The following is a 144,179-nucleotide window of genomic DNA, read 5'->3' as shown; positions in this document are numbered from 1 at the left end:
TTAATTTTTTTTGCTGAGAATGCTTCGAAAAAATTCTTTTTTTGAAGTGAAACTTCTTTAGAATCGTTGTGATTTCAAATTCGATGAAACGAAATGAAACGAAACGAAAAAATAAGTGTGCCGCGATTGGCTTGTCGAAGCGGCTCCGAGCGGCGCCGACAAATCACGAAGCGCTCCACGCGGTCTCGCGTCCCCGACTAGTTCAGTGTGTTTTTGACGTCCGTGCACGCTGTCGTGGCTCTCGGAGCGCCCTGAGATACTTTTATTTCTATTTAGTCTATTATCAACAGATGTCGCTGAACGTCAATTCAAGAATTCCTAAATCGCAGTGACGAGATGTTACACAGTTGATAGACGTTCTCGTATTTCTCTTGCTACATCACTCAGGTTTGAGCCCCGTGAGCTCACCTACAAAAGTTAGGGTTACGCTGACATAGCCTCTCAAGGCTCTCAGTATAGGTAGGAAAAAAAAAAAAAAAAAAAAAAAAAGCTACATCATACTTACCTGGCGTAGGCCGTAGGGATACCGTGATCATGCAGACAGTTCCTCCAGGGTGAGGCTGCTCCATTGTACTGCAAAGTGGTTGACCCTTGCGATTATTTTTTTATTGCTTAAATGAGTCGACGAGCTCACAGCCCGCCTGGTGTTAGGTGGCTTTGGAGACCATAGACATCTACAACGTAAATGCGCCACCCACCTTGAGATATGAGCTCTAAGGTCTCAAGTATATTTACAACGGCTGCCCCACCCTTCAAAGCGAAACGCATTACTGCTTCACGGCAGAAATAGGCAGGGTGGTGGTACCTACCCGCGCAGTCTCACAAGAGGTCCTACCACCAGTAATTACGCAAATTATAATTTTGTGGGTTTGATTTTTATTACACGATGTTATTCCTTCACCGTGGAAGTCAATCGTGAACATTTGTTGAGTACGTATTTCATTAGAAAAATTGGCACATGCCTGGGATTCGAACAACGGTGCATGGCTCAACACGAATGCACTGGACGACTTATCCGTTAGGCCACGGCGACTTCGACATGTCATCGAATGTGCGACAGAGATAACGCTCTACGAAGGAAAAATTAACCGACTGTCCCTTTCCCACGGTCAATGTGCAATATTTATCGCCGGGTACTGTACAAACAAGTTTCAGGAGAGTTCCTATGTAGCAATACTTAATGGGTGGTGAATTTTTAAATATTTTATTCACAAAATATGAGGGCGCCAACCTTTTATTGATAATAATGGACTTTACAGCTTAAAAGTTCGTTGTTTGTTTTAGGAGCCTTAGAAAACATAAGTACTATCTCGAAGTGATAATGACCTTTGAACAAAGCTTTTCTCACCCTTCACACACGGCACACATAGGTGCATATGTACGTAGAGCTGTGGAGTCAACTCGCGCGCATCTACACTATACACTTTTGAAGTTAATCTTCTTTTTCTCCACTTTATCCCACTAGGTGAGGTCGTCACAGCTAATTTTTCTCTTCCATGCTCTTCTCACAGCCGTTGTCTCAACACTCACTCCTCTCTCTCTCTCATATCGTTACTCACACACTCCATCCACGTTTTCATCGGTCGACTTCTTCCCCGTCTAACCTCGTTAAGTTTATGGGTTATTAAAACTTTTTTAACAAAAAATCATACTAAAATTCTTTGCTCCTAAAATTATGAGAAATTGTTCCTAAGAAACGATCAGAAGTTGTAATTTAAATTATTAGAACTTAGAAACTAGACTATTACAATAACTAATTAGTTATTATAATGAACATGATAATTATAAAGTTTGGAAACTGTCCGCCGCAACGTTTAGCTGATTTATTCGCTAGATTTGGTTCGCCGGTTTGTACGCGTGGATTTTAACTAAATAGAATTTCGTAGATTTGAGATTAAGTTTGAAAAAATATCTTATGTTTTTCTGCGGTCAATTTATTTGTCTTCTTTTATCGACCCGTCAATTTTATATGACTTCCTGCTACTAGTAATAACTTAATTAATGTACAAAATTACTTTTTTTGAGAGTTTGATTCCATTACCATGTCATTTCTATGACCGGTTTTTTTATTAAGCACTATTACATGTACTTTAAGCATAGAGAAATTTCCTCGTCTGACAGCAGCTACGACCTTGACATTGTCCATTAACGACAATTATGACCTATGGCTATTGTATGGCTTATGGCTATTAGCCGGCTATAAACAAGGCTTTGTTTGCCTCAAAATAAAGATTAGTAGCGTATCCCGATGATTTGGGAATTTAACCAGTATGGCATTAACAAGAAGAACATGACAGACAGGTTTTTTTTTATTGCTTAGATGGGTGTACGAGCTCACAGCCCACCTGGTGTTTAGTGGTTCCTGGAGCTCATAGACATTTACAACGCAAATACGTCACCCACCTTGAGATATAAGTTCTAAGGTCTCAGTATAGTCTCAGGATTAAGCCATAAAATCATTTTTATCATTTGTGTGCTATGTCACAGAAAATACTATAATCAGAAATAGATCAAAATAAATCGTCAAGCGATAAGGGTATTTATAAAGGTCGGCGCCCGTCACGCGCAAACGGCGCGTCGCGCCACGTAACGTCTTCGTACGGTAAACGTATCTACAGAAGGACACAGTCTAATTTAATTTTTTTGCTGAGAATGCTTCGAGAAAATTCTTTTTTTGAAGTGAAACTTCTTTAGAATCGTTGTGATTTCAAATTCGATGAAACGAAATGAAACGACACGAAAAAATAAGTGTGCCGCGATTGGCTTGCCGAAGCGGCTCCGAGCGGCGCCGACAAATCACGAAGCGCTCCACGCGGTCTCGCGTCCCCGACTAGTTCAGTGTGTTTTTGACGTCCGTACACGCTGTCGTGGCTCTCGGAGCGTCCTGAGATACTTTTATTTCTATTTAGTCTATTATCAACAGATGTCGCTGAACGTCAATTCAACGATTCCTGAATCGCAGTGACGATATGTTACACAGTTGATAGACGTTCTCGTATTTCTCTTGCTACATCATACTTACATGGTGTAGGGATACCGTGATCATGCAGGCGGTTCCTCCAGGATGAGGCTGCTCCATTGCACTGCGGAGTGGTTGACCCTTGCGATTATTTTTTTATTGCTTAAATGAGTCGACGAGCTCGCAGTCCGCCTGGTGTTAGGTGATTTTGGAGACCATAGACATCTACAACGTAAATGCGCCACCCACCTTGAGATATGAGCACTAGGGTCTCAAGTATAGTTACAACGGCTGCCCCACCCTTCAAAGCGAAACGCATTACTGCTTCACGGCAGAAATAGGCAGGGTGGTGGTACCTACCCCCGCGGTCTCACAAGAGGTCCTACCATCAGTAATTACGCAATTTATAATTTTGTGGGTTTGATTTTTATTACACGATGTTATTCCTTTACCGTGGAAGTCAATTGTGAACATTTGTTGAGTACGTATTTCATTATAAAAATTGGTACCCGCCTGGGATTCGAACAACAGTGCATCGCTCAATACGAATGCACCAGATGTCTTATCCTATAAGCCACGACGACTTCAGATATATAGGCTACGAACCTGGATATTTATGCTACGAATCTATCATGAGTTGCAGCTTTAAAGGGAAAGCTGAACGACATTACAACGTTATTTTATTAGCGAACTTTTTTATTAATCATGTCAAAAGATTTTTTATTAATCATGTTAAACGGCCGTCTGGTGTAGTGGTAAGTGACATGGTCACTACACAAGGGGGTCGCGGGTTCGAATCCCGCCAAGGGAAGATATTTGTATGATAAATATAAATATATTTCCAGGGTTATGGGTGTATATTAAATATATGTATGTGTATAATAAAAATATTATATTTATTTCCGTTATCTGGTACTTGTAATACAAGTTCTTTACGAACTTATCACGGGACCAGTTAACGTGGCGTGATTGTTAGTAAATATTTATATTTATAATTATTTATTTATATTACATTCCAATTATTCTTAAAAGAACATATTTCAGAATTATTATTTTTCAGAGCCGAAGTATCAAATTCTAGTCGAATGTTGAGCCAAATCATCAATAAATATAAAATCCATTTTATTTGAGTTTCGTTCGATTTGCTCCGGCTCTCCAAAACTTCACTATAAACTTTTTGATTGATTCTGTTCGGGAAATTACGGTTTTTAGATAACGAGTGTTTGCGGAGTCGAAATAAGTCAGTTTGAAAAAAACGTGTGGCACTCGGGGACTGCCGCGGTAAAGCTATTGTATAGCATTTTTTTATCAACTGATGCAATTATAATTAGATGATAATAATTTAATATTAAAACAATAATAAAATAAGACCACGCTATATTTATAAACATTAACAAAAGCAAAACATTAATTGTCCCCTTCACACACATAGGCTAGGCCGCGCGAGAGAGAGATGGGCAGAATTGTCATGATGCGCATGCAGTGCGACGTCAAGCCGCGCGCTTATTCACAAACACTGCACAAACACAACGTGTGAATGTGTAGAACGCGAGCTACATGGTAGGTGGAGTGGGGTGTGTTAGGTTTTATTTTCGTTACGGAATTTCTTGATTGGGTCGCCGCGCTCAAAGCCAGCGATAAAAGCTATGCACCAGCTTAAAAATATATATTATATGAATCTTATTGTTGATCACATTGTTAACTGACGCGGGTAGGTAACAAATCTCTGCCTATTTTTGTGGCGAAACCATTACGCGCCTCGCTGTAAGGAGAGACAGCCATATTATAAAATATATATACATGATAACAATAGCACACTGAAATGATTTATATTAAGAAAGTTCATATAGTGACATCAGCTATTGTACACGCTAGACACCATTAGTGGAGCTTTATATGCGACAGAGAATACCTTCTGAGAAGCAAACAACTATATTCCACCTACGATTCCCGTCCAAATGAGAGAATTTGAAAGCAAATTGAAACTTCTATCGCGCTCTCGACTACGGTACATCGAAGCGTTTATAATTTGACAAGGGTCACCTGATATCGTGTTTCCCCTAATCTCCTTATACGAGGGGGGGTCCCTCGCCACACACTCAAATTAAATTTTAGACGTGTGACGTCATAACGCGGCAGATTAATTTATCATTTGCAAAGCGTAATCACACAGCATAACGCGTTCCTTATTACATCGAGAGGCAGGTTCGGAAAATGATTTATTTCCGGGAAATTTATTGGAAAATGTATATTCCCTTATAGATTGTTTTTTTCTGATATTCTGCAATATCTATACCAGGATATAATCAGCTGTGAATAGCATCAAAACATATTAAATTTAGAGAATGATTAGCATTTTTCAAGTGTCTTAGATAAAACGACACAATTTGAAAAGTTTATCAAACAATTTCATCATGAAAATCCGAGCATAATTTGTAAAACAGAAAACAAAATAACTACAACAAATAATTAAAAACGTGCTCTAAACTTAAAAAAGTAGTTCTAGGTAGAGCCACGCGGCATGTTTATTTTAAAGCCGCATCACCACGGGACGGACTTTATTAAGGCAGAAATGCATTTAAAATTGTTGCCATACTGCAGCAATTTAACGGTTGCCGCTCTTCGTATTATTTTATAAACTTTAAAACTCTACATTGTTGGTTTTATCATTTATTAAGTCCCTTTGGACCAAGTGAGAATATTGCATTGTATTTTTCAACATTTGCCTACACTATCCACTGCGAAGACCGGTCCTCAACATTTTTTTTATTGCCCTTGTAGGCAGATGAACATATGACCCACCTGATAGTGACTGGTTACCGTTGCCCATGGACTTCAAAAACGCCAGGGGCAGAGCCTAGCCACTAAAAGCCACTAGTTCTTTCTAATCTGATTCCTGCCAACCCACTTTCGCAATCTATAGCTCCGTCTATCCGGAGAACGATCCACACTGTCAAAGTTCAAGTGGAGCTCTTCCAAAGAAATCATCAGAAGTACAGTATGATATAATATGTCATTAATGATATTAGAATGCTGCTACTTTTTTGGTTACGTAAACCGTTATCGTGTACTTAGTAGACGGTGTACTTAGTAAATTAGGTAGGATGCGTTCGGAAATATTATTAATTAGTACAGTAGGAATAGGCGCAGTCATCGATATAATGGCGTTGTATATACCTTGAAAATACCTTCTGATAAGATTACTGATTTGTGAAAAAAGTGTACTGTGCCCGACAAAAATGTTTTGAGAATAAATGTGTGAGAGAAATTGTCGGTCCTTCGGGGCCCCCTGTGCCCTTATGGTAAAGACGGTATTGGTGACCAGGGATAATCGATGACACTTTCTTGGCGCTTCATCAAACCTAAAACACATTTTTTGTTCCCTCTCGCTTTGTATTTGTATATTTTTTTTATATATCTTATGGGAGCAGTTGGAGAATTTCGAGTATGGCTGTGCTGCTCTAATTATGAAATAGCATAAGCATAGCAATTTGAATGGCGATGACAATCCATCACGGCATTTTTTTTATTGTTTAGATGTGTGGACGAGCTCACAGCCCACCTGCTGTTAAGTGGTTACTGGAGCCCATAGACATCTACAACGTAAATGCGCCACACACCTTGAGATATAGTTCTAAGGTCTCAGGTATAGTCCGCATCCGAAATATCGCCTTTCCTATACGAGCTTTATTTGTAAGTATGTGGTTGTAATATGGTTTGTAAGCTGAGAGCACAAATTAATGTTATTTTTTTTTATTTAAATTAATAATTATATGAAACACGAAAGTGATGCAATTTGTTTATTTAAATATTGTTATGCTAAAAAAAGTCATAAGGCTTTTCTTTCTTTGTTTTAAAATTTCGTACTAAGAAAGCTATGTAATTCATAAGCTTAATTCATTTTCGCTGTGTAATTGCTGTAGATTCACGCGAAAGCTCTTCAATTAGCTTAATGTTTAACTGTGTACGTTTCATAGAACGTCAAATTAAAATCAATTCAAGTTAAATATAACGTTTACACGGACCATTGAGCTTAAAGGTTCGTGATGGAAAATCACAACGAACTTTCTAGAAATAAGCTCCAATTAACCGTGAACGTTTTCAGTAAATCTTTCATTTACACATTCCCTTTGAGTTTTTTTTGATAACATTTAGTTAACAGCGCGGTCGTTAATGGAAATGAAGGTGTTTCATTAGACCTGAATAGTTCAAGATTTTTTTAATCGTCATCTCGGGTTTTTTTTTTTTTTTTTTATTGCCTTTGTAGTCAGACGGGCATACGGCCCACCTGATGGTGAGTGGTTACCGTCGCCCATGGACTTCAGCAATGCCAGGGGCAGAGCCAAGCCGCTGCCTACCGCTATATTAAACATTAATTTTTTGGGCTGTGATTGGGAAAATTGTAAGATTTTCTCGATGGGGTTCATGTGAACTCGTTGAAGTATCAAAAAGGAGCACACCCCGCCTAGGTACTTACGAACGCAATTGAGACCCACATAACAATGTTTCAATGTCGACATTACACATTCAACACTCGTGCTGTTTTAAAGTATTACGATCACGTATTTTGCGATAAATTGTGGCACATCTCGGCATCGGTGCCCCTGTTCAATTTCATTCGGGATTTGGATTCGTTTTAGCGTTTATTTATTTCAAATAGCCAATGATATTAAATCGCTGTGAATGTAACCAGTGGAAAAGAATAATGACCAAACAGACGGCAACGCCTCAGAAACTTAATGTGAATGCTAGTAACGGTAGGCAGCGGCTTGGCTCTGCCCCTGGCATTGCTGAAGTCCATGGGCGACGGTAACCACTCACCATCAGGTGGGCCGTATGCCCGTCTGCCTACAAGGGCAATAAAAAAAATAGTTTGAAAACTCGTAAAGTCTGTTTTAGGCTTAAAGGCCTAAAGGATATGACGTTCGGTACATTCGTGTTGAGCGATACACCGGTGTTCGAATCTCAGGCGGGTGCCAATTTTCTAATGAAATACGTACTAAACAGATGTTCACGATTGATTACCACGGTGAAGGAATAACATCGTGTAATAAAAATCAAACCCGCAAAATTATAATTTGCGTAATTACTGATCTTGTGAGTCCGCGCGGGTAGGTACCACCACCCTGCGTATTTCTGCAGTAATGCGTTTCGGTTTGAAGGGTGGGGCAGCCGTTGTACCTATACTGAGACCTAAGAACTTATATCTCAAGGTGGGAATGCACCTACGTTGTAGATGTCTATGGACTCCAGTAACCACCTAAATCCAGGTGAGCTGTAAGCTCGTCTACAACAATTAAGACTAAAATGCAACTAAATTTGCTTAAAGTTCCCAATTTAAACAACAAAACTATCGGACATAAATTATAAATTCGTATTTTAAGATTACAATTGTTCTTAAAGCTTTAAATGCCCAAAGAATTTCTCCTCGAAATCTCAATTGAGCTTTTCGTAAGATTCAAAACTTACTTAAGTCGCCTTCTAATTTTAGACTTGACTGAATTTAAATTTTGTCAATTTTCCTCCTGCCAAATTTCAGGAAAAGGTATTTCGATGTTTGAGTGGTATTGTTATTACTTTCGCAAATTGCCTTACGATCTACCTAGTGTTGAGCTACCTACCTACCTAGAGTGTAGTTACGGTACAAAAACCTGATATTTATTTTGAAAAAACTATGTAAAATGTAATGTAGTTTTTATAGAGTTTCATTTACAACTATTAGCTTGCCGTATTGTTTATTTATTTGAAATAGCTAATGACATTAAATCATTGGAATGTAACCGGTGAAAAGAAATAATGACCAGACGACAACATATCAGAAGCTAAATGTACATATATGCTAAAAAAAAATGATTGCCCTTGTAGGCACATGTATTGCCCTTGTAAGCAGAGGAACATATGGCCCACCTGATGGTGAGTGGTTACCGTCGCCCTTGGGCCTCAGCAATACCAGGGGCAGAGTCATGCCGCTGCCTACCTAAGCTATTTTGAAACCTCATAAAGTTTGAGTTCATAGATTTGTAATATGTAACTAATCATTAGTAGGTCAACTTCATATTCTGATTTAGGTTAGGTTAGTTAGCTAAAAGTTTTAAATCTTCAACAATTTAAAAGACGACCTCACGACAAATTAGTGAGGTAGAACCGGAAGCTCGCGAACAACGGGGCATGTTTCGTGAAAATTTCCTTGCAACGGAAGTAATTTTCTCAACCCACGTAATCTGGAACGTGAAAACTAGGGGGAAAACCCGTACGAAAAAATGAAAACCACGTAAATTTATTTTTGCTTTCCCCGAAAATATCTATATCGGTTTTTCTCCCGACAAATCCCAGAGTTGAATCGTTCTATAGACATTTTCACCGTCATAAAAGTGTCGACAGCCAATAGTGTAACTATTTTAGGGAATGCGATACGATATTTTTATAATGGTAGGATTATAATATCGTAACTATAATTAAAATTGACTAAAAAAATCCAACTGCTTTGTAGAATTGAAGCCCCAAGATATATTACAATGTTAATAACATGTTTATGGTAGGCAGGGCTTGGCTCTGACCCTGGCATTGCTGACGTCCATGAGCGACGGTGACTACTCACCGTCGCTAAAGGCAATAAAAAAAAACCTCATAAAAATCTCGAATTGAATTGCAATTAATTGGCATTGAAATATTGGCATTGGATATTTAATCGTTTATTTTGCGACCGCATTACGTATTCTTGTCAGACTAGAATGGAATTAAAAAGAAACTAAAATTTTTATTATAAAGTGATTTGCGGTAAAAATAAATCGTGCTTCGAAATTTTTACTAACCAATTCTTTTTCGTGATCGTAAATGACGAAAAAACTGAAAATTCTAGTAAAAATGAACCGTTCAGTTATTCTGAGAACACCTTAATTTAAAATATAAATTAATAAAATAAACAACAGTTTTATTAGTACTATTTTAATGAATCAGTACAGTTTCAGAAACGGCCGTCTGGTGTAGTGGTAAGTGACATGGTCACTACACAAGGTGGTCGCGGTTTCGAATCCCGCCAAGGGAAGATATTTGTATATAAAAAAAAATAAAAAATATCTTTTCCAGGGTTATGGATGTATATTAAATATATGTATGTGTATAATAAAAATCTTACATTTATTTCCGTTATCTGGTACCTGTAACACAAGTTCTTTACGAACTTATCACGGGACCAGTTAACGTGGCGTGATTGTTAGTAAATATTTATTTATTTATTTATTATTTTGCTTAGCCGAAATCGCATCGCTTCGTATAAACGTATTTATAAACTCACGTTACATGTGAATTCGTGATGCCAATAGTCTTTTGTAGTTTCCGCGTTGTGTTTATCATGAATTTTGTGATTTCTCTAGAAACAATTCGAAGCTAGGGAAAATCGAATACCTTAAGAAGTTTTTATAAAATATTTATTTTTACATTTTGTATGGAAAGTGATCTTAACACAAAATTTATAAGAACATTTAAGAAATACCAAATTTTAAACTTTGAAAAACACTTTACAAGTGGTTTTTTTTGTGAGACTCGAAGCTTTCCTAAGCTTAAACGGTTATCGTAGGTAGGTAGGTTTTTTACTGGTGGTAGGACCTCTTGTGAGTCCGCACGAGTAGGTACCACCGCCCCGCCTATTTCTGCCGTGAAGCAGTAATGCGTTTCGGTTTGAAGGGTGGGGCAGCCGTTGTGACTATACTGAGACCTTAGAACTATATCTCAAGGTGTGTGGCGCATTTACGTTGTAGATGTCTATGGGCTCCAGTAACCACTTAACACCAGGTGGGCTGTGAGCTCGTCCACACATCTCAGCAATAAAAAATAAAATAAAAAATTAAATGTGAATATCGACCGACCTTGAACCCTGAGGACGAACGTCTTAGTTTGAAAGCGCCTTTCATAAGTTTAAATCGAAATGCATGACTATTTTGCTTCAGAAATAAGCACAATGGTGAATTTACACATACGGACTCATAGCTGGATATTTATAAATAGCTGGATACAACGTATCATCGTTGTGACATCGTATCTTTCGATATGATTATGGCACTTTGTTCTTTAGACAATGAACACTTCATATGTTTGCATCAGCGCCCTTGGCTATGCTCTTCGCATTCTTGATGACCAAGTGAGCTGTACCGTCTACAACAGAAGATAACAGCATTTGTTTTTACTGCTTCAAAGGAACAAGCTGGCTCGACATGGTGTTAGGACCTCTTGTGAGTCCGGACGGATAGGTACCACTGCCTTGCCTATTTTTGCCGTGAAGCAGTAATGCGTTTAGGTTTGAAGGGTGGGGCAGCCGTTATAACTATACTTGAGACCTTAGAACTTATATCTCAAATTGGGTGGCGCATTTACGTTGTAGATGTCTATGGGCTCCAGTAACCACTTAACATCAGGTGGGATGTGAGCTTGTTCGTCCATCTAAGCAATAAATAAAAATAAAAAATTTACAATTCGATGCTCACCATATAAAATTGTGTTTTCTCAGCTGCCCTATTTCATTGATCACGAAACCGTTCAAGCAACAACAGCTGATGTTTCTTCATTAAAAAGAAAAGAAAAATTTATTAAAACCCTTAAATAAAAATTGTTATCGAAAAACAAACTGCGCGAAGATAAGAACCGGCGACAGTAACAAGTGGCCTTAATTTAACTTTTCGAAATCTTTACTGGCTCCCGACGGTCTGGACTGAATTCCGATGAGGACCTTATCTGCAACAGGCTCGGGAGCTCGCTTACGTTGACAGAGTAAAATACATTGAACAAGACGGTAGTTTTTGGAACGAAGTTCCTTATGAGACGATGCGGAGGGGTACCCTAACCGAGAAAAAACGTCCGTAACGTAAGATTTTTATTAGTAATGCACACAGTGTACGACTTAACTTTGTAATAACGTACAAAAAATAACATATTTTTTTATCATCAGAGCGTTCGTTTGCGCAATACACTAACTCTTATGCAAACAACCGTGAATGAAGTGTACCACAATAAGTTCGCACGTTACCGAATGACCTTGGGTTGTTGCGAAACCTCCAGTTTTCGTTATACCTCGAATAGAACCTAAATTTTATATTTTTATAATAAGGAACTTCGTTACTATCCAGTGTCCCACGACACCACACATCTTTTCTTAATCATACGGTCGCTGGTTTAATATCGGGTAAGTTTGAAAGTCTTACGATTATTACGAATCCATACAGTATCAGGGATAATATAGCTGTTTAAGTTGTTTTGAAGTATGAGACACTCGTGATGCAACACAATTGAGATGTCAACCTTGCGTTTCGAAGTGTGTCTGATATCTCACCATTGGATAATCCTAAGATATTCATTTCATTAAAACATGGATCGCGTACATTGAGTTAATGGCTGGAGGAAGTTATCGATACATTCAGTTTTGTGGCATTTCAACAGTATGAACTCCAACGGCTACTATTTTTTTGTAATAAATAATAGACTTAGTCATATTATTGTTTAAAACTTTATGGTACATAAGCTCTTTTCACTGTCGTTCACTCAAACCACCATAAATATGGTCGATCCATGATCTACAGCGGTAACCAAACAAGAAGACTAAACGATGAAGTCAACCTAAAGAAAGGTAATCAGAAGAAAGAAGGAGGTGCAGAGGTTTAAATTTTGACATTCCTCTTCGTAAAGTGGGAGGCATAACACTGAAAAGGCGTTTAACCCGAAGCCGAAAACGGTTCTGAAAAACTCACCTACCATGCGCACACCATTTATCAATATATCAGAATAAGATCCACGGCTAAAACGGCCATTATTTATTACAAGAGTATCTATGTGTGCGTGTGTGTGTAAAATACATGGTAGTGTCTGTAATGCTTTTTTTAATGATTTAATGTATTTTTATGTATAATTAAAAAAAAAATAGAATTCTGCACTCCTTCCCTATATTCTCTATAAGCGTGGGAAAATTCATACACCTCCATCCGCGCAATTTTCGTAAAAAGGAGTACAAGGTTTTTGCTTCACGTATTAATGTATAGATTCCCATTTTATAGACTACGGGACCTAAGACACTGTCAGTTATGTGTGCCTTTTTACACAAACGAAAAATATCAAAAAAAAAATCGATAGTACGTAAGACGATCGTTAGCACAATATTTAAATATCAAAGAATAACCTTAGTCGTCTGTGACCACAAAAAAGTAAAAGTATTCGAGTTGATTGATTCGGTGGTGCTGTATTTAGCGCGCCTGACCGTTGTGCCGAGGTTCTTAGGTTCGATTCCCACATTGGGCAAACATTCGTGCGATGAACAGGTTTGTTTGCTCCTTTTCTGGGTGTTTATCTATACTAATATTATAAAGAGGAAAGATTTGTTTGTTTGTTTGTATTGAATAGGCTGCGATATTACTGAACCGACTTGAAAAATTATTTCACTGTTTGGAAGCTACACTATTCCCGAATGACATAGGCTATAATCTTTTTTGAAAAAAATTAGGGATCCTTACTAAAACTCCAATAATATAACCCAAGGTGTAAAAAAAATCCCTAAAATATTCCTTACATCGCGTGCCCTGCGAAAACTATTGATGATAGAATAAAATAATGTACTACGACTTTGTAGAACACATTATTATTTACAAAAAGTGTTGCGACAGCATATGTCCTACTATTATAGTTAGTAAGTGTTCTTTTATTTAAAAAAATAAAACAACGTCAAATATCGTTGAAATTTTTGTTAAAGACCCGAGCGGAGCCGGTCTGCTAGTTATCTATATATGTACGTATTTAAACGTATATAATTATGTTTGTCAGTCTCTGGCACCCATAACACAGGGAATTCTAATTTAGGGCCGGATGACCGTGCGTAATTTGTTGCCAGTTCTTTCTTCGAAAAGACGAAAATAACCAATCAAAAATAATGAACGTATTGATAATAAACAGCCCGAAATATGATATTAAAGAGCTCATTAACGATTTCCCGTCCCATAGGACGTGATGGACTGTCCATAGTAACGTGTTCACGCCCTATTTGGTTACTGGAACCCATAGACATCGTAACGTGAATTCCACTACCCACCTTGAAACATGAAGTCCCAATTCATTTTCTAACGCCTGTCCCCTTCAGACCGCAACGAATAGCTACTTCACGGCATAAATGAGCCTAATGATAAGACCAACTATGGACTATTACGAAAATTTTACGAGCTAATTTTTATAGAGGCAACATGCTATTTATTCATAGTAGTCGGGTAGTCAGGGCATTCGTGAGCACATGTATTTCAATATAAAAATTGGTACTTGTCGGTTCTTGAGAACGGGAATAGTCGCGTTGCTATATACGAGTACATCCAGTGTCTTATACCTTTTTTATTGCTTGGATGGGTTGACGGGCTCACGGCTCATCTAGAGTTAAGTGCCACAACATAAATGCCGCCACCTACCTGAGATACACAAAGATATGAATTCTAAGGTCTCAATTTTTACAGTACAACGGCTGCCCCGCCCCGCCCTTCAAACCGAAACGCATTACTCCTTCACGGCAGAAATAGGCGGGGTGGTGGTATTTACCCATGCGGGCTCACAAGACGTCCTACCACCAGTCCTTAAGCCATATCGATTTCAGATGTACCAGTGTTCTGAACAAATCCAAAAAGATGTCTGAAATAAATAAGATTATTCTAAGTTCGAAGCTATGTATATAGCCCATAAATACACGAAAGCATACGTAAAACAAGCATTACATTACGTCGAAAAATACCAAGCCCACATAACAACATTGCGACACGCAAGCAAAACCGAAGATGAAAAATTTCACAATTTTCTCTTAAGAAGCATTCCTTTGAAGTATGCTATCAAAGAAGCGAATCTTGGACTTCGGCCAACAAAATACGATTAGTGTGTACCAGCCGGCCCGAGGGAGATCAATTCGAAATACCTGATTTACGGGATTATAGATTTTATGTTTTTTATTAAATTATTTGTTTAGTAAATTATTAATTTTTAATTACTAGCGACCCGCCCTCGCTTCGCTTCGGAAACTGTAATTTATTATTGATTTCTCCACTATTTAATGGACGTTATTATGCATGTAAACCTTCCTCTTCAATCACTCTATCTATTAAATAAAACTGCATCAAAATCCGTTGCGTAGTTTTAAAGATTGAAGCATACATAGGGACAGACAGATATAGGGACAGAGAAAGCGACTTTGTTTTATACTATGTAGTGATAAATATTATTAATTATTTAGTAGTTATTTTAGTAAATTATTTTTACTGGTCATTTAGTTTCCAGGCTTTAGTAGGCAAGCCCGTGTACTCTAGTACCACCGCAGACCCAGAGGTTCCAAACGATCCGTGAGAATGGGATTATCGACAATCCGAACCGCTCTCTTCTGTATGGAGTCAAATGGAAGTATCTGGTATTTGGGAGCCCCGGCCCAGAGATGGGAGCAGTACTCCACGCGAGACCGGGCTTGTGCTTTGTATAGCAAAAGTCTTTGTCCAGGCGTAAAGTACCACTTCGCTCTGTTGAGGATTCCCAGCATTTTTGACGCCAACTTGGCCTTGCTATAATCAGCAGCAATTTAGTAGCTTCCGAATAAGTATTAAGACATATTTTATCTTTGCCTAATCACATCACTCCAGTTAAAGTTTAGAGAAAATACGGTCTGTGTTTTGCTCATTGACCCCGTGGCCTATCCGGAGTAGTTATTTTCGGACCATAGAAGTTATATTAATTGCACACTGCAGATTTTTATTTATATAAATTAACGGCTGAAACAATGGGAAATATAGTAAGCAGTACAAAATTGATGAATGTTTGCTTTATTCTTCCGTTTTCAGAAATGTAACGAGCACATTGCTTAAACCAAACGAAATCACCACGGTGGTCCCGGATGATGATGTTATACATTTATATTTATAATAAAATAAACTACAAATGCGGTGTGGTTTTCGCGGAGAAAACAGAGATTTTTACAAAAGTATTCAGGCTTAGCTAAGATTGTATCTTTTGTTTTTTATTCGTGGAACCTTCGAGAGAGGATGCAGGATTTTTTGTTTTTTTTTTTGCTGTCGACAGGTGAACAAATTCACGACCTACCTTGTGTTAAGGGGTTACCGAAGCACATAGATGCCGCATTGTGAATACCCGCCGTGGAACATGAGATTTAAGTCTAAGTTTTACAGTACAACGGCTACCCTATCCTTTAAACCGAAATGCATTACTGTTTCATAGCAGAAATAGGCAGGGCGTTGTCTACTAGCCGTGCGGGTTCAAGTGAACACCCTACCACTAGTGCTTCAAAATAATTCATTTTTTCCCCGTCTAAATGTCTCCTGTGGGTGGTTACTTAATTGCTACCATGTGGAATGGTGGTAAAGCAGAATGTTACTCCACGCGACTGGATACTAATGGTATTGTCTTTTAGCTTGCTATATAACAGCCATTCCCATACTGCTGAGACTAATATATCAAGGAAGGTGGTGGAATTATTTTATAGATACCGGTTATCGCTTAACATCGGGTAGGACAAGACCCCGTTTAATAATTTACGCTAATAATTAAACAAAGTAACAACAACAATTGTCGTCAGCCAAACTTCTGCCTCTTACTGTAAGCACAAGACAAAACAAAATTCCCTAATAGACAACTAAGTAACTAACATCACTAATACTTTCCGAGAAGAACGATAAATTATTTTTATACGGGCTTTATGTAAAAACACGATAATAAAAACCTTACCCAACCGGGATGAAGGCATCCTCGTGTCACAAGCGAAATTGAGTTTTATTGTAACGGCTTAAGAGCCATGCAATCAAGGCTGAATCCGGACGGGCGTTACGTCTTGCAATATTTATGAATACGTATTAGGTATGTGAGAATTGTGGAATCTAAAAGGATTGGGTGCGGGTCTTTTTTAGTGTAAAAGAAAAACTGAAATCATAGATCCGATTTCAGATTTTCTTAAAGATATTTCGAAGTCGTCGTGGCTTAAAGGATAAGACGTCCGGTGCATTCGTATGTAGCGATGCACCGGTGTTCGAATACCGCAGGCTGGTACCAATTTTTCTAATGAAATACGTACTTAACAAATGTTCACGATTGACTTCCACGGCGAAGGAATAACATCATGTAATAAAAATAGAAAACCCGCAAAATTATAATTTGCGTAATTACTGGTGGTAGGACCTCATGTGAGTCCGCACGGGTAGGTACCATCACTATGCCTATTTCTGCCGTGAAGCGTTTCGGTGGGGCAGGCGTTGTAACTACCTATATACTTAAAATCTTAGAACTCATATCTCAAGGTGGGTGGCGGCATTTACGTTGTTGATGAACCACTTAGCATCAGGTGGGCCGTGAGCTCGTCCACCCATCTAAACAAAAAAAAAATGCGGAGTCTGGGCGTACCGGGCCTTGTGCCTCGTACGTACCTCCAGAACCAAATGTGGAATTGAATGAAGTGGAAGGAATAAATGCTGTCGACGGTTGCTAATCCGGTAACTGGATTTCATAGTGGCTCTCCTATATTTCAAATCGAATAGTTTTTCTGAAGAAATAAACTGGTTGATGTATAAGCCCGTAAGCGTAACCTTAACTAGTAGGTGAGCTCACGGGGCTCAAACCTGACGACGTTGCTAACACGAACCCTAGCAAGAGCCGTGCTTCGCAGAATCTACCACCGGATCGGAACCGCGACCCACTGAGCAGATCCGGCGAGAAACTCAGTGGGCTGTGTCTGTGGGGTTAGTTTACTCGTCGAGCCCTTCGTCGTAAGCAATGGGTTCGATGTGGACCGTGATCGAAGGCAAAATACTGAAGTGACCAAAGCTACATGACGCATGATCTACCTGATCCCTTGATGGAGAGTATTGGCGACCATATTCCCGATGATCGCCAGCATGGCGTCCCATTGGTGAGGTAATCGAAAGAGAAGTGCAACGCGCTAAATGTTTCGTCTCACTTCAGGGGCCGGGCCGAGTTTTATGTCTGGCCAAGTTCGGACGTCGGTAACTCAACCTAAAAAGATATTATAATAGATCCGGCTATGGAATGAGCTCCCCTCCACGGTATTTCCCGAACTCTATGACATGTCCTTCTTCAAACGAGGCTTGTGGAGACTATTAAGCGGTAGGCAGCGGCTTGGCTCTGCCCCTGGCATTGCTGAAGTCCATGGGCGTCGGTAACCACTCACCATCAGGTGGGCCGTATGCTCATCTGCCTACAAGTGCAATAAAAAAAAAGCCTTCTGTTGATTCAAATTCAACATACCTACCTTCCAGCATGTGGAATTCAGGATATTTGCTCATGCCAAAAAAAAAACTACGTAAGGATTATTGTGAAACATAATAATAACGAAAAATGATCAGAATCGCTTAATCGTATCTTTCGGTGTAAAGTCAATATATTTGATAGATGATGCTGTTTTCTTAACACTAATTACATTACTAAAGGAACGTACCCATACTACGTGACCCGTATATAGGGGGGGAGCGGATTCTTTAAAATACTACGGTCAGTCACAGGAGCGGGGGGGTGGCTCAGGTTTTTGTCACGTAGTCGATTTTAGTGAGAGAAATCTCGTACTTATTCGACCTATATTCGAATATAGCGCGCGGTGTTTAGCGCTTTGTAAACTCACACTACATAATTCACTAGTAATTTAAGTGTGCATGCAGTCTTATGCAATAAAGACGAGTATGAACCAATTTTTTTTTTTTAATTTTTGCCTGTGAAATGTTTAAAAATCATAATTATAATTTCTACGTGAAAACTAAAGGAGGAGAGAGGGGGGTCTTGGCATATACTACGAGTGATCACCGAGGGTAGGGAGAGGTCGAAAAAACTAAAAAAAAGGGCACGTAGTATGGGTATGTTCCCTAATTATTAAGACTGATTACAAAATTCTACGCTTTTAACTACTGCTAATATGCTTATATTATGCAATAAGTTAACTACACATAGAACTAAACACAGCACATAAACCAATGTAGCTCTACATTCCTATAGAAGTGACAAGAAACCAGCATAAATTATGCCACCTTCAATTATAACATAATGTTTTGTATATGTCAATACGCTATCATCAAAATAAATTTAATATTGAAACTCTGGTGCACAATAAAAGCTATATTTTTTTTTTTTTTTTTTTTTTTTTTTTTTATTGCTTAGATGGGTGGACGAGCTCACAGCCCACCTGATGTTAAGTGGTTACTGGAGCCCATAGACATCCACAACGTAAATGCGCCACCCACCTTGAGATACAAGTTCTAAGGTCTCAAGTATAGTAACGACGGCTGCCCCACCCTACAAACCGAAACGCATTACTGCTTCACGGCAGAAATAGGCAGGGTGGTGGTACCCACCCGCGCGGACTCACAAGAGGTCCTACCACCAGTATAAATAAATGATTACTAGAGTTCCCGCAGTAGTCGAAATTCGACTATAATTAATTGGAATTGTAAGTTTGTACACTATTATGATTGTATTTTATACTTCTATAATCACAAATTTCGCAAAGGCTAACACTGTAAAAAATACTAATAAAGACAAACAATATTTAATCTATTCTTTTTTTTTTTTTTATGATTGAAAGTTTACTGGTGGCCCGAAGGCCTTTCCAGTTTCACCAGGACAGGTGGGCGAGCAAAGGCTCAGCCAAGAGGGGTGGGATTTGCTAACAACTGCCCGAGCGCCTCCGAAGGAGACCTAACAACTCAAGAGCAATTGTTTCGCGAATGAATCTACTACCGGATCGGAATCGCGACCCGCTGAGAAGATCCGGCGAGAAACTCAGCGGGCTGATGCATGGGTTAGGTTGCACGTCGACCTCTTTGTCGAGTTCGACGAGTACGGTTACCGGGGTCCCTAAGCCTGCCCCTAGTATTAGAGCTGAAGGCATCTAATGCAAAGGTTATTGGATCTGATGGATCCGTAAGGACGTGTCTAGGGCGTCGACGGTGACTGGCTCCTGCATGATCAGGATTCGGGGAGTAGTCAGCGGCGGCAACGATAAGGCGATTATCATGACGCATAGCCTTATCGAAGTATCGTTCCGACGCTGACTTCATGTATTTCCGAATTGATTCGAGGCCCAGGTCGTCGTGTAGGTCAACGTTCCTCACGAACCACGGAGCCCCGACAGCTAACCTGCAAAAGCGGGATTGTAGGGATTGGAGGGTGTCTATGTGTGTGCGGGCCGCGTGAGCGAACACCACACTCGCGTAAGTCATGACGGGCCTTATGCAAGTTTTGTAAAGTGTCACCATGTTCCGAAGGGACATTTTACTCCGCTTACAGATCATGGGGTAGAGTCTACCGAGAATAAACGCGGCACGGTCACGGACTGATTTTATATGCGGGCGGAATGTCATCGATGCATCCAGGGTAACGCCCAGGTACTTGACCTTCCTGGCCCAGGGTATGGGTTGTCTAAAGAGAGTAATCGGGGGTGTGAGATTCCTCCTCCTAATCCGGGAGGAAATCCGTGTGGAGCTTCCCCTCTGAAATAGCACCGCAGTACTTTTCGCTGGGTTGATGTCTATGCGCCATTTTCGGAACCACTGTCCTAGGGCTAGGGCTGCGCTCTGAAGCTTCTTCGCGATTAGGGACTTATTTCTACTAGAATAGTAAACAGTCGTGTCGTCGGCGAATAAAGCTAAATGGGTCGGCGGCGACCGGGGAATATCGTTGACGAATAAGCTAAATAGGAGGGGTGAGAGGACAGAGCCTTGCGGGACTCCAGCTGTGAGAGGTCGTGGGGAGGAGCGGGTTCCCTCGACTCGATATCGAAAAGAGCGGTTCGACAAGAAGTCCCGTATGATGAGCACGAGACTATCCGGCACGCCCATGTTGAATAGTTTGAAAATCAAACCATTGTGCCAGACTTTGTCGAACGCTTTTGCGACGTCGAAGAAGAGAGCTCCCGTGTATAACGGTTTTGGTCGATTAAGCCCCACAAGAATGTGCTCCGTGAGGCGGTGCACCTGTTGAACGCATGAGTGATTTGTACGGAATCCGAATTGTTCATCGATAAGAATGCCCTTGGATGAGACGAAGTCTCTGAGGCGTTTGTAGAGCAGACGCTCATACAGTTTGCCTAGAGACATGAGGAGGCTAATCGGGCGGTAGCTCGTCGGATGATTTTTTGGTTTACCGGGTTTATGTATGCCGATAACGTCCGCTTCTTTCCACACCGCGGGAAAGATACAGTTCGCCATAGCGGCATTGAAAATAGATGCCAACATCACGATGAGTTGGACGGGTAGAAGTTTAATAACGCGGTTAGATATACAGTCGGAACCGGGAGCCTTGCGAGGACGTAGGTCTTTGATCAAGTCTTTAACTTCTATCGGGGTGACGGGTGGTAACGCATCCGATGGTGGCAAGGAGGCTCTGCGTTCTACCTCACTGTCTACTAATTCTACATGAACAGGGTCCACGGATTGAGTGCTGGGCGTGCACTGGGTTTGCAATGTATCGGCCAGCAGCTCTGCTTTTTCATCATCATCGAACGCTGCGAGTCGGCCTGAGGGGCCTACGAGGGGGGGCATAGTTACTACCGTATCCGATTTGAGAGTACGAGCTAAGCGGTAGTAAGACCTTTGGGAGGGCGCGAGTCCTTCTAAGAAATCAGACCATCTGGCATCTCGGACTTCGGCGATGCGAGACTTTACGTCGCGTTGTAGGGCACGCATTCGAATACGATTTTCCGCGGTAGGATACCTGTCGTAGGCGCGTATCGAGGCGTTCTTAGCTCTAAGGAGTTCCCTAATATCGTCGGACAATTTGAAGCGGTGAAGGAAGTCCTCCGCTACAACTTGTTTCGATGACCTATCTAATGTCGAGGTGATGTGTGACGTTAAGATGTCTATGGCTTCAGCGGTATCCTGAGGAGACGGGATAGAGTCCGGGTTAAACGGGAGCGATGGTGGATCAGATTCAGCCAGGCTGATGCCCAGCGTGTGCCAATCCACCACAGTCCTCGTGACGGGAACGGAATCGGGAGCGCGACCGAGCTTCATAACGACGGGACGGTGGTCTGAATCTAACTCTGAAACTATTTCGATCGAGTGTAAGCGCAGAGTTACGTTTTTTAATAACGCTATGCGAGTATATCCGGGCGATGCGCGATATTTAGCGGGTAGTGAGTCGGGGTTAGCGGAGCGACGATATCGAAGGCGAGATCATCGACTAACGCGTCAAGCCGCCTGCCATTCGGGGTTGTGGTGTGTGAGTTCCACCTGATGTGTTTACAATTTAGGTCGCCCGCCAGAATGACAGAGCTCCCCATACCGAGCAGCGCCTCGATATCACTGCTTAGAACGATCTTATCCGGTGGAAGATAAACGGACGCGATAACGATCGGCGCGTGTCCCGTCAGTGAGATTCGGCACACTGATGCTTCGATATTAGCGAGCGCGGGAGGATCGAGCGGGACGCAATGCAGGGCTCTTCTATAGTAAATGACGGTACCACCACCACGGGCAGAGAGCCTGTCGTTCCTGACCATGTTATAGTTCGCGATTTTAGGGTCACGGCGCGCGGGCTTAAGTAGGGTCTCCTGCACTAAAAAGATATCAATTTGGTGGTCACGCAAAAAGTCAGAAACCTGATCACGTTGATTTGCGAGACCGTAAGCGTTAAAAAATCCTATCGTTACGGATAGGGGCTTTATTCTACTTATATACGCCATTGATTACCGGCGGAGTGAGGGGAGGACGTACGTATTTAATGACGCGTATACGTCGGCGTATTCCTGCACAACGGCGATAAAGTGTTGTGCAGTGGAGGCAGCGCGAATGGCGTCGCCCAAAGCGTTAACGCGCTCAAAGTTGATCGACTGAAAGAAGTCGATTGCTAAAGCGAGATTGTCGGACGCGGTCGGAGGGCAAGTCGCGGGAGAGGGACGAGTCGCGGGGGCGGGACGAATCGCGGAGGAGGGAGTTGTAGCCGTGTTCGTGTACGGCAGCGGTTTTGCCCAGGCCGAGACACTGGGCACCGCCGCCGGAACGAACGCTGGCTTAGCCTGCGATGCAGAGGGTGCCGAGGCTTTGATGTCTGGGCCGGAAGCTCGGAGGCGGTTTTGGCGGGCGACGCGGCGATTTATTTTAGGGGCTCGGGGGCAACCACGGTAATTCGCGGGGTGACCCTGTGTTCGACACAGGACGCAGCTAGGCGGTTCCGTCGCGGTTTTTTGGTCGCGAGCGCAGAGGGCCGTGGCGTGATCGCCCAAACACTTAACACATCGGGGGCGCGCGTGACAGTTACGGGAAGAGTGCCCGTACAATTGACAGTTATCGCACTGGCTAGGAGTGCCTTTTTTATGGGGGGCTTCGACAGCGATACCAGAGAGCCTACAGACGGTCTGTGTGTTAAAGATTTTCTTACCCTCGGGGGTAGGCTGGAGAGCGACTAGAACCATATTATATGGCTCCCTACCGCGACCGGTGTGCATACGGTGCACAGAATTCACTGGTAGGCCTTGTTCTAACAGGTCGGCTTTTACGAGCTCTACATCTAACTCTTTAGGGATTCCGCGTATTACAACGCGGAGTTCGCGCTCCTCCTGGAGCGTATACGTATGGAAACTTATACGCTCCTTACGGAGGTAAGAAGAGAGGGCCCTATGGTCGTCGGGTGTTTGAACCTTAATTTGAATGCCGTTCGCGAGGTTACGGGCATTCGTGAAATTTATATTTTTGGCCTTAAGGGCCAGGCAAACTCGATCCCAAGCTGCCTTCTCCTGAAGGATAACCGGGGGAGGGGTCTGGGTTTTATTTTGTGCCACCGGACGCGGCGACGGAGTGGCACGGGCTGGGGGCGCAACGGGAGTCTGAGGGCGGGGGCGCGACGCGTTCACGGCTTTGCTAATTTTAGCGGCCGCGGGAGCTCGAGACTCCGCGGCACGCTTCTTACCCTTCTGTACCAGGGTGAATCCATCCGTCGATGAGGCGGGGGCGAGGTCGACCTCCATGTCCGAGTCAGAGTCGGAGCACGAGGAGGCGGGTGCAGGCGACCTACGAGCAAGTGTAGGTGTTTTAGAGGGCGCGACGGAGGCCGTGGATGATCGCTCAGCTGAAACGATGGTCACGGCGGACGACGCAGCAGCTTTTCTCGCCAGTATAGGCGACACGGGAGCGGCAGGCACGACAGAGGCTGCGGTGCTCAATGCAGAAGCTCTGCACGCAGGTACAGGCGACGCAGGAGCAGCGAGCGCGGCGGAGTCCTCGAGAGGGCTCGCAGTGTGATTGGCCTTGAAGGCCAAAAACTCCGAGGCGAGCTGTGGGTGGCGAAGTCGGAGGAATTCCGCGAATACAGCGTCCATGATCGCTGAGTACCCAGGTGGGGCGGCCCCGGGTCTTGAAAACACTCGCCTTGCGGCGAGGCCCCAACTTCTCGGACCTGAGCGGTTCTATTGAACACAGGTGGCAATGCGGCGCGATTACTACAGGACAAAGAAAAAGCACAACAAAACAGAAATTACGAAAAGAAACAAAACAAATAAATACTTGCAGGAAACCACTTTGTCGGCAGATGTACCACGAACACAGAAACAACAAAAGGAAACAAAACAAATAAAAACTTCCAGAAAGAGCACTTAGTCGGCAGATGTACCACGAACACAGGCCGCGCGAACAATGGCCGGGCTAACAAAAGCCGGGCGAACAAAGACCGGGCGATCGAGTGGACGATGAGCACGTCCGCACGTGACGGGTGCCTCTATCGGAATGTAATCTATTCTCAATTTGACAACAGACGTCAAGAACAAAAGTTTGACAATAAATAGTATGCATGCGTGTGTGCGTCAAATACATGGTATGTAGTGTGTGTAATGTTTTCTTTATTGATTTAATGTTTCTTTTAAGCATTATTTTAAAAAAATATTAGCATTGTGCACTTCTTCTCTATATTCTCTATAAGTGTGGAAAATTTCACACTCCTCCGTCCGCGCAATTTTCGCAAAAAGGGATACAAAGTTTTTGCTTCACGTATTAATATATAGATATCACCGAAACTACTCAACGTCAAACTAACAAGAATCTCACAAAGAGCCCGTAATTTCTATACGAAATACAATTTCATTTGCTGCAATTTGTTTGCGGAAAGCCGAATCATACATCATACTAAACTGGAAACTTAAGATAGTTCTAAATACAATCTTATTCGAAAGCTCATAGTGGTCAAAATTCTTTGTTTCATAATGGACATACGACGTCCTTTCAAATGACATCATACATGCAAGCGAATTATTTACGTTTGAAACAAAAGCCGAGCCAAAGCTGTTTGTGTACAAAATATTATATTAATTTACTGCTTGCGTGACTGTTATCTTTTTCTGTTAATTTAACATCTGCTAGTCAGACTTAGGTTGCGTTTTAGCTTTTAATAAGGCCCCGTAGACAAATTACAGAGGAACTAAATCCATTTTTACCTGTCATGTCAAGGGTAATTGAGGCATCCTATAAAAACGGCTAAATAATGGCAAAGAAAAAAAAAAGTAAAATATTTAGTCAAGTATTTTGTTAAGCGACTCCATATCTATATTTATATAAAAATTGTTCGTTAGTCTCGCTAAAACTCGAGAACGGCTGGACCGATTTGGCTAATTTTGGTCTTGAATTATTTGTGGAAGTCCAGAGAAGGTTTAAAAGGTAAATAAATATGAAAATGCTTGGAATCAAATTAAAATAACAATTTTGTTTTCCCTTTGATGTGTTCCCCGTCGGACGGATTGCTTTTGTTTGTTTTAAATTTATTTTATACAAAAGTTTAGGTCTTTAATTTATCGATTGAGGCACTGCGAAGTCTGCCGGGTCAGCTAGTTATATATAATTATGTCATTGTGTTTAGCTGAAAAAATAGAGTGCAAAGGAGCGTCCGCCGATCATTACATAATAATATCTTCAGCTATTGTAGTCAAGTTCTTCAGGGCTGTTAAGATATCCTTTTTATTGCTTATACGGGTGAAAGATCTCACGGCCCAATTGTGTGGTTACTAGTGTGCTTAGTGCGAGTTAACGTTCTCGATAGCGTAAAAGTTAACTCAAAGTTGTATAGAGTCGGAACGTTTGCCTACGTTTGCGCTGTAAGCACACAGATCCTATAGACCGTAAATACTACCATATCATCAGAAATTACATAAATTTATTAATAGCATGTACTAAAGTGTAAAGATGCCCGATATACACGTATCAAGCGAAGCGGCTATATCTCTGCTTGATGTCCTTAGGGAGCTACAATGTTTTCTAAGGAATTACGTATTTAACACATCCTCGCGATCGAATTTCACGATGGCGGAATAAGACCGCGAATTAAAAGTCAAAAATAAATATGTTTTCGCAATGGCTGATATCCACCTACCGTATGGTGGTTAGCTTTGAGTTCATTCACCTACTTGTGCTTAAAAGAGATAAGATAAAAATAATAATGAAAATCCTCGTCGTGAAAAACAACACATTTTCCTGCAAGTACTCGTAGTTAGAGAGCAATTACCGGTATATAAAGCCCAGTGAGTTTCTCGCCGGATCTTCTCAGTGGGTCGCATTTCCGATCCGGTGGGAGATTCTGCGAAGCACTGCTCTTGCTAAGGCTAGTGTTAGCAACGTCCTCAGATTAGAGCCCCGTGAGCTCACCTAATTACTCGCCCGGTGAATCTAGTATGACCCCTCGAGGTCATTAGAATAGGAAGGAAAATAAATTGGTATATAAATTGGAATCTGAAATTACCGGGTTGCGTGTGGCCCGTCAACTACAGACGGCCTGACAACTACTGGTGTTAGGAAATATTATGTATCCGAGCGGATAGTTACCACCGGCCTATCTATTTTTTATTTTAAAGCAATCTTGCGTTTTAGTTTGAAGCAATACATTAAAAGCTTCGACTTCTAATCATAAGGTAGCGGTGGCATTAACTCTGGACTATGAATTTGTAACTACTCAATATCAACGGAGTGTAAGTTGAGTAATCCCGATGTAGCATAACAACATATTATCAAGAGTGTGTCGTGAACCTAAATGTCTCTCTCTCTTCGATCGGTTCCTCACTGCTGAGGATCGTGACTTCGTCCGATTTCGTCAACCAACTGTCTCCATCGATCCCGCCCTGCAGCCCGGTGGAGTGTACAATGGTAAAAAATAATCAGATTTATTTATTTCCTTTTAAGGTATTATCACAGCACTGAAAACATTCGAACAGAGATAACATAATGCATTATAAACACAGATAATGAAATTATTTTCATACCCCAAAAACAAAATGTAAACATACTTGGCGTTCTAACGCTTAACGACATCCATACAAATGGTCGACTCGCATAAGCACCGGCCGGGGAGCCTGCTTCACTACTGTCTACAGCCGACCTAATGTACGTATGATCGTGTCATAGAATAGTTATATCAGGAAACTGGTCAAGAATGTAGACAGATAACGCTTCTAGTCCTGATAGGAACATAACTTTTTCATTCGTATTGAATAACAATTTTGACTTTCGAACAAGTGCTAAAAGAATAAGCTTTCTATGTATTTGAGCGATCAATCTGCTTTTTTTTTATTTTTTATTGCTTAGATGGATGGACGAGCTCACAGCCCACCTGGTGTTAAGTGGTTACTGGAGCCCATAGACATCTACAACGTAAATGCGCCACCCATCTCGAGATATAAGTTCTAAGGTCTCAGTAAAGTTACAACGGCTACCCCACCCTTCGAACCGAAACGCATTACTGCTTCACGGCGGAAATAGGCGGGGTGGTGGTACCTACCCGTGCGGACTCACAAGAGGTCCTACCACCAGTGATTACACAAATTACAATTTTGCGGGTTTGGTTTTTATTACACGATGTTATTCCTTCACCGTGGAAGTCAATCGTGAACATTTGTTGAGTACGTATTTCACTAGAAAAATTGGTACCCGCCTGCGGGATTCGAACACCGGTGCATCGCTACATACGAATGCACCGGACGTCTTATCCTTTAGGCCACGACGACTTTAAACTGCTTTAAGTGATCGTTTGTAAATTTTTTTACTAATTAGATTGGTAGACGAACTCACGGCCCACCTGGTATAAAGTAGTGTAGCACTTAAAATTTGCGTAATATGGTGGTAGGACATCTTGTGAGCACGGGTAGGTACCACCACCCTTCCTATTTCTGCCGTGAAGCAGTAATGCGTTTCGGTTTGAACGGTGTGGTATTCATTATACTGTAAATAAAATCTGAGGCCTTAGAACTCATATCTCAAAGTGGGTGGCGCATTTACGTCGTAGATGTCTATGGGCTCCAGTAACAACTTAACACCAAGTGGGCTGTGAGCTCGTCCGTCCATCAAAGCAACAAAAAAAAAAAAGAAAAACATTGCAAATTGGCGAATCTACATTTATTTAATCTACTTGAAAGAAGCGCGTATTATAATGCGGCCTGTACACTTTAGTGAACCGGAAATATTTATTCGTCGAGCTTCCAGTGAGCACTTATCCTTATTCGCGCGCATGAATTCTGCAGGAACCGGGAAGGAAATGTATACGTTTGCTTATCTGTTATCGCTGACAAGTGTTAAGGATAGGGTAGTTTGGCTAAAATATAAGTTATTTGAAATATACATTTTTCCATTCCTTATTGCAGGCGCAGGGGTTGGTAGCGATTATTCCAACGCAACTAACGCGACGTTATTATTTATGTCTTTATTGGCTATTCCAAACACACAATGAGAATTGGTCAGTCTTAAGATAGGACTAAACTGGTGGTAGGACCTCTTCTGAGGCCGCACGGATAGGTACCTTGCCTATTTCAGCAGTGAAGTATTACTGGGCTTCGGCTTTAAGGGCGGGGCAGCCGTTGTGACTATACTGATACCTTAGAACTCATATCTCAAGGTGGGTGGCGGCATTTACGTTGTTGTTGTCCATGGGCCCCGGTAACCACTTTACACCAGATGGGCTGTGAGCTGGTCCACCCATCTATGCAATAAAAAAAAATTTAATTAAAAACATGGATATGATACAAGCACTTAGAAATAAAAGTTTCCAAAAAAATTCAACGTTTTCCTGGGCACTAAAACATACCTTTTGTTAAAATGAATCCTTTTATAGGCCTTGTATGAAAATATTCATTTACTGTGGGGCATATAGTCTTTTAAAAGCATGTCCGAATAAGATAATAAAATGTTAAATAATCCTATTTCAAAAACAAAACCCACTGAGCACGGTAAATCAAACGGGTTTTGTGTAAAGTAGGTTGTAACTCATAGCGAGACAGGCCTTCTTTGCAGTTTCTGCTTTTGAAACGGTTTCTAAAAGACACTTTAAAATTTTAATGTTTATAAAAAAAATATATATATTATTATTATATGTATTATTTGTTTCCCAGTTACGATACATCCAAAAATGGTGAAGTTAAATAGTTTTTGAAGCATAGTAAAAATACTGGAATGTTCTTCTGTATGTACGATCGCAAATCATCTTAAAACTTCTTCTTTTAATTTGACAAATTATGACATAGATAATTTAAGAGAATACATATTAAATAAGTGAGTTCTACTATTATGTCTAAATCTGCCACAAAACTTTAGACAGGATGCTTCTATTACAATACTAATGAGACCACAGATCTATGATTTGTGAATGAGACCTATGGCTGATGTCTTAAGGTAGATCGCGGCATTTACTTTGTTGTATATCTGGACTGCGGCTAGCACTGTACATAAAGTTTAAAAAGCTACAATTGGCTCTATACCTACTTATTGTAATGCTTATCACATACTTACTACAAATTTGACATACATAAAACTTAACAAATATTGGCATCTAAGCGCACAAATTGAACAAAAAGTCATATAAGAATTACAGGTTCCAGATTTGATTTAAATGTGATAATTTTTTATTTAATCTATTACAGTATGAATATGCCATGGCTGAAAAATAAAAATAAAAATTTAACAAATGTGTATTGGATAAGATTTGAAAGCACACTACAGAAGTCAATAATGTAAAATAAAAGAGAAAGAGCTTTTCAAAGTTAAACGTTAAGCTCCGATTGTAATGCGACGATATATCATCGTATTTCGGGAGGGATCGTCGAGAAACTGAGTCGAAATCAATAATAAACTCTCAAACAGGAGCATTGTGAACATTAGCATCAACTTCAGTGCTTGCCAATGAAATTCAATGAAGGAACGAGTTAACACGATCATTACGGGAAAATAACATTTCATTATGGCGCTGCAATGCCAAGAATAACTCTTACTATCAAGAGTACTGTGATTTTACGGCCGTCTGGTGTAGTGGTAAGTGACATGGTCACTACACAAGGGGGTCGCGGGTTCGAATCCCGCCAAGGGAAGATATTTGTATGATAAATATAAATATATTTGCCAGGGTTATGGATGTATATTAAATATATTATGTATGTGTATAATAAAAATCTTACATTTATATCCGTTATCTGGTACCTGTAACACAAGTTCTTTACGAACTTAGCAGTTAACGTGGCGTGATTGTTAGTAAATATTTATTTATTTATATTTATTTATTATTTTAAGGTCAACACTTATAGTTGTATCCAGTTTGGGGATTACTTAGAAGACCAAGCTAAATTAGCCTTAAATTATTAGAAGTCTTAAATGAGGTGTAGCGGTCAAATCTTTAACGCCCGATCTAAAATTTTGTGTGGTGCTAAATCTATACTAATATATAAATCTACAGTGGTTTTTTACGGATGTTCCGTTATAACTATTGAACGATGCATCCGATTGACTTGAAATTTGGTATCCATGTAGAAAATACTGTACTTAATGGATAGACTAATATTCATATGAGTGTTGGACTCCTTATTAATAATGACAATAAATAATGTTAATTTTAAATTCCCAGCGAAGCAGGCGAGTACGGCTAGTCATACTCGTATATAGAATAACAGGTCTGAATTTAAGTGAAATAGTAGTTCTGTTTCTGTGGAAAAAACCAAATTCCAACTATACAGTAATACAGAAAAGAGATGTTTAGCTTATCGTTGCTTCATTGATTGCTTGTAGCTTCGAGGGATTCGTAGCGCCCTTATTGCTATTATTAGGAGCTATGGGCCTGTAAAACCCACTCGTTACTGCGAACTACACGAAACTATGCTGACCAGCTCGAAATAGCAAACATTCGTGTCCAGGCTTTCTTACAGCTTACTTTTAAGCTTTCAAAGAATTCATTACTGGTTTAGATATATATTTTTGACCTTTTTCTGGACCAATAATTTTTAAATTGCATAAACAGATGATCGATTGGATACCAGATTTTGTAAAATAGATAAAAATGGGAAAAATTATAATACCAAAATAAAACATGAATTTATAAAAAAAAACATATTGGGCTTTTCCGTCAACGTTTCCGTGAGCATTAATTCATTTAAAAGTTTCTATCGAAATCCATGAAAGAGGCTTAAGTTAAACTTGACGCTTTCGAAGCGTTACGTTACAATAATACTAAAACTTTTAATTTAATTATTAAAAAAAAAACTTTTGTTTTTAAGTAATATCCAACTTTTTGAATCGCTCCAAGATTGTGTTAGCTAAGTAGAAATTCTATAAATACAGCCGTTACCAATGCCATCAATAATGCAACTAAGTTCTAGTGAACACGTTACTACGTAGCCTTAAAATTGACTTTTCTATAATTAGTCGCTGAAATAGAATTATAATTAGAACCCATAATATATAATAAGTTGTAGTTTAATAATATATAATAAATAAGTGGTAGTAGTAGTATAATAGTAGTATAATAAATAAGTATAATAAGTTATTATAAGTTGAATAAAATACTTTTTATCCTTTATTTTTTATTTTCAATCAGTGATTAACAAAAAAAATGGAGAGATTCGATAAATCCTGCTTTAGAATAAAATTATATCATAATTAGATCAGAGAAGTTTACACGGCAATTGTCTAACCTGGCGTTTAATTGGATGGCATCAGAAGTCAAAACAAATCTTACGTCCGCATTTTTATCAACTTCATATTCTGTTACCTTCGCCTTTTTTTACCTTCAACACAGTTCACACACACAGCGGTAGGCAGCGGCTTGGCTCTGCCCCTGGCATTGCTGAAGTCCATGGGCGACGGCAACCACTCACCATCAGGTGGGCCGTATGCTCGTCTGCCTACAAAGGAAAAAAAAAAAGTTGTTTGTCATAGCAGAAGCAGTTGATTAAAGCACAGGCACTTGTTTGTACCCTATACCCTCTATAAATACCCAAATTTATTTTTTAACTAGCGACCCGCCCTCGCTTCGCTTCGGAAACTGTAATTTATTATTGATTTCTCCATTATTTAATGGGTGTTATTATACATATAAACCTTCCTCTTCAATCACTCTATCTATTAAAAAAAACCGCATCAAAATCCGTTGCGTACTTTTAAAGATTTAAGCATACATAGGGATATAGGGACAGAGAAAGCGACTTTGTTTTATACTATGAAGTGATAGTGACTATTAAAATTGCGTACTTCGTTTCACATCAATTGCACCGTTATCATGGAAGGAAGTGTACATTTATTGATTTATTTATTTAGTTGCACCAACAAAGTGATCATCAATACAAAACAATGACAAATTGACAATAAGTACATGACAGATGTTATCTCAATTCAAGGTGCAATCACTGAAGTAGGGTGCAATCGACAGTACAATAGTTGACAGCATCTTGAAATGAAATTAAAACAGTAAAAATACAATGAGTATTTTTATAGAATATGAAATTCAGAATAGAAGTATCTTAACAAAACAATTTAATATAAGAAAAATATTTTTATACTTTGAACTATGTACTTATAAACATGTATTCTGTTAGTTTATAAAATTAAAATTTTAAAATTCTAAATTAAATAAAAATTTTAGCTTAGAAAAGGACAAAGTGCACTTTGCATCTCTTTCAAATGGGCTTTAAAGCTTAAAGTATTAAAATCGAAACTGTGCGGTGTGTAAATATGTATCTAATCAGAAAGTATGAACAACTAAGGGATCAAGTTGGAGGACGAGTTCAGAGGGTGATTTGGTCTCGGACGCTCCGAGTAAGTAATACCTACAACTTAATTATTAAATTGCATATGTAAGTTTGATAGCTTGAGTTGCGAGTTTTCGACCAAAACCCCAAAATGTATTATTACACATTAAATATTCGCTTGCTTGTAACTAGCAAGATACATTTGTCAGATTTAGTAATTTCTTGGATTTTTTATTTTATAGTTTATTATTTATTGCTTAGATGGGTGGACGAGCTCACAGCCCACCTGGTTTTAAGTGGTTACTGGAGCCCATAGACATCCACAACGTAAATGCGCCACCCACCTTGAGATATAAGTTCTAAGGTCTCAAGCGGCTGCCCCACCCTTCAAGCCGAAACGCATTACTGCTTCACGGCAGAAATAGGCAGGGTGGTGGTACCCACCCGCGCGGACTCACAAGAGGTCCTACCACCAGTAAATTAGTGTAAATTAGTAAATTAGTAATTAGTGGATTGAGTTGCTATACAAGAAAATAAATAATTTTTTTTAACAGTTTTCGATGAGATCAACAGTCTCATTATTAACGAAGCCTCAAAGCCATGCTCTATACAATATTTTTCAATCTAGGATCCAATTTATCGGGAGTCTGTTCGCGACTTTTATAATGAAGTATCATTTTTTACATAAAACGACTTAGTTGATGAGATTTCGCTAAAGGTGCGTTCACAGTCATTGACAAAGTTTTGAGAAATTACGATGAAGTGTAAATCTTCTAACATGCGGGTTTGTTTGCGCAGTTAATCACGCACGGGCATCTGGCCTCTAGTGCCCTGTGTTATATAGGTACCAAAAACTGATAGACATACATACTTATATACGTTTAAATATGTACATACGTATATAGGTAATAAGCACCCAAACAAAAAGCAAATATACCTCTTCATCATACGAATGTTTGCCCGATGTGGGAACCGAACCCACGACCCTCGGTGTGTCAGGGCCGCTAACTACAGCACCACTGAGTCAATCATATTTTTTTTTAATAGAATGTATACTAGACCTCTCTAACTTATCTTGATGGAACTATTCACCTGTTTTAACGATTTGCACGCATATAAGTGTGTAACTAGGCTAAGCCAATTTCCTGTTTTAAAGTTTATTGATAAACATTTAATACAAACAAAATGAAATAATAACAATTATTATAATACACATATACATGTGTATTATAATAATTGTTGTTATTTCATTATATTATATATACATATACGTGGGAAGATCGGTACTTTTTGGTTAGTTCTCACTGGCACAATAGTTTTATTTTAAAAGAAGAAAATATAAATGACAGATATAATATTGTTACCGAATCCTGGCAATTAGGAGATTGGGCCTCGACGTGGCGCTCAGTAAATCCGAGGCCATGTGGTTCCACAGGCCCCGGAGAGTGCCACCTGTCGATGCCCATATCGTGGTTGGAGGCGTCCGTATCGGGGTCGGGGTGCAGTTGAAGTACCTCGGCCTCATTCTGGACAGTCGTTGGACCTTCCGTGCTCACTTTCAGAACCTGGTCCCTCGTTTGTTGGGGGTGGCCGGCGCGTTAAGCCGGCTTCTGCCCAACGTCGGGGGGCCTGACCAGGTGACGCGCCGTCTCTATACGGGGGTGGTGCGATCAATGGCCCTATACGGGGCGCCCGTGTGGGGCCAGTCCCTGGCCGTGGGGGTGGCGAAGCTGCTGCAACGGCCGCAACGCACCATCGCGGTCAGGGTCATCCGTGGTTATCGCACCATCTCCTTTGAGGCGGCGTGTGTACTGGCTGGGACGCCGCCTTGGGTTCTGGAAGCGGAGGCGCTCGCCGCTGACTATAAGTGGCGGGCTGACCTTCGTGCCCGGGGCGTGGCGCGTCCCAGCCCCAGTGTGGTCAGAGCGCGGAGGGGCCAATCTCGGCGGTCCGTGCTGGAGTCATGGTCCAGACGGCTGGCCGATCCTTCGGCTGGTCGTAGGACCGTCGAGGCGATTCGCCCGGTCCTTGTGGATTGGGTGAATCGTGACAGAGGACGCCTCACTTTCCGGCTCACGCAGGTGCTCACTGGGCATGGTTGTTTCGGTGAGTTCCTGCACCGGATCACAGCCGAGCCGACGGCAGAGTGCCACCATTGTGGTTGCGACTTGGACACGGCAGAGCATACGCTCGTCGCCTGCCCCGCATGGGAGGGGTGGCGCCGTGTCCTCGTCGCAAAAATAGGAACCGACTTGTCGTTGCCGAGTGTTGTGGCATCGATGCTCGGCGACGACGAGTCGTGGAAGGCGATGCTCGACTTCTGCGAGTGCACCATCTCGCAGAAGGAGGCGGCGGGGCGCGTGAGAGACGCACAATCCCGCCGCCGTCGAGCGGGGGCCAGGGAGGCGGATCTCGCCCAAGCCCTGGCCCTCTAAGTGTTTCGGGTCCCCCTCACATGTCGGTCTGGGGACCGGCGAGGGGGGCCTAAGAAGACGACGTGCAAGCTGCTCTGCACGCGTTTTACGCAAGAGCATCCGGGTGATGGAAGGCCGGCTATCCTCGACCCACGCTGGTTCTGGCCCAGCGGGGTATTCCGTAGGATAGACCATTCTAACCGGCGCCATATAGGCGGGCTTCGGATAGCCTGCCGACCGAGAGGGCTGGTGGTCGTGGCGCCGACGACCGCCAGTCCGGCGTCCCGAGGGGGAGGGTGATGGGAGAGATGTGCTCCGCACTAAACGCTTCACTTTCCCCCCTTTGCCTTGTCATGAGTTCTGTCTCATGCGAGGTTTGGACGTTGGTTGTTGAGCGACAGGAGGTTTTAGTCAGTTCGACTCTGACATACCCCGCCCAGTGTCCCCAGTAAAGGGCGGAAGTCCGGCGATTTCCTCCGGATCAAAAAAAAAAAAAAAAAAAAAAAAAAAAAAAAAAAAAAAAAAAAAAAAAAAAAAAAAAAAAAAAAAAAAAAAAAAAAAAAAAAAAAAACAAAAAAAAAAAAAAAAAAAAAAAAACCGAATCCTGGCAACCCCCGACCGAGAGCCAGCGCTAAAACTATAAAAACGATCCCTCGCTGCGCCTTTGCCTCTTTTTTGTGCGTGGCGTTCGTGTGTGCGGTTCTTGTTGAAAAATGTTTGAGACTTGTGTAATTTTAACAGTTTTCGTTAATAGTAAATCGAAATCATTTTGTTAGAAGTTTTGTTAATTCAGTTAAATATAATTAGGCCCGTTCTGTGTTATTTATTTCTTTTTGTTAACTACCTCACTTCTGGTCGATAATATCAGAAGTGGGATAAAACCACGTTCTTTTGAAAAGTGACGGGACGTCAATGTAGAAAATATAGGCGCGATCATTCTCATCGACGCTGTCATGACCGGTCGAATTCTCGATGCAGAAGTCTGTTGCATTAAATATCGTCGCGATCGTTCTGTGGGTAAGAAGAGCAAGACACCTACGCCGCAGGATGTCTCCTGGCATAGTTCCGTGGAACCGTTGTTTAGAACATAATTATACTCGTGAGATCGTGAGATTAATGACCACTTTACCGGTACCGTCTAATCGCAATACGCTGTCGCACTCTTGTTCCGAACGCCACGCGCAGTTATTTTTGCCACCAGCAGCAACGATTTCCGTCGAAGGGGGTGACGCATGTGCACCTGAGTACCCTGGAACAGCGTCATGCAAATCGGCGGGTGTGTGTAGCAGTGCTGGTCAGCAGATGGACGGCGTGACGAACAGGATTATTGGAGCATTGCAGGTGCTATCTAAACTTTGACAATGGAGGCGCCTTCTGTCTGATTTGTTCACAGACGCAGGGCGTTGTCGCCGACGTGTGAGGTCAGTAGCGAGTCGGCGCCGTGCTCCAGCAGGAGAGCGCAGAGCCGTGCAGACTGCACGTGTTGCTCGCGTGCCGCTGGCTGCGCGCACTTCTCGCGTGCCGCTGGCTGCGCGCACTTCTCGCGTGCCGCTGGCTGCGCGCACTTCTCGCGTGCCGCTGGCTGCGCGCGCGCATACTGCGCGCACTGCTCGCGTACCGCGGGCTGCACGCACTGCTCGCGTGCCGCTGGCTGCGCGCGCTCATCTACTTCTGGCGCGCATACTGCGCGCACTGCTCGCGTGCCGCTGGCTGCGCGGGCTCATCTACTTCTGGCGCGCATACTGCGCGCACTGCTCGCGTACCGCTGGCTGCGCGCGCTCATCTATTTCTGGCGCGCATACTGCACGTGTTGCTCGCATGCCGCCGACTGCACGGTGCTGTACGACTGGCAGTGACGCAGAGGGCGATGTCGCTTAGTCTGCGGCCTGCTGCTGCGGACTACCCAACGGATTATCTATCAGGACGGTCGAGCGGGACGCCCGCCACACGTGGTGCAACCTCACATCATGGGAGCAGACTGGAGCTGGGACGGCTGCCCTGCTTCCACATCATCCTTACGAGTGGACCCCGGTGACATGCAGCCTTTTCTTCGAAATTAATATGTGAAGGTCGAGGTGGGCACTTCGGTGCTTTACTTCCCATTTTTGAGGTTGAGGTGGGCACTTCGGTGCTTTACTTCCCATTTTTGAGGTTGAGGTGGGCACTTCGGTGCTTTACTTCCCATTTTTGAGGTTGAGGTGGGCACGACGGTGCTTTACTTCCCGTTTATTTTTTTTTGAGCAGTATGGTAGATGCGGATTCGGCCGGATCTTGCGTCCCTACTGTTTAGCTGTGTTGTGTCGGTAATGTTCAGTACCTGTATCGGTGAATATTGCCGACAACAGCGCGCTACTGTTTTAGACGTTTCCTGTACGGGCTAACTCAGTAAAGGAATCGTGCAGGTGTCTCAAATTGCGCAGTTTGGGACAGTTGTGCGATATCCATTCTTCTCACTTCAAATGTTTATCTTTGGCTCGTCCTCGCTGCAGATGTAAGAGTGCACGCTTGCGTCTGTAGTAGGAATTCTAAATTTTAGAAAGTTTTAGAGCATTAAGGTCTGGGTGTATTTTTTTTTGTTACGTTACAGAGGGTGACCTTGTTGATGCAAGCTCTGACGTAGCTGGAAGAGATATGCTTCTGCTGAGAGATGAAGCGGTCGAGGACGCCTCGCCATCAGGAACGGCCGTGTTACCGAATCCTGGCAACCCCCGACCGAGAGCCAGCGCTAAAACTATAAAAACGATCCCTCGCTGCGCCTTTGCCTCTTTTTTGTGCGTGGCGTTCGTGTGTGCGGTTCTTGTTGAAAAATGTTTGAGACTTGTGTAATTTTAACAGTTTTCGTTAATAGTAAATCGAAATCATTTTGTTAGAAGTTTTGTTAATTCAGTTATATATAATTAGGCCCGTTCTGTGTTATTTATTTCTTTTTGTTAACTACCTCACTTCTGGTCGATAATAATATTGACATACCGATGTTACGAATATGTACGTAGTATTTTTTGGAAAAATAAAAGATTTTGTTGTTTAACTAAATATCCACTAGATTTCGCCATACCATCCCACACATATATATATATATATTATATAACTACTCTCTTTCTTTTACTGATTTGCACGAACCTCTTCTCGAGTTAAGGACTCCTCCAATGATAAACATAAGCGAAACTCGATACCTTGAATTTCAAAAATGGGACACGTAAGGAAAATCAAAAGTTTAGAACCAAAATACATAACGACCTTACGGTAAATATAAATGTAACTTAATGAGAAAAAAACACGACCACCAGTTTGTTAAATTTGATCGCAGGCTATAAGCGGACCTTAATACATTATGAACTACGAGATTATTTTATTTATGAAACGGGAAAAAATCGGGAGCTTCGTTAAAAAGTGATTATTTTTACGGTCTAATTCCTTAAATTTAAGGTCTAAGTTACAATGTCGAGAATTGTATAAGTGACGTATTCGTTTTAAACATTTTTAAAAGCTTTTCCTACGGGCTATGCATTTCATTTTAAGCTTCATTCGTATTGGAATACATAAATATAAAGTGCTATAAAGCAAATCCAGTTCGGTATTCACTTCAAATTGTTATAGATTTTCATTTGTCAACCAGGCTGAATGGAACAAATGCCAAATGATAGCCGCAACGCAGTTTCTATATATCACAGAAAAGTATTTGTAAATGTTTTACCCAGTATTGAATGTCGGAAATATACGAATACGGGTCAAGAACAAAAACCGACCTCAAATAGCTAAAGATATTTAATTAAAGTATTCTGGTAAAAAATATTAAATTGTAAAATAGATCTCACATTACTGAAAGACGTATAAGATTAATGACATAAGCATTATGTATAGTCTAAACAGTGTAAATTATAATTTGCGTAATTACTGGTAGTACCTCTTGTGAGTCCACGTGAGTAGGTACAACCACCCTGCCTATTTCTGCCGTGAAGCAGTAATTGAGACCTTAGAACTTATATCTCAAGGTGGGTGCTGCATTTACGTTGTAGATGTCTATGGGCTCTAGTAACCACTTAGCACCAGGTGGGCGGTGAGCTCGTCCACCCATCTAAGCAATAAAAAATATTCTAGACATAACGTTTCGTATGATATACAAACACTGTACTTACAAAAACTGTACTTACACAAAGGCAATAAAAAAAAAATAAAAAAAAAAAAATCACTTGTTCTGCTGAACAAAATTTTTATTTAATGCTCCTTTATTAAATTATTTTATTTTCGAAATGTATGATTATGAACGATAAGCCTAATCGTTATGGTACCAGCAACTTATAAAATGTCCCTTTGTTATGGAAAGGCGTATTGTGAGACTCGAAATTTGTTTTATGAAGTAAGTTGGACCAACTCACATATTATCAACATTCATTGTGATGATTCTATTCACTTCACATAAACAATCATTAGATTGGCTATTGAATCGTACATTTTCATTCACTTTTTTTAAGCTATTGCAAAACTTCTATCGCGAGCCATGAGTGCGGCGACTGAATCAAGAAATTCCATAACGAAAATAACCTGACACTCCCACAACGCCTACTATGTAGCTCGCGTTCAACACATTCACACGTTGCGCTTGTGTAGTGTTTAAAGTAAGAAGTCTAAAAATCGATTTTTGAACTATCAAAATATGTGGGTAACACAACGATAGCGCGATTCAGCTTTTCGTCAAGCGCCATCTATCGGCGACAAACTGAACTGTAAAATAGAAAATTATATTACATTACAATGCGTTGGGCGTGCCACTTTCTATCGCTTAGTCGAAGAATTTTATTACTACTGCTACTACTCATTCAGTGATTGGAGTGGCATTAAAAATAAACTAGCTAAACCGTTGATTCTGGGCGAATGAGAGTTAGAACTAGCTTCCAAAGGCGTGTCTCTATCCCATGTAGCGCCCTCTAGTGAGTGCGCGGTCAAAATGGAATACTCACAATGTAGCAGATTCATTGAAAGTTAGCCCACTGAGTTTCTCGCCGGATCCTATCAGCGTTTCCGATCCGATGGTAGATTCTGCGAATCACTGCCATTGATAGGGCCAGTGTTGGCAACACTCCGGCTTAAGCCCCGTGAGCTCACTTACACGTCAAGGAGAAGCCTTAAATAGCCTCTCAAGACTGTCCGCATCGTTAGGAAAAAAAAATTGAAAGTGCCCAGTTCGGCAATGACTGGGACGGCGAATAAATAAATATAGTTTATGTTTATAAATATAGCGTGGTCTTATTTTATTGTTGTTTTAATATTAAATTATTATTGTCGATTTATAATTGCATAAGTTGATAAAAAATGCTATGCAATAGCTTTACCGCGCCTACCCCGAGTGCCGCACGTCTTTTTAATTTAATTATATTTGTATTTCCTTAATTGAACAAAAAATGAATTACTTGCAAATATAATGAAATAATCTATATAAAATATATAGTCTCGCTAAAACTCGAGAACGGCTGGACCGATTTGGCTAATTTTGGTCTTGAATTATTTGTGGAAGTCCAGAGTAGGTTTAAAAGGTAAATAAATATGAAAATCTCGGAATTAAATAAAAATAACAATTTTGGTTTCACTTTGATGTGTCCCCCGTCGGACGGATTCCTTTTGTTTATCGATTGAGGCACTACGAAGTCTACCGGATCAGCTAGTTACAAATAAAAATAAAACTTAAAAAAATTATTATTGATTAAACTATTTAATTAACTATTTTACCATGCCTATTTGGAATTATAATATTAAGTTTATATTGCTGGCTTCGCGAATTTCAATGTACCCTCGAAGCACACGCAAATATGACACAGTGATAATTGTCAACGAGTTGCCGCCCCAGAGACGGAGGTAATCTCATCTTGGAGTTTATTGCGCCATACGTATACTAAATGTGGGTATTCAGGTACATCATTCTGTAGCGAAATGAAGCTTTTCAACTCCAATTCCGCGCGTGAACATAATGAGATGTGAGCCCTTGCGTAAATTGGGTGTTTGTACGAATGTTTGATGGTTTGAGGTGGTGCTGTATGCTCTTATTAATGTTCGTTAGATGTAATTTATAATTTTGATTTCTGTATGTCGTCTTGAGTCGAAACTCAAGCGTTTGTCATCCGAACGTACTGTTAGGCTGCGGCTGGCGTCAGTCTTTTTAAAAAACACAAGTCCTTTTCTGCAACACTGTTTTATTCAAAAACGCTCACAATAAATGTTTGCTTAACAACTCTGTTTCTTTTATTATTTTTCTGGAACGAAGTCCCTTATGGGACGATGCGGAGGGGTAACCTAACCGGAAAAAAACGTCCGTAACGTAAGTTTTTTATTAGTAATGCACACAGTGTACGACTTAACTTTGTAATAACGTACAAACAATAACATATTTTTTATCATTCATTGACCACGATCTCAGAGCGTTCGTTTGCGCAATACACTAACTCATATGCAAACAACCGTGAATGAAGTGTACCACAATAAGTTCGCACGTTACCGAATGACCGTGGGTTGTTGCGAAGCCTCCAGTTTTATTTTTCATATACCTCGAATAGAACTTAAAATTAGTATTTTTATAATAAGGAACTTCGTTCCTATCCCGTTCGTTCTATCGTATCCCACGACACCACACATCTTTTTTTAATCATACGGTCGCTGGTTTAATATCAGGTAAGTTTGAAAGCGTTACGATTATTACGAATCCATACAGTATCAGGGATAATATTTTATAACTGTTTAAGTTGTTTTAAAAAATGAGACACTCGCAATACTATTTACGACTAAACTGGCTTTTACTGCACTGTGACTCGGACTGACCGAGACTAAGCAAGAGACTGGCCCGCTGACTGTAAGATTGACACGATGACTCTGACTAAGACCAGCACGATGACTGGCGCCCACGAGGCCACCTCTGTCTTTATATTACTCTATACTGCCTTAGCAAATTAGTGGAGTGACGAAAGAATATATATAACATGTTCATGTCAGCTGCTTGTTCAGCACATTAACAGTATTAGAAAAGGATATAACAATACGCATGAGTCCTATAATCATGTGATAAGAGCAGTCAGTGGCGTACTGTTTAAAACATGCTTTTGTTCTTCATTTGTTTTATTAGGTTCGCAATATGGTGCATTGAAAGCATTAGTAAGCATCTATTTGAAAACTAAGACGACCATCTTAATAACATTGAGAGTACCTCGGTCGGGATGGCCTGCATAGTGTTTATGAGCTGTGGTTGCGTGGTGGTTACAGCAAACAATAAGGATCGATGCCTATTATCTAACGGGTAATAGTTATAGAAATAAAATATAAGGATACGAAATTTAAACAAATTTTAAAATAAAAAAATTAACTCTTCAACCTTCAAAATCATGATTTTCGATATAGTATATAAGTACAAAATAATACACTTAATAAATAACTAGCGACCCGCCCTCGCTTCGCTTCGGAAACATTAAAACACACATGAAACCAAAAAAATAAAATATATATATTTTTTTTTAAAGTAGCCTATGTTCATCAGGGACAATGTCGGCTTCTAATGGAAAAAGAATTTTTCAAATCGGTCCAGTAGTTTCGGAGCCTATTCGAAACAAACAAACAAACAAATCTTTCCTCTTTATAATATTAGTATATAGAAAAAGAATTACGCATGCTTAACAAAATTTTAATCCTGTTTCCCTTCGCAACCGAAGTACCCAAATTGTCTAGTCGTAAAACCTAAATCTTTGATTTTTATACTTTACTCTTAGATGCTCTCTGTATCTCCGCCTCTTAGTAAATTGATAGCCTGCCATTTTTCCTCAATCACAAATTAATTAACCAGTTGAGCATCAGAATAAGTTGCCTAACTAACACAATAGGCCATAATTGGTGCTCAATCAGTTGCCTTAACTCGCGCTGAATGTCGGTTCTGCCCGTATTAATTAGGATGCTTGAAAGGATTAAAAATGAGTAATATTCTTGTTACAACCGCCATCATTAAGACTAGAGGACACTGTAGAATTTTAATTAGTTGTAACTAAGTCAATTAAATTTCGTTGTTCTTTTTTGTAAATTAAAATAACAAGGAGTGTTAATTTTGTATTAATGCTACAACGAGTTCACGGACTATCTAGTATTAAGTAGACCAGGTACCATAACTTATAGCTATTACAACGGAGACTGCAAGCCAACCTGAGGTTTGAAATCGAAGTCTCTAATTGTATTCTACAACAACTGTCACAGCCTAGAATTTTATTATTATTTTTCATTACTTACATGGTTGGACGAGCTCACAGCTCACCTGGTGTTAAGTGATTACTGGAGCACATAGACATTTACAACGTAAATGCGCCACCTACCTTGAGATATAAGTTCTAAGGTCTCAGTATGGTTACAACGGCTGCTCCACCCTTCAAACCGAAACGCATTACTGCTTCACGGAAGAAATAGGCAGGGTGGCGGTACCTACCCGTGCGGACTCACAAGAAGTCCTACCACAAGTAATTACTAATTTTAAGCAGTGATTTAGTTGTGTCTCAAGCATTGTCGATATAGAACCTCAATGGTGACTAGATCAGACGTGACGTGCGATAATTCTTTTTTTATTGTTTATACGGTTGAAGCTCGCTCACGGCCCATCTGTTGTTAAGTGGTTACCAAATCTTATAGACGTTAACAACGTAAATACCGCTATCTAACTTGGGACATGAGTTTTAAGTCTACGTTTTTACGGCTGACCCAACCTATAAACCGAACGCATGCCTGTTTCGCGGCACAAATAGGTGGAGTGGTAGTCCCTACCCGGGAAGACTCACAACACGTCTAATTAACAGTACACCTCCCTACAACGACAATAAAAAAATCTACAGTGCGTTTCCAGAGATCTTTACTTGGCACGCACCATCCGGCTATGGAATGAGCTCTTCTCCACGGTGTTTCCCGAGCGCTATGACATGTCCTTCTTCAAACAAGGCTTGTGGAGAGTACTTAACGGTAGGCAGCGACTTGGCTGGCCTGGCATTGCTGAAATCCATGGGCAGAGGTAACCACTCACCGCCAGGTGGGCGGTATTTTTGTCTGCCTACAAGGTCAATTAAAAAAATTTTTTTATTTTTATTGCTTAGATGGGTGGACGAGCTCACAGCCCACCTGGTGTTAAGTGATTACTGGAGCACATAGACATTTACAACGTAAATGCGCCACCCACCTTGAGATATAAGTTCTAAGGTCTCAGTATAGTTACTGCCCATCTAATGCAATTTAATGAGATGATCGACTAGTTTAAAGTGATAACTGACAAAAGCAATTGGATTAAAAGCCTCTGCTTAATACTAATTCCTCGGATAAGAGAGCCTAGTTTAAATAGTAAGTTGTAGTCATTTCTTAAGTACGTTAGCTTCTCACTTAAGGAAATTGGTTTCATAACTTCATAGATGTCTTAACTTTAAGTACACATAAACTAAATCTTCTCAAAAATGTAAGTCTGTGTCCATAATATAAATCTTGAAATGGTTTATTTTCAGTATAACGAAATAATACGTGAATTTGAAATAACGTAAACAGGCAAGTAAAACTGACGATCTGATGTACAGTTTATTATATACCTCCTTAGAAAATGATACTGAAGAGTAACCGTACTCGTTGAACTCGAAAAAGAGGTCGACGTGCAACCTAATCCATGCATCAGCCCGCTGAGTTTCTCGCCGAATCTTCTAAGCGGGTCGCGATTCCGATCCGGTAGTAGACTCATTCGCGAAGCAATTGCTCTTGAGTTGTTAGGTCTCCTTCGGAGGCGCTCGGGCAGTTGTTAGCAAATCCCGCCCCTCTTGGCTGAGCCTTTGCTCGCCCACCTGTCCTGATGAAACCGGAAAGGCCTTCGGGCCATCAGTAAACTTTCAATCATAAAAAAAAAGATACTGAAGATTATAAATATTTTATACCCTAAGAACTATATACACAGTATAAGTAAGACAAACAAGCCATATCGCTTTTTTTATTTTTTAAAGCAATTATAGCATAACTTAATACGTCAGTGCATTAGTGGTAGTGGTCATCCAGTGGTCGAACTCCGGCCATAATTATTAATTTAAATTATAAGTTTTAAAATTATTAAGGTTCTATTGTCAAAGACGATACTTCTATTATAGCAGATTTCGCAAGGTTACTATAGTCAAATAGTATTAAAGAGAAAATAATATTTCTGTACTCAATTTGACATCAGACTTTAACAATAAACAAAAGAGTATATATGTGTGTGTGTGATAAATAGTAGTATGTATAATTTTTTTTTATTCATTGATACAGAGTTTTTGTTTCACATAATAATTAATATATATATCATTATATGAATCACGTGTCACCGTTGTTTGTCCGCGATGGACTCCTAAACTACTTAACCGATTTTAAATTAAATTTGCACACCGTGTGCAGTTTGATCCAATTTGAAAGATAGGATGGTTTTTATTTCGATTAATGGTCGCAATATTTATTAATTAACAATAAAATGATTTCTTATGTTGATTTTTGTTATTAATTGTAAGTTTCATAAGTTTAAAACAGATGGCGCCTTAAATCAGTTTTAACAGACAATTGTAATACTGTCTGACAGTAAGATCTCATAGATGGCGCTGTTTTAAAAATACCAACGTTTCACATAAGCTACAATTTAATGGCATAAACACCACGTGTTGCTGAGGTTAAAGTATAAATGAAATTTATTTGGTAGTAAACGCAATAGAGTGATATACGATTGTTCTTACTTTGTCAATTTTTTGTATAAGCAAAGCCGGCCTCGTGTTATTTAGAAACAAAAACCTTAGCCACAGCAACGTGTGGCCGGGTCTGCTACTATTATATTATATAGATTAATCGTGACATGAAATTACATATTTCAACTACATACACGGTCCCGATTTATTACAAGATAAATTATCTTCAAAACTATACTCTTGCGTAGTTATCATAAACCAAACATGTATTATACAAAACTAAGTTTTGTAACGTGAGCGAGATAATATCTGAAGTTTGAGCTGAAACTTAGCAAATTCGCCTCAAGCAACCTCATCGAATTATTAAAAATTAAATCTAATACCAGACACATAAGGTCGGTATGAAAGCGAATTTCCACATTGAATAAATTCGAATATTGTGTGTGGTATATGATTCTAATGTATTATTCATGTAAGTCTATGTGGCTCTTTTTAAGATAATAATTATTTAAATAGCTCATGCATAAAGGATTCTAAGGTTCTAGATATCGAGATTCCAAGTACCTAATAACTAAAAACGAATACATGTAAAAAAAATCATTATAAATATGGTATATGCTTTCGTCAAGATTTTTAACTTTTTTGTATAATTAGTTAGCTCACATTTAAAAACCAGTTTGCTTCTTTAAAGTGTTAATAGCCGCTTAAGGCTCTTACTGGTGGTAGGACCTCTTGTGAGTCCGCGCGGGTGGGTACCACCGCCCTGCCTATTTCTGCCGTGAAGCTGTAATGCGTTTCGGTTTGAAGGGTGGGGCAGCCGTTGTAACTATACTTGAGACCTTAGAACTTGTATCTCAAGGTGGGTGGCGCATTTACGTTGTGAATGTCTATGGGCTCCAGTAACCACTTAACGCCAGGTGGGCTGTGAGCTCGTCCACTCATTTAGCAATACAAAAAAGGCAGACGAGCAAACAGCCTATATAGCCTAGATAGTAAGCGATTACTATTGCTCATGGTCAATGCCAAGCCTTTCGCAAATAAATGAAACTTCCTTGATCTATACAACAATACACCTGGTGTACCTACATACTCGTAGCGAGTGATTCAACTTAAATTACATAATATGTCGCATCCGGACACGATAAACGAAGCGAATCGTGCCACCTAAGGGAATATTAAGGGACAGGGATAGGTAGTATTAAGCAGTAGGCAGCGGCTTGGCTCTTCTCCTGGCATTGCTGAAGTCCATGGACGACGATAACCACTAACCATCAGGTGGGCCGTACGCTCGTCTGCCTACAAAGGCAATAAAAAAAATGCGAGCTGTAACTACTCGTCAAACATCGGCTCAATTCAGATGGTGTGCTTCGGCAAAATCGAGGTGTCATCGCTCGGGTCAAATCGAAGAACATTCGTTGTCTGACTTGGGAAGCAGGGCTCTGAATCTGCGATACTTTAAGAAAAATATTTTGTTGTATGGAAACTAGCGAAATCTTTTAGCAGACGCCCCTAAACTTATATGTTGTTTAAGTTAAGGCATTTAAATATTGTATAACTAAACACAAAAAATAAAAAAATAATAAATCATACAAGTCTTTATTTGTTATAGACAAAATGATTAAATTTTATCAATTTGTGGTTACTGAACATTTTCAAAATCCTTCATTAAAAATAAAATATAGTATAATTAATATGTCACTGCCATATTCTACACTAAAAATGATAAACTAATCGAAGTGAAGCCATCTAGTGGCCGACGCCCGTAAACATGTTTGTTGAGTGTTTGAGTTGCTTATCTATAAATAATTTATGTGTATTATCTATTTTCGTTGCCTGACTTGGGAAGACTGAAGATGTCTCGGTACTGTCATCGTTTTGTGCTGCGCAATCCATATAACCTTAAAGTGGGGACGCGACATATTGTTCTTTCTATACGTACAATTGCTTATACAAATAGCACCCATTTTGAAGGCACACACATAAACATATATCTATCTCGTTCTTACTCAGCACTGTAACTCGCAGGAAAACAATATAACAGTATTTCAGTGCGTACATAAAATGAAACATGAATATACGTAAATGCCTAATGAGGCCGAAAATCCGCCATGTTTAGCGCACCAAATGTCATTGTCACGTCAGGTCAGCCGTCTGTCTTGGGTTGTATATTATTTATTGACTTTGATATCGATTTAGATTGCTTATATAAAATTTCTTATTTTATCGTTATGTGGCGCAATCTCTTTGCACGACTACCCACCATACGCCCAATATGTCAAAAAATAATAAAGATATCGGCCCATTCTGCGATATATATGTTTTGCAAGTAGGTGCGTATTTTTTCTAAAGAAAAACCATACCTGATAACGTCTTCACGAATAATTTCCACGACATAGAAATAATATCGTCAAATATGATTCAACGAAGTCGATGTTATATCTCTTCAATATCCCAATCGGCTCCTCAACCAATAAGTAGATCATTTTTCCAACTTAATAAATGCTATATATTAGTCTATAAATTGTCCGAGATTCCTCTCATAATGAGGAAAATAGCTGATGATGATATTAATTAATTAAGGTCATTTTCTTTATATATAGGGAAAAATATTAAAAAATTAAAAGTATTAAAATCGGTCCTACCATTTGTTATTTAGATCGCAACAGCCCGAAGCGCAAATAAAAATGCAATAGTTTCAAAATTAAAGTACCACCCTTGACCCTTGACCCACTGTATCTGCTAGATTTTAGGAAAGATTAAACTTTTTATTAATTTAACTGATCCCAGGCCAAAGAGATTAGTAACAAGATCCTAAAAAAACGGAAAATCATTTTTCAAGCCAATATCTAAATAAACTTAAGCCGCGTGGGAGTTACATCCAGCAAGGGAGTGAGTATTCTCGAAAACTTACGGGTTATAACCGCCCCGAACCGATCTAAACTAGTTCGAGCCGGAATTCTGTGGTGGCCATGTTTTGTTTGGAATCGTCCTAGTTCGATAGTTTTGACTGCACTGCAGTGTTTGAGCGGCCTGTGTTGATTTAAGATAATTTCCAAAACTAATAGCCGGATTGATGTCGATCTACTTCTTACTGACAGATAATGTATATTATGGTAAATATGGTAAATAAGTCCTTCATCATTCCACTCAGGCACCCGTCACACCCTATCAACAAATTAGGACATTGTACACGAAATTCCCTCCGCAACATAATTAGGTGTCAACCCAATATACCCATACGCGTCGAAGGGTCATGATATAAAAATATTTTTCCCTATCTTATTTCCTCTTGTTCTATTTCCTCACGCAACACTAATTGGATATGACGTGGTACCTTAGTTTCTTTGGAAAATCTAAATAAAAGGGACAAGTGTGTTGTGGTCTACTGAGCATTCTGTAGAGCGTGGAAAATTTTCTTACATATGAGTGCTATTGTTTATTTTATGAAATAGGCAGGTATTTAAAATACAATAAAGTAATTATAGTGATTTGTTGTCCGTTCTATATCAACGTCACTAATTTATACTAGCGAAAATTTTTCAAAAACAATGAATCTCATCCTGACCGGAAACGAACGAGGCCGCCAGGGAGCAAGGTGACCACTCTAGCGCCATGACAACAGTAGGAAGGGTCTGACGTTGGCGACTGCGGCCTGGTAATCTGGAAGCGCAACCCGGCTTGCGGTGCATGATTCCGACTCGGGAGGCTGGTTCTGGATCTGGACACCGCCTGGTGACCGGTCGGTCGGGCGAACTCGGGGTGGCACCGTTAGTCGGGTTGTAGTGTTGACCGCGGGAACATCCTACTCTGCCTCCAGGTGGAAATCGAACATTGGATAAGAAAGTGCGTGGCTCCTCGGCGCGAGAACCTCATGCATGAGGTTCAACTCACCGAAAAAAAAAAAAAAAGGAGGCAAAGCGAAAAGTTTAGTATGGACCGCATCTTTACTTGGTACCTTGCCTACTCCTCGGGACACCGGGTCGGTTCGAGTCAGTGGTAATCGTCGTTGCCACAATCATCAAGCCTCTCAAGCTAGATTATATTATTATGTAAGAAGAGTCAGAACCATCGTGGGGTCGGGGTGGGGAGTGTGGTCTTGCGTCGCATACAGGAAACACGTACAGCAACTTATATTTATGTCGTCTTGTTGGGTTCTCCTCGCCGGGCCCCTAAGCGGAGTACAGAGGACGAAACTTCTGGAAGGACAGGAGTCAGGTAATATACTTAACTCCGTTTTCGCCTCGACAGTGAGGGGTTGGTGCGGAAAGGAGTTAACGCTCCCTCTCAAGCTCAGCCGCTTGCTTATGCAATATGGTCTACATTCCAAAATCGAACGTTTTCCTCGACGATTCATCGCTGCCAAGTGTTGTGGCTGTGATTCATCAAGCCGAAGCCACCCCACCGACAGGAACAGACTGCAAGTTTGTGCTTCATCGTGTTCAAGCTGCACCCGTATTGATGGCACACTGCTGTGGGCTCGGCTCCGACCCGGTGCAGGTTCTTCCTGAAGCAACCATTCCTGGTCAGTGTCTGCATAAGGTGAGGTGTCTTTGACGATTCACTTCTTCTTTTTCTCCACCTTATCCCACTAGGTGGGGTCGGCTCAGCTAACTTTTCTCTTCCATTCTCTTCTATCAGCCGTCATCTCAACACTCACTCCTCTCTTTCTCTCTCATATCGTCATTCACACACTCCATCCATATCTTCTTCGGTCGACCTCTTCCCCCTCTACCTTGCACTACCATTTCCATACATTTCCTAGTCACATGCATCTTCTCTCTACGCATCACATGTCCATACCACGCTTTAACGATTCACTAAACAAACTAAATATAAATCAATTTATATTCAATTAAACATGTAAGCGAACACACATCTACCATTGGATTAACTCGTATCCCCAAAAACAAGTTTCTTTTAATGTAATTGGAGCATATAATTCAGTCGACACTTAGACATCAACTCGCCTTGGAGTAGTGAAGCAACCACGAACAAAGACGAGGCTATTACATGAAGTTAAATGAATAAGACTAGAGATTGCTAATGATAAAAGTATATACTGAGTTTAGAAAGAAAGAAAAGAAATTATAAAATGTTTTTTTGTATATAGCACTTGTAGCAAAAATTGCATGTTAATTGTGTTATGAAAATTAATTGAAAAATTTGACATTAATACGCCAGTTAAGATCAGCTGATCGGCGGCTCGAAGTTATTGACGTGTATATTTGCCTGGGGCAAACTGCCCAACTATGTAGGTCCAACTTCTAAAAAGGGTCGATCTTCGAATCCATCTCAAATGAGCAACGTTCGTCGTCGGTACGTAAAATATTCTCCCCACCAAAGCCGCAATGTCTCAAGACGAAAGTCTTTGACCAGTGGGTGTTGCCAGTGATGACTTATGGTACAGAAATGCGGTCGCTCACTATGGCCCTTATCAGGAGGATCAAGAGCACTGGAGAGGACTATGCTAGGAGTTTTCCTGCGAGATTCGAAGCAAAAACATGGTAGCCGACATAGCCTGAAGAATTGAGACGTAAAAGTGGCAATGAGCAGGATACATTGTTCGTAGAACAGATGGCTACCGGAACTGAAAAGTTCTGCAATGGCGACCGCGTACTGGAAGACATAGTGTAGATAAGCCTCCGACAAGGTGGACCGAAAAACTATTGAGGGTCGCGGGAATACGCTGGATGCAGATAGCGCAAGACTGGTCGTTGTGGAGGCCTATTAAATGAGTAGTGGACGTCTGTAGGCTAAAAGAACAAAAATACTTACAACCAGCTCAAATATCACTTTCATAATAGTAATACATACTACATAATACCTACCTACATAATAGTAATACATACATACATACAGAAGCTAATAAAAGCGTATTAAAATAGACTAGCTTTTCAAAAACCCCACCGAATGTAGTTCCGCCTTGTCGTGGCGGTGGGGCTTAAGCGTGCGTCCCTAAAATCGCGTGCAGAGGAATCTGTGTGGGACGCCGCGACCAAGAGAACTGCGCCCAGCTCTCCGCAGCCGCCTCCGCGTTCTGCGGGGGATGCTTGAGAGAGAGTGAGGGACCCTCTCCCCACGCCCTTTGCACTGGCAAAGTGTGGCATTTAGGGGATGAGGGGTTGGCTCTCGGGAGCCTGATGAGCCGGCGGCACTTTGGTGTCTTCCGGCTGCGGGTTGCCATGTCCCCGGCTTTGGCTACAGGGGAAAGCCTTCCAGATATGGAAGGTACCGGCTCGCCGGCGTGGCTCCACACCGCGTTGTGGGCGACGGACAGGCTTCGGCCACCGTCGGCCAAACCGTAAACCCCAGTCATGGGGAACGGGGGCTCCTGCCTTTACTGGTCGGAGCCGCGAGGACGCAAACCTCTTCAAAAATGCCCCAATCCCAAGCTCGACACCCGGCGATGGGATGTATGGCTGGAGGGTTTCCAGTCCCGAGGGTGTCATAGATCCCAGGGGACCAAACCCCTGGTTAATAAAAAAAGAAATTTCATGATGATGGACAATTGTACAAAGTTAGTACCCCAGGAGGGTACCGCCCGCGAGTCGGGCGGAGAATCCCTCCGTGCTTCTACCTCAGTGGAAGCACGCTGCCCCACGTATTCTGGGGGGGGCAACAATTGCCAGGATGAAGGAGGCTGTGCGACGGGCAGCGGAATTCCCGTCGAACCGAGGCGCTCCCCGATCGCCGGCTCGATGCGCTCTGCGCTCGCCAGCGAGTCGGGTGCGATCAACACCACCAGACCATCGGTAGGGAAAAAGAGGGGGCGAAGGAAGACCCAACTAACAACGTCCGACGACGGCGGCGCGTCATCTTCCAGTATCGAGGTGCCGGAAAAGACGATGGCCATCGAGGAGGTGGCTCCGGTGGTTGCGGGGCCTGCCACAACGAAAACCACGATGCCCGCTCCCCAGCGGCCACCAGTAAGGAGGAGAGGCGCAGTGTCACCAGCGACGTCGGTGGAATCGATGTCGACGTCGGCCGCGTCCCTGGCTAGCGGGGACGAGGCATTCCGCGACCTCGACCTTGCGCTGGTCAATCTGGCGAAGCTGCTGTCGACTGTGGCTGCCAAGGGCGCTGAGCCAGGCAGCAGCTACAGGAAAAGGCTCCGGGAGGGAGCCGCTATGGTTAGGACAAAGCTGATCCCCACCATGTCCAAACTCGTCGGGCAGCTTGACTCCAGGGAGAGTCGCATTCTGGAGGACTCCCCGGTCTTGCGAGATGGGACTCCCTTGTCGCCGATGCCTGCGCTGGCACACTCTGGGCCCCCCGCGAGGAAGATGGACACCAGCATGCCCTCACGAGCTGTGATGAGTGTGGCGGCGCCCATGCCAGCGCGCACTTCTGTGGCCCCTGTTTCACGAGTGCCTACTCCCGCGCTCCCTCACCCCCGCGGAGGGTTGAGTTAAGGCCTGCGCCGCCTCCCCAAATATCGGCCATCCCTGCGTCCATGCAGAGAGGAAGGTTAAGGCCTGCACCAGCGCAGGCTGAAGACATCCGCTCGCCACTGGCGAGGATTGTAGACGAGTGGCCGGCGCTGTCGCGGCCCAGGCCTGCGGAGCCGCCAAGCAGAGAAGAAATGGTGGCCTGCATCTCGCGGGCGGTGGCGGATGAGGTCCGCAAACACTTTGCTGGCCTCGAGGAGATGCTCCGCTCCTCGAATGGTTCCGGAAATTGCGTCCCGGCACCAAAAGCCACGACCGCCATACGGGACTGGGCCGCGCAGCCGACCTCCACTTCTACCCCATCCGCGAGGGTGGCACGACGTGGAGGCCGGAACCAGAATATCAGAGGTGCGGGAGCCAAGAATCCCGCCCCGAGATCCCAACCACAGCCTCGTCCCCTTCCTCCTCCCCCGTCAAGCATGGACGAGGGCTGGACAGAAGTGGTGAAGCGGGGTACCAAAGCACGGCGACAGACAGCAGCTCTGGCAGCTCCCCAAGAGGGTCGAGCGCCGACCGCTGCAGCCCGAAATACAGCGCTGGCGGCCGTGGCTGCTCCCTGCGAGGGTCGAGCACCGGCCGCTAGCAAGAAGAAAAACAGAAAGAAGAAACCGCGCGCAGCGGGGTCAGCTGCCGTGGTAGTGACTTTGCTGCCGGGCGCCGCCGAAAAGGGCCTCACCTACAATGAGGTGATGGCCCGGGCGCGCGCAGCCGTAAACCTGACAGAAATCGGGACAGAGGAAGGTCTACGCTTCCGGCATACCGCCAATGGGGCGAAGCTGCTGGAATGTCCCGGTGCCGATAGTTCTGGCATCGCGGACAAACTAGTGGCGACGCTCCGCGTGGCGTTGCCGGAGGAAGAGGTGCGCGTGCACAGGCCGGTGAGGATGGCCGAGATTAGGGTCACCGGCCTGGACGACTGCGCCACCAAGGAGGAGGTGGCAGCCGCAATAGCCGCCCAGGGGGGATGTGCCCCGGAAAGCGTGACCGTGGGCGAACTTCGCTCAGGGTACTCCGGGGCCAGGTCGGCGTGGGCGCGCTGCCCTGTGGAGGCGGCCACTTCTTTGGCCACCCCTCCACCGGGAAGATCGACGGGGGATCCGGGGAGACTGCGCGTGGGCTGGATAGCGGCCCACGTGCGTCTCCAAGAACCACGTGCCTGGCGATGCCTCCGATGCTTCAGCACGGGGCACGGCCTCGCTAGGTGCACCAGCTCGGTTGACCGCAGCGGTCTGTGCTTCCGTTGCGGCCAACCGGGCCACAAAGCGGCGTCCTGCACGGCCGCCCCGCACTGCGCTCTGTGCGCTGCGGCCGGGCGCAGGGCAAACCACCGGGCGGGAGGCAAGGCGTGTTTCCCGTCCGGTGATAACACCGAACTGTTATAACCCTAGTATGAATACTATTTGGCTGACAGCCCTAACCAAGCTGCACGATCAGCATTCCCGAGCTCTCCTGTTCCGTCCGCCCCGCAAACGGACAGTCTTGTACAATCTTTCGACCCGAGCGGTCAAGTCTTCTACAACCTCCCGACCTGAGCGGTCAAGTCTTCTCCTGTCCTACTAAATCAGTGCGCGTGACTGTCGTCGGACCTCCATAACTTCGTATTTCATTTTTTAAAATCTACGTAGCGAATCCCGCTATAACATTTTGGTGGCAGCGTTAAGGGATCCAAAAACACGGGTCCTCGGATCGTCTCCGTCTACTTGAAAAGCTCATCGCCGTATCCTGAAGAAAACAAAAAGAAATCACTAAGTCTGTCCAGAACCAGTCCGCGCCATACTACATCCACTGAATCCAAGAAGACTCAACCACTGTATCCTGAAAGAAGACTCAACCACTGTATCCTGAAAGAAGACTCAACCACTGTATCCACATACTATATCCACTGAATCAAAGAAGAAAATCACTGTATCCTGAAAGAAAAAACCCACTGTGTCCTGAAAGAAAAGAAAAAAACCCACTGTATCCTGACGGAAGAATCAACCACTGTATCCTGAAAAAAGAAAACATCACTGTATCATGAAAGAAAAACCACCGTATCCCGAAAGAAGAATTCCTCATCATCATCACATTCCGAAAAAATCAAGCATCAACCAGGCCGTTTCCTGTCAATCCGAGCCGAGCCTCAATCGCCTTATCACCGGAATGCTGAGACTTCGAGCTACAATATTCGTCGCCTGCGCAACATTGTTACAGTAAGCCGTTCTTTGTTCTAACATTATAATATAAACAAATCGTATCAAGAATTCGCCGCAGTACTTCCGACAATAATTTCAAAGCAAAACAATCAACCCTTGTTCTTAATCGTTTCAACCAAACCTATTGTTATATTTTCTACATCCTAATTCAAATTCTATTTCTATTTTAAAACTTTAATAAATTTGTTACAATGCCATCGGACTCCAAGGTACCGAAAGAAACTTTGTCGCTTCCTCTCCAAGTTGATCTACCCTCTGAATCAGAAGACGATAGGCCTCTTGACTCATTCGAAAAAGAAAAAATCAAAAAATCCTCACAAATGCAATTAGACCTAAGCATACTTTTAAAATTCATTAAACCATACGATGGGAGTAAGGAAACCCTCAATTCATTTTTAATAAATTGCAACAACGCCTACGAGCTCGCGAATAAAATTCAAAAACCAATTGTTTTCAAATACATCCTATGTCAACTGCAAGGTCGAGCTGAAATCGCATGCTCCATTAAGGAATTCAATAACTGGGAACAATTAAAAACATTTCTTAAAACACAATTTAGTGAACGGAAGCATTACTCCTACTTACTAACAGAATTACAGGAAAGTAAGCAACAGACAAACGAAAACATTAGTCAATATGCGCTTAAAATCGAAACTCTGTTATCTCAACTTCTTACGGAAATCTCGCTCAACACTACAAAGAATAAAGAAATTCATGGCCGCGTCGCAATGATGGAGGAGTTAGCCCTTCACCACTTTCTAATGGGACTACACCCGAGAATATCAAACATCATTAGGTGTAAGTCACCCCGTACGCTGAACGAAGCGATTAACTTTGCTATATCCGAAGAGAAAATTCAACAAACTCTGTATAGACGCAACGCGCCCATAGAACACGTACGCCCGCGAAGAATAATATCAAATAATCCTAACATGTCTCGCGAAAACCGTAATCAATACAACAACTAACCCTCAAACTCCGCGTTACAATCCACAAAATACCAATTCCAATTTAGTGTGTCGTTATTGCAAAAATCCGGGTCACACGATCGAGAACTGTAGAAAGAGAGAGTATAATAACAAATTCAAAAACCAGTCCATTCCTGGTCCTTCCACTTCCTACCAAGCACCTAATCAATTTAGGAAGGTTAATCTAATTACCGAACAAAACGGATATGACACGGTAGACTATAACGAAATTCCAAAACAAGAAAATTTAAACGCATAATGGACTCCCGCCGGTGTCACGAGAGTCCAGCAGCAAGACACTCTCTCGTGCCAATTCAAAACGACACCAATCATTCAAAAACAATCTCACTGTATCAAAAGAAACTAGCTGTATCCTCTGTATCCGATTCACCGAATCAAAAGAAAATCGCTGTATCCTCTGTATCCTCTGTATCCAATTCACCGAATCAAAAGAAAATCGCTGTATCCTCTGTATCCGATTCGCCGAATCAATATAAACTCACTGTATCCTCTGTATCCGATTCAATGAATCAAAAATCCACTGTATCTCCTAAATCTAAACAATCAAATTCAAAGTCATCCACTGAATCCATTCTGCAAACATACAACATTACTACTAATCCTGCTAAACAACACTTACCATTCATCGAAACAAAAACGACTCTATCCTCTGTTCCGTTCAAGCTACTCATAGACAGTGGCGCATCAATCAGTCTCATAAAGGCAACATCTATTCAAAAAATGCCAAAAATCGCAAAAGAAGTAATCGCGTTCAACGGTTTAGGGTCATCAGAGAATGTAATACACTCCCTAGGCCACATCCTAATTAACATCCTATCAGCCCAACACCGGTTCCATTTAATCCCAGACCTAGACTTCCCTTATGACGGAATAATAGGCAACGACTTCCTCTCCGCATTCAATTCCCAAATCGATTACTCCAAAGAAATACTCACCCTTGGCGACCTAAGCTTCAAACTCCAATTTCATGAACCAACCCTCATTATACCTGCTAGATCCGAAGTCGTCGTAGAATGTTCCATTTCCAATCCAGAACTAAAAGAAGGCCTCATCCTAGATCAAAATATCTCTGACGATCTCTTAGTAGCTAACTGTCTCGTAAAAACAAAGGCAAACAATAGAGCCAACATCACTGTAGTCAATATCTCCGAATCCGATATAACTTTAAGAAACAATTTGAAATTAAGACTCGATCCCATTGACACTATCCCTAATCATCACCATACTAAATCCAACATTATAAATTATACTAATTCTAACGAAACGAATTCAATCCAGAGAACAAACCAAGTATTAAGCATGCTACGTACATCTCATTTAAATAATGAAGAAACCTCTGCTCTTTTAGAACTTTGTACAGACTACTCCGACATCTTCCATCTTCCTAATGAAAAACTAACATACACTAATGCTATTCAACACGATATTAAAACCACATCAGAAGTTCCAATTCACACAAAAACTTATAGATTCCCCGAGATCCATAAAAAGGAAGTAGACAAACAAATTAATGATATGTTAGAGCAAGGCATAATAGAACCTTCAATATCCCCTTGGTCCTCACCTATTTGGGTTGTACCAAAGAAACTCGATGCATCAGGCCAACAAAAGTGGCGTATAGTTATAGACTATAGAAAACTGAATGACATAACTATTGGAGATACCTATCCCATTCCCCAAATCACAGAAATCCTAGACCAATTAGGAAAAAGCACATACTTCTCCACTTTAGACTTAGCCTCCGGATTCCATCAAATTCTCGTAAATCAACCTGAAAAAACAGCCTTCAGCGTCCCTCAAGGTCATTTCCAATTTGCCCGCATGAGCTTCGGACTCAAAAACGCCCCTTCTACCTTCCAACGTCTAATGAACACGGCTCTATCCGGTTTACAAGGTCTACGCTGTTTCGTATATCTAGATGACATCGTCTGCTATTCCTCTGACTTAAAAACTCAAATTCAAAATCTCGCTGAGATCTTTCAGAGACTCAGAAACTTCAATCTCAAACTACAACCTGACAAGTGCGAATTCCTACGACGAGAAGTCGCTTACTTAGGACACATAATCTCCACTGACGGAGTCAAACCTAACCCAGATAAAATAAAGGCAGTCGTTGAATTCCCTACGCCTTCTAATCCCAAAGACATTAAGTCTTTTCTTGGTCTCGTTTCCTACTATCGCCGGTTCATCCCCGACTTTTCAAAAATTGCCAAACCTCTTACCTCCTTACTAAAGAAAGAAACTCCATTCAATTGGGAGAACCAACAACAAATATCATTCGATCTCCTAAAACAAAAACTCACTACTGCCCCTGTGCTCGCCTATCCCGATTTCTCCCAACCTTTCCTTCTAACCTGTGACGCATCAAATCATGCCGTCGGATCCGTACTATCTCAAGGACCTGTCGGAAAAGACAGACCCATCGCGTTTGCCTCTCGAACACTTAACCGAAGCGAAGTCCATTACAGCACCACGGAAAAAGAATTACTAGCAATATTGTTCGGATGCAAAACCTTTAGGCCATACCTCTATGGCAGAAAATTCCAAATCATTACTGACCATAGACCACTAAAGTGGCTATTCAACCACAAAGACCCAAGCAGTAAAATGCAACGCTGGCGTCTTAAACTCGAAGAGTTCGACTACGAAATCATTTACCGCAAAGGCAAACTTAATTCAGCAGCCGACGCTCTTTCTCGATATCCCGTGAATCCAATAATTCCCTCTGAATCCAGTGATGAAACTCTGAATCCAGAACCTCTGTCTCCTGACGAAAATCATGACAACTTACCATTCAGTCCTATCACGCTAGAGGACCTTACCGTGAATCTTCCTGCTATTTCCGACCAAGACAGTAACGAACTACCCTGTATCGACCTACTAGAACAAGACAATGACATACTACTCCAATCTAAATCCGCTGAATCCTCTGAATCTGCCAATCCTACCAATCCTACTAACTCTAATGACATTCCAAATCCTATTGATCATGAACCGTTGCCCACTACAGCAACCCCACTGACTCCACAAAGCCCAAACTCGAACCCCGACAACATCCTAGAAGACGACTATTCCAAATTCTTAAAAGAGATTAACAAGAATACGACATTCAATACTAAAGTTATTGACCAAAACCAAAACCTCTTAAAAACTCATTGCCAGACGATACTAGTCCCGACCTCAATAGACATGGACGAATCCAACCCCTATGTTCCTGAAATAATGGAAACCCTTTCCAATCCCGACGAAACACTATACCGTGAAAAACAACTGTACTCCTTCGAAGAGGTCCCCTTCGGCAACAAAGTAACATACCTCATGTTCGTCAAAGTACACCACTTCGACGATTGTTCCTATCCCGAAATATTTCAAACTCTCAAAACAACTAGAAATCATTTAATAACACTGAATCCTCCTATAACTGAAATTGCTATCCCAGACTTCAAAAACCCTTTCGAGTCACACTCATTCGCCAAGATCTACAATATCCTAGTATATATATTCCACAACACGAACATAATCGTTAACATATATCATAACAGCATCATATATCCCTCGCTTAGTGAAATTAAGAAAATACTAAAAGAAAACCACGATATTCCTATAGCTGGCCATTTAGGCGGTAACCGAATGTTAAGCAGAATAAAAGAAAAATACTATTGGAAGGGAATAAAATCCGATGTCGAAAATTATATCAAAAATTGTACCCTATGTCAAGAAAACAAAGCCCTTAGAAGGTGCAATCGAGCACCGATGCAGATCACTACTACTTCCACTAGCCCTTTCCAAAGAGTCTCACTCGATATCGTCGGACCCTTACCCGAATCAGGAACAGCGAAACTCAAATATGTCATGACACTCCAAGACGACCTTACTAAATATTCAGCAGCTTACCCATTGCGTAGTGTATCAGCTGAAGAAACTACAGACTGTTTGATCCACTTCATATCCCTTTTCGGAATACCTAATACTATCTTCACCGACCAAGGCACTAACTTCACTTCAGACCTTTTCAAAAGCACTTGTTCCTTCCTGAAAATAAAAAACCTTTGGTCGACGCCATACCATCCCCAATCCCAAGGAGCTTTAGAGAGAAGCCATTCCACACTCAAAGAGTACCTAAAATCATTTGTGAACGACAATCAAGATGACTGGCCCCGATATGTTTACACAGCAATGCTAAGCTATAATACGGCCATTCACTCCACTACCAACTTCTCCCCATACGAATTATTATTCGGCCACAAGGCATTTATTCCTGACTCCATTTATAAACAAGACCTTACTACTTACCCTGACTATGTCAGAATGCTCCAACATCGTCTCAAACAATCTTGGGCCAAAGCAGCCGAAAACATCGACAAATCCAAAGACAGATCAAAATCCTACTATGATAACAAAACTCGTCCTATAAAATATAAGGTTGGAGACTTCGTTTATCTAAAAAACCATTTAAGACTTCGAAAAGCCCTCTCGCCAATATGGAAAGGCCCATATAAAGTGATTCAAGTTCACAACAACAACAATGTCACTCTATTAATAAACAGAAGACATGTAAGGCACCATTTTGACGAAATAAAACTGGCAAGTGCCACTCCTAGCAATTAGTTCAAAAATTTTTATATTTTACATTATTTTTAATATTTACATTACTCATGTTTACTATATTCTAAAATCAACTATATTAGTCGTAAGCTATATCTACTCAATTTTAATTAATTTAGTTAACTAGTTACATTTTTATCATCTCTTACTAACTCGTACGACTTTTACTATGTCATACTATTTCCTACTAATCCCTTAATTAAATAAGCACCGCTGCATCGTTACTAAAACATAAATTAATCTCTAAATCTATAAACACAAATCGTCCATTTCCAGAGCATCAAGTTGCACAACTCCGCAAATCGTTACTCAGATCTCTTCCAGTCCAGGTATATATTTCCATCACGTCGGAAAAACAAAACTAGCAAATGGTCACTTAAATGTACTAATTCCTGTAGACATATCCCGAATTAAACCCTATGTCGAAAACATATTTCAAACACTTGAAACAGTAAAAACCCTCTGCAGGCAAATCAGAAAAACTGACAATTCAGAATGCCAAAGTATGATCCACCCCTTACAAACTCGTTATTTAGACCTTTTGAAAGAATATTCTTCTATATCACATCTAATGAATAATAGAGCAAAGCGCGCTTGGATAAGCGGCATCGGCATAGCAATGAAATCAATTTTCGGTACCCTGGACGAAAATGATGCTTTGAAATATGAAAACGCCATAAATGATATCCAAAACGAACAAAAGAGGCTAGCTTCATTAACTAAGGAACAAATTCTTGTAACCAAATCAACTATACAAACGTTCAATGAAACTTTCAATGTCATAAAAGAAAATGAAGAAAAACTCAACGTGGCCATCGAAAGGCTTTCCACTCAATTGGGAAACTTATCGCGAACATCTAGTAATATATTAATCAGTTCCCAATTCAATATCGTATTTAGCAATCTAGAAACTGCCCTCTTATGTTTGTCCTTCCAATTGGAAGATATTACAAATTCCATTCTTTTTAGTAAATTAAATATTATACACCCATCTATTCTAACGCCGTATCAATTACACCAAGAACTTGTCGAGAATCACCGACACCTACCTAGCGACTTAGAATTAGCCACGAGTCTCGATTTAAAACACATACATACTTTAATGAAAATTTCTAATGTTATAAGTTATTTCTTTAATGATAAGATCATGTTCGTTTTACAAATTCCGTTAGTAGAACCCCAAGAATTCAATGTATACCTCTGTATCCCATTACCTGTACCTCATAACGCTACAAACATAGACTCCTTCAGCACCGTAATTCCGAATGAGAAGTACCTAATTATAACTAAGGACAAAACCCGATATAGTAATTTAAGATCCCTAAGCCAATGTAAATCAATCAATTATGTATACTACATTTGCAAAATTGTAAAAATTCTCTCTACAAACGCCAATCCATCCTGTGAAAGCGAATTAGTTTCTAAAGCCATTACCACCTTGCCAACTCTATGTAAAACTAAATTTATCCACGGAATCATAGATGTATGGGAACCACTCAATAACAATAAATGGATATTTGTTCAATCCAAACCAAGTAAACTGTCAATCGATTGTAAGAACCTAGAGATAAAAGACTATATTATATCAGGCACGGGAATTGTAACTATCCCGATAACATGTAAAGGTTTCTGTAAAGATACCCGACTATTTCCCAATTCTAATGTCCTTAATATAAGTCATCCTACTATTAAGTTAGATTTTAACATATTAAATGATTCATGTTGTAACTTTGCTAAATTCAAAGAAGCCGAGAATAACGTGCCCCACATTAAACTAAACCAACTTGACCTTAACTTACTTAACCATCTATTAGAAAACAATTCAAATTTAATTCCAGAACTAGATAAAATAATTGAACACCCTAATCATTTTACAAAATATGGCGCACATTATTCCTCCTTTGTGTTATTTCTAATTCTAATCCTAATTATTGTATCTTTATGTAAACTGTATCGCTATTATAAAATAAATAAGCCCAACGACGCTCACGATCGCACAGAGATCCCAATGATCATCGTAAACAATCCAGAACAACCCATTCCAAATCCAGAAGCACAAAATACTCCATTACCCAAGACTCGCCGTAACCTCTAGAACCACGGCACCCTCGCCTTCTCTTCATCAACCCCTATAATAACGGCATCCCCTACCAAATCTACTAAATCCTCTTCCAGATCCACTGCATCATTTCCAAATCAATAAACTTAGAGGATCAAGCCCCTAAGTTTATTTTCCCATGGGGGGAGGTGTTATAACCCTAGTATGAATACTATTTGGCTGACAGCCCTAACCATGCTGCACGATCAGCATTCCCGAGCTCTCCTGTTCCGTCCGCCCCGCAAACAGACAGTCTTGTACAATCTTTCGACCCGAGCGGTCAAGTCTTCTACAACCTCCCGACCTGAGCGGTCAAGTCTTCTCCTGTCCTACTAAATCAGTGCGCGTGACTGTCGTCGGACCTCCATAACTTCGTATTTCATTTTTTAAAATCTACGTAGCGAATCCCGCTATAACAGAACGAAACCGGCGCCGGAAATCAAAGCGCCGGCAAAAGAGAAGGTTGGCCAGAGGAGCACTGGCCAACGTTGTAATCCCCGTTGCGGCGCCGGTGCCGGAGAGCGGGGGCAGCGGTGAAGGGGAGGGGGCGATGGATGTGGTCCAACAGTAATGGACCGCACCTATCGCTTCCTCCAAGGAAACCATAACCACTCCGCCAGAGCTCAGGACATGCTGTCTCAGAGCATGGCGGAGTGGTCCATAGATGTGGCTGTGGTCGCCGAGCCGTACTTCGTTCCCCCGGCAAATGATTGCTGGTTTGGGGACGATGGCGGCCTGGCGGCCATAGTCATAAGAAGAGACGCGGCGATCCCCCCCCTGGCGATGGTGACCAGGGGCCAAGGGTTCGTCGCAGTGCAGCTGGAAGGGACCGTCGTGATCGGGGCATACTTCTCTCCGAACAGGCCTACCGTCGAGTTCGGGCATTTCCTGGGCAGGATCGGGGCGATTGCTCGCCGCCTCGCTCCTCGTCCAGTGATTCTCGCGGGGGACCTCAATGCGAAGTCTGTCGCATGGGGCTCCCCCCGCTCGGACGCTCGGGGTAGGCTACTGGAGAGGTGGGCGAACGCGGCCGGCCTCTGTTTGTTGAATAGAGGGTCGGTTGCGACGTGCGTGCGGTGGCAGGGCGAGTCCATTGTGGACGTTACTTTTGCGAGCCCGGCCATCGCGCGCCGTATCCGCGACTGGAGGGTTCTGGAGGGGGCGGAGACGCTGTCAGATCACCGATATATTCGGTTTGATCTCTCCGCCCGCTCCGCAGTCGCGGACGCCCACGGTGACTACCCACATGGTGTGCCCCGGTCATTCCCCAGGTGGGCATTGAAGCGCCTGAATAAGGCGCTACTGATGGAAGCCTCTACGGTGGCGGCGTGGACGCCCATGCGTCCATATCCGGTTGAGGTCGAGCGCGAAGCGGGGTGGTTCCGGGACACGATGCAACGCATCTGCGACGTATCGATGCCCCGGATCAGCCCTCGGCCTCCCAATCGCCAGGTGTACTGGTGGTCGCCCGAAATCGCGCAACTCCGCGTGGAGTGCGTTCGGGCGAGGCGCGAGTGCGCCAGGCATCGCCGCCGTCGCTTGCCGCGGCGCAACGATCCGGTTGCGTTCGCGGTGGTGGAGGCCCGGCTGTACGGCACATTTCGCGTCGCGCAGAGGGCTTTGCAGCTGGCCATCAGAAGAGCCAAGAACCAACACATGGAGGGTCTCTTGGAGACGCTGGATGAGGATCCGTGGGGGCGACCCTATCATATGGTGCGCAATAAAATGCGCCCATGGGCCCCCCCAATCACGGAGCGTCTCCAGCCTCAGCAGTTGCGGGACATCGTCTCGGCGCTGTTCCCGCAGGAGCGGGAGGGATTTATCGCTCCCGCTATGGACGTCCCGTCGGAAAACGGCGGCGACGCCTCTGCTGAGGTGCCCCATATAACGGGGGCGGAGCTCCATGTGGCCGTGCGTAAAATGTGCGCGAAGGACACTGCGCCCGGTCCGGACGGCGTCCATGGCCGGGTTTGGGCCTTGGCTCTTGGTGCCCTGGGGGACCGACTCTTGAGGCTTTACAACTCCTGCCTCGAGTCGGGACGGTTTCCTTCATCGTGGAGGACGGGCAGACTCGTGCTGTTGAGAAAGGAGGGGCGCCCGGCGGATACTGCCGCCGGGTACCGTCCCATCGTGTTGCTGGATGAGGTGGGCAAGCTGCTGGAACGCATTCTGGCGGTCCGCATCATTCAGCATCTGGTCGGGGTGGGACCCGATCTGTCGGCGGAGCAGTATGGCTTTCGAGAGGGCCGCTCAACGGTGGACGCGATCCTTCGCGTACGGGCTCTCTCGGAAGAAGCCGTCTCCAGGGGTGGGGTGGCCTTGGCGGTGTCGCTCGACATCGCCAATGCGTTTAACACCCTGCCCTGGTCCGTGATAGGGGGGACACTGGAAAGACACGGAGTGCCTCTCTACCTTCGCCGACTGGTGGGTTCCTACTTGGAGGACAGATCGGTCACGTGTACCGGACACGGTGGGATCGTGCACAGGTTCCCGGTCGTGCGCGGTGTTCCACAGGGGTCGGTGCTCGGCCCCCTTTTGTGGAATATCGGGTATGACTGGGTACTGAGGGGTGCCCTCCTCCCGGGCCTAAGCGTAATCTGTTACGCAGACGACACGCTGGTCGTGGCCCGGGGGGGGAGTTTTGCTGAGTCTGCTCGTCTTGCCACCGCTGGGGTGGCGCATGTCGTCGGCAAAATCAGGAGATTGGGCCTCGACGTGGCGCTCAGTAAATCCGAGGCCATGTGGTTCCACAGGCCCCGGAGAGTGCCACCTGTCGATGGCCATATCATGGTTGGAGGCGTCCGTATCGAGGTCGGGGTGCAGTTGAAGTACCTCGGCCTCATTCTGGACAGTCGTTGGACCTTCCGTGCTCACTTTCAGAACCTGGTCCCTCGTTTGTTGGGGGTGGCCGGTGCGTTAAGCCGGCTTCTGCCCAACGTGGGGGGGCCTGACCAGGTGACGCGCCGTCTCTATACGGGGGTGGTGCGATCAATGGCCCTATACGGGGCGCCCGTGTGGGGCCAGTCCCTGGCCGTGGGGGTAGCGAAGCTGCTGCAACGGCCGCAACGCACCATCGCGGTCAGGGTCATCCGTGGCTATCGCACCATCTCCTTCGAGGCGGCGTGTGTACTGGCTGGGACGCCGCCTTGGGTCCTGGAGGCGGAGGCGCTCGCCGCTGACTATCAGTGGCGGGCTGACCTTCGTGCCCGGGGCGTGGCACGTCTCAGCCCCAGTGTGGTCAGAGCGCGGAGGGCCCAATCTCGGCGGTCCGTGCTGGAGTCATGGTCCAGACGGCTGGCCGATCCTTCGGCTGGTCGTAGGACCGTCGAGGCGATTCGCCCGGTTCTTGTGAACTGGGTGAATCGTGACAGAGGACGCCTCACTTTCCGGCTCACGCAGGTGCTCACTGGGCATGGTTGCTTCGGTGAGTTCCTGCACCGGATCGGAGCCGAGCCGACGGCAGAGTGCCACCATTGTGGTTGCGACTTGGACACGGCGGAGCACACGCTCGTTGCCTGCCCCGCATGGGAGGGGTGGCGCCGTGTCCTCGTCGCAAAAATAGGAAACGACTTGTCGTTGCCGAGTGTTGTGGCATCGATGCTCGGCGACGACGAGTCGTGGAAGGCGATGCTCGACTTCTGCGAGTGCACCATCTCGCAGAAGGAGGCGGCGGGGCGCGTGAGAGACGCACAGGCCCGCCGCCGTCGAGCGGGGGCCAGGGAGGCGGATCTCGCCCAAGCCCTGGCCCTCTAAGTGTTTCGGGTCTCCCTCACATGTCGGCCTGGGGACCGACGAAGGGGGCCTAAGAAGACGACGTGCAAGCTGCTCTGCACGCGTTTTATGCATGAGCATCCGGGTGATGGAAGGCCGGCTATCCTCAACCCACGCTGGTTCTGACCCAGCGGGGTATTCCGTAGGATAGACCATTCTAACCGGCGCCATCTAGGCGGGCTTCGGATAGCCTGCCGACCGAGAGGGCTGGTGGTCGTGGCGCCGACGACCGCCAGTCCGGCGTCCCGAGGGAGAGGGTGATGGGAGAGATGTGCTCCGCACTAAACGCTTCACTTTCCCCCCCTTGCCTTTTCATGAGTTTTGTCTCATGCGAGGTTTGGACGTTGGTTGTTGAGAGACAGGAGGTTTTAGTCGGTTCGACTCCGACATGCCCCGCCCTCCATCCCCAGTGAAGGGCGGAAGTCCGGCGATTTCCTCCTGACAAAAAAAAAAAAAAAAAAGCTTTTCAAAAAACAAAAACGTAGTGTTAACGCACATCAGTCGCGCATCTTACACGTCATACATAATAACCGTTTCCCGAACACAAACTTCAACAAAGCCACGATTCCCAGTTGAAGATATATATTATATTATCTAGGTGGTACTTCGAAATTCACTGTCTGTTACTCACAATCTAGAATGAGGCGTGAAACTTACAGTCATAACTGAGATTAAGTGGGATTCTGTACATGTTTTAACTTATATGACTTTACTTGAAATCGGAAACTTTGTTAGGTACTTTGTACTATATTGGGGAACTTCAATAGAACTTATCGGGTCCACTAATAATTGTACTTTGTCCCAAAAAAACTCAAATCAAGTTAATGGATTTTTATTATTAGATATATTAAAATATTATTAAATCAGAGTTTATGCACAATGGTTTTTATGTGGTAAATAATTTAAACCATCAAGTTTGTTCATAAAAACTTAATGTTTAGCTATTGCGAAAACACCAGCCCTATAAATTTATATTTAGGGTTCAAATATTAACACGTTGACTGCCATGTAGGTCACCGGTGCCCTACGCGGCGCACTGAAGTAACTACGTCGATTTATTCCTTTGTTCTTTTTTACTAAGGCGCCGGTATATCTAGTATTTCTAAGAGACCTAAGAAATTAAAAAAAATATTATCAAACAAAAGAAGGCAAAGTTAGGCAATTCAGGCGCATAGTAACAGAAATCGACATAATTACTTCAGTGCGCCACGTAGAGCACCGGTGACCTACACGGCAGCGAATGTGTTAAGATGTATGGGTGTTTTGTGAAAAACTTAAAAAATTTAAGAACGCCTTAAAATAGTTTGTCAAATGTTTCAATTCTAAAGATTCTAAGACCAACTCAAATAAAGACAAAAACCAACACAATCAGTCCGGCCGCTTATAAACTCGGTACGAACTACAGAATAATTTTAAATGTAAGTTTTACTACTAATGATAAGTCACGTGAGCTAACAACGGCCTGCATACTTATGCTCAATCAGGCTTTGAAGCTTGTCAGATTGTTAGGCACCTCTGGGTCTACGGAGGGAGCTCCGTTATCGTTGTGTCTTATACTATCCATGGCGAAATAATTCCCTTTACTGGCAGGCAGCGCTTTGGCTGAGCCCCTAGCATTGCTGACGTCCATACGTGGCGGTAAGCACTCACTATCAGATGGACCGTATGGCCGTCCTCCTTTCTTTTATCATCCCACTACTCCCGGAGTGGAGTTCATCCATGTTATCTGGAACTACTTTCATCAGTACGTTCTGTACTGTAGTTCATACAGTGCGTTCCAAGATACTCTTTTTGCAATGAACTCTTCTCTATGGCGTTTCCCGAACTCTATGACATGTCTTCAAAAAGATTTTATTTTATTTTTTATTGCTTAGATGGCTAGACGAACTCACAGCCCACCTGGTGTTAAGTGGTTACCGAAGTCCATAGACATCTACAACATAAATGCGCCACACACCTTGAGATATAAGTTCTAAGGTCTCAAGTATAGTTACAACAGCTGCCCCGCCCTTCGAACCGAAACGCATTACTGCTTCCCGGTAGAAATAGGCGGGACGGTGATATCTACCCGTGCGGACTCACAAGAGGTTCTTTGACGGGAGACTTCACCGTACAACGGCTTAACTGTGGCCCTGACATTACTAATGTCCATAAACGATGGCGATTACTCACCATCACATGAGCTGTTCATCCGCCTACGTAATTAAAAATTTAGCGCTGTTTGTTTGTCAATTAATAGAAATATAATATATAAGCAAATACAGTTTAACAGTAATAGAAGCTAGATTGTGACTCGATATCTGTAATATTCCCCGAAGACTAGCCGGACACACTATTACAATTGTAGAATTCTCTGAGCGAGCTTTACCCATTAACAAACAATGTAAATCATTATTGAAAGGAAAGCTTATTCAACAATGTTATTTGTTTGAAAATTGATGAAACGGAAGAGCGACATCATATAGGGACAAGCATATTGGCCATCTTTATTATCTGCAGCCTGCGAAACAGTGAAATAAAATAGAAATATATATGGAGGTTTTTGGAACGAAGTTCCTTATGGGACGATGCGAAGGGGTACCCTAACCGGGAAAAAACGTCCGTAACATAATATTTTTTCTATTTAGTTTGTTACCAACAGATGTCGCTGCACGTAAATTCAACAATTCCTGAATCGCGGTGACGTGATGTTACAGAGTTGATAGCCGTTCTCGTATTTCTGTTGCTAAATCATACTTACCTGGCATAGAGGGATTCCGTGATCATGCAGGCGGTTCCCCCAGGGTGAGGCTGCTCTATTGCACTGCGGAGTGGTTGATGGTTGACCCTTGCGATTATTTTTATTTTTATCAATAAAAAATGTATACCCGAATAATTATTTTTTTTATACCTCGAATAGAACTTAAAATTAATATTTTTATAATATGAAACTTCGTTCCTATCCGGTGTACCACGATACCACATATCTTTTTTTATAGCGTTTGAATTAGCAGATAGTTTTTTTCTTCTTTTTTTTAATATTGTCTTCCTTGTTCACCGTTTTAAAACTTGTCGATATCCGATGAGACGATGCTGATTGTATGAATCCGATGAAAAAGATTGGATTCATACAATCACCACAAAATATATGACAAACCTCAAAAGTAATTTTAACCTTATGGTTCACGAATTTCGTGTAAGTGAAATTTGTTTTCCCATGAAACGAAACCTTAGTTTCTATTGACTTAAATGAGTATTTGGGGCTCTTTATTACGTACATATATATTATTTCCGATGAAAATGATGTGTGTTGTAATGCAGAATGGAGATTTCGAATATTAACCAATATTGTGCGTTAACGAAAATCGCTTTAGCGTAGCAGTCATTTTGTGAAGTTATTATAATCAGTTTGATTACAATTAGCTACTAAACTACTTTCCACACGGCCTAAAGTATCCCAAACAGTAGATAGTAATAGATTTTAAGTCGTCATTTGTATTCGATCGCGGAAATTACTATCGCCAAATCAATATATCTGTAGTTTTAAGCAATGGTTTAAATAAATTTAGACTCGGATTTTTTTTTATTAGGTTCACGTTTGTGACGTAATTCGACTAACTGAATTAAGTTTTCATAATATTTAAGATATACGATAATTTCGTATTTATCAAACTTTATCGTCAAATCTTTAAAAACGTCTAAGATGCCATATTTCTTTACAAACAATCGGCGGAATGAGGCTATTTACTACGAGGACTTGGAGTAACAAAAAATGCGCTTGTAACCTATATTCTTGCAACAGTCTAAATTACCACCAAATAGTTCAGTCCAATTCAACATCGAATATGTACTTAAAGCTTTTTTTTCTCTTTTTCATTTTATCGTTTCATGTTTGACTGACTCGGTGGTGCAGTAGTTTGCCCCCTAACTCTTGTGCCGAGTGTCGTGGGTTCGAATCCCTCATCGGATAAGCATTGTGTGATGACCAGGTTTGTTTGCTGTTTGTTTGATTGTGAATTATCTATTTAAGTATATTTTGACGCAACGTCACTATTAGGAAGCAATTAACTAAAAATAGTTAATTACTTCCTTAATGTTTGTTCCTATGACAACAACTGCTTAAGGCGATATTCAAGAAAATTCATGACTAATCTGCCCCCACTTTCTACTATAAATACGAGTGAATGTTGTCGGTCAAAACACATACCCGATTTGAACCCCGTGAGCTCACCTACACGTCAAGGAGAAGCTGATATAGCCTCTCAAGGCTATCAGCATAGGTAGAAAAAAAAAAGAAGCTCAAAACATTCAGACTCGAGCAACCGAATGGAGCGGAGCTCTCTGTTGTTATGGTTGTACACTTGATATGTAATAAATGGATTGGAAAAGTAAGTTTTAATTATTGTCACTTTGGAAAGCAACGATAATGAGAAAGAGAATGGCGTCAGCGACGCTGACGTCATCATTTTAAAACACCGTGGAACCACCAGCTCCTTCATATATATTTAAACGTATATAAGTATGTTTGTCAGTCTCTAGTATCCATAACACAGAGAATCCTAAATTGGGGCCGGATGACCGTGCGGGATTTATTCCCAGTTATTAGTATTATTATTCTTAACCCATAGACACAGCCCACTGAGTTTCTCACCGGATCTTCTCAGTGGGTCGCGTTTCAGATCCGGTGGTAAAGTCTGCAAAGCACTGCTCATGCTAAAGCCAGTGTTAGCAACACTCCGGTTAGAGCCCCGTGAGCTCACCTACACGTTAGGGCGAAGTTGAAATAGCCTCTCAAGGCACTTAAGCACAGGTAGAAAAAAAATATATTGTATTTTTATTTTTATATCGGGATATTTACATAATTTATGCGCTATTTTTATTCACGAACGAATGTCAATTTAAGTAATCGCTTTATTATAGTAATTAACGGAATTTGAATGCGATGATGATGTAAATGACAATTTCCGCTTATGAATTCCCCTTCTATTTGAATTTCAAATTTTCGATCGCGAATCATAAATTGATATGAATTTGTACGCTATAAGCAAATTTATTTTGGATGGCTCTGTTTATTGATAACATTTAATATGCTCTGTATATGGACCATCCTTTTTGCATAGTAGGACCTTTAAAGAGCAAGATTTTTAAACGAAGAGTCTTAAGTGCTGGTAAGAAATATATTTTTTTTATATCTCAGTCACCCAGCCGTGAAGCTACTTCTTTGTATCCAGTCGCTGTCTCGAAACCATTCTATATTCCTATATTAAATATTGCGAGAACTAACTTTGAAAATTTTAATGACAAGCAGAATATACTCAGAGCTTACAAGCTTATCTCAAATATCATAGATTTTTCTAAGACTTTTTTTTCTAAGATTTGTCTAAGACATTTGATCTCATCTCGCAGAAGGAGGCGGCGGGGCGAGTGAGGGAAAGCTCTCTTCACTACGCAGAAACCCGCCGCCGCCGAGCAGGGGGTCGGGACCGGGGTCGTATCCGTGACCTGGCCCCCTAAGAGCTAGGGGTCCCACCCGTTTTGTGCGGGGAGAGACCCAGACGTAGGGTGGCGTGCTTTGCACGCCCACCCGCAATAGGAAGCCGGGTGATGGTAGACCGCGTTCCCCCGACCGCTCTGGGGGAAGGTGTAACGCGGCGCCATCAAAGCGGGCTCTCGGCCCGCTGAACGAGGGAACCGGTGGTCGTGTCGCTGGCGGTCACCGGTCCGGCGTCGGAAAAAAAAAAAAAAAAAAAAAAAAAAAAAAAAAAAAAAAAAAAAAAAAAAAAAAAAAAAAAAAAAAAAAAAAAAACGACCTTTGATCTGTAAAGGTTACATCTGGATCAAAAGGATCTGTAAGGTCGGTTTTCGTAGCCCAGAGATTCTGACGGCAAATAAATATATTAAAACTCAATTTTGTCTGTCTCTAACGAATTTAAGTCATTACTATTTATGTTAACGGGCACTAATATCATATGGTGAGTCAGTGAAGTATCATAGTTTTTAAGAACATTTCGGTATTCTATATATTTTCCTGAAAGCAGAGTATGTTCACGATCGTTCACTGCTAGCATTTGAAGATCAGAAACTCTACATACAATTGGAAATAACTAATATTTTTCTTCCACTGTGTCCGAACAACGTATACTCACTTCTCTGCTGTATTTTCTTTATCAATAGAAAATCGGCCAGTCGTGGCAAAACTAAAAGTCTTTTTGGACATGACTAATGCAAGCTTTGTTTCTGTCTAGGCTAGAAGAAGGGTACCTATTGTTTGGTCGTTGAAAAAAATTAATGGATGGTCGAAACAACTAGAATTTGATGAAAGAAAATAAAAATATTGTTTGAAACTATCTCAGATAATGATCACTAATTTTTAGTATATTTTGTATTTGGTACTTGAATTGAAATATTATATACCAATTAAATGTATGTACATACGTATAAAATTCGTTGAATTATAAATAAATTATAAATTTATTAATTAATAACTAACTATTTTAATAATAACTAATCTATACTAATATATAAATCTACAGTGGTTTTTACAGATGTTCCGTTATAACTACTAAACTATGCATCCGCTTGACTTGAAACTTGGTATTCATGTAGAAATTACATGTACTTAATGGATAGGCTAATATTTATATGAGTGTTGGAGTCCCTAATAATAATGACAGTAAATAATAATGTTAATTTTAAATGCCCACCGAAGCGGGCGAGTACGGCTAGTATAATACATAATATTTCATAACTTCTTCTTCTTTTTTTTTTTTTTTCTCCACCTTATCCCACTATGTGGGGTCGGCATAATATTTAATAACTAATAAAGTAATTTTATTAATTCGTATGTTATTTTGACAGTTATGTTGTCTGTGATTTTTCTGATAACAAGCTATTAGATGAAATTCAAAAATGAATTTATCAGTTAGGCATGATAAATGATATATAATTGAAAAATGATCTAATAATCAGTTGTTTAAATTATTTCAAATGGGCGTATTTTCTTTTTATTTTATTCCGAGAAGTAACTGTTAAAGTATTGAAGTGAAACTTCTTTATCGGCGTTGGAAAAAAATTTACCGTCACATTTTTCGGTTACGCGTCACATTTTTCCGTTACGCGCCATCTTTTTTGTATTCATGTCTATGATAATAAAATCCTTTTGTTTAAACTTTATCTAATTTAACTTTTTGAAGTGAAACTTCCTTATCGGCGTTGGAAAAAAATTTACCGTCACATTTTTCGGTTACGCGTCACATTTTTCCGTTACGCGCCATCTTTTTTGAAGTGAAACTTCTTTATCGGCGTTGGAAAAAAATTTACCGTCACATTTTTCGGTTACGCGTCACATTTTTCCGTTACGCGCCATCTTTTTTGTATTCATGTCTATGATAATAAAATCCTTTTGTTTAAACTTTATCTAATTTAACTTTTTTGTATTCATGTCTATGATAATAAAATCCTTTTGTTTAAACTTTATCTAATTTAACTTTATTTAACCAATTTCTAGAAAGTTGCATGTAGATCATTTTTCGAAAAATAAGGCCATAAAGAAGTTTCACTTCTTACGTGTGTACACTAGTACACGCACACATTTTTTTGTATTCATGTCTATGATAATAAAATCCTTTTGTTTAAACTTTATCTAATTTAACTTTATTTAACCAATTTCTAGAAAGTTGCATGTAGATCATTTTTCGAAAAATAAGGCCATAAAGAAGTTTCACTTCTTACGTGTGTACACTAGTACACGCACACATTTTTTTTTAATTTTTGTCTGTTTTGTTGCAAAAATTGTAGCAGTTAGGATTTATTTATTTCAAGGACAATCAAGATTAGCCTATTAGTGATTGGGTCTGTCGCGACGATAATTTTCCACCATGTACCTAAGGATCGATATTACAAATCAAACATTTTTGACAAACTCATAACTTGTTTTCTCCAGATTTTTTTTTTAAATGGTCGACGTTTTCCCGCTCAATGTCAGCTGTCAATAACAAATGTTTTTGACGTTGAAAAAAGTTTTCTTCGTAAATTATTTCGTATTTACTCCACAGAAGAACGAGTTCATAAGGAATTAATATATATCTGCTATGAAAATGTTTGGTACACTTTTACGTTTGACAGCGGATAGGAAAATAATTAATGATCGCTGCCAGTAAAACAAGTATGGATTCGGCAACAGTCGATGCGGGTTACAGCCAGTTAAATCTCGACTGTTTTCGTATTTCAATAAGGTTGAGTCTTGTTTAAATTTAATGCTGTGTGAAATCAATTCCTAGAGACCTTTTTATTTAATTAAATTTGTCAAAAGCTATTTTTTCACGAATCATTTTTGTTTTGAAGCAAATAAATTTGGATCGTTCGAATAGAATGACTCCGATGCGATTGAATGAATTTTGAATTTTACGATGAATTACAACATTTGATTATAACATTTCATAGGCTTCTGTACTCTGCATTTTGATTAAATTTCTAGGAAAGGAAAACGAAGTAACATCACAAAATTTCAAAAAACTTAACTGTAGGTAAGATTAATTAATCTAAACCAAATTACTAAGCGTGTTTTCCCAAAATCCTCCGGTATAAATTAGTTGACAAAATTGTTTAGTATTTAAGTTACTTGTTTTTTTTATTTATTTATTTAAGGTCGCTTTTTTACATCTAGCGTCATTAACGACCACAGTTTACAGTATCATTTTAAGTTACATTGACTTCAACATCATACTAAATTATACAAATCAATGATCTTTAAAAAACTAAGGGTCTGCTTATACACATCTTGAGTCAGACAGTCCGTTAAATTATCAGGGAGTTTACAAAATTGTCTTTCTATGTCATATGCTTTACATTCAACTAACATTACTTGATTTTGTGTACTTGAATAATTAAATATGTCGACAGAAAGAAGTATAAAGTTCGACACATTAAGTTTAAGTCTTGTAGCAGTGCACGGTTTTCACTAATACATTTTGTCTGTTTCTTTCTTATATGAAGAGCCCTTTTTTTTGGCGCCTGGATATCATTGCTTCTTCAAGGCCTCCAACAAAAAAAACAAAACGTGTGGCACTCGGAAACTGCCGCGGTAAAACTATTGCATAGTATTTTTTATCAACTTATGCAATTATAATTACACAGCGGTAGGTAGCGCCTTGGCTCTGCCCCTGGCATTGCTGAAGTCCATGGGCGACGGTAACCACTCACCATCAGGTGGGCCGTATGCTCGTCTGCCTACAAGGGAAAAAAATTTAATAATTATTATAATTTAATATTAAAACAATAATAAAACAAGACCACGCTATATTAAACATTAATAAAAGCAAAACCTTAACTGTCCTCTATACACTCATAAGCTAGACCGCGCGAGAGAGAGATGGGCAGACTTTTCATGATGCGCATGCAGTGTGCACACGTCGTGTGTGACGTGTGTGACGTCACGCCACGCGGCTATTCACAAACACTACACAAGCCCAAAGTGTGAATGTATTGAACGCGAGCTATATGGTAGGCGGAGTGGGTGGTGTTAGGTTTTTTTCGTCACAGAATTTCATGATTCGGTCGCCGCGCTCAAGGCCCGCGATAAAAGCTATGCAATAGCTTAATATTTTTGACTTTTTAAGAGCGAGTAATCGCGTGCTATACTTTTGTGAACAGATTGGGTAATATAACTTAAATTTTATTATTAAAACAGCTTTTATGGTTTAATTTCGCATTTAATATTTTCATTTTAGTATTCCAGACGTTTCGAAATTTATTTCGAATCATAAAATTAGTTTTAATTATGTCTACGACTCGCGAAGATGGAAGAAAATATTAAAGTTCATTGTTTAAGGAATTTTAAAACACGCGATAAAGAAAACTATAAGTATATTATACTGTCTAGATCTATTTAATTTGAAAAAATAGATAAATTTCACATTTGAAACTTCAGTCTCGATATTCTCTTAAATTTTATTGAAAACAACATTACTTTTAACTAGCAGCGGTAGTTAACGGTTTAAAAGAAATCTACCAAAATCTTGAATCTTACTAACGATAATCTATCTATATATAAAAATGAATTGCTGTTCGTTAGTCTCGCTAAAACTCGAGAGCGGCTGGACCGATTTGGCTAATTTTGGACTTGAATTATTTTTGGAAGTCCAGAGAAGGCTTAAAAAGTAGATAAATATGAAAATTCTCGAAATTAAATAAAAATAACAATTTTGTTTTTCCTTTGATGTGTCCCCCGTCGGACGGATTCCTTTTGTTCGTTTTAAGTTTATTTTATTATACAAAAGTTTAGATATTTTATTTATCGATTGAGACACTACGAAGTTTTTTTTTTTTTTTTTTTTTTTTTTTTTTTTTTTTTTTTTTTTTTTTTTTTTTTTTTTTTTTTTTTTTTTTTATGTTTGAAAGATTACTGGTGGCCCGGAGGCCTTTCCAGTTTCACCAGGACAGGTGGGCGAGCAAAGGCTCAGCCAAGAGGGGTGGGATTTTTGCTAATAACTGCCCGAGCGCCTCCGAAGGAGACCTAACAACTCAAGAGCAATTGTTTCGCGAATGAATCTACTACCGGATCGGAATCGCGACCCGCTGAGAAGATCCGGCGAGAAACTCAGCGGGCTGATGCATGGGTTAGGTTGCACGTCGTCCTCTGTGTCGAGTTCGACGAGTACGGTTACCGGGGTCCCTAAGCCTGCCCCTAGTATTAGAGCTGAAGGCATCTAATGCAAAGGTTATTGGATCCGATGGATCCGTAAGGACGTGTCTAGGGCGTCGACGGTGACTGGCTCCTGCATGATCAGGATTCGGGGAGTAGTCAGCGGCGGCAACGATAAGGCGATTATCATGACGCATAGCCTTATCGAAGTATCGTTCCGACGCTGACTTCATGTATTTCCGAATTGATTCGAGGCTCAGGTCGTCGTGTAGGTCAACGTTCCTCACGAACCACGGAGCCCCGACAGCTAACCTGCAAAAGCGGGATTGTAGGGATTGGAGGGTGTCTATGTGTGTGCGGGCCGCGTGAGCGAACACCACACTCGCGTAAGTCATGACGGGCCTTATGCAAGTTTTGTAAAGTGTCACCTTGTTCCGAAGGGACATTTTACTCCGCTTACAGATCATGGGGTAGAGTCTACCGAGAATAAACGCGGCACGGTCACGGACTGATTTTATATGCGGGCGGAATGTCATCGATGCATCCAGGGTAACGCCCAGGTACTTGACCTTCTTAGCCCAGGGTATGGGTTGTCTAAAGAGAGTAATCGGGGGTGTGAGATTCCTCCTCCTAATCCGGGAGGAAATCCGTGTGGAGCTTCCCCTCTGAAATAGCACCGCAGTACTTTTCGCTGGGTTGATGTCTATGCGCCATTTTCGGAACCACTGTCCTAGGGCTAGGGCTGCGCTCTGAAGCTTCTTCGCGATTAGGGACTTGTTTCTACTGGAATAGTAAACAGTCGTGTCGTCGGCGAATAAAGCTAAATGGGTCGGCGGCGACCGGGGAATATCGTTGACGAATAAGCTAAATAGGAGGGGTGAGAGGACAGAGCCTTGCGGGACTCCAGCTGTGAGAGGTCGTGGGGAGGAGCGGGTTCCCTCGACTCGATATCGAAAAGAGCGGTTCGACAAGTAGTCCCGTATGATGAGCACGAGACTATCCGGCACGCCCATGTTGAATAGTTTGAAAATCAAACCATTGTGCCAGACTTTGTCGAACGCTTTTGCGACGTCGAAGAAGAGAGCACCCGTGTATAACGGTTTTGGTCGATTAAGCCCCACAAGAATGTGCTCCGTGAGGCGGTGCACCTGTTGAACGCATGAGTGATTTGTACGGAATCCGAATTGTTCATCGATGAGAATGCCCTTGGATGAGACGAAGTCTCTGAGGCGTTTGTAGAGCAGACGCTCATACAGTTTGCCTAGAGACATGAGGAGGCTAATCGGGCGGTAGCTCGTCGGATGATTTTTTGGTTTACCGGGTTTATGTATGCCGATAACGTCCGCTTCTTTCCACACCGCAGGAAAGATACAGTTCGCCATAGCGGCATTGAAAATAGATGCCAACATCACGATGAGTTGGACGGGTAGAAGTTTAATAACGCGGTTAGATATACCGTCGGAACCGGGAGCCTTGCGAGGACGTAGGTCTTTGATCAAGTCTTTAACTTCCATCGGGGTGACGGGTGGTAACGCATCCGAGGGTGGCAAGGAGGCTCTGCGTTCTACCTCACTGTCTACTAATTCTACATGAACAGGGTCCACGGATTGAGTGCTGGGCGTGCACTGGGTTTGCAATGTATCGGCCAGCAGCTCTGCTTTTTCGTCATCATCGAACGCCGCGAGTCGGCCTGAGGGGCCTACGAGGGGGGGCATAGTTACTACCGTATCCGATTTGAGAGTACGAGCTAAGCGGTAGTAAGACCTTTGGGAGGGCGCGAGTCTTTCTAAGAAATCAGACCATCTAGCATCTCGGACTTCAGCGATGCGAGACTTTACGTCGCGTTGTAGGGCACGCATTCGAATACGATTATCCACGGTAGGATACCTATCGTAGGCGCGGATCGAGGTGTTCTTAGCTCTAAGGAGTTCCCTAATATCGTCGGGCAATTTGAAGCGGTGAAGGAAGTCCTCCGCTACAACTTGCTTCGATGACCTATCTAATGTCGAGGTGATGTGTGACGTTAAGATGTCTATGGCTTCAGCGGTATCCTGAGGAGACGGGGTAGAGTCCGGGCTCAACGGGAGCGATGGTGGATCAGATTCAGTCAAGCTGATGCCCAGCGTGTGCCAATCCACCACAGTCCTCGTGACGGGAACGGAATCGGGAGCGCGACCGAGCTTCATAACGACGGGACGATGGTCTGAATCTAACTCTGAAACTACTTCGATCGAGTGTAAGCGCAGAGTTACGTTTTTTAATAACGCTATGTCGAGTATATCCGGGCGATGCGCGATATTTAGCGGGTAGTGAGTCGGGGTTAGGGGAGCGACGATATCGAAGGCGAGATCATCGACTAACGCGTCAAGCCGCCTGCCATTCGGGGTTGTGGTGTGTGAGTTCCACCTGACGTGTTTACAATTTAGGTCGCCTGCCAGAATGACAGAGCTTCCCATGCCGAGCAGCGCCTCGATATCACTGCTTAGAACGATCTTATCCGGTGGAAGATAAACGGACGCGATAACGATCGGCGCGTGTCCAGTCAGTGAGATTCGGCATACTGATGCTTCGATGTTAGAAAGCGCGGGGGGGTCGAGTGGGACGCAGTGCAGGGCTCGTCTATAGTAAATGACGGTACCACCACCACGAGCAGTGAGCCTGTCGTTCCTAACCATGTTATAGTTCGCGATTTTAGGGTCGCGGCGCGCGGGCTTAAGCAGGGTCTCCTGCACCAAAAAGATGTCAATTTGATGGTCACGCAAAAAATCACAAACCTGATCACGTTGATTTGCGAGACCGTAAGCGTTAAAAAATCCTATCGTTACGGATAGGGGCTTTATTCTACTTATGTACGCCATTGATTACCGGTGGAGCGAGGGGAGGACGTACGTATTTAACGACGCGTATACGTCAGCGTATTCTTGCACAACGGCGATGAAGTGTTGTGCAGTGGAGGCGGCGCGAATGGCGTCACCCAAAGCATTAACACGCTCAAAGTTGATCGACTGAAAAAAGTCGATCGCTAGAGCGAGATTGTCGGACGCGGTCGGAGTGCTGGTCGCGGGGGAAGAACGAATCACGGGGGAGGGACGTATCGCGGGGACGGGACGAATCGCGGGGGAGGGAGCTACAGCTGTGTTCGTGTACGGCAACGGTTTAGCCCAGGCCGAGCCGCTGGGCACCGGCGCCGGCACGAAGGCAGGCTTAGCCTTCAGCACAGAGGGTGCCGTGGCTTTGATGTCAGGGCCGGAAGCTCGGAGGCGGTTTTGACGCGCGACGCGGCGATTTATTTTAGGGGCTCGAGGGCATCCACGGTAATTCGCGGGGTGACCCTGTGTTCGGCACAGGACGCAGCTAGGTGGTTCCGTCGCGGTTTTTTGATCGCGAGTGCAAAGAGTCGTGGCGTGATCGTCCAAACACTTGACGCATCGAGGGCGCGCGTGACAATTACGGGAAGAATGCCCGTACAACTGACAATTGTGGCACTGGCTCGGAGTGCCTTTTTTATGAGGGGTTTCCACGGTGATTCCGGAAAGCCTACAGACAGTTCGGACGTTAAAGATTTTCTTACCCTCGGGGGTAGACTGGAGGGCGACGAGAACCATATTGTATGGCTCCCTCCCGCGTCCTGTGTGCATGCGGTGCACGGAGTTTACGGGTAGGCCTTGTTCGAGTAGGAAGGCCTTTACGAGCTCGGCATCTAACTCCTTGGGGATGCCACGTATGACTGCACGGAGCTCACGCTCCTCCTGGAGCGTATACGTATGATAACTTATACGCTCCTTTCGGAGGTAGCTTGAGAGGGCCCTATGGTCGTCGGGTGTTGCTACTTTTATCTGTATCCCGTTCGCGAGGTTACGGGCACTGACAAAATTTATGTTTTTGGCCTTAAGGGCCAGGGAGATACGGTCCCAAGCAGCCTTCTCTTGAAGAATCAACGGAGGAGGGGCCTGAATTCTCGTTTGTGCCACCGGGCGCGGCGACGGCGTGGCACGGGGACAGGGAGCGACGGGGGTCACACTACGAAGTCTGCCGGGTCAGCTAGTTCTAAATAAATCGTGTAATGGCTAGTTTGAAATGACCCCATATAGGTTTTCGATCTACCGACCAGAAGTAAGAGATTTACTCTATGTCCTTCCCTGTAAACTAATTTCGGTTTTAAGCCAGGTAGATTTTGTGTGATGTCCTCTATTGATAAATCGTAAAGCTTATTACAGTGGGTGCTAAAAATATCGACCGACATTTTATTTGCAAGAACACGAGAACTCGTTGCCCATGAAACAAACGAACACTCCTACTTATGAACAAATAGAATCCAATTTCCTTATATCCGTGAATTTTTGTTTTGGTTACAGTAAGCAAATAAATTAACCCTTTTGATCTTGAATTTATCGTCTGTAATGTGGAAACCTAATAAGTACTTTTTTATTAATCGTCCAACGTTTCTGAAAATCTGACGTGTATTATACAGGTCGTTCTAAATTGGGCATAAGAAATTCAGTTGACAAAAGTTTAAACTGCTAATAGATATTAAGAGCTGTAGAATCTTGCATATTTCTAACTCGACATCTAATTAGCTTTTAAGCTGTTATTGACATTTCATCTTCATGTTTTTTTTTTATTGCCCTTGTAGGCAGACGAGCATACGGCCCACCTGATGGTGAGTGGTTACCGTTGCCCATGGACTTAAGCAATGCCAGGGGCAGAGCCAAGCCGCTGCCTGCCAACAGCTGCCTACCTACCTGTCTCAAGAAGCATATAGAATTCAAGTTGCCTATTGGAATCTCCATTATATCTTCACTTCAGCAATCCCGAAATTTTTAAGACAAAGGTCTTCAATGCTTGCGTGCTACCGATCATGACACATGGCGCTGTAACATAGACATCGACCGTGAGCTTGATCAAAGTCGCTCAGAAACGAAGAAATCCGTCGAAGACCCAAAATAACCGACACACCCCTAAGATTAACAGGTGTAGTGGCAATAAGCCTGACATATGTATCGCAGAACTGATGACCGAAGCAGAAAGAAATTGGATGCGAAAGACAGAGGACAGTTCACTGAGATAGACTATACGAGAAGCCTACATCCAGTGTAGCGGCAATAGATATGCTGCACTTGAAATTGCTATTAATATTTCTGGACTTGAAATTTCAGTGAAACTAAAAGATGGTCATGTTTGTCATCTTTTGTCAAAAGAAGTCGGCGTGTGTATTCTGGATCAGGAATCGTTCAGTTTTACAGGATAGTGGGGTCAGGGAATATTATTCTTAACCAATTGCAACCGCACATGTTTCTTGCGTCACACACAGCTCGATTTTTGGTGACGAAAATTTATACAATAATACCAATAACAAAATACAGATACAATAATTTCAAGGGTGGCAGATGCGTGAGCATCCAGCATTGGAGAGATACAGGCTGATGACTAGACACTGGATCGGCCGTAAGCTCTTTTATGCTTTCAAATTGAAACGGTTGAGATTCTCGAACACCCTATATAGTAGTAAGGTTTCCAACAAACCGATTGGCGTGGTACATTCGATTTTCAATTTGGCTCCCAATCAGGACGCGCAGTCGGCGTCGTTTCCGACAAATTGCGTTTCGCACTGCAATGTGTTGCCAGCCCTCGTCATCTGGATTTTGTAAGAGAGGACTTTTTTAAGCTATTGCATAGCTTTTATCCCGGGCCTTGAGCGCGGCGACCAAATCATGAAATTCCGTAACGAAAAAAACCTAGCACCCCTCACTCCGCCTACGATGTAGCTCGCGTTCAACACGTGTGTAGTGTTTGTGAATAAGCGCGTGGCGTGACGTCACACTGCATCCGCATCATGAAAAGTCTGCCCGTCTCTCTCTCGCGCGGTCTAGCTTATGAGTGTGAAGGGGACAGTTAATGTTTTGCTTTTATTAATGTTTAATATAGCGTGGTCTTGTTTTATTATTGTTTTAATATTAAATTATCATTGTCTAATTATAATTGCATAAGTTGATAAAAAATTCTGTGCAATAGCTTTACCTGATCCAAGTGGTTACGGGAGACCATAAGCACCGTAGCGTAGACTACCAAAGAGACCTTGAGGCAAGAGTTCTAAATCGTAGTTCTATCATACAGCGGCTGCCCACCCTTCAAGCTGGAACGAATCACAACTCCGTGGTAGAAAATAGACAGGGTGGTGATACCTATCTCTGTGGGTTCACAAGATGCCCTTCTACTCGCAACTTAAATCAGTACCAACAATTTCAACACCATATCAGTAATTTATTTAAGTATAAACTAATAGTATTTACATATCCGTAAAGACCAAAACCAAACTAGTACGGACTCTAGTTTTCTCGATTTTTTCGTATGGCGCTGAGACCTGGTCACTGAAATCTGCAAACCGCAGACGCATTGACGCCTTTGAGATGTGGTGCTGGAGAAAGATGCTGCGTATTCCGTGGACAGCATTTCGGACCAACGTATCAATCTTGCAAGAACTCAAAATCTCCTCGCGGCTGTCATCCGAGTGTCTTCGCAGAGTCCTTGAATACTTTGGTCACATCGCACGGAAGGATGGTAGCAATCTCGAGAGGCTTATCGTGACTGGTAAGGTAGATGGGAAAAGACCTCGGGGCGCAGCCCAATACGTTGGTCCGACCAGATCCGCACCGCTCTTGATTCCACGTTTCACAACGCCCTCCACACCGCCAGAGACAAGAATGGATGGAGAAAGATCGTGCGTGCGAAGGTGATACAAAAGGGTGGTCACGACCCTCAGCAATGAGAAATACGACGCAAGGAGGAGGAGGAATAGTATTTAAGATAGTCAATGCAGCTTAATTGAAACTTATAATATTACGACAGTTAAATGTTAGCAATTAATTTGCGAACCTTTACGAAGTACAAAGGTAAGTTAAACTTTTGCGAAGACTATAAGCTACATGCACACATATTATTATTCACTGACAAAACTCATATTGATACGCTAACGAAACCGAATACCATTGGTAATGTCAGATGTAACCGATATTTTATTCAGAAAATTTATAAAACGATGGTCAAACATTGGCAACACTACCGTGAAAGTGAAATAAAATAAAGTACACCCACTTTGATATGAGTTTAGATTAAGTTTTCCATAAATAAATATACGTAAAAAATCGGTTTTGCCATTTCTAATTAGGTTTTTCAACATACATAGAGACGAAAATTTCGGTTTTTGGGAAATTGGGTCTTATACCCTATTTTTCTTCAATTACAATTTACGCCAAGTGATTACTATTGACATCTTATCGTAAGATAGTCCATAAGCACATGAGTTTTATGCATCCACAGTAATCAAAACTGAAATAAAAAATTACCTTGTCTGGAATTCTATTTTATTTATCTGAAAGGCAAAAATCATGTTTGAGGTGGGCCTATCAGATTAATTATAAGTGAGAATGTGCCTGTGAAATTTTATATAATAATGTGCACACATTCACACCTCGGCTTGATGAGTGGTGATTCAATTAATTTCGCATCGCATAACCCGGGCTTTGATAGTGAAGGGAATAAAATGATTTTTGTAATGTCAATTTCGATAGCTCCTATAATTTATGATTGCATAGAGGCATGCGACCAGAGCTCCAATTATAATATATTTTATATATTTTACATAAGTAGTATGTCGTTATGGATGGTATACGTTATTTTTTTTATTTATTGCTTAGATAGGTGAACGAGCTCACGGCCCACTTGGTATTGAGTGGTTACCGCAGCCCATAGACATCTACAACGTAAATGCCGCCACCCACCTTGAGATATAATTTCTAATGTCACCAGTATAGTTACAACGGCTGCCCCACCCTTCAAACCGAAACGCATTACTGTTTCACGGTAGAAGTAGGCAAGGTGGTGGTACCCATCCGTGCGGACTCAAAAGACGTCCTACCACCAGCAATTACGCAAATTACGCAAAGTTATTGCGGCTTTGATTTTTATTGCACCATGTTATTCCTACACAGTGGAAGTCAATCGTGAACATTTGTTAAGTACTTATTTCATTGGAAAAATTGGTACTTGCCGGCGAAATCCGAACACCGATGCATCGCTACATACGAATGCACCGGGTGCCTTATCCTTTAGGCCACGACGACTTCATACGTTACAGCGACACGAGTTATTTACTGGTGGTGTTAGCTCTCTTGCTAGCCGACAGAACTTTATCCTATTCCCTAGACCCGTGTTTGATGTTAATTCTCAAAATATGTATTGAGTCCAGGCGAGCTTATTGAGCACAATAATTTAGTGCATGTGGTAATTTGGTGGTTTTATTGCCAGACGAGCGGACGCCACATCTGATGATAGGTGGTTACCATCGTTCTTGGTCGTCAGCAACGCCAGGGACACAATCAGGCCGCTGCCTGCCGTTAACTATCCTGCAAAAGTGAAAATTTTAAAAAGGACATAACCACAAAATTCAGGGAACACCATGTATAAAAATTCATTCCATGGCTGGATTGCATGTGGGAACATGTTATCTGGAAGTGAACTGTGGATGCACGCAGTAGTTCTAAATAGCATCGAAAAACCAATGGCAGACGCTTTTTTTTGGCTACCTATTCGTTGGCGGCATCAGGGGATATTCCAGCTATGCCCCGACGGATGATGGTGTGATAGTAAAAACGAGACGACGTCAACATCTTAAACAACTCCTCACAAAACTATTAGCAATCTGGACAATTTAAAGCAAAAAGTGCCCTATTCGAACGATCACTGAATTTCTCACCGGATCTTCTCAAATTTTTTTATCGATATATCGATGAGTCTGAAAAGAATCTCAACACCATGTCTGCACCAGTATCGACACGGATCTAGAATGCAATTAGTAAACGAATATTTGCTGTTACAGCGCTCGTGAAATTTACACGTACTGTAGCTGAATGTGTGTTTTCATACGTTTATATGCATCGGGTCCTCATTTCGAATTTAGATTAAGCTGACGGCTACTCACACATTTATAGTGCCAGCTGAGTCGAACTGCGCAACGCTGGATGGACTTGAACTGGGACCGACGCTGACGATGCGAGGACGCGGCTCAGCGAATAGAACGGACTAGAAAGAATGAACAAAAATACCAACAATATAACAAAACGAAAAACACGTGTGGCACTCGGGAACTGCCGCGGTAAAGCTATTGCATAGCATTTTTTATCAACTTGTGCAGTTATAATTAGACAATAATAATTTAATATTAAAACAATAATAAAATAAGACCACGCTATATTTATAAAAATTTACAAAAGCAAAACATTAGCTACTCCCTTCACACTCATAAGCTAGACCCGGCGAGAGAGAGATGGGCAGACTTTTCATGATGCGCATGTAGTGCGACGTCACGCCGCGCGCTTATTTACAAACACTACACAAGCGCAACGTGTGAACGTGTAGAACGCGAGCAACATGGTAGGCGGACTGTGGGTGTTAGGTTTTATTCTCGTTGCGGAATTTCTTGATTCGGTCGTTAATATATAAAAAAATTGAGCGTGTACGTAAGACGAAAATGTTTAATTTACCTAATAGATAATATAAGTGTCGGATGATTCACATAATTTCAATGACGACAACACCGCAATCACAAACGAGGTATGACAGCCAACTCAGAAAAGGAGAGCTATCAAATGAAGAATTAAGTAAATAGACTATGTATATATTTTGTGCTTGAGATTGGAAGTTAAAGGTGAAAGAAAGTAGAGTGATCTCTTCTAATTTAGTGCCCCGATCCCATATAAGGATGAATATGTTGGTTAAGTACTAGTGATCACCTAATGATCGACTTTTTTTTTTTTCATCCAATTTTATCGCCTGTTTTCTTGAAGTTTTGAAAGAAAAACCTAATATTTGCAAAGTTTTTATCGACAACATTTCAGTTCTGTTCATTGATTTTTGACGAAAAAAAACTACTGAACAAAAAAATTGGGTGACAAACACACAAAAAAATATTGTAACAGTTTTCTGTCGATTTATTTTTTATTAAAGTCCATTTATAAATATCTATCGTAATGACGCTATGACACGCATCATTTTGTTAAGATTTAAATTGTAATGAAACCATGTTGCATTAGAATCAGTGAATACTGGCCATCTTAACATAGAAATATTTTTATTAGGTATTTAACATTTTATTTGATGACAATATTGTGCAACGCTAACATTTTATCCACACTTCGGATAAAATTAACTAAACTTTAACTTTTATAGACTTTTATTTATATTATAAAATTTCAATACATCTTCGGATATATAGCCCGATAACAGCCTCCAAATAGCTGATGCTAACGGGCAAAACGTGGATATCATATAGATTTTATGAGATCATCAGCATAGATAGTTTTAGACATAGACCTAAATATTTCGTTAGATTGTGTATTATGACATCATCCGACACCTTTAACACCTATTGCTAAAATATAATTATTCAATCAATTGAAAGAAAAATTGAGAACTGAAAATTTTCAGCCAACACAAATTATGTAACTTAGCACCACCCTCTTTAATTTGCTAGTACTACAACTGCATCTAATAGTCTTGTGCTCGTAGTTTAGTATCTGCATACTAGATGGCGCTTTCTCTAATCTTACTCGTAGTTTAGTATAATTGCACTAGATGGCGCTTTCTCATATTTGACACTCAAATCGACTAGCAATGAAGATTTTAGAATTTCCACTGGACTGCGAACATGCGATTTTTATTTTTGCAGATTTTGAACAGTTTCAGGCTTAAAATTAAATCCGGCAGGTGGCATTGCGATTGTGTTCTCGGTTGTAATAAAATTACTACTACTAGTTGTACTGTAATTCAATTTTACAGATGGTACAGCATACTGTAAGCGCACCAGTTTATGTGCCAATCTGTCTATTTAAGCAACGAAGTGAACACACGTTCCAATATCTGTAATGGTGACTTAAGAAGTCATTTAACACCAAGCGATGCAGCTAATACAGGAGCCACTTAACATCGCATAGACTTATTAGAGGCACGTCATACCTACCAATATGATCTTTGATTTTCGTCAAATTGGCTGTTTACTTTATCGAAGAGCGTCCTATTGTATTAACCATAGCACGTACTCCACCCGATCCATGAACGGTGCTTTAAGGTACCACAAGCACCGGTCACCGTCCTCGTCGAACCCGTCGCTTGCGACGAAGGACTCGACGAATGAATTAACCCATAAACACAGCCCATTGAGTTTCTCGTCGGATCTTCTCAGCGGGTCGCGTTTCCGATCCGGTGGTAGATTCTGCGAAGCACTGCTCTTACTAGGGTCAGTGTTAGCAACACTCCGGCTTGAGCCCCGTGAGCTCACCTACACACGTTAGGTTGAAGCTGAAGCTCTCAAGGCTATCAGCATAGTTAGGATTAAAAAAACGTACCTACTCCATTTCAGAGTTAAACTCTATCTTTCTTCTATCTTTCCACCCTAGCCCACACACGCCCACTGCTGGACATAGACCTCGCCCAAGATTCGCCACAACGACCGGACCTGCGCCGCCTGCATCCAGTTGGTTCCCGCGACCCTCAACAAGCCTAACGACAACTCCGACTAAAATGTATCTATTAATATCATACCTCTACTAGTGGTAGAACCTCTTGTGAGTCCACACGGTTAGGTACCACCGCACTGCCTATTTCTGCCGTGAAGCAGTAATGCGTTTCGGTTTGAAGGGTGGGGCAGCCGTTGTAACTATACTGAGACCTTAGAACTTATACCTCAAGGTGGGTGGCGCATTTACATGGTAGATGTCTATGGCCTCCAGTAACCACTTGCCACCAGGTGGGCTGTGAGCTCGTCCAACCATCTAAGCAATAAAAAGTCTGAAAGGATATAACAGGAAACATATAAACACGAGATTAAACTGTAGAGGTTGTTATAATTATGTGTTTGGCGTTCGTTAGAGGTTAACAATTAAAACAAAAATTATTTATAAAAATCACAGTCGTGTATTTATCGATAAATACTGGTAATCAGAATAGCCATAGGGGATTTAAACGAATAGAAACCATACGTAGCGCAATTAAAATTATCCATAAAACATTATTCTAAAATTATTTTACACTATATTTTAAATAATTGATTTTCATAAGCTAAAGACGTCTAAAATAACTCTAAGATTGTCGTGTACATTTTTATAAATACGATCGATGAAAAATACTAATGTTTTTAAACGTGAAAGGAACTTATCAATAAGTCATGGGCCCGATTTTTTTTTTCCTTAACAAAAAATCTTAAAGTATCGATAACTAGAAAATCGTTTCATAATTGCCAATTAATTTTATACAGTGACTGATTGCGAAGGGACGATAATTGTATTACATACTAGCGACCCGCCCTCGCTTCGCTTCGGAAACATTAAAACACAAATGAAACCAAAAAAAAAAAATTAAAAAAAAAAAAAAGCCTATGTTCATCAGGGACAATGTCGGCTTCTAATGGAAAAAGAATTTTTCAAATCGGTCCAGTAGTTTCGGAGCCTATTCGAAACAAACAAACAAACAAATCTTTCCTCTTTATAATATTAGTATAGATTCCAAAGCCGGCTTTTGTTCTAGAAATTTGATATATTTTAGTAACTAAATTCTGTAATGTAATGGTATTAAATGTAAGGTATATTATAGTCCTAGTGAATTGCACGCTTCATATTACACAATCAGAAAATAATTGTATTACAAAAACTATACTTGGATTTTTGCGATAAGATAACGAATTAACACCGATATAATTTATTACACATTAAAATTAGCCAGCAATGAATACTGCACACTTAACGTGTCGTCCAAATTCACATCCCAAAGTAAATGCTACCACTAACCACGAGACATAAGGTTGAATATGATTAGGTACTACAATTTAATTGAGTTTTTTTTTTTATTGCTTATATGGGTAGACGAGCTCACAGCCCACCTGGTGTTAAGTGGTTACTGGAGCCCATAGACATCTACAACGTAAATGTCCCACCCTTCAAACCGAAACGCATTACTGCTTCACGGCTGAAATAGGCAGAGTGGTGGTACCTACCTGTGCGGACTCACAAGAGGACCTACCACCAGTATTTTTTTTTATCACACGTTCAAAGGCTAGTGGGGACAATTACGATATGATTTCTATTGACTCATTAAACACTTGCCGTGGGCTCGTCTCCTGGTGGACAGCTAAGGAGTTGCAAAGGACTGCTAACCCATAACTTAGGTCTTGTTAATCTTAACTGGCAATTATAAAACTATTTATTACAAATCTGCCACCTATGAAGCTAATTGTTTAAAAACCGTATCAATATTCTACGTGTCTATTTAGAGCTTAGGGTGTTTACAATAAGGCTTATATCCATCAGAGCCAGAGGAGTTTGAACGAGCTGAGTGAAGCTTTCGTTTGAAATATGAGCTTATTTTTGACGTGACAACGACTTATAATTCGATGGAGCCGGCTGCACGCACGAAAAAACATGAATCATTGAGGCGTTCCATTTAAGGCTTGAAATGCAAGCGAGAGCGCGCAACGAGCGACAAAGAGGCACAATCGGCCTCCGCACATCGCCACATCGGCACATCGACAATAATACCTTTAATTTTACATGTTTTCGTCAAGTATGAAGTTCAGTGAAAAGTGAGTGTGGTCAATTGTCCATACAAAATATATATCAAACAAATAAAATTAAATTTTTCTTTTGAAAAATGAAACCATTCCATCAGTATTTTCTTATGACGTTGTCACGTTCAACTATCGTCAGTAAACCGACTTTACAGACAATAGATTTTTTTCATTTTAACAAGTGTTTGCATTTTTGTTTTCGACTTCATAAAGGTTTGTCTTAACTTTTAAGCGAACATAGACTTGTAGTGTGAACGCAATAGGTAGGTACGTTTTGTAGAATGAAGGGATTGCTGGTAGCCAGGAGGCAAGCGTCTTCAAGGCGAGAGTCCAATACTTTAACACCCTGCCTGCGGGATAATTTTTGAGGGACTTTCAGGCAGCGTATATGAGGTATTTTTGAGACAAGATTGGACTTCTTTATAGTGCGCTTGAGACATTATAGGCCTCACAAAAGTCCGTTTATGAATACACACATAGCATAGTGTGGCATAGGAGGTGATATTCACTCATGGGGCTTTTTAAGCCGCATCACGCAGTAAACATGTTAACGATTGTCTCAAACCACATTTAGTATGTAGACGCTTCAAATCGACGCTTGAAAGGCAAACGTGACTACGCGCGACAATAGCTGCTTTGTACATAAATGATAGGCAATAACCATATTCGATGCGCAAAAAAATATATATTTCTAGGTCTATTAAAATCATTTCAATCCTACAGCTAGATTCGTTAAAATAGATTTTTTTTCAGGTATTTCAACTTTAAATTAGTCTACTGTAAAGTTCACGCATTGTCGCTTAGTCACGTTTGCCTTTCAAGCGTCGAAATGCTTTACAGTTTTTGCGGCTGCGGCGACTCAATTAATAATTACATTTAATGAACGCGATATTAATCCGCAATACTAGTTTTATTTACTAAGTCTACGTACGACCGCGAAGTAGCAACCGAAGAATGAATATCGAGGTTTGCAAGACTGTTTGTTTGGTTTAAGTGACATTTTGCTTGACATTTATCTTTGTAATAAAATGCCCGTTTTATTTGGCATTAGCATCAACAATTCGATGTTTTTAATTGTACTTCAATTAAGTTTACCCCATTCAAACGTTATGATATATTTTTCCCAATTTTAAACTTTAATTACGTGTCCTGTAAAGTTGCAAAAATGTCGCTTAAGCCATATATCCTTTAATCCTTCGATATAATACTAGTTTACTAAAATGTTCCAACTGTTAACTTATCTCTGGTCTCCACCAGTACCACTGGTCACCTTTTTTAAAATTAATAACTCAATGTTCCTACTTGAATAGTAAAACTGTGATTTTCAACCCGTTCCAACTCCTAAGGCTTACATTATAATGTAACTATCAGTAATCTCACGCCACACTCAATATGCAAACGTATATACGAATTTGAACCACGACCACACGAATTTAAGTTCACGACCGCACCTGATATTAATTTCAAAACTTATAATACCAACTTGATTTTCTTAAGAAACTCGAAACATTCAATATTCTGATAACTCAACAAGCAATTGTCTTTTTTTCTCTTACTATTATTTGGATGCCACGACAAAGACGGAACGATTGAATGTTTCAAAATCACAGAAAAACATTTCAGTAGATTTACTTATGTTAGTTATAAAATGTGTAGTAACTACATTGATATTCCGTACTGTAATACAAGTGCAAAGAAATAACTTGTATAATAATGAAAATTGGGTATTCTAATTAAATTTATTAATTTAATTAATGAAGCATGGTCATTAGATCATACATATAAAATAAACTGGAATAAACGAAGTTATCTTTGTAGACATTAGAGGCAAATTAATAGATCTAATTGTATTTCACACATGGTTTATATGAATCCATCGTTTTCTTAACCGATTAGAACATTTTTATTGATTAACGGACTACAAGATAATTTTTACAAATATTGAAATCATTGGTTTACGGCATAATGCCTGAATTTATAACTTTAATTTGCTTGGTTTATGTATCGACGGCGTGTTATTCTGTTAAAAAAACTCACGCTGATGAATGAGGATCACGCACTGTAGTCTTGACACACGAGCTATGTCATTATTGCACGCTTTTAATAGATACGGTCAACAGTGATTATTTAACATTTAAGATCTCAATTTTCATGAAATTCTATTTGGTGATTTCATAAAAATTAGCAAGTTGCCTGTACTTATCATGGCAGCGTCGCATTGAAATAGTTTGATCTTAGCACTCGAAAGTAAACAACAGCTTTTTCAATTCATTATTTCTTACACAACTAACATTCTAGAATTACCAGGAGAACCTGTTATTTTTTTTAACAAATTTTAAGTGAATAAATCACGCGCGGTGATGTTACACAACTAAAAACTAGAATTAACAGGCAAACTTGTAATTTTTTTTTAATCTTTAAGTGAATTTATCACGCGCGGTGATCGCTTGAGCATTCGTCTGTACAGAATTAACAGAATAACACTATTGCGCCGTCTAAACATCAAGCTTATTCAATGATAGATCGTGTCATTATTATCATAATTAAATAGGCAAATTAATTCACCTGACTATATTACACGTAGTGCGAATTAATTGTTAATTTAATTAATTACACACCAAAATGTAAATGCCACGATTATTATCATTATTGCCTTACGTTTTCGGGCGAAAATGGGCTTATAGCCACCATTGCTGATGTCATCACATTGTAAACATAATTAATTATTGTTATGTTGATTCCTTTTATGATAAAACATAAACAAAATTATTCGATAATAACTGGTTGTCATTCATAAATGTGTCGATACTAACTAAAATATACTCTGAAGGTATCTCCCGTGACATGTAATGGGCGTACAACTGCCGCACACGTGCTGCCTAGCTATCTAGTTTATCTCGCGATTTATCGTGACCTTTCCTAACGAAAACACTATCGGAAAGCTAGCGTTTGAGCGTAAATGACCTTTCAACGGGACCGGATATCCCGACTCCAAACGAGATCTGGTAATCTCGATTGAAACAAAAAACTTCAACCGATTCATTATTGCATCATCTTCAACTTAAACCTTAGAACTAAATATGAGATTACTCTTATGAAGACGAACAGAGCGCTTAAAGCTCCAACGTCGATCCAAAAGTTCGATTTATCCATCGTCATTTCCTTCAAGAAGAGATCTGGGTTCCGGAAATGGCAGTATGCTTCCGAACAATACAGCTTCTCCCTTCCGAACCCGTAAACCGACAGCATGGCTCCTTCGAAGCCATATCTAACATAGCTTAAGTACGTCAGCCATCGAAGGTAGTTTGGTATTGCGTTGAAGTTCACGAAGAAACCGGAGAATAAGACGACGGGTATTGTCGTGACCGGTCCCAGGTACACCCCAGTCTCGATCTTCATGGCGGCACCGATGAGAAGTCCTAGAGACTGGGAGACTAGCGCCGTGAGTATGTTGATGGTCGTGAACATCAGCACTCGATCGGTCTGCATCGGCTGGCCCGTCATGAAGTACACTATGATCACGTAGACGCCACTGAATATTATCTGGAAAGGGACATGGAAAAATTATTTTAAAGAATTCACCGTGAATAGTAACAGAGTGAGAAGTCTGACCATTAAGTTTGATCCACATCGGCGCTCAAACTCTTGACTTACTCAGTTTGAAATGGTTAGTGGAGGACATATCGCAATTTGAATGCCACTTTCCAAATTGAATCGTAGTCTTAGTAACGACTGCCATGTTTCTTTTTAATTGGGTGTTACCTTAATATAGCAGCACCACCATCTATTTATTCCCTTACGGGTTATGTGAAGCGACCAAGGGTTTCACGGGAGAATTTAAAGTAAATGATGCTGAAGACATGATGCATCAGCTCTTGTAGGTTCACTGTTTAGAAAATGCTGTCCTTTGACTCTTTAATACAAATTTATAGTTTTTACGAATTTTGTTTTTACTACCGGATTGAAAGAATAGTACAAAATATTGTGGAATAACCTAGTTAATCTATACTAATATTATAAAGCTGAAGAGTTTGTTTGTTTGAACGCGCTAATCTCAGGAACTACTGGTCTGATTTGAAAAGTTCTTTCAGTGTTAGATAACCCATTTATTGAGGAAGGCTGTAGGCTATATAGGATTACGGTAAGGCAATACAAGTGGAGCACCAATAAAGAATGTTTCTCAATAGAAGTTTAAATAGCTCCTTAACATTTCTACGTAAATGAAGTGGGAGTAAAATTTAGCGTTATGCCAAAGTAACTATTCCACGCGGATGGAGTCGCGGGCAAAAGCTAGTCTACAAATAAAATTACCTGAAATGGTAGATCTGCCATTGTTTTTGCGAAATAGAAAGCCTTCAACGAATACCAGTAATTTAAATGTTCTCTCACGAATACGCTCATCTCTGTCGGGACTGAAAAAATAAAAACATATTATGCTAATATTGTAAAACGAAGTCATCCAAGTGCGCGCTTGGGTATACAGAGCCTTAGTCTGGTAATCTTCAAAACCCATTAAAAGTTTCCCAAAAAAAGTTTACCGCAATTTTGTCCAAACCCACCAGTTACCATCATTATCATGAAGATGTATTCATGGTTGCTTTTCGCTTGAGATTTCGACTTCATGTCTGATTTTGGAAATGAGCACTGTTTTTTTTTTTATTGCTTAGATGGGTGGACGAGCCCACCTGGTGTTAAGTGGTCACTGGAGCCCATAGACATCCACAACGTAAATGCGCCACCCACCTTGAGATATAAGTTCTAAGGTCTCAAGTATAGTTACAACGGCTGCCCCACCCTTCAAACCGAAACGCATTACTGCTTCACGGTAGAAATAAGCAGGGCGGTGGTACCCACTCGCGCGGACAACTTTCTCGCTGCGTTATGTGTAGGCCGCCTTCTTTATCATATTCGAGTATGTGGTCACCAATTATTCATATTAGAATCTATTTTAATTAAAATAAAGAACTCACATGTGAGTATGGTAGGCATCATGGCAGTAAACATGGTGAACATCACGGTAAAAAAAATGCATCCAGCATTGCTCATCACTTTGGCGGCATCGTTCCCTATATCGTAATAGAGGAAGCCAATCAACAATCCCACGATCGTATGCGAACATAGTCTTAAATGCGTCAATGTCTGGTCTCTAAGAATACTTCGGAAGGTTCGCTTCAATAAGATCCAAAATTGCTTCCACCCTGACGTCGGGAAACCGGTTTTAACTGGCTTCTTTGTGAAACTCTCGCTGGAGTCTAATAGTGAAGTGGTGCAGGTTACAGGAGCGAGGTTCGTAGAGTTTGGAATGTTCTGCTTTTCGGTATTGAGTACCGGTTCTGACATGTCTATCACAGTACACGTTGGTTTGTCTGTAAATGATTGTTTGTAAGATAAATAAATTACGTACGCCGTCACTAGTGCTATTGGAGATGACACACGCACATCTAAAAACTCTTTTTAAACTTTTTTACATTGCGCTCTAGACTAATACCAACAATGATGGTGTGATAAAGATAGTGATGATAAAAAGATGATGATAGAATCTTAAGAGCATTAAACTGGAATTTCAAGTAGGTAAACAAACACTGATAAACCTGAGAGTTGAGATATCTTCGATAATAAGTTGTCAATATTGGCCTATCCTAGGAATATCCCTCTTAAACTAACACGAGTAATTGACTTATTAGCAGTAAAAATAATACTAGGGATAGACCACTCATTCTTCAGTAATCGAGGCGTAAATTCCACAAAACCCCAAAATAACAAACATCGTCTGGCCTTCACCTAGTAGAAGCATATTTATGTAAATACTCACCAACAACTATAGAAAGAGCTTCTTTCTGAGTATTATTTTTATTCGGTTGATTATTGTAATTTACATTCTGAGGCACGGACGATGATGATGATGATGTGGAAGAAGACTGTCCCCGTCCGCAGTTTCCTTTATTCACGGCTCTTACTAGCTTGTGAACCCACTCACCGTGTTCACCGCTTGCTACCTCCATTACTGGAATAAGAAATTAATACGTTTAGCATCGACTAACATACAACCCTGAAATAAGTATACATAAAAAAAACAACATAACTTACAATAATCAGCAGGGTTATGGTAGCTTGGGCAGTGGAGCCCCATCGACGACAAAAATGGCACGAGACCCGTGACCTTCCCTTGGTAGATACACTGCCCATCGGTCAACGTGTATAAAAAGTCAAACATCTCAAATAATCGGGCAGACGGTTGATGGATAGTACAGATTATCGTCCTGCCGCCTCTAGCCAAAGATTTTAATAATGATATGCATTGGAAACACGAGGAACTATCCAATCCAGAAGTTGGTTCATCAAAGAACATTACCGGTGGATTGTTAACTAGCTCCAAGGCTATTGATAGTCTTTTTTTCTGTCCTCCTGATAGATTTATGGTCCTAGTATCACCGGCCTCGATAAGACCGAGCATTTCTAATATTTCATCGATGACTATCTTCTTTGTTGTAGCTGTCATGTCCTTCCCTAGTTTCAGGTTAGCTGATACATACATCGCCTCCCGGACCGTCAAATGTGGTAGAAGGCAGTCATCCTGCATTATATAACAGGATAGTTTTCTGAATCTTCTCAAATTTCTTTCTTTTCCGTTTATCAGGATTGATCCGCTGACGTTTGATGTTCTGAAAGGATTCAAAAATTGAAATAGCCTTTAATATATTCAAGTTAACCTGGCGTTCAGCCAATTATAGTTTTATTTCCGTTTATATTTTAAACGATATAGTGTGTGATATTTTTACACGAAAAATTGCAGAAGCAATACCTAATCACTGTCAGCTAGCCCCACATACCCATTTTTATGACCTAATTAAACTTCAACAATCTAGATGTCTAGAATCTAGATTTTAAGACCACAAAAATAAATAATTAATATTTGTAAGCATTTCAGTGACTAATGAAGTGATTTGGATCGGCGACTGAAAGAACTGTATAAAGCAGATTATTTCGGACCTCTAACTGAACATCCACAAACTATAATTCTATTTCTGTCTTCGGGTCATGGCTGCAGACACAAATGTAGTTTGTGTCGAGACCAAAATGAAAACTTATTTTCGTACGCTAGACATATTTTAGAATATTTTGAGATTATGTGATTTAACATTAACATAAATTATATTATTATTATTATTTGAAATAATAACGGATGTGGATGAGATGAAAATAAACAAAGTGAACGAACAACAATATCAATAATATTCGAAAAAAAAATATTATAAAAGAATGTTTAAGCCCATAAAAAAATTAATTAATTACTTAGTAAACTCCAGGTGCTGTACTATCCAATTTATAGTGCTAATAATTACAACTTAATGGTAAATAACATAACACTGATAATCATTATAATCTATTTTGATAACATAAAGCCTACTTACTTATATCCGGCTAGAATGTTCATGAGTGTGCTCTTCCCTGCCCCCGAAGGTCCCATAATGGCTGTCAGCTCCCCTGATCGAAAGGTACCATTGATACATTTAAGCAAGGACTTGTAACCTCTCTTCCTGCCCTCGCTGACTGAATAGGATAAATCAGAGAACTCTATGTCCACTGGAGGTCTTTTTGGCAGGTGTGTGAGAGTCGCCATTGGTTTTTTCTGATCTCCATAGCCATTTGGGATCTTGGGAACGAGAGTTGTGATTCCTGCTGCACCCGCAGCGCCATTGCATAGGTTCATTTGGGAGCCACTAAAACAATTCAGATACGGAATAATTAAATATATTATATGTAGAGCTTAAACTGGTTGCCATACATTTTGGCCTTGGTAAAAGTGTGGCAAAACATTGCTAAATGTTGTCCTATATCCATTTATCATATCCTATTCTAAAATGCAAAAGCTGGCAGAATCATAAAATAAATTAACCCTGTCTTTGTGGCTGTGATCGGTATAATCATAGAAAATAAACTTTAAATACACTACACATACATATTTCTATTATAGCTTTAACACTTTACTTTTAATTATTCCTTCGTGTTCCCAATTGCCTTATCTTTAGAATATAAAAATTTGAAATATGTATTATAGGTACATATCGATTTTTTTACCAAAGAAATATTAGTTGGCTTAAGATTGTAGTAAGGGCACTAATGTTTGAAAACTCAAAAACGCTTTATCTGATTAAGTAGATAAGTCTAAATTCCAAATTTAAACAATTAGTTCACAAAAACCTCTAATAATACGTAATGCAGCAGTATTAGATTATACGACCAACAATTACTTTGTATCCCTAACTAAATGTCGACATTAGCTTAACGACTCGAAAATAACTGGAGTATTCGTGAAGACAGTGCTCTTCCAATGCCGACTAAGGCTATTTTCGGATAGAGCATTAACAATTTATCCTCGCCCACGCTACACCTGGTTGTGGGCTTCAGGCTTCTTACGTCACCAATGGATGACGTCACAAGAGAAAGTTATCACGACTTAGAAGGATAAAAAATCGAGAAATTATGTAAAGACCAAAACCCACAGTAACCTATTGAAGTCTACAAGAATTTATACTAAATATCCTGCTGATCTAGCGAGGGTTCTAAATTACTTATTTTAAAGTTTCAGGAATTGGATAATTATTTGCGCAAAATTTAAATATTTAAGGATGTTTTTAGTCATTTTTCTCTGCATCTTCATCTGTTTGGATCGGTAAATTTGACAATATTCGGGGATAATGGCCTAGATAACCTTACGGTCTGGATAGTCATGGTTAGAATTTTTGATGGGAAATTGATTCTACAATAGCCTCCAAGAAACATTTAATAATGATAGACAGCATCCTAACACCCTACGGGTAGTTTTCAGTCCACAAGTGATCATGGCGCTTGCAATAGTAAAAGGTAAACATCGTGGTAGAAGCCTGTTATATAATAATTTTGTTCATAATTTAATTGAATTTCATTCAAAATCCACGCCAGATATCTCTCAGACAAACAGAATTTATTTTACATTAGCATCACTACATAGAATAAAACAAAGTCGCTTTCTCTGCCCCTATATCCCTATGTATGCTTAAATCATTAAAGCTACGCAAACGGATTTTGATGCGGTTTTTTTCAATAGATAGAGTGATTGTAGAGGAAGGTTTATATATATAATAACATCCATTAAGTAGTAGAGAAATCAATAATAAATTACAGTTTCCGAAGCAAAGCGTGGGCGGGTCGCTAGTATATGTATAAACTCTTTATAACGAGATCGATCCACATTATTATCACACTCCATGTAATCTATTAGGCCATAAAAAAATTTTAAACCACCAATTACATCAAAATTCGTTGCATATTCTAACAAAAATCTACGTCGCATCACCTATTCAGAACGACAGAGCGTTGGCACAGAGCCAAACTGAAGTTACAGCGCACTGCTAAATTGATCCAAGACTGACAGCACACGAGACTAGCCTTTGTTTAACTTTGTTTTAAGGCTCATTTTAGCGTGCACCCTGAAACAGGTTTTCATGGAAAAATAACAGTTCTTGTTCGCATTTCTTTATGAATTGCTACGTATTGTGTTGGTAGCTTTAATGAAAAAATTCTCGTTGAGAAATTAAGTTTATGTGAATGTTTTTTTAGGAATTCAATAGCATAATAACATGTTTAATTAGTTATGTAAAACTTTATACTGTCACTGCATAGGATCCACTACATGGGGATTAGTCAATGATGACCGCGAACATCAGCAATGTCGGAAACATAACTACGCCGCTTCTTACTCGAACTAAATCTTCGAATAATAGTCACTTCAAAGCCTTACACACTTGCGAACCATTACCATCTTTTTTTCTCTAATACACATTTTTTTCATTGCTTAGGTGTGTGGACGAGCTCACAGCCTACGGTGTTAAGTGGTTACTGAAGCCCATAAACATTTACGACGTAAATGCGCCACCAACCTTGAGATATAAGTTCTAAGGTCTCAAGTATAGTTACAACGGCTGCCCCACCCTTCAAACCGAAACGCATTACTGCTTCACGGCAGAAATAGGCAGGTTGGTGGTACCCACCCGCGCGGACTCACAAGAGGTCCTACCACCAGTACATACATATAAGTATACATCAAGTTTGTTTGTGTGCCCTCGATCGCGTGCCGAAGGACATTTTTATGTAACGAGCACCATTGAATTATGTTAGTTTGTTTTGGGGATTGTTCCTTCATGTATAACAATGGCCAGCTTAGGTGCGTGAACGGATTTTTTCTAAGAACACAAACCTATTAAGTATGAAATATTATGGTTGAATTTCTTCTAAGAATACCAAATAGTTGGAGGTGTTTTATTTATACACTGACCAGCTGACCCGGCAGACTTCGTAGTGCCCCAATCGATAAATAAAAGACCTAAATTTTTGTATAAAATAAACTTAAAACAAACAAAAGGAATCCGTCCGACGGGGGACACATCAAAGGAAAAACAAAATTGTTATTTTTATTTAATTCCGAACATTTTCATATTTATTTTTTAAACCTTCTCTGAACTTCAACAAATCATTCAAGACCAAAATTAGCCAAATCGGTCCAGCCGTTCTCGAGTTTTAGCGAGACTAACGAACAGCAATTCATTTATATATACCTAGTCAGGTCATAAGTATTGTCACACAGTAAAAACTTTTCTTTTAGAATGCTGGCCAGAAAAAAGTTTATTGAATTCGAATTTCGAATTGTTCATGAAAATAAAAATGTATACTTTTAGAATTTTACTCATTTTTAAATATGGAGTGGACGCTTAAAGAAGACCGTGTTGCAGTTATTGCGTTGCATCGTTGCGGTTACGCGCCAATTCAAATTTTTAACATACTGAAAAATTTGAATATAACCAAAAGATTCGTTTATCGTACCATCAAACGATACAATGAAGACTCTAGTGTAGATGACAGGTCATGAAGTGGTCGCCCTCGGTCTGTTAGGACTCCAGCAGTGATAAAAGCTGTGAAGGCGCGAATTCAAAGAAATCCCAAACGTAAGCAGAAACTGTTGGCCCTTCAGATGGGGTTAAGCAAAACCACGGTGAAAAGGGTGTTAAATGAAGACTTAGGGCTTCGGGCATATCGAGGAAAAACAGGACATCGCTTGAATGCTCGTCTAATGGACCTGAGACTGAAGAGATGCCGCGCTTTGTTGAAGCGGTACGCGGGAAAAAAATATCGGGAAATTCTTTTTTCTGATGAAAAAATTTTTACCGTAGAAGAGAGCTACAACAAACAAAATCATAAGGTGTACGCACACAGTAGTGAAGAAGCGACCAACCGTATTCCGCGTGTCCAACGAGGTCATTTTCCATCTTCGCTCATGGTATGGTTGGGAGTTTCTTATTGGGGCTTAACAGAGGTACATTTTTGTGAGAAAGGTGTAAAAACGAATGCAGTTGTGTATCAAAATACAGTCCTGACGAACCTTGTGGAACCTGTTTCTCATACCATGTTCAATAACAGGCACTGGGTATTCCAACAAGATTCGGCGCCAGCTCATAGAGCGAAGAGCACACAAGACTGGCTTGCGGCGCGTGAAATCGACTTCATCCGGCACGAAGACTGGCCCTCCTCCAGTCCAGATTTGAATCCGTTAGATTAAAAGACATGGCAACACTTGGAGGAAAAGGCGTGATCAAAGCCTCATCCCAATTTGGAGTCACTCAAGACATCCTTGATTAAGGCAGCCGTCGATATTGACATGGACCTCGTTCGTGCTGCGATAGACGACTGGCCGCGCAGATTGAAGGCCTGTATTCAAAATCACGGAGGTCATTTTGAATAAACTTTAGTGTCATAAGAATCTATGTTTTGTTAAGTTCATTTTGGTATATGAATGGTTACATAATGAATAAACTTGTTTCAATTATTTTACATTAAACATGTGACAGAATTTATGACCTGACTAGGTATATATATAGATATATAGATAGATAGATAGATATCCAACGATTCGCCCTTTGTGGCAGGTAATGTATCTGTTTTTACGTGGGTCAAAATCATTTTTAGTGTAGAATTTCGTGCTTGTTTCAATCATGTTCTATGCATACCTAATCATGCGTATCTAGTGCTCAGTATATTCTCTGACATTTGTTTCTTTAATATAATAAACATTTTTTTGCCCTTGTGGGCGGACGAGCATACGGTCCACTTGATGATGAGTGGTTACCGTCGCTCTTGGACTTCAGCAACGCCAGGCGCAGAGCCAAGTCGCTGCCTACCATTATATTAGTATATTTTGGCTATTGTATCACATTAGTCGAAACTGGAACCTCATGCCTCAAGGTCACGCTGAAGTCATCATTGGCCACTTCAAATTCATTACAGTAAAATATACGCATAGACTTTTGAAAAATGTAGATACTCTTTGAATTATACATAAGTGTATCAATATTTATTTGTGTTTTCTTCAATAAATGCTGATTTTCATATTGTATTTGCGTCACGCCTTTCATCCGATATTAAGTGGCTACAGGAGCACATGAGCTTCGGATTTTATTGTGAATGCTTCTGACCATAGCACCAGTGCAGGAATAAACCCACCAACCAGTACGGATAATATCCAAAGAAAAAATATCAAAAAGTATTAAGTAATTGTTGCTGATACTCACCCAAGTACTTGGCCATTATTGAGCTGCTCCGTGAAGGTTTTGCCCTGGGAGAACGTGACTTTATCATTGAGCTCGCCTCTGCTCCCACGCCCCATCAGCGGTAAGTGTATCTGGGTGCCTTTCGATTCCATTTTCAGGCCGGGCGTCATCGCGCAATTACCATCATGTGTCCTGATGCCCTGGAAAGAGGAAATTCGATGTCAGATACATTTTTAATGCATTTATACTGCATAACGGATTTGGTGGTAGGACCTATTGTGAGTCCGCGCGGGTAGGACATTCCCACCACCTCCCATGGTCCCACCAACCTTGCGGTTATTAGGACCGAAGCATGAACTTCACGGCACCAAGGTACCGATCGGTTCTACAAACTAACACCGTCCCCTTCACTCCACTAGCATTCTCCCCGTTCTGGGGCTGCTAACATCACCCACATTCTTCGTCGTCAGGCAGTCCTCGTGATTCGCGCGCGGGTAGGACAGTAGTAAATGGGTGGACAAGCTCACAGCCAACCTGATGTTAAGTGGTTACTGGAGCCCATAGACATCTACGACGCAAATGCGCCACCCACCTTGAGATATAAGTCCTAAGATCTCAAGTATAGTTACAACGGCTGCCCCACCCTTCAAACTGAAACGCATTACTGCTTCATGGCAGAAATATGCAGGGTGGTGATACCTACTCGCGCGGACTCACAAGAAGTCCTACCACCAGCTTATTCCTGCTACGAAGACATCTCGTGCTGTGCCAAGTATTAGATAGCCGTTAATTATAGCAAGGTGACTTTTGGCTACAGGTGGACAAACAAGAGCATGATCCACCCGGTGTTAAGTGATCAAGCCCATACATATCACGACATCAACGTTCGACCTTGAGACGGACTTCCAAGTCTCATGTGTAGATCTGAGCGACTCTACTAACTCCAAAAATTTATTTAATACTAGCTGACCGGGCAGACTTCGCAGTGCCTCAATCGACAAATAAAAGACCTAAACTTTTGCATAAAATAAACTTAAAACAAACAAAAGGAATCCTTTCGACGGAGGACAAATCAAAGTGAAAACAAAATTGTTATTTTTATTTAATTCCAAGCATTTTCGTATTTATCTACCTTTTAAATTTTAAACCTTCTCTGGGCTTCCACAAATAATTCAAGACCAAAATTAGCCTAATCGGTCCAGCCGTTCTCGAGTTTAAGCAAGACTAACGAACAGCAATTCATTTATATATATATATATATATATATATATATATAGATAGATAGATAATCCAATTATACTGTAATACCATACACTCGAAAGAATAATTTATAGTTTCCTATAAAAATTTGGAACCGCAATTTTTTGGTCAACGATAAACCAAATGTCGGTCGAACAGGAAAATAAACACAATCGTAACTGACCTAATTGTCTGTTGTTTATAATGATAAAGTATAATTACGATGTCAGATATACATATTTGAAATGGAGCAATTGGATGATGATTGGACTGGAGAGGTTACTTGCGAAACACTCTTACTGGTGGTAGGACCTCTTGTGAGTCCGCGCGGGTAGATACCACCGCCCTGCCTATTTCTGCCGTGAAGCAGTAATGCGTTTGAAGGGTAGGGCAGCCGTTGTAACTATACTGAGATCTTAGAACTTATATCTCAAGGTGGGTGACGCATTTACGTTGTAGATGTCCATGGGCTCCAGTAACCACTTAATACCAGGTGGGCTGTGAGCTGGTCCACGCATCTGAGCAATAAATAAAAAAAAGAATTGCGAATTCGCACCGCTTGTTACCATGATCATGTTTACTTTTAAAGCAGATTTCATGAATTTATCTTGCTTAGATGGTCAGCTGCGCTCACGTTTGACTAGTCATTAGTGGTCACAACATAGCTAACGCTCAATTTGATTTAGGATGAAAATCTTGTTTGCTTAATATGACCCTTCTAGACTTCAGAGCAAGCCGCGTGGATTTTTGGCGGTAGAAATGGTGAAATCCACACGCAAGGCCTGTATGAACATAATTAGATGATCAAGAAAATTATGCGGAGTCTTTCTCTGTGTGGTCATACTGAATGACCCGTATATTTGGGGAAGCGAGGATCAAAAGAACAACTGGAGAAGGCTTTTGATCTCACGATACGCCAATGAAATGTGTTCCGTAGAAGAGCATACTCGTGTGTGATTGTGTGAGGTGTGTGTGAGTGTGCGTGTATGTAGCAACAACACAATGACCTATAATGCAGTGTGACCTCTAACTAAGAACAAGGAATATGATATGAATTATACAAACATTCCTTGTAAAGCCACGTTTTTGTGTATCATGCATATAAATGAGGTGCTTGTCTGATTCGCGGACTTCACTTATCGGTCGTGGTCTTACTGGTAATATGTTTTTTTTTTTTTTTTTTTTTTTATTGCCTTTGTAGGCAGACGGGCATACGGCCCACCTGATGGTGAGTGGTTACCGTCGCCCATGGACTTCAGCAATGCCAGGGGCAGAGCCAAGCCGCTGCCTACATAATATATTATAAGACGAGTGTTGTCTTATCACAATTCGTAGACAGTGGGGTTAGGACTGAGGGTGACGTAGATCATACTGGTTATAATGGCCGTATAACTGTTGGCGATTTCACCTCACATCTTCAGGAAATCTGTGGCGTTGACAAGATGTCTATGAGCTCTGGTAACTACACATTTTAGTTGTGTGCTTTCCAGATACGCTTGCCAATGTCAACGAAACCCAAAAATACAAGGCTTCGAATCTCTTCAGTTTCTGTAGTCAATCAAGACTTAAAATATTTTTGCAGTGTTTATTAAGAAATATGTAAACATTATTAAATTACTCATTTATAACTAGTCAGGTCATAAGTATTGTCACACAGTAAAAACTTTTCTTTTAGAATGCTGGCCACAAAAAAGTTTATTGAATTCGAATTTCGAATTGTTCATGAAAATAAAAATGTATACTTTTAGAATTTTACTCATTTTTAAATATGGAGTGGACGCTTAAATAAGACCGTGTTGCAGTTATTGCGTTGCATCGTTGCGGTTACGCGCCAACTCAAATTTTTAACATACTGAAAAATTTGAATATAACCAAAAGATTCGTTTATCGTACCATCAAACGATACAATGAAGACTCTAGTGTAGATGACAGGTCAAGAAGTGGTCGCCCTCGGTCTGTTAGGACTCCAGCAGTGATAAAAGCTGTGAAGGCGCGAATTCAAAGAAATCCCAAACGTAAGCAGAAACTGTTGGCCCTTCAGATGGGTTAAGCAGAACCACGGTGAAAAGGGTGTTAAATGAAGACTTAGGGCTTCGGGCATATCGAAGAAAAACAGGACATCGTTTGAATGCTCGTCTAATGGACCTGAGACTGAAGAGATGCCGCGTTTTGTTGAAGCGATACGCGGGAAAAAAAATCGGGAAATTCTTTTATCGGATGAAAAATTTTTTACCGTAGAAGAGAGCTACAACAAACAAAATCATAAGGTGTACGCACACAGTAGTGAAGAAGCGAGCATCCGTATTCCGCGTGTCCAACGAGGTCATTTTCCATCCTCGCTCATGGTATGGTTGGGAGTTTCTTATTGGGGCTTAACAGAGGTACATTTTTGTGAGAAAGGTGTAAAAACGAATGCAGTTGTGTATCAAAATACAGTCCTGACGAACCTTGTGGAACCTGTTTCTCATACCATGTTCAATAACAGGCACTGGGTATTCCAACAAGATTCGGCGCCAGCTCATAGAGCGAAGAGCACACAAGACTGGCTGGCGGCGCGTGAAATCGACTTCATCCGGCACGAAGACTGGCCCTCCTCCAGTCCAGATTTGAATCTGTTAGATTACAAGATATGGCAACACTTGGAGGAAAAGGCGTGCTCAAAGCCTCATCCCAATTTGGAGTCCTTCAAGACATCCTTGATTAAGGCAGCCGCCGATATTGACATGGACCTCGTTCGTGCTGCGATAGACGACTGGCCGCGCAGATTGAAGGCCTGTATTCAAAATCACGGAGGTCATTTTGAATAAACTTTAGTGTCATAAGAATCTATGTTTTGTTAAGTTCATTTTGGTATATGAATGATTACATAATGAATAAACTTGTTTCAATTATTTTACATTAAACATGTGACAGAATTTATGACCTGACTAGGTATATATTATTATATAAAAATGAATTGCCGTTCGTTAGACTCGCTAAAATTCGAGAACGGCTGAACCGATTTGGCTAATTTTGGTCTTGAATTATTCGTGGAAGTCCAGAGAAGGTTTAAAAGGTGAAAAAATATGAAAACGCTCGGAATTATATAAAAACAAACAATTTTGTTTTTCCTTTGATGTGTCCCCCAAAAGTTTGGGTCTTTTATTTATCGATTGAGGCAGTACGAAGTCTGCCGGGTCAGCTAGTTGAAAGATAAAAATAGATGGGAATTTAAAAAAAATGCATTTTGAGGGCGGACTCGTTAACAGTCCATCGAGTATTAAGTGGTTCTCGGATCACATAGACAATAATATTCAGGGTACCAATTGAAATAAGAGGTCAATATCTTACCTAAATTGGCATTAGGACAATTACGAAATATTTTTTATTGCATAGACTAATGAACGAATTCACGGCTTTTGGTAATTGGTTACGGACCCTATAGAAATAACTTTGTAAATGCCGCAACCTATCTTCAAGCAAATCAAGGCTTAGTAAATCGGGTGCCAATCGGATCGCGTGACTGCTTCGATGCAAAATGGTGGAATTTACCCGGACGGGGTTACCTTATTACGAATGCTTATTCTTATTACTCTATCCCTATTACGAATATTAACGCAAATTAGAATTTTTGCAGGTTACACTTTGATTATACATTTTTGTAATAGCAGAGGTTATATTTTATGCATTCGAATCCCGTAAACAGGGCCGACTTTTTAAAATCAAAATAATAGTAATAATGCCTTAACAAACATAGCCCCTAATGTCGGTCCGTAATAAAAACAACTTATCGTTTGTTCAGGATGTGATTTGAGATTCAGGCGTCAATGTGATAACAAAATAATCCTACCGCATTACGATTCGATAAAATATGTATTTACGATTTAATTCATCCATTACATTTAATTGTACGTAAACTGAAAAATGTCTTGTACGTTACGATGCTAAGCAGACTATGCCGATTTCTTAATATCATACGCAAAAGATTTTGAGGGTAATTGAATTTTATTAATGCATCTTTTGACTTGTATTATATGCTAGAAACACAAAACTTTGTGTGAGTATAGCCTCGTCGAATTAAAATAATTTTTTCTCAACAAATTTGCAAGATTTCGATCACATTGAAAACTAGTTTTAATTTAGGTTTTTAAAATTTCCATTCACTTTCAAAACTCGCTCTTGCATCGCAGATATCTAATGTCATTTATAAAATATTAGAACAAGAATGATTTTAAAATTCGACCTCTAAGCATAATTGTAGCTTTTTATTCAGTGTAACAATATCAAGCTTGATAATAAATTAACATAACCGCTGCTAACATTCAACTTATTTTTATTTATTCTTATACTTCTCTACTATTTATTCTTTACTTAGGAAACGAGCAGTACAATGCATCCATATATGTAGTATTTTAAAGGTAGGTAAACAATAATCAAATAAGTTTCCACTAATAATTATAGAAGGTGTAAAATCTTTTTAAAAAATCTTGGTAAAAAAAAATCTTTTTATATTTAACCAGCTGACCTTTTAGTTTTTTTTTTAATTGCTATTAATAATATACTAGTTTGAGGTCCATCTGTTTTTGCCCGCTGAGTTTCTTGCCAGTTCTTCTCAGGACGGGGGCTAGTTTTTGTGAATTGGCGATAGTTTTTTTGAAGTTCAACAAGTATGTACTTTCATTTATGTAGAATTTTTTTTTTGATTTGATTTGATTTGATTTTAAGGATTATGACGTTAATGCCACCCACCTGGAGATATGAGGATGAACTTTCCAGGAGACATGACTGGTTCGCGGTAAAAATAGGCGGAATGCCCGTCTACGCGAAATGCATCTTAGTATCGGTAATATATACATATGAGTCGACTATTATCAAAGCCGGCAATCTGACTTTTGGACAATGATTGGTAAATCAGAAAAACGAATTATTGACTTTGTATTCCATTGGCAGTCACAAAACTCTTCGGAACGACATCTTAGATAGATAACAGGTTAACTATTAACCTTTATTTAATGCAGGTTTTGAACGGTATTCTTTGAAGGAGACGATTATATTCAAATCAATCTGTATTGACATATCAATAAATTTTTTTTGTCCAAATGCACAGATTGCCACCTTTGATAATAGACGACTCATATATAGCTTAGTCCTAAGCCTACGTAATGCCCACTGAGTTTCTCACCGCCTCTTCTCAGTGGGTCGCGTTTCCGATCCGCTGTTATATTCTGCGAAGCACTGCTTTTGCTAGGGCCAGTGTTAGCAACATTCCAGTTTGAGCCCCGTGAGCTCACCTACATGTTAGGGTGAAGCTGAAATACCCTCTCAAGGCTATCAGCTAAAAAAAAAGCTACGTAACGTATTGACTTTTACTGGTTTTTTTATTGCTTAGATGGGTGGACGAGCTCACAGCCCACCTGGTGTTAAGTGGTTACTGGAGCCCATAGACATCCACAACGTAAATGCGCCACCCACCTTGAGATATAAGTTCTAAGGTCTCAGTATAGTTACAGCGGCTGCCCCACCCTTCAAACCGAAACGCATTACTGCTTCACGGCAGAAATAGGCGGGTTGGTGGTACCTATCCGTGCGGACACACAAGACGTCCCACCACCAGTGGTATAGATATAGTTGGATTTTAATAAATTTGCAACTTGTTTCTAGCCGCGGAGCTGATGCGTCTAATACTGCAAAACACGTTTCATCACAAAGAGCGGCGAACTAAAACTAGTTATTGCTCCTTGTCTGCTTCCGGGTGAACAAGGTGAGTCACAACAACACCGCTCCACAAATATTTACTTGAAACCAATTTCTCATTTAACTTTACATGGAATTCGAACAGCGGTTTTTGTACTGGACGACATTTTTAATCAAAGCTGAAATTATTATTAAGATACTAAGCGTCTTGTTCTATACTAGCGCGTTCAACCAAACAAACAAACTCTTCAGCTTTATAATATTAGTATAGATTAAAATGAAATAATGAAAAGGGCAAATTTCTTTTAAACTATGTACTTATAATAAATAATGTATTTATTTGGATAATGATTCTTTATAAAAACACCTTCACAAATAATGCTTTATTTCAAAACAAATTTGGTTAGCATAAAAAAGGTTATAGTGAGCCAACCTCAAAATATAGACATATGCTGTCGCGGATTTTTTTTTAGAACTTTTAAAGAGGAACAATTTTGTCATACATTATTTTACCGAAACTTTAACCGTTTCCGTAGGGCACGCAACGGAAGCTATCAAAAGGAAAAATCCCGATTTCGATACATTCTTTATTAGTGTTCCGCTCGTATAAGTCTCATCGTGATGTTATATAGCCTATAGCCTTTCTCAATAAGTGAGCTATCTAACATTGAAAGATTTTTTCAATTCGGACCAGTAGTTCCTGAGATTGACGCGTTCAACAAAACAAACAAACAAACTCTTCAGCTTTATAATATTAGTATAGATTAGACTTTGAAACTTGTTTTTTTTTTTATTAAGTCTGCCACAAAGCAGTTTATTTGTTCCTATTCAAATAGTAACCGTTCTTAAATGCTATTCAGATACCAGCATTCAAGGTTGGCGACGGTACTCATGTTGTAACTCCTAATGCACTGCGTCACAAGGTGATTGACCGTCCGATAAGTCCGGAAAAACTATTTTACTGTTAAATTTGACTTTGACATTTCATCTTGAGTCTGCAACGGAAACGTTGTCTGCGCGTTTCGATTCTTCATATTTTATTCATGGTTTAGTTACATCAATTTAAATGGCGTTCGGGCAATTTCATAGTCAATGAAAACATTCTACCGATTACTTATCTGAGAGTACCGTTGTGAAAAATGAAGATCGCGTCTCCCTTGCTACCCCTTACGCTAGTAAACCTAAAATACGGTTATTGCCCATATTGAAATATTCGTAATTTTTAAATATCTAACCATGGCAACAATCATTCCAAGATCTACGAAGTAGGTGAAAGTGTAAAAATGCCGAATTCCGCTGGCCGTATACAAATTAGTAAAAAAAAAATTGCAGTAACGTGAATGCGAATCAGGAGCTTCGATTATTAAAAGCATTATTTAAAAATAAATACTTAAATGTCATTTTAAGACATTTGTTTCAAGTCAAAGTTTTCTTTACTGGTGGTAGGACCACTTGTGAGTCCGCGCGGGGAGGTACCACCACTCCGCCAATTTCAGCCGTGAAGCAGTAATGCGTTTCGGTTCGAAGGGCGGGGCAGCCGTTGTAACTATACTGAGACCTTAGAACTTATATCTCAAGGTGGGTAGCGCATTTACGTTGTAGATGTCTATGGGCTCCAGTAATCACTTAACACCAGGTGGACTGTGAGCTGATCCACACATCTAAGCAATAAAAAAAAAGTCAAAGCATGATAATTCTACCACCGATTTGAAAAAAGTAAGAGTCGAGTCGACACAAACTTATTGCACTCGCCTGTATTTTGTAACCGATCTACAAATCAACGATTTATTTAGACTTACAATTATTATTAGGATTACGGCATAAAAATTCAAGTAGATTATTTTTTATCTCTTTTAATCGATAACAGTGCGCGAATTCGATTCACAATGAACCAAAGATTACAATTCACGTACATACTACATGTATTGTGATGCAATCACTTCCTGACGCGAGGTAGCACAGTGCGTGCACACACTTTAAATACAAAGGGAACTGACGAATACTTTTGACATCCGCAAAATTGACGTTCTTTGACTATTAGAGTAAGAAAAATTCGGTGAGCGTTTCTTTACTATGTCAACACGTAATTAATACTACTTTTACGAGTTTACGATTTTAGTGTCGACATATTTTTTTTGATGTCTCAAACAATTTACAGTTTTAACTGATTCCAAAAAAGAAATTCTGAATTAGACTTTTTAAAGTGAAACTTCTTTAGGCTCTTTAAGAATAAAATTTAACACGCGCCAGCTTCGTTACGGCTAAAGAGAAAAGATACAATTTAGGAAGAGTGAGAGTGAGAAAATAGACAGAGCGCCTCGCGAACCACTCGACCGTGGAGAGGGAAAGGACAAAGCCAACTAGGTCGTTTCTCTTATACACAGCATTATCTATCATAAGACAAATTAGATTTAAGGATCAAAAACGAAGAAAACCACTGTACTACATACTGCAAGAGAAGTTTCACTTCTTTTACGTACACCAAGGTATACACGCACCATTTTTTTCTAGGTGATTCGATTGTAGGTTTTATTGTTTGACAGCTGGTAAATCTCATGTGATCCACTTTAAATATTACAAGCGACCCGCCCTCGCTTCGCTTCGGAAACATTAAAACACACATGAAACCAAAAAAATAAAATAAAAAAAAAATAAAAAAAAGTAGCCTATGTTCATCAGGGACAATGTCTGCTTCTAATGGAAAAAGAATTTTTCAAATCGGTCCAGTAGTTTCGGAGCCTATTCGAAACAAACAAACAAACAAATCTTTCCTCTTTATAATATTAGTATAGATTAAGATCTGATCAGTAAGTTTTGAGTTATCCTGACCTATCCATAATAAAGGAATAATATAATATACTTATAAATAATAAAGGAAAACAAAAATGACTTCGACTACAGTTCTGTTGATGATATTCACATTTTTCTTTTTGTTGAAGAATTCGGTTTTCTTTCTTGTTAAAACTTTACATTTCGTAAATTTCCTTTACAGTTACGGAATATTGTGTGGTACAGTATTCAAATGTCGATAAATAGCGCCTCAGTCAACCGTGACCAAGGATACTGGAAATTGTTCGACGCCTTGAAAATAATACAATGATAATTTAAAAAAAACGTACAATTAACCAGTGAAAGTGGCTTCAATTTTGTCTACAGCTCGCGAAGACCGAAGAAAATACTTTTTGTTTTTTATTTCCATTGCAGGCAGACGAGCATACGGCCCACCTGATGGTAAGTGGTCACCGTCGCTCATGGACGTCAGCAATGCCAGGGGCAGAGCCAAGTCGCTGCCTACGACATGACATTGCGCTCGGAAAACACCGTGGAGGGGAGTTCATTCCAAAGCCGGATGGTGCGTGGCAGAAAAGATCTTTGGAAACGCACTGTCGATGAACGCGTTTTGATATCACGGCGGAGTAGCGTGTTGTGGGCTGGCACGGGGCAACCCTTCAACCAGCCCATTTCCACCGCGAAGCAAAACATACATCAATCAATATTCATCATGTCTCAAAACTAATTTATATACCACACCTTCGTATAAAATTCAACCCGTAAAATTTAACGTATAGCCAAATAAAGAAATATTTGTAAAGATGGTTTTCGTTTGAACGTGTGGCGTTACGGCTCAGACATCGATAATTTAATTACAATACAGTTTTAATTGATAATAAAAAATTAGCACTTAGCTGACTACATAGAAACCGATACAAAGATGCTAATTAATTATCATGGACGTAATCTTTTATCTTATTTTTTACCTTTAAACGAGCAATTCTTGTATATATATATACCTAGTCAGGTCATAAATTCTGTCACATGTTTAATGTAAAATAATTGAAACAAGTTTATTCATTATGTAACCATTCATATACCAAAATGAACTTAACAAAACATAGATTCTTATGACACTAAAGTTTATTCAAAATGACCTCCGTGATTTTGAATACAGGCCTTCAATCTGCGCGGCCAGTCGTCTATCGCAGCACGAACGAGGTCCATGTCAATATCGGCGGCTGCCTTAATCAAGGATGTCTTGAGTGACTCCAAATTGGGATGAGGCTTTGAGCACGCCTTTTCCTCCAAGTGTTGCCATATCTTGTAATCTAACGGATTCAAATCTGGACTGGAGGAGGGCCAGTCTTCGTGCCGGATGAAGTCGATTTCACGCGCCGCCAGCCAGTCTTGTGTGCTCTTCGCTCTATGAGCTGGCGCCGAATCTTGTTGGAATACCCAGTGCCTGATATTGAACATGGTATGAGAAACAGGTTCCACAAGGTTCGTCAGGACTGTATTTTGATACACAACTGCATTCGTTTTTACACCTTTCTCACAAAAATGTACCTCTGTTAAGCCCCAATAAGAAACTCCCAACCATACCATGAGCGAGGATGGAAAATGACCTCGTTGGACACGCGGAATACGGTTGCTCGCTTCTTCACTACTGTGTGCGTACACCTTATCATTTTGTTTGTTGTAGCTCTCTTCTACGGTAAAAATGTTTTCATCCGAAAAAAGAATTTCCCGATATTTTTTTCCCGGGTACCGCTTCAACAAAGCGCGGCATCTCTTCAGTCTCAGGTCCATTAGACGAGCATTGAAACGATGCCCTGTTTTTCTTCGATATGCCCGAAGCCCTAAGTCTTCATTTAACACCCTTTTCACCGTGGTTCTGCTTAACCCCATCTGAAGGGCCAACAGTTTCTGCTTACGTTTGGGATTTCTTTGAATTCGCGCCTTCACAGCTTTTATCACTGCTGGAGTCCTAACAAACCGAGGGCGACCACTTCTTGACCTGTCATCTACACTAGAGTCTTCATTGTATCGTTTGATGGTACGATAAACGAATCTTTTAGTTATATTCAAAATTTTCAGTATGTTAAAAATTTGAATTGACGCGTAACCGCAACGATGCAACGCAATTACTTCAACACGGTCTTCTTTAAGCGTCCACTCCATATTTAAAAATGAGTAAAATTCTAAAAGGTATACATTTTTATTTTCATGAACAATTTGAAATTCGAATTCAATAAACTTTTTTGTGGGCAGCATTCTAAAAGAAAAGTTTTTACTGTGTGACAATACTTATGACCTGACTAGTTATATAGTAGTAGAGTAGAGTTCATCCGTACTACCTGGAGCCACTGCGGTCATCCACAGTGCGTTTCCAGAGATCTTTTTTGCCACGTACCATCCGGCTATGGAATGAGCTCCCCTCCACGGTGTTTCCCGAGCGCTATGACATGTCCTTCTTCAAACGAGGCTTGTGGAGAGTATTAAGCGGTAGGCAGCGGCTTGGCTCTGCCCCTGGCATTGCTGAAGTCCATGGGCAACGGTAACCACTCACCATCAGGTGGGCCGTATGCTCGTCTGACTACAAGGGCAATAAAATATATATATATATATATATGTATAATCTGAATCTCGGAAACGGCTCCAACGATTTTCATAAAATTTAGTATACAGGGGAATTCGGGGGCGATAAATCGATTTAGCTACGATTTATTTTCAGAAAATGTTTTTTTATTCGTGTTTCCAATAATGAACTCTTCCCGACATCTATTGGCGAATAATAATACTATTTTTCTTAATTGAGGGCAACTAACCGCTTTAAAGACACAACAAGATGGCGTTATCAACAACAAAAAAAACATCTAGTTTTCGTTAACAGAGGTGTCTGAGGCTGCCCGTAGTTAAGAAATATACCAATTGCAATATTCGAATATGAAGTTTATGTGTGAAAATAGTTATTGCCAGTAATTACACCGACCTGCACCCATGTTGCACTCACACTCGCCAACATTACACTTAATAAAACAGCCTATATACAAAAATACGTCCGGTATGAAATAAAAACGTCGCACTAATACAAACGTAGGTATGTTTGTGGAAATCAAACGCCTAGCTTACCGATACCGGATCATATCTTATCATTGCCCTACACGGCAACAGTAGCTAAATCTGCTCCTAATCTGCTACATACTAATAATTATGATTTCTATCTATCTAATTAATTTCTGGGTTGTAATGTTTTTTTTTTTTTTTTTTTTTATTGCCCTTGTAGGCAGACGAGCATACGGCCCACCTGATGGTGAGTGGTTACCGTCACCCATGGACTTCAGCAATGCCAGGGGCAGAGCCAAGCCGCTGCCTACCATACTTTCATGTACTTTCATGTACATGTACACCATGTACTTTCATGTTAAAATTTTATGGCGCGGTGATATTTGTCTTGTGGTGTTAATAGGTTTCTACAATGGCTTAACATCTGATGAGCCGTGGCAGCTGCCCATCTAGACAAAAAAGCTATCTATTTTTTCCTTAAAATACGTATCAAAGATGTCTGAAAGATTTTCTCTAGTAATATTATTATTAAATTAGGGGGTTTCTAATATAAGAACTATCTTAAGTATGAAGTATTGTCTGTCAACTGTAAGTATCCGTGGTCATATTTCTCTAAACATACAAGAAACGATTAGAAAGAACAGAATTCGCGAGATCTCCAACTCAACATCGTTGATGATCTAAAGCTTATTTGCGTCTGAAGTACACAAGATAGCGGCATCGATACATTTCGTAATAATATAATTAATTTAAGAAAGCCTTTACTTAAACGACAACATTAATAATATTGCAAATAATAAAAGATATTTTCTAAAATCTCTTTTAAATATATTTCGGAGCTTAAGCCGTGTCACAATCAATCGTAGCGTCGACGTCACGCTGAGATTACCTTGCTCATTTACGAAAAAAACTAGCTTAAATGAAAAGGATTTATTCTTAACTATCATTCTGCCAAAACGACAGTATACTTTCTAGCGTTCGAACTATTTACATGCTGAATTACGTCAGAATCAAATCAGTATTTGAAGCGGGAAAACGTAACTGACAGAATATGATACTTTCGTAATAAATATTCGTAATCGATAGCTTCTATTCCCGCGAGATGTTCCTATCCAACCCGTAGCTTCACTTATTCTTACACCTCCTCCATTCTTCATGTCTAAGGGTCATGACCTTCTTCTTCTCACTTCAGTGCCCTCAATACTGAGGGTCATGGCCACCTCCTCGCAACAAGAGCTTATTCTACGCCATTTGCTCCTATCTGCCGCCGAGTGTAGAGCACTGTGAACTGTGGTGTCGAAGGTAGTGCGGATATGGTCATATGGTGTTGCGCCTCTACCTCGTGGTCTTATTCCGGCCACTATCTCCTCCCACTATCCTTCTCTGGATGCTCTTTCGTCATCTTCCTCTGTTCTCGGCGGTGTGTATGGCATCGTACACGGGGGTATCCAGTGTTGATTTGGTCAGAACAACGCATTGGATTGCGACCACGTGATCTTTTGCCAGCAACCTTACCAGTTACCATAAATTTTTCAAGATCGTCAGACAGTCTTACACCACGCGGTCACAAATCTCCGTAAAAACCGCGCGACGATAGCGAGCAATGATCTGGGCCGCGATAAAACACTTAAATCCTAAAAGAATGACTGATACTTGAAACGTCAATGTCCTTTTTATCTTTATATCGCGAAACAAATTGCGTTAGTACAGTCAATAATAAAAGTCGACCCACATTTTTATGATTACAATAAAAATTCAAAATATAGTAAATTCTCGAGTCTCGAAAATTGAAAAATTAATTAACACTGAGATTATATCGTGAAACAGTTTTAATTAATATAGAAACATAGAAAATGTTGTGAGTAAGTTAATCGATTTTTTTTTTTTTTTTTTAAATAATGGCAATCTGCTGATACATTCAGTAATATGCTGACAGTGACAAGTGTATTAAAAGAAAAACATTTTAATATCTCTCTATTCTAATATTATGTGAAAATAAATGTTTGTGTGTTAGACTGTATGGGAACATACAGTACGCATACATACAGTTTGCACATCTTGCACTGAATTAAAATTGTATAAGTTTTATCGAGGCTTCTTAACTTTCGTCATAGTACCATCAACGTACTACAGATGGCGCGTGAATAGTTTAACTATCGGATACTTTTCATAAATACATTACTAGATAGAGCACAATTAATGAAGGCCATGTTTCACTACTTAATAGTGAAATATAAAAAAAGTGGATCTTGTTCAATTCCAAAGTCTTCATGACCTCTGACACATACTGTTTACTGGTGGTAGGCGTCTTGTGAGCCCACACGGCTAAATACCTCTATTGTCTTTTTTTCCCTACCTATTAAAATTTAGTGACCTCTAGTGACCTCGAGGGGTCATACTAGATTTACCGAGCGATTAGGTGAGCTCACAGGGCTGTAACCTGAGGACGTTGCTAACATTAGCCCTAGCAAGAGCAATGTTTCGCAGAATCTATCACCGGATCGGAAAGGCGACCCACTGAGAAGTTGCTACACCCGCCTATTTCTACCCTAAAAAAGTAATGCGTTTCGATTTGAAGGACGAGGTAGCGGTTGTACTATAAAACGGAGACCTAGAACTCATGTCTCGAGGTGGGCGGTGGGACTTACGTTGTTTGTCTATGGGCTGCGCTAACAACTTAACACCAAGTGGACTGTGAGCTCAACCCCCTACCTTCACTGGTGGTAGGACCTCTTGTGAGTCCGCACGGGTAGGTACCACCACCACGCCTATTTCCGCCGTGAAGCAGTAATGCGTTTCGGTTCGAAGGGTGGGATAGCCGTTGTAACTATACTGAGATCTTAGAACTTATATCTCGAGGTGGGTGGCGCATTTACGTTGCAGATGTCTATGGGCTCCAGTAACCACTTAACACCAGGTGGGCTGTGAGCTCGTCCACCCATCTAAGCAATAAAAAAAAAAAAAACCTAAACAGTAAAAAAGACAAGAAAGAATATATGTAGTAGATCTCATATTTACATTTACCTCACACACAACGCATATGTACAATGTAAAATAAAAATAAACTATAATATTTTAGCCGCGATTGCACTGAGGTCACGGACTAAAATGTATGTATCAGTATTAATAATTTTGCAGATTATTTAATTATTGATTACAACGTGAAATAATGTGACGTAAATTACTTCACATACGCATGACTGTGTTGTAAGAAAAAACATGAATATAATAAAACAAAATAGTAATAAATTAATGTCTTCAACGCTCAAGAAAGCAACTAACATAAGACGAAGTCTTGTTCCAATCTTAAGGTCTAACTATGAAGATTAGCCTTCCATTATTATGAGGTGAATTTTTTGCATATTTTTATGAACAGAGTGAGGTATTTAGCGTTATTTCACTAACTTAATGTGTTCAGCACAGAATAATATTAGCAAAACAAAAGTAACAAAAGCTTAAGTGATATTCACTAACAAAAATGGTACCGCGAAATGTGTTCACGAGTGATCATGATTGAAATTGTACAATTTTATATATGGAATAATATGTTAGCGCCGTTCACTGATTTCTTTTATAATATCTTTTTTTTATTGCCCTTGAAGGCAGACGAGCATACGACCCACCTGATGGTGAATGGTTACTGTCGCCCATGAACCAGCAATATCAGAGTCAGAGCCAAGCCGCTGCCTACCGTTAAGTACTCTCCACAAGCCTCGTTTGAAGAAGGACATGGCATAGCGCTCGGGAAACACCGTGGAGGGGAGCTCATTCCAAAGCCGGATGGTACGTGGCAAAAAAAAATTTTTTTTTTGCTTAGATGTGTGGATGAGCTCACAGCCCACTGGTGTTAAGTGGTTACTGGAGCCCACAGACATCTACAACGTAAATGCGCCACACACCTTAACATATAGTTCTAAGGTCTCAGTATAGTCACAACGGCCCCACCCTTCAAACCGAAACGCATTACTGCTTCACGGCAGAAATAGGCAAGGCGGTGGTACCTACCCGTGCGGACTCACAAGAGGTCCTACCACCAGTTATTACGCAAATTATAATTTTGCGGGTTTGATTTTTATTACACGGTGTTATTCCTTCACCGTAGAAGTCAATCGGGAACATGTATTAAGTACGTAATTCATTAGAAAAATTGGTACCCGCCTGCGGGATTCGAACATCGGTAAATCGCTCGATACGAATGCGCGACGTCTTATCCTTTAGGCCACGACGACTTCAAGATGTTTTCGTTACAGGTCATTTAGTTTATTTGTTCGTTTATTCCGAAAAAGGCAAACAAAAAGGTCATTGACTTGCCAACAAGCGCATTGGTATTCCATTACTCGCTCGTTCGGAATTCACTGTTTAAACATTATTGCGTATGTGAGTATTTGCAAATAGGCTCCACGCTATTGTGACCCAGTGAGAAAAACAATGATATTCAGTCGGAAGCCATTACGAAAATACCGTTTGTCTTTTCAATCTGATTTACTATACTCAGAGATCAGTGTGTGAACAGGCAAAAAGATACAGTGCTTTCTTGAACACGCTACGTATTTTTGTAAAAACTCAGTCAGTGCAGTATGTGTAGTAAGCATATCGAGGGGTGAAAGGTTTTCATTTGGTTCAAGCGAAATTTTTGCAACATTACGAGAGAGCCATTCAAAGTTTAAAATTTAGCTATTTGAATGGAATAAATATAATTGAAGTTCAATTATAAATATCGATTGTTGATGCTAATACCAAATAAAACGCATCTTTAATTACAAAATAAAATAAATGTCGAGTACTAAGTCGAAATGTCGCTTAAGCCGTTCGCCTTTCACCCCTCGATATGTCGAAAACTTAGCCAAACCTGGTATTAAGTTGTTACCGGAGGATGGTGGATGTCTATAAGAGACATCTACAATGTAAATGCCGTCACCCACCTTGAGACATCAGTTGTAAGTTCTCACTTTTAACAGTACAATGGCTACCCTGCCCTTTAAACCGAAACGCATTACGCTTCGCGGCAGAAATAGGCAGGGTGGTGGTACCTACTCATTCATGTTGAATTTTATGCAGCGTTATAGCGGTCGATCAGAGAAATAAAAAGAATTGTTTTAATCAGCCATCACGGAGTACTTTTTATTTTGTTACCATAGAGCAGTGTAGATTATACAGATTCATGTTCCACAGACTAGTGTTACAAACTATTCTTTAACAAATATTCCAACACCCCCCTTCGATGACAAGTTTCTTTAAACTCAAATCTTATTTAACTAAAATTATAAATGTATAAACTTGCCATCGGACAACATAAAACAATATTAATACTGCTGTCTCACTCACAGCTTATTTAACAATTATATACTTGAAATAATCATCCAGTACAACCAAGTTACACATACATTGCAAATTAAAGAACTTTAACAATGTATCTTATCTAATATTAATCTACACATTAATGTTTACGTTTCAAATATCTTTCATTACTTTAGTAACAAACTTCTAAAAAATACAAACTTTTCTTTGCATAAAGATTTTGTACAAATATCAGCAATATTTTTATCAGATGACACATATTCAATATCTAATACATTATTCCTCACCAAGTCCTTAATATAGTGCATCCTTATATCAATATGCTTACTCCTTTTAGAGTTTTCATTTGACTTCGCTAAACATATTGCTCCCTTATTATCCATAAATAAAGTCAATTTACATTCATATCCAAAATCACACAGTACACCTTTCAAATACATTAACTCTTGAGCACAACAAGCACTAGCAATGTACTCTGATTCTGCTGTCGATAATGCAACACAACTTTGTTTTCTAGAGTACCAAAATACAGGATTATCACTACACATTATGATACCCCCACTGACACTTTTGCGATCAACAATATCACCTGCCCAATCAGAGTCTGAATATGCACATAAATCCACATCTAGATTATTCCTTTTTTGAAAAACTAACATTTTGTCTTTTGTAGCTTTTAGGTATTGCAGAATTCTCTTTCCAGCTTTCCAAGTCTGTTGAGTAGGACAGTCTAGGTATCTGCTAAGATATGATACAGCAAACTGCAGATCTGGTCTGGACATAGTAGCCAAATACATTATGCTTCCTATGAGTTGTCGATATGGTACATCAATAATCTTCTCATTTTTGTTTATTTGAAAATTTACCTCCATAGGTGTTCCTATACCTTTACATTCTGACATTCCAAATTTTTCTAGTATCTTCTCAATTATCTTTTCTTGTTTAATCGTTAATTTACTTTCTTCCTGTTTAATTTCCATACCAAGATATTTCTCAATCTGTCCTAAATCTTTAGCTTTAAATTCTTGCTTCAATTTATTAATAATTTTTTCTGTATCCTTTTCCATTCCAATTAATAAAATATCATCTACAAATATTATAAGCCATATATTTTTATCTGTGTATAGACAACAATCATGTAATGACTGTATCAATCCATTCTTTCTTGCAAATTCATCAAATCTCATGTTCCAGCATTTAGGGCTTTCTTTTAATCCATACAATGCTCTCTTTAACCTCAAAACTATTCCATCTTTGTTTTCTTTGCCTTTGGGTATTTTTATATAAACTTCACTATCAAGAAATCCATTGAGAAAGGCTGTAGGAATATCCAATTGCCTTAATTTGTATCCTTCTTGGATAGCTTTTACAAAAAATGCTCTTATCGTAGACATTCTTACTACAGGACTGTAGAATATTTCATTCTCATAATTTTTTATTTGAAAACCTCGAGCGACTAATCTGGCTTTCTTAGTGCCATCGTCTTTCGTTCTAAAAACCCACTTAGTGTCTATAGCTAATTTTCCTTTCGGTAGTTTAGTCTCTTCCCAGCTTTGTAAGTTCTCAAGTGCTGCTAATTCCTTATGTATCGCTTCTTTCCATGAAACTTCTTTTATCGCTTCTTCATAGCTTTCTGGGTCATTACACACTAAGTAACAATATGCTGTGTACGTCCCAAAATTCTTTAGATAATCAGGTTGCTTTATTATCCTTCCTGATCTAGTTCTTTTTGTGTCTGTCTCTTCATTTTTCTGTATTACTTTTTCTTCCTCAATTTTATTTTTATCATTGCACATAACTTCATTTTGTGTGTCCTCTTCTGGTAAATAAATATAGTTGTTATTTTTAATACTGTTTTTATGTTCATAGTACTTTTCATCAAACTTGACATCTCTGCAGAATATTATTTCTGTTGTTTTTGGATTCCATAATCTATAACCTTGTTTGCCATAGCCAACCATAATGGCTTCTTCAGCTCTATTATCTAATTTCTTATTCTGTGGGACACACGTATACCATGCTTTAGAACCAAATACCTTTAACTTGTTCAAGTTAACATTTTCTAGTCCGTAGTATATTTCAGCTGGTATCTTATACTTTATAGATCTTGATGGGCATCGATTCAATTGATATGCTGCACACATTATAGCCTCAGACCACAAATATTTAGGTAATCCAGTTTCACTTAATAAAGTTCTTGACTTATCTAGTAATGTTCTGTTTAGCCTCTCTGCCACACCATTTTGTTGTGGTGTGTAAGGTTGACTATACTCTATTATAATTCCATTTTCCATACAAAATTGCTTCAAACAGCCAGCGGTGAACTCTCCACCATTATCACATCTTATGCGTTTAACTTTAGTTTCCTTTTGTCTTTCTAACTCCTTTATATGATTTATTAAATTTCTTGTGGCTTCAGATTTATTCTTTAATAGATAAACAGTCACAAAATGAGAAAAATCATCAGTTATGGTCTGGTAATATTGTTTTTCATCATAAGAAATTGGTGATACAGGACCTCCAATATCTGTATGCAATAATTCTCCTATTTTTCTACTTCTTGGCCTGTCAACTGGATAGAATGGTAAACGAGTAGATTTTCCCTTCATGCAAGGACCACATGTTTCATCAGACACAGGTAAACCCATAATTTTTAATGATTTCCTATTTAAGTGTCCGAGACGTTGGTGCCAAATATTTTTGTCTTGCTGTACACTTGAGTTCGCTTCTTCTATTAGTATTATTTCGCCTTGTACTATATATAAACCATTTCTATCTGAACATTTTAAGACTTTTCTTCCATTTATTATTTGTGCTCCAAATTTTGTAAAAACAACTTTATTTCCTTTCATATTTAAGTTTCTTACAGATATTATATTATGATAAATCCCTGGGACCATTAACGCTTCTATATTTATAGTATTATTATTTTTATCTCTTATGGTTATCTTTCCTTTCTTGTCAGCCTCTAATATTTCTCCATTTGCAATCTTAATTTTTATTTTATCTGGTAGTTTTTTAATTTCATACATGTATTTCTCTAATTCTTCCTTGATAAGATTTTCTGTAGCTCCTGAATCTATTATAAATTCTATAAATTTGTCTTCTCTACTTAGATTACACTCCGTTATTGCTAGAAAATTATATTTATTCTCTGGGATGCTTTCTGTCATATTATTTTGTTCTCCAGTTCTGTTTTTACCACATATACCTTTATTATTAATGTTTCTCCTTGAATAGCCACGACCTCTGCTTCTACATTCACGTGCAAAATGGCCCTTTTTGTGGCAACGATAACATTCTACACTTGAGGCAGTAAAACTTACATCATTCTTTGTATCATTATACTCTTCACCTTTATTATTCAGTTTGAGTTCTTCGTCCAATAACCGAGCCTTGACAAACTCCATGTCAATTTTATCTGCAGACATTGTTTCAATAGCAGTTATCACTGTGTTGTACTTTTCCGACATACCCGTCAGCAAATAACATATTTTATCTTCTTCATCCATCTTTTTATCAATATTTTCTATTTCTCTAATCAGACTTTCAAATCTCATGAAATAGTCTTCCAATTTATCATCCCTCAGCTTAAGAGACAATAACTTTCTTCGCAAGTGTAATTTAGTGAAAATACCTTTTCTCTCAAAAACTTTATCCAGACTGGCTAACATTGTGTAGCTAGTTGTTGCATCTTTTATGATGTCCAAGTACTTATCGGGTACACATTTTACTATTAAGGCTTTTGCAGCCGCATCAGCAGTTTTTTGTTTTAATTCTATAACGCCACTTGACGCTACCTCTAACAAAGATTTTTCGTCTAATAGACATCTCAGTCGAAACTTCCAGCTATTGTAATTTTCCACGTTAAGTTGTGGGTAATAATTTATGGCGTTTGTTACTGGAACTGTTGACGCCATTTTTTTTTTGTTTTTTTGTTTTTTACAAAATATTTCGAACAATGGACACTATTATTTTTACATTATATTCCAACTTGTACTACTTTTCTCACCTTGCGAAATTTCTAGGCACTTTGGGTACTCTGGGCCCATAACCTGTTGAGTTTTATGCAGCGTTATAGCGGTCGATCAGAGAAATAAAAAGAATTGTTTTAATCAGCCATCACGGAGTACTTTTTATTTTGTTACCATAGAGCAGTGTAGATTATACAGATTCATGTTCCACAGACTAGTGTTACAAACTATTCTTTAACAAATATTCCAACAATTCAGACTCACAAGACGTCCTACCACCAGTAATTGCATTAGGTTTTACTTAAATAGGTTATTTTATTGCATTAGGTCATTTTTATTCAATGTCAAGTGTATCACAAGATACTCTAGATTTGAAATGACTACCATTCTTTGGCAGCAGTGCTCGCTCAGTATGACCTCGTACCGCGGTGACCGTGTTAACAAACATAAGCGGCGCCTATTCACAACACAAAAATAAGTAATCGCAGAAACCTCATACTAGGTCTCGTGACTAAACTAAATTCTCGTCAACAATATGTAGGTCAAACACATTAAAATATATACGACGACACGAAAAAGAATCGAAAAACTTAAAGCTTTGAGCTTCTCGATGATAACAAGAGTTCGTTGACCGAAGCGACCTTACGAGGTCTTTTAACATATGAATAAAAAAATTTTAAGGCATCCCTGGAAGTTTTATTTTTAAATCATAATTTTTACGGTCTGAAGCAAAAAATTTTGGTGCCACTTCAATAAAGGAAATAGCTAAAAGCTTAGGTGAATACTGCTTAACATACTAATAAGCAATAGATTTGCGATTATTTTTCTTAAATAATAAATGTAATCTTGTCGCTTGTGGGCAAATTTAATCATAATCACAGGACGCAAAATCTAATAATATGAGTAACAGAAACATTGTTTTAACAAAAATTGAACTCTCTTAAGCAAGAAAATTAAAGTGATATTTAAAAGTACTAATTTTAGAAAAAACCATGTGATAACATGACTACATTATTGGACCCGAGTCATCTAGTTCTAGTGGTAAATCCAAAAAACGAACTAGAAAAAGGGTGGACAGAGTTCTTCTTCTTCACCGATCCCTCACTGCCGAGGATCGCGACCACATGTCGCGACCACAGAGTCATCTTATCGTAATATCATATCCCCAATCTATTCCTACTCATGGCGCTTGCAAGAGCAGGGAAATTTGCAGAGCTCTTTTTACTGGTGGTAGGGCGTCTTATGAGCCCACACGAGTAGCTATCACCACTCTAAGAAGCACTAATGCGTTCTGGTTTAAAGGATAAGGCAGCCATTGTACTATCTAACTTAGACTTAAATCATGTCTCAAGGTATGTGATGGCATCTACGCTGTCTATGGACTTCGACAGCTACTTAACAGCAGATTGGCTGTGAGCTCATTTAGCCATCTGTGTATTAAAAAAATAAAATTATAAAAATCATTGTAAAAATCCGTTAAATAAGGTTTATATGGTGATAATTGTTTGCCACTTTCGATGTTATGTGTTTGATTTTCTAAAGTATAATATTTCTTCAACAATTTGTACGTAGTATTGAAGTTTGCTTACTATTGATCGTTACTTAGGGCAGCAATAAAGGTATTGAAGGACACGTCCGTAAATAGAGTACGATATTGTAAGAGGCGGTGAAAAGCCTACAGTGGTACCGGATTGATGGTAATTGTTTGGTTTTGCTTATTCTCTCGAATTTATTGGTTATTGGTTTTGCTTTATTGATTGGTTTTGCTTATTATTTGCAAGTTCTTTCAAAATTTGATTAGCTATAGCCATGTATGTATGCGCACGAAAATAGTTTTTTTTTAGTTATAATATCGTTATATGACAGCTATTTTGTGAAAAACATTTACAAATTACAAACATTAACCTTCCATACTTATCGAAATTAGTTGCGTGATTTCAAAGAAATGAGCAGAGAAATAAAAAGGGGCGCAGAGCAAATTTCTTTTATACTATTTACAGAATAAAAGAGTAAGTACAATAATTACTAGTAGAATAGAAAAAAGAAACTCTCTAATGAAATACAAAAATGTACGCGCTCACGCGAATCGGAGATGTAATTATTGTATTTATTACAGCTTGGTATATGTTAGATAAGAAAATATTACCTATACTCTAAACCACAGCCCTAAGCAGTGGCTTGGCTTTGCCAGTGGTATTGCTGATCCCTATGCGTTACGATAACTATCTACCATCACACGGACCATAAGCTCATCGGACTGTCAAGTTATTAAAAAACGATTAAAAACTTTATGGAAGATTAAAACTTGAACATTTTAATTATGCTTTTAAAAAAATATAACAAAATTACATTATAACTATAATACTTATTACCTTAATAGAAAACTCTAAAATTTCCGAATCGTTTACAATGATTGAATAAAGGAGACATCAAACCGTAAAATTTTTTTCATCGTGTTGACGACTTGAGGAGACCTTGGCAGATAAAGTAGCTCTAACAAACATCGTAGTTCCCGAAGACGTCATAGTACGAATGAAAATTTCTTTCCAATCAATCGCAATTTAAATCAATATTTGACCGCACATTCGTATAGTTATGGACTCTCAATTGAGCACAACAATCCGAACCGTCATTAAAATGAAATATTTCATGCCTGCTTCTCTGAGCCATACATCAGATTGTGATGAAGGTTGATTGTTTCTTGGCTCTCTAGGAAATATTTCAGCTATAGTACCATCAATATTCGACTGATGGTACGCGATTAATTTTAACAGGAATTGCTCTGAGGAATTATTCGAGATGATACCGGCATCTCGTTTTTACCACCGCACCGTTCGCCACCGGAGTAGAGTTCATCCATACTACCTGGAGCCACTGCGGTCATCCACAGTGCGCTTCCAGAGATCTTTTTTGCCACGCACCATCCGGCTATGGAATGAGCTCCCCTCCACGGTGTTTCTCGAGCGCTATGACATGTCCTTCTTCAAACGAGGCTTATGGAGAGTATTAAGCGGTAGGCAGCGGCTTGGCTCTGCCCCTGGCATTGCTGAAGTCCATGAGCGACGGTAACCACTCACCATCAGGTGGGCCGTATGCTCGTCTGCCTACAAGGGCAATAAAAAAAAAAAAAAAACATATTTAGCAATTTTCTTTTCTCATACCGATAGTCACAGCGGAGCGTGGCCGGGCTTTATTTGTAGAAAACAAAATAAATCAGTCACGGACGCAGTCACAAATGTATCAAACCAAGATGCCACTGATTCATTGAATTTGCTCAAATAGAACTTTGACGGTTTGGATAATTAGGCAAAGGATGGTGATTTTTACTGTTTCTGTTGTAGATTAAATCTTGAAACCAAAGATAAGGAGTATTGTGTAACATATAATAAATTTTGAATATACAAATTATTATAATAAGATTTAGAACTAATGCTTCAGAAAGGGCGTTAAGAGTTTAATTGAGCTTCTGTGACCACATTTAATGATGGTTAAGTAGCGATTTCGTCTATTAATCTATGCTTAAAAAACAAAGTAATAAATGAGTATAACTATTACAAGTTGTTTGCCGGATCTAATCGGTTTATATTCGAGCAATGTGGATCAATTTAGTTGGAGCGTCTGGTTTTTTGCGGTCTGCTGTTTAGGTCTGGTCTATCAATCTATTTTTTGCTGTCCGTCCATGTTGTCTGTCTGCACTTGCATGGCTTGCTTCATGCACGGTATAACAACAGTCTCGTCTATTTGACCAAAAGGTAGTGCTTTTGAAGCGGTTATTCCTTTCTCGCCACCCTCCGCCAGAAATCATCCAAAAACAAACATTTACAAAATATGTATACATGGCATACTTTCAATACGATATGTAGAGCTTAGTAATGTAAAGAGTAAAACATTTCAGTGTTTCATTGTTCATGTAGATAGATACTCATGATTTTTTTAAATCACTTAATTAGTTTCGTCATAATCCCTATTATCTTATTTTTAATAAAACCCTGCGCTATATTGTTGCCTATCGAAGATATCATGTAACGCATAGGCTTTCATTATAAAACTTGCCGTTGAACTTTACAAATAAAGATAAATTATGACTCGCAAAACTTTAAGCTCTGTTCGTAATATTCCGCCCTGTCCCATAGTTTCAAAAGCTCAATTCCTATTGAAGCTTCCTCGTTACTGAATTACGTAATAAGTATAAGAGAGAAAATTAGCGTTCATAATCTCGCCATATCCTGGTTGCGGATAAAACATAATGTTCTCATAAAATTTTCTCGTTCGCATCCCATAACCCAGAGTAGACACAAAGGAAAATATTCAAGAGAAAATCTTTTACATATTATGCTCAAAAGTGGCCAAGTTCCCGCGGTTTTCATAATTTACCGTAGCACGTTATAACAACATTACATTTAGTTTACCATTCACCTTGGGATGTTTTAACAGAAATAGCCAGAGTGGAGGGGTATGCGTGCAGGGTTGATACTAACAGTAAATTTAAAAACTCTCGTTGTTATGCGAATAGAATAGGGTCGTAAGGGAGCGCAGTACTGTCTGTTAGAACGCTAGGCCTTCGTTGGTTTATGGTTCGACTGTCGCTTGGCAGCCAATCAAAAGTCAACCTTACGATACCCAAAATTGCAGATAAATTAGTCATATTTTCTTTTACAGTTCAGGTTTCTTAAAACAACGTAAAAAAAAAAAAAAATTATTGCCCTTGTAGGCAGACGAGCATACGGCCCACCTGATGGTGAGTGGTTACCGTCGCCCATGGACTTCAGCAATACCAGGGTCAGAGCCAAGCCGCTGCCTACCGAAAAGAGCTTATTAGCTCCTCTTAAGAATGGTAGGTCTTGCATCGACCCATACAAATGCTACCATCAGTACAGGAGTTACGAAACGGATAAAGTTGCGAAATGACAAGAATTATACTGAGTCCAGATGGTGGGGAAATAGCCACAGGATAGATAACTGAAGTCACACATCTTCTAGTTAGTAGTCATACAAATACTAACTAGTACTAAATTTTTTAAACTTCATAATATAGTAAATTGCTCTACATGAAGTACCAAAATATTTTTCTGAACACGTTCCTGAGCTCTATATATGGAATTAATGTCAATCATAAGCCGTATTAGAATAATCTAAATGTTATTTTTATTTGAAATTTTAAAAATACTAATGAATATAAGTAGAGCTCTATATAGAGTCGAGAAACAATTGTAAAACACTACGTAGCGTTTCCAAATTACGTTAATTAAATAGGTCGCGTTTGTTTTCATTAACGGAACGTTTATTAGTCACGATACAAATATTTAGCTTACTGGATTTAGGTTTTCATATAATGAAGCTAAATAAAAATTACTAGTTTCTTTATTATATTGAGCACAACAGTGAGGATGTACTGAAAAAAGCAGTTCATCAACTCTACATTGACTTTACTTTCAAGTGTTGACTCTGAGCGCTATATAACTACAATGTACTCTATCACTCTATTAAAATTAATATGTATGAAATTTCATATCTCAACAACTATTTTATGTTCGAACAACCCACAATTATTCTGGTTTAGTTCCATTTTTATTAATTGAAGTCAAAGAAATAAGTCATAGTGCTTGTTGTTTCATCTCTATCGTGGTAACAATGGTAATAGAAAAACTATTGACGTAATGACAAAGTAACCCATCAACTTTACAAGTGACAGCCAACAATGAATCTAATTGATTATTCACAAGTACAATTATTCTTCAGATCCCAGAGCTACGAGTATACACCGCACACATATAAATAGAAATACATCCACAAAACAATTTATGAAATCCGCAGTAACTAAATATAATTTACATTAATTAATGACTCTATATTGACTCTATTTTTTTCAAATTCGACATTAAAACATATAATTTCTGCTATATTTTCAAGAATAATTCTAGATATAAGAAAAATAGAGCACTTGCTTAGTTCTCTTTGTTTGACTTTCCGCGTTGTCTACGTTAGTAATGTTTAATTTACAGCTAAACAGCAAATATCTAGCCAAAATGAACAAGAAAAATGTAGAGTACATTAAAAAAACTCAGTGACTAAAGTTCTACTTACTGAATTCATTTTCATGAAATTTCAACTCTCTTTGTTAACACTTTACATTGTATTACTAAAAAAAAGACTACTCGATTGTCAAATTCTAATTTCGAAGAAACACTTATCGACTCGTTCGAATACAAAAATTAAAACAAAAATACTCATATTATGATTCCAATCTGTAAACTCCAAGACATAAAATATAAAAAAAAGTAAACTCTACATTCGACGAATTAAACTCTTTTTTTTTTAATTCACATCTCCCCTAAAATCGTTGTCTTCACTCACCCAACAAACTGTCCTCACATTACTGTCACCGCACCGTCACGGGAATGTCACACGCGCTTGTCCTGTCAATAATTTACGGTAGAGGTATTGGCAAGACCTCCTGTTGGCAGCACTCACGAGGCACTGAGTCGAAACGCGGCAACGAACTCGATTCAGACTGTGACCATAATCTATAGGCTAGTATTTCAATTATGCATTTATCTCGCTTTATTAATAACCTCTTTCCTCTTGTATACCTCTCGAAAAAATTATTTTATAGTGCTATATTTCTTTGAAATTAATTATGTATTTATTACTTTTTTTTTTTATTGCTTAGATGGATGGACGAGCTCGCAGCCCACCTGGTGTTAAGTGGTTACTGGAGCCCATAGACATGCACAACGTAAATGGCCACCCACCTTGAGATATAAGTTCTAAGGTAAAAATGTTTGCAGACAACTTTAATACCTACGGAATAATGGAAAGTTTTAATTTATTCCCGTATGTTTCGCTCGCTTGACTGCTCATTGCATCTATGTCTGTCTTTTTGATTATATTTGTATATGTTTAGTATACTATGTACATATCATATTCTAAGTAGGTTTTAGATCCGGATCTTCAAAAAAATGCATGGCATACATTGACTTTAAAAAAACGGTTAGTTTATCGCACCCCTGACCGAATTTAGTCAGATTGTCTATAACAATAAAAACTGTAAATTGATTCATAACAACATCATTAAATATAACTAATAAACCTAATTTTGAACAGAAAAAGTCAATTTGAACCCTTTATTTATATTGCACTAGATGGGTTATCCGTTGATAATACCAGTGCATAGATATCATAAACGACACCGGCCACCTTGAAACCTGAGACCGAAGACTCAATTTTGTGTGACAGCTCTCCCACTCTTCAAGTTCTCCAACTGACGCAAAAGTTTACAGCTATTAATAATAATATAGGCCACGGCGTCTTAAAACTTTAACACTGTCTTTGACTCTTTAAAACTTAGAGTACGATTTATACCATTTAGAGCGATGTGAGTGAATGAAACACTATAGATTCCGCATTGTGTGTACATGTACTGGCGGCGAACAAAGACGGGGACGCCCGAAGCGCTACAGCTGTTTAATGTTTGTGAACCCGACGCACCCAATCGATTGACAACCAACTAGTGACGTAACATTAGCAACGATACCGTACTCCAATAATTCGATCCGTAAATTTGAAAAAGTATCGGTAATAATTTTATTACATACCAAATTATAAGGTTACACAAAAACTAAAAATAAAACTTATCTAACCATTGTTTTTAGTCTAGACTTTCATTAACTAAACAAATAGTAAACATAAAAAGGCGTATACGTTTTGTCCTGACTAAAATAGAACCGTATTTTTTCAAAAATTCAATTTGTATGCTTAATAAAGAAATAACCAATGAAAGGGATAGGCAATTGAAATAAATAAAAAAATGCTAAAAATGAATCGACTGCTTATAGCTTCGCAATTTTCCGATAATCCGAAAGAAGTGGAAACCCTAAAATGTACTAAGAACCTTATTTCATTTTATTTCCTATTTAAATATCTATCTAACAGACCCTCTCCTGTTAAATATAGTTTAGTTATACCGTCCTGACAATTTCTGTTGTGAGTAATCTTAAGTATCAGTTTTAAGGATTTGATGAATGACGTTACCCAATACGTTATTTATGAATTCAAATTACCGAACACCGGTTAGTTCCACTAATAAAAACTTCTTATGCTTTTTTAGACGTTTAATAATGTACATCTACAAATCACAGTACAATGGACATTCACAATTCATATTTCCAAAGGTAATTTTGTAAGCGTCGAATTATAATCGTGAAAATGAAATAATTGTTGATTAAGTAATTTAATCAGAAAGATACAAAGACATCCTGCTGATAATTTAATAATGGAATAAAAAAATTAGCAAAAAAAAAAAAAACTAAGTGCAAAACTGGTACAACACGCACGCTGAAAGGAACTGCGAGTGCGTTCAGTGCAGACGTACTGGCGTCGAGCGAGACGGGTACACGTCTGTTTCGTTCTAACATCGATTTACCAACACTCTCCTACGTTCGCTGTCTCGTTTAAGCCAAAACCGCGCACTGCGGACTTCTTTGACTGGCTTTGGGCTAAAGATGCATTGTTTTCTCCGGAATATTATCAATTTAATCTCCTATTTGGACATGTTTGAATAGACTGACGGATGTTTTTAACAAGAACATGAACGATTTTATTTTGTGTACTTTGAAATATGTACGTATTTATATTTACATAATTGGTTGGAGTTAGAACGTATATACATGTTTTTATTTTTTTATTGCTTAGATGGGTGGACGAGCTCATAGCCCTCCTGGTGTTAAGTTGTTACTGGAGCCCATAGACATATACGACGTAAATGTGCCACCCACCTTAAGATCTAACTTCTAAGGTCTCAGTATAGGTACAACAGCTGCCCCACCCTTCAAACCGAAACGCAGGACTTCTTGTGAGTCCGTACGGGTAGGTATCACCATCCCGCCTATTCCTGCCGTGAAGTAGTAATGCATTTCGGTTTGAAGGGTGGGGTAGCCGTTGTAACTATACTGAGACATTAGAAGTTAGATCTTAAGGTGGTTGGCGCATTTACGTCGTAGATGTCTATGGGCTCCAGTAACAACTTAACACCAGGAGGGCTGTCAGCTCGTCCACCCATCTAAGAAAAAAAAAAATTGAATCTGTAGCTTCAGCATGGGAGCATCTTCTACATTGTAGTGGCTATGAGCACTGATGACTGTTGAACACGAGGTGGCCTGTCTCGTGATCGTCCTAATTAGTCGGAATACATCGGTGACTAATAAAACTGTAAAATATTCGATGAACGAAATAAACGTGAGATCTAATCATAAAAACTTTCTTATCATATCGAATCGTGGAAAATCTTGATACACCTAAATAAAACACGCAACGCTTAGTTATATAAATAATAATTAGAACGACCGTGAACTTTGATACTTGTGATTGGTTTCAAATACCGATTTTTGAAGTGAAACTTCCTTATCGGCGTTGGAAAAAAATTTACCGTCACATTTTTCGGTTACGCGTCACATTTTTCCGTTACGCGCCATCTTTTAATTAACGGCTGTATGTTCTGAAGTATGGATGCGCATTTGAGAAACCGACCTCATGTCTCAAGGTGGGTCACGGAATACATTTTGTAATTGCAATAATCCCAGGTAACCCACTTAATATCACGTGGACCGTGCTATTATTGTTATTACGTAAAATAATAGGAAGAAAAGTACCAGGGTATTATGATATCAAAGAGATGTATTATTATAACTTTACTCTGACGTACAGCCTTCTTTATTAATTAACGGCTGTATGTTCTGAAGTATGGATTCCGATTTGAGAAATTGACCTCATGTCTCCAGGTGGATTACGGAAATCATTTTGTAATTCCAATAATCTCAGGGAGCCCACTTAATAATATCACGTGGACCGTGCTATTTATTACTGTTATTACGTAAAATAATAGGAAGAAAAGTACCAGGGTATTATGATAGCAAAGAGATTTATTAATAATTAACGGCGGTATGTTCTGAAGCATGGTTTCGGATTTGAGAAATCGACCTCATGTCTCAAGGTGGGTCAAACTTCACGAACCTCAGGAACCCCATTTAACACCACGTGGACCGTGCTATTATTATTAATTTATAGGAAGAAAAGTACCAGGGTATTATGATATCAAAGAGATGTATTATTAAAATGCTGTAATAATCTTAGTAGCAAAAAGGTAAAGTGAAATAATTGTATTATTTGTATTCATGTCTATGATAATAAAATCCTTTTGTTTAAACTTTATCTAATTTAACTTTATTTAACCAATTTCTAGAAAGTTGCATGTAGATCATTTTTCGAAAAATAAGGCCATAAACAAGTTTCACTTCTTACGTGTGTACACTAGTACACGCACACATTTTTTTTTTTTATTAATTATTATGAACTGCTTTTATAGTTATCCGAAAACAAGTTATTTATAGAATAAATCACAGTCTTACATTGAAATAACTGAATGAGCTTTGAAATAAATACATATTGTTATTATTTTTATTACGGTTAAACTCAATACCAAGTGATGAGTTCAATAGTTCATTTATTTCACTTAATATCAAATTAATTTGATGGATCCTTTTAATCTATCTGATTACTTAAGAATGATTCCTAAATTAATTAATTTAAAAGAAAGGTTTCGGCATATAAATAAAAAAAAAATGTTAATAATTTCTTTAATAAGAGTAATAATATAAAACCCTCTAAAATCTTCTCTTACATCGCATAAATCACACAGCAACTCAAAAAATGGAATACCGACTACAAAAACCATTGCTGTTTCTTAAAGAATTGCCAATGTTAATAAGCAACCTGATATATGTAAAAAGGAGTTTCTCACTCCGGAGCTTCTTTTTTTCCTACCTAAGCTGATAGCCTTGAGAGGCTATTTCAGCGGAACCTTAACTAGTAGGTGAGCTCACGGGGCTCAAACCTGACGACGTTGCTAATACGAACCCTACCACCGGAAAATCTACCACCGGATCGGAAACGCGACCCACTGAGAAGATCCGGCGAGAAACTCAGTGGGTTGTGTCTGAGGATTAATTTACTCGTCGAGCCCTTCGTCGCAAGCGACGGCTTCGACGAGAACGGTGACCGGAATCCGGAACATTATTGAGAATAAATGGGGAATCTGTACGTATATCGCATATTTATAAAGGAATAATTTAAGAAACAAAATCTAACAAGTATTAACGTGATCTGTTTATTTATGGCGAAATTTTTTTAGGACAAAATACGTAATGAATAATAAATGGAGATTCTCTTCTAGAAGCTGGTTATAAAGCTACGCATTACTGACACCGTCAATTTCGAATAAGCAAGCCCTTAATAAAATTTTATGTGTCATTAATTTAGGCCACAATTAATTCATCAATTGCAAACTCAGTTCGTGGTTTTTCGCTACAGATGAATGAGCTCACAGACCAGTTGGTGCGACGAGACCTCCGCAGACTAATGTGGTAGGTAGCTACGGGAGTATTGCCATCTACTTTATGACATGAGGTCTAACTTTTCAAACCATAATATACAATTGCTTGGCAACATGATGATGATTGGCGGCATTCTCACGCTGTGACGTCTAGTCCTTGATGAGTTCGGACTGTCCGTCATATGGTCTGCCCATCTTGCAGAAAAAGATCTAATGACGTCATATCAGACGTTTTCGGTGCCCTACATCATACTCACAATACTGAAGATCGTGATTGTTTTTATGCGACCGTTTTCCAAAAAAAATCTCTCACAGGCCTGATGGAAAATTGTACTAAGGGGTATCTTTTGTTGCTCCAATACTAGCTGGTCGATCGCTTGGAATTTTATTTGCTCAGCTTTTTATCCTCAATGTTACCAGACCAACAAGTATCCAGCTAAAATCTCTGAAAAGCAAGTTAAACATACCTAACATTGTATTTATTGTGCCGATGATCTGTGACCATATTGATTTTCTGACATGGTGAATTTTGCTTTGTAAGATAACATGTCATTAGAAGGTAATTATTGTAGGCGTTACGTGGGATGTGTGTAATGGTCGATTAGCAACGACTTACGGCCGTTTTCAATAACGTATCTGAGTTTTCGGATAGATAGCTATCTCCGAATATCAGCAAGAGCGTATCTATCCTTAGTTTGCGTTTCACAATCACGGATAAGTGCTATCTCTCTTTAACCAACAGTAGATAGCTTCTTCCCTCCGATTTATCCGAGCCTCTTGATACGTTTCGTTCTACTACAAATACGAAACAACATCAGGATCAAGACTTATTTTATTTTATTCTAAATTATAACTATAATTTAACCAGCATATTGTAGACTATCATAAACACATTTGTTTATAACAAAAAGTAATAAAAACATATGTAGATTTTTTTAAATTGGACGTATTGCTATTTTTATCCTAGTCGAAATTATGAAACGAAACGTTTTGATAGTCCGTTTGCCAATAAGCAGTGATCAGTTTCTTTTGTTTGTTTTTCTATTGTTTACCTACTATATTAGTGATGACTTACCTCCAAAACGCTTTAAAACTTTCGTTTATAATTCTATGTGTGTTTATAATTAAAGAGCTACAGTGAAATAAAATGAATTCTGTAAGTATCTATGAACTACATTGATAATAATAATTTTACTTTGAAAACTTTGAGTTGAAGTTTAGAAAATATATCTTTTTCAGTCAAGAAAGGCAGCACCCATGACAAAAGATGAGACGATGATTCTAGCAGAACTTGTGGCGGCGAAAAAACATTTCAATAATAAGGCAACAAATGCCACAAACAATAAATTGAAGAAGCAGGCTTGGCAAACCCTTGTAAATGATTTTAATTCGTCGATTCGTCGTTTCCCACGAACTCCATCGCAGCTTCGACTAAAATGGGAAAACTTAAAGAACGCTACGACAACATAAGAAACAACCTTAGTAAGGTTAGTATAATTAGTTGATTGTTTGTCTCTAATAACACATTGATAAACATGATTTTTTCTTCAGGTTGCCGTAGTATTTGAAATAATTATGCTCTTTGTTACAGGCTGGAGGTGGTAAGGATTGCAGATGAAATTTTGGATAAAGCATGAACATTGTTGTAGGTCACATATAATATTTTTAACACTTTTACAGCCAAGCGGAAACAAGATGGAAGAAAAGAAATGCAAGGCTAGCATAGGGACAATGCATTAGCAGAATATCTAATAGCAAAAAAGAGACTTGACTTGGAAAATAAAGAAAAGGAGATTGTTTTAGCAAAAGTTAAGTTAGATTTAGATAATTTAAAAAATTAAAAATTACTTAAAAGGAATATTAAATTTCATAAATTAAGTAGGCAATAATAATTTTATGTTAGATAGTTTTTTAAGTATATGTACAAATTCAAAATTAAATATCTTGCATGTACTAACTACCATGTAATTATCATTTTGGAAAATAAAAAATAGTCAAATTATCTTTGGAGTTTATTTTATAAATTATCTTTGGAAGCAATTATTTATAAGTACATAGTTGTATTTCAGATGTAAGTTTTGAAAAATTGTTACGAACAATTATATTATTTTCCTGTAATGTATCTGCGACTGAAATTTCTGATTCTAATTCTTCTAAATTCATACTTCTGACGATATTATGCAGCATGGCAGCTATAATAACAGCTTGCATATTTTCTAGTTTTAATCTACTTTTCAATGATATACAGGGAGTCTTCTTTTACAAACACCAATGCATCTGAAAATTATACATTATTCGCTTAAATTATTTTACAATACAGTATGACGGAGAGGACATCTCGAGACGGAGAGGCCAGATTTGCTTTTCCTGACGGAGACGCAGATTTCCTCCCCAACTGACACTTCATATCTAAAGTACCCGGCCTATAGCTTGGAGCATATTTTTGTGCCACGCGCAGGCGTCTGTGTGTACGTCAGGGAGGGAATTTGTTACCGTAGGCTCAGCAGTCTTGAAGGCAGAGACCTGTCGACCCTTTGGGTGCGCGTCGATTGTGAGGATCACATTCGCGTCTACGCGTGCCTTTACAGGTCTCATAGCGGAAATTCGGAAATTGACCGGCTCTTCGAGCACCTGCAGGTGTCCACTGACAAAATACTTGAGCAGATTCCTACCGCAGAAATTGTGGTTTTGGGCGACTTTAATGCCCACCACTCTGACTGGCTTGGGTCAACACGTACTGACCATGCGGGAAGGTCTGCTCACGACTTTGCCATTGCCAATGGTCTGACGCAGATGGTACCTTCTCCCACACGTGTGCCGGATGTGGAAGACCATTCGCCTTCTTTATTGGACCTTCTGCTGACCTCTCGCCCCGAACCCATTCGGGTATGGGTCGATGCTCCTCTCGGGTCATCGGACCATTGCCTAGTTCGGAGCGTGGTGCCTCTCACCGTCTCGTCGCAACCACCTCCATCTGGTAGACGACGTGTTTGGCACTACAGGTCGGCAGACTGGGACGGGATGCGCTCTTTCTTTGCATCCTACCCATGGGGGCAGATTTGCTTCAAGTCAGAGGATCCTAGCACCTGCGCTGACTCGGTTGTCGGCGTCGTGCTGCAGGGCATGGAATTGTTTGTTCCTAGCTCAGCTGTACCCGTCGGTGGCAGGTCTCGGCCCTGGTTTGGTGGGTCCTGCCGTGACGCACATCGTCGCAAGCGGGAATGCTACCAGGCTTGGGCTAGGGCAAAGGCCGCTAAGGATGTAAACTCTGACTCACTCAAGAAGAAGTACAACTCTGCTTCCAGGTGCTTTAAGAGGCAAATTGCATTGGCAAAATCAAATTACGTTGGGAGAATTGGCGAGAGACTGGCACGCCTGCCATCTGGCTCTCGTGCGTTCTGGTCTCTCGCCAAGGCTGTCCAGGGTAATTTCTGTCGGTCGACGCTTCCACCTTTGCGCGGGGAGGATGGTTCATTGGCCTATTCCGCAAGGGAGAAAGCCGATCTTCTTGGCTCTATCTTTGCGGAAAACTCGACTCTTGACGACAGGGGGAACACTCCTCCTACCATCCCGAGGTGTGAAACCACAATGGCGGACATCCGCTTCACACAGTGTGCTGTGCGGAAAGCACTATTCTCCCTGGATGTCAACAAGTCGAGTGGGCCCGATGGAATATCTCCTATTGTGCTGAAGGTGTGTGCTCCAGAGCTGGCACCGGCTTTAACGCGCTTATTCAGACACTCTTATGTCCTCGGCGTTGTCCCACATTCATGGAAGACGGCTCTAGTACACCCGATCCCTAAAAAAGGCGACCGCTCAGTACCGTCCAACTACAGGCCTATCGCTATCACCTCCTTACTCTCCAAAATTATGGAATCCATAATCAACCGCCAGCTCATGGGCTACCTGGAAGAGCACCAGCTGATCAGCGACCGCCAATATGGCTTCCGCAAAGGCCGATCAGCTGGTGATCTTTTGGCTTTACTAACTCACCGTTGGGCGCAGGCGGTTGAGAGTAGGGGTGAGGCACTAGGCGTTAGTTTGGACATTGCGAAAGCCTTCGATCGGGTTTGGCATAAAGCCCTACTATCGAAGCTTCCTTCCTATGGGCTTCCTGAGAGACTTTGTAGGTGGATCGGCAGTTTCCTTGCGGAACGGAGAGTTAAAGTCGTCGTAGACGGCTCATGCTCGGACCCCCGGACCGTAAATGCTGGTGTTCCCCAAGGCTGCGTGTTATCCCCGACATTGTTCATTCTGCATATCAATGATTTATTGCATACCAGTGGCATTCATTGCTATGCGGATGACAGTACCGTGGATGCACTGTATTTCGGCCGCAGCAATATCTCTCGGGATCACGTCGATGAGTGTCGGAACAAACTTGTGTCTGAAATCGAATCATCCCTTATGAAGATTTCCGATTGGGGGGGACTAAATCTAGTCCAGTTTAACCCTTCTAAGACTCAAGTTTGCGCGTTTACCGCTAAAAAAGCCCCCTTTGTCGCATCGCCACTCTTTGGAAACACTCACCTTTGTGCCAAGCCGAACATGGGCATTCTGGGCGTAGACATTTCGAGTGTTGTCCAGTTTGGCGGTCATTTGGAGAGCAAGGCTAAAATGGCCTCCAAAAAACTCGGAGTACTCAACAGGGCCAAACAGTACTTCAAGCCGGCTCACCGCCTTAAGCTGTATAAGGCGCAGGTGAGGCCTCACATGGAGTATTGTTGCCACCTTTGGGCCGGGGCTCCGGGTTATCAGCTATCTCCATTTGACCGAATCCAACGTAGGGCATCTCGGATTGTCGACGATCCTGAACTTACCGATCGGCTAGATCCTTTGGCACTGCGTAGGGATCTATCTTCCCTATGCATACTTTACAGAATCTACAATGGGGAGTGTTCCGAGGAGTTGTTCAATTTAATAGAAGCCGCTGATTTTCGCAACCGATCGTCTCGCCGGAACTATCATCCGCACCATCTGGATGGTTGGCGTTCCACTACAATGCGTTTTAAAAACAGTTTTCTGCCACGCACAGTAAATTTCTGGAATTCGTTGCCATCAGCGGTCTTCCCCAACAACTGCGACATTGGGTTATTTAAGAAAAGAGCATATTCTTATCTGAAGGGTAGGCAACGCACTGGTGCAAACGCTGGTGACCGTGGGCGGCGGTGAATCACTTACCATCAGGTGACCCGTCTTGCTCGTTTGCCTCTCAGTTGTTATAAAAAAAAAAAAAAAAAAAAAAAAAAATGACAAGCTCTTAACTAAAAAAAAAGATTACCTCTCTATAGTATTTCTTGTTTTAATATGTGATTCATTTTAAATCGTTCCCATTGAGTATGTGGGTTAATTAATCACGTTAAAAGATAGGGTTGTGGGGATAGCCTCTATCGGCAAGCAAATAGTAATTTCCAAGTCCACCTTGTTATCAATGTTCTCTTGATATGTAGATAATTTATTATAATAGTGTCATATTAAATTCATATAAACACCTAAATATATAATATAAATAAATAAAAATATAATAATAATATATAATAATAATAATATAAATAAGGTAATATAAATAAGAAATACCTTTTCAATCGGAATGGTTAATTATAGTTGTATCATGAGTAGACCCAGGCCATCAAGCAACAACATTTTGAAACATCAATGATGCATTGCACACAAATTACACATTCAAAATACTCTTTTTCTATTTCTAAATTCCTCTCCTATATTTGAATCTGTAACACAAATATATAATGTAGAGGTATCAGTGTGTAATAAGAATGAAGGTAAATAGCCTACCAGGTTATAGTATTAGTATATGAATGTCATTTAGGGCACCATGGGAATCCAGCAGATAATATAGAATTCCTGTTGAGTGTGATTTTGTAACACAACAAAAATTAGGTATAATTTTGCTATTGCTATAAACAAATATAAGTTGTAATAACGAGTACTTTTATGGTTAAAATTTATCTTACCTTTTTGACGTTACACTCAAATATGGTCTCATTAAATTAATCAATTCATTCACAACACCTTTGCTCAGAAATCTATAGTCAAATTCGTAATTATTGATCTTCGCCATGTAATTCAGACGATCTTTGTTTTCCTAACCATATGATATCGGCCTCACTATCACTATCTGCATCACAATCCATTATCATTTGAAATAATTCCATATCACTATCATCACTGCTACAATATGCCAATATGAAGAGAAACAATTATTAAATTATAGCGATTTACTTTCGAAAGATAAACATGTAACCGGCCGATTTTGACAGATAAGCGAATGCCCATACTAGAGATAGCGCCGCCTACCGGAGAGTTACTTAAAACTCATATTGAAACGGAAGTAAGCACGATTTGTATGAGCGTTCTATCTTTAGCAGGCTATCCGTCCTCCTGACGATGGATAGATAAATCCGATAGGAACTGCTGCCCGTCGATAGGTTATTGGAACGTAAGTAAGGACAAAAATATAGATTTGTCTATCTTTAGTAACCGAAACTAGGGATAGATAGGTTATTGAAAACGGCCGTAGTGATAGAAGTTAACATGTTCATACGTTACGTTTGAAAAGGTATATCTTTAATCATTATCTCGGTAATCAATCTGGATTTCGGCTAAACTTTGAAAGTTTCATTTCAGTGTCTCAGTTTATATGGTTTTTGAGATGTAGCCAAATTTACAAGTATATCTGTGGTTAGATTATGACTTATAGCTGCTTACGTTTTTTAACAGGTACGATATATGGCTTAGGACGAAGTCGAAGATGTACTTTAAGAAGTCGTGGCTTAAAGGATAAGACGTCCGGTACGT

General features: G+C 40.2%; 2 protein-coding genes and 3 long non-coding RNA genes across 6 annotated transcripts; 3 read left to right on the top strand and 2 right to left on the bottom strand.

The window, feature by feature from the left end:
- Nucleotides 1-36,972: 36,972 nt before the first annotated feature.
- LOC119629306 (uncharacterized) lies at nucleotides 36,973-38,214 on the top strand. Its single transcript, XR_009974583.1, has 2 exons — nucleotides 36,973-37,504; nucleotides 37,546-38,214. It is a non-coding gene; the product is annotated as an uncharacterized LOC119629306 (long non-coding RNA).
- A 19,170-nt stretch (nucleotides 38,215-57,384) lies between these two features.
- LOC119629252 (uncharacterized) lies at nucleotides 57,385-61,272 on the top strand. The gene has a single exon (XM_038014445.1). The coding sequence runs from the start codon at nucleotides 57,385-57,387 to the stop codon at nucleotides 61,270-61,272; it is 3,888 nt and encodes a 1,295-aa protein (XP_037870373.1).
- A 28,431-nt stretch (nucleotides 61,273-89,703) lies between these two features.
- LOC101739808 (ATP-binding cassette sub-family G member 1) lies at nucleotides 89,704-132,470 on the bottom strand. Of its 2 annotated transcripts, none has more exons than XM_038014339.2 (8): nucleotides 132,332-132,470; nucleotides 103,974-104,152; nucleotides 98,784-99,092; nucleotides 97,459-98,033; nucleotides 97,184-97,375; nucleotides 96,342-96,737; nucleotides 95,683-95,783; nucleotides 89,704-94,914 (listed from the first exon to the last, which is right to left on the bottom strand). In XM_038014339.2, the coding sequence occupies exons 2-8, from the start codon at nucleotides 104,120-104,122 to the stop codon at nucleotides 94,414-94,416; spliced, it is 2,223 nt and encodes a 740-aa protein (XP_037870267.1). In that variant the 5' UTR covers nucleotides 104,123-104,152; nucleotides 132,332-132,470; the 3' UTR covers nucleotides 89,704-94,413. The 2 variants fall into 2 exon arrangements, with proteins under 2 accessions (XP_037870267.1, XP_037870266.1); XM_038014338.2 differs by having other exon boundaries at nucleotides 132,062-132,456.
- A 5,957-nt stretch (nucleotides 132,471-138,427) lies between these two features.
- On the top strand, nucleotides 138,428-139,365 carry LOC134199888 (uncharacterized). Its single transcript, XR_009974558.1, has 3 exons — nucleotides 138,428-138,519; nucleotides 138,603-138,964; nucleotides 139,044-139,365. It is a non-coding gene; the product is annotated as an uncharacterized LOC134199888 (long non-coding RNA).
- LOC134199887 (uncharacterized) lies at nucleotides 139,363-143,890 on the bottom strand. Its single transcript, XR_009974557.1, has 3 exons — nucleotides 143,336-143,890; nucleotides 142,941-143,092; nucleotides 139,363-139,640 (listed from the first exon to the last, which is right to left on the bottom strand). It is a non-coding gene; the product is annotated as an uncharacterized LOC134199887 (long non-coding RNA).
- Nucleotides 143,891-144,179: the final 289 nt, after the last annotated feature.

Source organism: Bombyx mori, chromosome 12, assembly GCF_030269925.1.
Source record: "Bombyx mori chromosome 12, ASM3026992v2".
Classification (NCBI taxonomy): Eukaryota; Metazoa; Arthropoda; class Insecta; order Lepidoptera; family Bombycidae; genus Bombyx; species Bombyx mori.
The sequence above is the reverse complement of the archived record's forward strand: the minus strand, read 5'-3'. Positions and strand labels throughout refer to the sequence as shown.

Excerpts from the sequence above, each read along its gene's own strand:
- LOC119629252 (XM_038014445.1), top strand. The coding sequence starts at position 57,385 with ATGCCAAAAATCGCAAAAGAAGTAATCGCGTTCAACGGTTTAGGGTCA.
- LOC101739808 (XM_038014338.2), bottom strand. Across the intron at positions 95,784-96,341 it reads GATGCCTACCATACTCACAT|TCCCGACAGAGATGAGCGTA; the intron begins GTGAGTTCTTTA and ends TTATTTTTTCAG. Across the intron at positions 94,915-95,682 it reads TGGCAGATCTACCATTTCAG|ATAATATTCAGTGGCGTCTA; the intron begins GTAATTTTATTT and ends GTCCCTTTCCAG.